This window comes from Hypanus sabinus, chromosome 17 (genome assembly GCF_030144855.1).
Source record: "Hypanus sabinus isolate sHypSab1 chromosome 17, sHypSab1.hap1, whole genome shotgun sequence".
NCBI lineage: Eukaryota > Metazoa > Chordata > Chondrichthyes > Myliobatiformes > Dasyatidae > Hypanus > Hypanus sabinus.
Window position 1 is genome coordinate 28,121,748 of NC_082722.1, and position 144,179 is coordinate 28,265,926.

Below are 144,179 nucleotides of genomic sequence, written 5' to 3' on the forward strand. Positions count from 1 at the left end.
TCAACTCCTGCTTTGAGTATGTCCATGGACTTGTCCTTTACCACATTCTGTGGCAGAGCATTACACAGATTCACCACTCTCTGGCTCAAAACAAATCCTCCTCCTGCTCTAAAAGGTCACCCTTCAATTTGAGGCTGTGCCCTCTGGCTCTGGATACCCCGACCATTGGAAACATCTGCTTCACATCCATGCTATCTAGTCCTTTCAATAGTTGGTAGCTTAACCCCTTCATTCCCAGAATAATACTGACTGACCTTCTGTATTTCCAGCATTATCAGTTTTCATTTCAATTTTGTAACAACGGGATTTTTTGCAAATGGTCCTGTTGTGATTGTAGCAATGAATGTCAAACTTTTGACTTTATCATCAAAGGTGGCTTCCTAGATCTTTCCCAGATCTCATGACTAGCATTAGGCAAACCAGATCTATGTTGTTATCACCGTCCGATAAGATGGGAAGAGATCAAATTATGGCTCTCAACATCTACGGATAGTGCCTAGCCTGATGAGGAATTAGGGAAGATTTAGCTTGCTATACCACAGGGGATTAAGCCGGGCAGATCAGAAGAGATCCAGCTTCCTTGCTGAAATCTGTGCTACGTTAACAGCTCTCAAGTGGTGGTGGATATTCTGAAATTTGCCTCTGTAGGATCAAATGAGCGGGAAGGTAGGAGAAATCAGACAGAGTTTCTGATGTGCGCTCAAACTCATGCTGGAAATGCATGTGTTGATGTCAGATAACAGCTTAAATAATAACTGTTGGAGTTGTTTGTAACAATACATTTCCTTTGGCAAGGAGGCCAAACTATGTATGACCAGAACTAATTTAATAGGTAAAACAATTAAAGGGTATTGGAAGAAACGTTTGAGGGTAGGAGACTGGGACTTAGAATAAGTAACCTACAGGCCAGAGCTGCCGAACTGAAAAGTGAATTTTGGATGGGTATCTCTTTTACAGTGGGATAAATGGCCAGACATTTCTGTGAACCATTCAGATAGTGGAGCCGTTATTTTAGCAATCCAGAGTTCTGTTACACCAAGGGGCTGCATGGCCTTTTGTTGCATATGTACTATCAGATACCCAGAGATGCTTGTTTCCAGAGTAATAGACCATGTATTCTGCACATAACATTATTATCTACTCTTTGATTTCTCAAGATGCAGGTGGTAGTTTGCACTGAACCGTCGGGAGATCAGAATCAGATCGATTATCACTGACAAGTTATGTGAAATAAATTGTTTTGCTGAAACAGGGCAGCAGGCGACATCAGACAAAAGATCTTCCCCTGAACTGCACGCTTGTACAGTAAATGTTTGTGACTCGAGTACTTGTGTATCATTAGAGTCACCCTTCAGTGTGGGAAGTCAGCGATACTCCCAACAAGTACTGACACTGCTTTGGCAAGAGAGCATGAAATCTATTTAAATTCCTTTGCAAACAGGCCTCAATGACCCAGTTATATAATAATGGTCAAAGGAAATGGCAAATGTTCTGAATATCCAGCCTGAAGGGAGCCTGCGTGTACAGTTACCTTGACACCCACTAGCAATATGGTCCCTATGGTTGTAATTGTGTCGGTCAGAGTCAATGGTCACCTGTACATGCTGCAGCAACTGGGTCCTTGCGCCATCTAGTGGGTGTAATCGTGTTTACAGTAGGTGGCAGCTTCCAGTGAAGAAATTTCACACAATTCACCCACTTGTCACATGATTGATTGAGAAAAGGATATTAGTTGGATATTGAGTTCCAATATGGCAGTGTGGTCAATAATACACATGATCTGTCTGCTCTGCATATATCGAGCAGACATTAGCTGTGATTCTGGCATCACAAATATGCGCAGATATATCACATGCTACACTTCAAACCTGTAACACTATGGGTGTTATTTCGGGTGCTCTTTACGCTGTATGGTGCGCTTGCTGCCCGACCTGGCTGTCTCCAAAGATCATCACAAAGTTGAATAGTTGGGTTATAATGCCCTTGTTATTTCTGTGCTCATCTTTCTGCCTTAGTAACAATAACTGTTGACCTTCTATTGACATTGATCAACACATGCAATGCCCGTGGAGATGGCTGAATTCAGACATTATGTAAGCTCTAAGCCTTGTATGATTTACGTGTTGTTGGCAACACCTCCACAAATAAGATCCTTTGGAATTTTTTGCAGCATCACTTTGATAATTAACCATATATGGCAACATGTGTTGAGCAGTTTCGCAGTAATATTCAAACTATTTCAGTATTTGAATCTAAAGCTGCTTCAGTTCTGTGAAGAAATTTGTTCTAGTGCTTGTTAGAAACTAGGTTTAATTCAGCACTCATGAAGTTCCAACATACTTATTGAAGCTGTGGTGAACTACATATACCCGTCTGGACACGCCCTCTGCTGACTGCTCCTGTGGCTCCTCCCACAGACCCCGGTATAAAGGCGATCAAGGCCTGAGCCCGGCCTCTCAGTCTCCAGGATGTAGTATGGTGGTCACTCACTGCTGGTTCCTTCTTCCAGTCAATAAAAGCCGATATCTCGCCTTTACGTCTCAGAGTGAGTTATTGATGGTGCATCAGAAGCTTCAAGTGATTGCTAATGAACTGAAGAGCCACTGAATTTCATTTTGATGTACAGCTCTGCCCCAGTGCATCAATGAGACTTCCACGTAACTAATGTAAGTGGCATTTTCAGTGTGATGACCTGATTGTCGCAGGCAGTGACACATGTTGCAGTTCTGTAAAACACTGGTCGGAGTATCGTGTTCAGTCTGGCTTCCTGATTATAGGAAGGATGTGGAAAGTTTAGAGAGGGTGCGGGGGAGATTTACCAGGCTGCTACCTGGGTTAGACAGCATGTTTTAAGAGGAAAGATTGAGTGAGCTAGAGTGTTTCCTTTTGGAGAGAAGGGTGTTGAGAGGTGACTTAATAGAGGTGTAAGAGATGATAAGAGACATAGATCCGGTGGACGGCCAGAGACTTTTCCCAGTGCAAAAATGGACAATGTGAGGAGGCATAATTGTAAGGTGCTTAGAGGAAAGTAGAGATGGGGAAGGGGAAGATGTCAGAGGAGGGAAGGGGAGGTATTATTACACTGAGAGAGGTGGGTGTGTGGAACCCACTGCTTGCAGTGATGATGGAGGGAAAGGATCTTGGCAATTGTAGGGATGACTTGTAGCAAACTGAAAAGTTTGAGCATGTAGATATTAAAGATGATGATGTGCTGGAGGTTTTGAAAAGCATCAAGTTGGATAAGTCACTGGGTTCGGACAGGATGTACCCCAGGCTACTGTGGGAAGCGAGGGAGGAGATTGCTGAGCCTCTGGCAATGATCTTTGCATCATCAATGGGGACAGGGAGAGGTTCTGGAGGATTGGAGGGTTGCGAGTGTTGTTCACTTATTCAAGAAAGGGAGTAGGGATAGCCCAGGAAATTATAGACCAATGAATCTTACTTCAGTGGTTGGAAAGTTGATGGAGAAGATCCTGAGAGGCAGGATTTATGAACATTTGGAGAGGCATAATATGATTAGGAATATTCAGCATGGCTTTGTGAAAGGCAGTTCGTGCCTTATGAGTCATCTTGGAGTTGATGGTAACCTGTGATTAGGCAATGCAACATGAGGTAGAGTGGAGGCAGGGAAATATCGCTGGGGCGCAGAGGCAAAACTGCTGTCTAAGGATTTACCAAAAACAATGTGTATCAGGGAAAATTTACACATTTTTACAGTAAAATTTATGATGGTATGATGATGAAATTTGTAGTTTTGTGAAGTAAGTAATCATACAAATTTTTGTTGTACTCTTTTTATAAATAGAGGCATAGATCGAATGGACAGCCAGAGATTTCTCCCCCAGGATGGAAATTACGAATATGAAGGAGCATATTTTAAGGTGGTTGGAGGAATGTAGGAAAGTATGTGGGGGGTCAGAGGTCAGTTTTTTATGCGAGAGAGTGGTGAGTCCGCGGATCACCCTGCCAAGGTGGTGGCAGAGGCAGATACATTAGGGACATTTCAGAAACTGTTGGATAGGCACATGGATGATAGAAAAATGTAGAACTATGTTGGAGGAAAGGGTGAGATTGATCTTTAGAGTAGGTTAAGAGTTCATGGGCCAAAGGGCCTGTACTGCGCAGTGATGTTCTATGTTCCAATACACCAAGTATGCTTAATCACGGTTTTCTGTGTCAGTCGAGAGACTTGAGCATCCTAATACGGGCTGTTGCTTAGTAAACTGCAACGGGAATGCTGCACTGTTGGAAGTGCATTCTTTGGGTTACACTTTAATGAGTCTCTCTGTCTCTGCTTCCTTCCCTGCTCTTGATATCCCAGTCGACCTTGCACTTTATTTATTTACCCACACAACACTTTCTCCAAAGGTGCTACACGGTGTTCTGCATCCTGTTTTCTTTTGACTGCCTATGTATTTGTGTACGGCATGATTAGCTTAAAGAGATTAGCTTTATCTGTCACATGTACATTGAAACATGGAAAATGCTTACAGTACGTTGAAATGCATCGTTTCACATCAACAACCAACATATTCTGAGGATGAGCTGGAATTAGCCCACGGGTGTCGCCATGCTTCCAGTGCCAACTTAGTATGCCCACACCTCACTAACCTAACCAGTACATCGTTGGAAGGTGGGAGGAAACCCACACAGTCATGGGTAGAACATCCAGACTCCTTAAAGATGGCAGTGGGAATTGAACCTGGATCAATGGCACTGTAAAGTACTTTGTGAATTACTACAGTACTGTACCACCCTCTACGTTACCATTCCCACCACTCCGTGGGCATACAGTGCCTAGATGGAATACAAACAAGTTTTTTCACTGAAAATTTCCTCCCACTTTATTCTGGCTTCTGCACCTTTCCTTTCCAGACCTGATGAAGGGTCTTTGTATGAAACGGCGGCTGTTTATTTCCCTCTGACCTGCTGAGTTCCTCCAGCATTCTCTATGCGTTGTCTTTGTCACTGTTTCTTGGCGTATGATAATAAAGAAGCTTGCGTTACCGATGTTCCTCAACTGGGACTAAAAGATCTTTCAAAGGAGACTAAGACAGGCATCACTGGTTTCCCGGACAGTATTTACTCCACCATCAACAGTCTGTCACTATGTGAATGCAGGTCTATTGTCATTATTTACCATGCTCTTTATTGAAACCTGCTATGTGAAAGTTATATGCTGAATTATGAAAATGTGGAATGTAAAACACAGGAGGACATTCAGTCATGTTCCTTCTGGCCAAGAGTAGAGTTTGGGATCGCTCTAGGGTGAGGATTTTGTAGTTTCAGTTTATTACTTTTTCTCTGTAAACAACAGAACCACATCAACAAATCTCAATTCTATGGCATTATACGTAGTTAAGGAGCTTGAAAAATTGGTGAGAAACTATAACACACCCTGCTTTGCTGCTGGTGAGAGCTTGGGGTACATATTATTTATTGAGATACGGTGTGGAGTGGGCCCTCCCAGCCTCTCTGGCTGTGCTGCCCAGCAACTCCCAATTTAACCCTAGCCTAATCACGGGACAATTTACAATCACCAATTAACCCACCATGGCTTTGGAACGTGGGAGGAAACAGGAGCATCCAGAGGAAACCCACATGGTCACAGTGAGAACAAACAAACTCCTTACAGGCAGCAGCAGGAATTGAACCTGGGTTGCTGGTACTATAAAGCGTTGTGCTAACCACTACACTACTGTGCCGCCTACCGTACCATATTCAGGCCTTGTGATTCCTCCACTGTCAGAAATGCTGGATTCATTAATATATCTCCTTACTGTGACCATGAGGCCATAATGTATCAAGTCAAGTCAAGCCACTTTTTATTGTCATTTCAACTATAACTGCTGGTACAGTACATAGTGAAAATGAGACAATGTTTTTCAGGACCATGGTGCTACATGAACAATACAAAAACTAGACTGAACTACGTAAACCAACACCAAAACTACACTAGACTACAGACCTACCCAGGACTGCATCAAGTACACAGAACAGTGCAGGCATTACAATAAATAATAAACAAGACAATAGGCACAGCAGAGGTCAGTAGGTTGGTAGTCCAATGGCTTGGGAGAAAATCTGTTACATAAATTAACAGCTGAATGGCGGTGTCCGGGATTCCGTCCGTTTCTGTACTCCCGCCGAGTATCTCGTTACCACAGATGTAGTCCACTTTAATGTCGGCCGGCTAGGGCTTGCTTTTTTCCTGGCACGGACTCCTGCCCACTGCTTACGACCTCCCCACCTCTGGCCACAGGCATCAGGTGACTCCGAGGACTGCAGGCCCAATTCCCTTAGCAAGCAGACATTTGCGTACAGATATAAAATTGACATAACAGTGGGGGAGACCTCCGTAAGTCACTGAAGCATTTTGGCCAGTTTATAATGTCAGTGTTAATGCTGTATATTTTAACTAAAGCATACTTCTACACAAGCTTTCACAAATTAAGGATATTCTGGATATTTTACATACTATGGGACCAAAATACAATTTTCAGAATGTCTTCTGAAATAAGCTACAGAAGGGAAATGGGAGCTTGAATAAGAAGCCTGGGTCATGAGAGCCAAAGGCAGAATTGGTGGGAAAAGCTGCTACCAACTTAATGGAATTAACCATCGAAAGATAGTTGTGAAATGATTCATTTAAGAAAAGGGCATCTTAGTTCAGAACACAAGAGTAGACCCAATGCAGTAAAAAGTGACTAGCAATTTGCCCTGGCTAATGAATTGCAACAGCACTGCTGAAGAAAGCCAAAATCCCATGGATGCTGAATCTTTCTCTCCCCGGCCTGCGTGAGGCCGAGTCCATCACTCTTCCTCTGAGCAATCCAAAGTCTTCTTGGGAACTGTGGCGACTGCTCCCACTCACCGTTCTTCTCCGCTGTCCAATGTCCGCTTGGGAACCGCGGTGTGCAAAGTGCGTACTTGGAATCCAAACATCTGCCTGCAGAACCTTTGTTTCTTTCTCCACAATTAGCTGCTGATTAATTCTAGCATTTTGTATTAATTTCAGATTTTTTAAATATGATTTTTGTTTTGATCATCTTACATCAGGACTAATTGTAGCCAACCACACATCCACATTCCTCCCGGAGGACCACAGCCTCGCTGCAGGTTTGGAGGCTTGCGTGCCTCAATGACTCAGAGCTACGTTGGCTGGAGTCAGGGCTTTATGCTTTGGATCTTGGTAGAGTCACCCATACCAAACAGGTCAAAGGGTAAAGGCCAGACTAAAAGAGGTCCACCAATCCTCCAGGTTCGGAAGTTCAGCTCAGGGCAAACAACCTTGATTGGTAAAACAAAATTGTTATAGAAACAGCAATGAAGAATCCTGCTACACCTGAGTGTGACAGTGTTCCTGAGTTTCCATTCGGGACTTGCACGACTGACGGCGGTGAAACCTGAGAGGAAGCTACTGTCACAATGAAGGAATCCCTGAACGCTGCCAGAGATGGAGGATCTTCATTGCTGCCCTAACAGAGAGTGGTGAATCTGTGGAATTCTCTAACAGGAAACAGTTGAGGCCGGTTCACTGGCTATATTTAAGAGGAAGTTAGATATGGCCCTTGTGGCTAAAGGGATCGGGGGTATGGAGAGAAAGCAGGTACAGGGTTCTGAGTTGGATGACCAGCCATGATCAGACTGAATGGCGGTGTAGGCTCGAAGGGCCGAATGGCCTACTCCTGCACCTATTTTCTATGTTTCTATATGTGACTATAATACTGGATCTGGGTTAGCATGTGGTCCAAAAGTTTCAGAGCCGAAGAAATAGTAGGTTGGGAGCAGAGAGAGGGACTCTCGCTGAACTCCGGTCGGAGAGAAGATCTGAACTTCTTCAGTGTAGGCATCACTGGAAGAGGCTTCGCAGCAGAGAATTGAACAAGGGGGGATCAAACAGAGTCGAGATAGGCAGAAATGAGTTCAGTGGGGCAACCTGCCTGTCCAGGCAGACCCATTGTCTCTGCTTGCTCCTGCCCCACTGAACTCATTTCTGCCTATCTCAACTCTGTTTTATCTCCCCTTGTTCAATCCCTTCCCACCTATGTCCGTGATACTTCCCATGCTTTACATCTCTTCAAAGATTTCAAGTTCCTTGGCCCCCATCGCCTTATTTTCACCATGGACGTCCAGTCCCTATATACCTCTATACCCCACCAGGAAGGTCTCCAAGCTCTTCGTTTCTTCCTGGATTCCAGACCCAGCCCGGCACCCTCTACCACCACTCTTCTCCGCCTCGCGGAATTAGTCCTCACCCTTAACAATTTCTCCTTTGGCTCCTCCCACTTCCTCCAAACTAAAGGTGTAGCCATGAGCACCAGCATGGGTCCTAGCTGTGCCATATGGAGCAATCTATGTTCCAAGCCTACACCGGTATCTGTCTTCCTCTTTTCTTACCTAACTTCACCTCCAACTTCCACCCCGCCCTCAAATTCACCTGGTCTATTTGCTCCCACCACCAGAAACATCTTCCCCTCTCCCCCACTCTCAGCTTTCCACAGAAATCACTCCCTACGTGACTCTTCTATCCATTCAGCCCCACCGACCTCCCTCTGGGCACTCATCCCTGCAAACGGAAGGTGCTACACCTGCCCCCACACTTCTCCCCTCACCACAATCCCAGGCCCCAGACAGTCCTTTCAGGTAAGGCACCACTTCACCTGCGAGTCACTGGGGTGATATACTGTATCCGGTGCTCCCGATGTGGCCATTTATACATTGGGGAGACCCACCGCAGACTGGGGGACCGTTTCGCCGAACACGCTCGGTCCTCCAGCAGTGGTGGGATCTCCCTGTGGCCACACACTTCAATTCCACAGACGACTCCCACTCCAACATGTCTGTCCATGGCCTCCTCTACCGTCAAGATGAGGCCACACGCAGGTCGATGGAGCAGTACCTTATCTCCAGCCTAGGTAGCCTCCTACCTGCCGGCATGAACATCCAACTCACTGACCTCCGTTGATACCCCTGCCCCCCACCCTTACCCCCATCCCTATCTATAATTTTAGTCTGGTTCTCTTTCTCTCATTTTCCCCCCTCACTATAATCTCCCCCCAGCCCTACCTTTCTTTCTCTCTTATTTCCCATAATTCTCCACCTTCCCCCTAGACTAGCCCATTTCCCTCCAGCCTATCACTTCCCAGCTCTCTACTTCATCCCTCCCTCCACTTCTTATCCCCCCCTTGACCAGCCCATGTTACTTCACTCCTGATGAAAACGTCGTCACTACCTCCTCCCATAGATGCTGTCTGGCCTGCTGAGTTCTGCCAGCATTTTGTGTTTTTACACGTTAAATAAATGAACTTTCCTGCTCTTCTTGTTCTGTTGAGAATTATTTAATCTGTTCATATGTTCATGTTTACTTCAGTTTGATTATTAGCGTTTTCAAATACGTTGGAAGATTTTAAGAGGTGTTTGGATAGGCATATGGAAGTAAGGGAGATGGAGGAATGCGGATATTGTGTTTTTGGAGGGATCAGTGTTCTTGGATGGATTTGTGTTTGGGTGTTTTTGGACAGATCGGCGTTTGGGTGTTTTTGGACAGATCGGCGTTTGGGTGTTTTTGGAGGGTTCGGCGTTTGGGTGTTTTTGGAGGGTTCGGCGTTTGGGTGTTTTTGGACAGATCGGCGTTTGGGTGTTTTTGGACAGGTCGGCGTTTGGGTGTTTTTGGACAGGTCGGCGTTTGGGTGTTTTTGGACAGATCGGCGTTTGGGTGTTTTTGGAGGGTTCGGCGTTTGGGTGTTTTTGGACGGGTCGGCGTTTGGGTGTTTTTGGACAGATCGGCGTTTGGGTGTTTTTGGACAGGTCGGCGTTTGGGTGTTTTTGGACGGGTTGGCGTTTGGGTGTTTTTGGAGGGTTCGGCGTTTGGGTGTTTTTGGAGGGTTCGGCGTTTGGGTGTTTTTGGAGGGTTCGGCGTTTGGGTGTTTTTGGACAGATCGGCGTTTGGGTGTTTTTGGAGGGTTCGGCGTTTGGGTGTTTTTGGACAGATCGGCGTTTGGGTGTTTTTGGACAGGTCGGCGTTTGGGTGTTTTTGGACAGGTCGGCGTTTGGGTGTTTTTGGACGGGTTGGCGTTTGGGTGTTTTTGGAGGGTTCGGCGTTTGGGTGTTTTTGGACAGATCGGCGTTTGGGTGTTTTTGGAGGGTTCGGCGTTTGGGTGTTTTTGGACAGGTCGGCGTTTGGGTGTTTTTGGAGGGTTCGGCGTTTGGGTGTTTTTGGAGGGTTCGGCGTTTGGGTGTTTTTGGAGGGTTCGGCGTTTGGGTGTTTTTGGAGGGTTCGGCGTTTGGGTGTTTTTGGAGGGTTCGGCGTTTGGGTGTTTTTGGAGGGTTCGGCGTTTGGGTGTTTTTGGACAGGTCGGCGTTTGGGTGTTTTTGGACGGGTTGGCGTTTGGGTGTTTTTGGAGGGTTCGGCGTTTGGGTGTTTTTGGAGGGTTCGGCGTTTGGGTGTTTTTGGAGGGTTCGGCGTTTGGGTGTTTTTGGACAGATCGGCGTTTGGGTGTTTTTGGAGGGTTCGGCGTTTGGGTGTTTTTGGACAGATCGGCGTTTGGGTGTTTTTGGACAGGTCGGCGTTTGGGTGTTTTTGGACAGGTCGGCGTTTGGGTGTTTTTGGACGGGTTGGCGTTTGGGTGTTTTTGGAGGGTTCGGCGTTTGGGTGTTTTTGGACAGATCGGCGTTTGGGTGTTTTTGGAGGGTTCGGCGTTTGGGTGTTTTTGGAGGGTTCGGCGTTTGGGTGTTTTTGGAGGGTTCGGCGTTTGGGTGTTTTTGGACAGATCGGCGTTTGGGTGTTTTTGGACAGGTCGGCGTTTGGGTGTTTTTGGACGGGTTGGCGTTTGGGTGTTTTTGGAGGGTTCGGCGTTTGGGTGTTTTTGGAGGGTTCGGCGTTTGGGTGTTTTTGGAGGGTTCGGCGTTTGGGTGTTTTTGGACAGATCGGTGTTTGGGTGTTTTTGGAGGGTTCGGCGTTTGGGTGTTTTTGGACAGATCGGCGTTTGGGTGTTTTTGGACAGGTCGGCGTTTGGGTGTTTTTGGACGGGTTGGCGTTTGGGTGTTTTTGGAGGGTTCGGCGTTTGGGTGTTTTTGGAGGGTTCGGCGTTTGGGTGTTTTTGGAGGGTTCGGCATTTGGGTGTTTTTGGACAGATCGGCGTTTGGGTGTTTTTGGACAGGTCGGCGTTTGGGTGTTTTTGGACAGATCGGCGTTTGGGTGTTTTTGGACAGGTCGGCGTTTGGGTGTTTTTGGACAGATCGGCGTTTGGGTGTTTTTGGACAGGTCGGCGTTTGGGTGTTTTTGGACAGATCGGCGTTTGGGTGTTTTTGGACAGATCGGCGTTTGGGTGTTTTTGGAGGGTTCGGCGTTTGGGTGTTTTTGGAGGGTTCGGTGTTTGGGTGTTTTTGGAGGGTTCGGCGTTTGGGTGTTTTTGGACGGGTCGGCGTTTGGGTGTTTTTGGAGGGTTCGGCGTTTGGGTGTTTTTGGACGGGTCGGCGTTTGGGTGTTTTTGGACGGGTTGGCGTTTGGGTGTTTTTGGACGGGTCGGCGTTTGGGTGTTTTTGGAGGGTTGGCGTTTGGGTGTTTTTGGACGGGTCGGCGTTTGGGTGTTTTTGATTTGCTTTTTAGCTGGTTCTGCACAACGTTGAGGGCCGAATGGCCTGTTCCTGTACTATGCTCTATGTTCCATGTTTGCGCCTGCGAACGTTCTGCCAGTTGTCGGTTCCTCGTGGCTGTTTGCACTATTGTCCTGTAAATTGTTGGTTGCTATCGTGTTGTGCGTTATGGTATCGTCCTGTTTTTATGCTTGGCAACAAACCATGATCAGTTCTGCTAGGTTTCATATGATTCTGATTTATTTAGAGACACGGACCGTAACAGGTTCTTTCGGCTCACCAAGCCTCGCCGCCCAGCAACCCACCGATTTAACCCCTGGTCTAAGCAGGGCAATTTACAATGACCATTTAAGCTCCAAACCGGCACGTCTTTGGACTGCAGGAGAAAACTGGAGCTCCCGGTGGAAACCCACACGCACACAAGGATAACGTACAAGCTTTCTTAGAGGACGCCGGAACTGAATCCCAAACCACGACTCCCTTAGCTGTAATAGCGTTGCAGTAACCCTGGCCACAACTAGGTTTAATAAACTCTTCAAACGCACGTCTTCCAGACATGGGGTTGATGCACCATCAATAACTCACACTGAGACGTAGGCGAGATATCGGCTTTTATTGACTGGAAGAAGGAACCAGGAGTGAGTGTCTATCATACAAGGTCTTGGAGACTGAGGCCGAGCTTCAGGCCGCAGGTCTCCTTTATACAGGGGCCTGTGGGAGGAGCCACAGGAGCAGTCAGCAGGGGCGTGTCCCGACAGGCACATAGTTCACCACAGGGGTCAAATACGTATTTTATTATACGCCAAGTCATGGATAAACTAATGGCCTAGACTTCAATGGCCATCTTCTCTGGTTCCGGCCAAAATGTTTTAACCGGATAACGCATCCATAATTATCGTTAGCCTAAACTTCTGCCTCGCTAACTGCTGTTAACAGGCTGCCTCTCACTCTCCTTCATTATCAAGCATTCCTTCACAGAAGAACGCCCTTAGCAAACCAAGAATATTCTTCCACCTCTTCCTCTTCAAAGTTCTTCAATAGGAAGTCGCTTCTCCAATTATTGCTCTCCTCTCTTGGAACTATTGTTTGAATCTCAATCTTCCGGCGTCAATAAGAACGATCTCTGAAAAGGACAATTGCTCCTTTGTTCCTTCCCGGCTCATGTCCTTTCGTTTAGCTGCTTCGCTGTTGTCCACTAGGACGGTTTCGTTTGATCTACCAAAAGTTTACCCTACGTTTTACCAGGTTAACCGAAGCGTCACCTAAAATACTAGTGCCTATTTCCCTAAATCTGCTAACGATTTCCAGTTCAGCCTAATCTGAATTGCAAAACGGACGAACAGAAATTTCTTCCAACAATGAATTGAGTGAAGCAGCCAACCCTATCCCCTCACCCGCAATGTCGACAAAGACCTCACAATCTTTGTCATTTCTGACCCTACAGTTCACTTTTTCATCAGAAGGGTCTTGCTTTCATCTGTATTTCGTTGTACAACTTCACCCAAGCCGAAGCTCGTCTGCTGCCCAAATTTTCAGCCGTTGCTCTCTTCGCCACATTGGCTGGATTTCCTGCGGCTGCTCGTCATGAACTAGTTTAGCCAAATGTTTAGTTCCGGATCCCAAAACATCACTCACTCCTAAATCCTCCTCTTTCCAGCTCGACTCTAAGAAACTGCCATTATTGATTGTAGACCCCGTCCATCTCTGCACTTCGAACATTTGCATCGTCAATTCTAGTCCGATTGCACAATTTTGTTGAGGATGATAGCAACGAAATAGCTTCCTGTACGTGGTTGCTGCGCGATTCGGTCAGCGAGGCGCTGTTCGCAGCGGAACTGTACTTGCGGAGGAGTTGAAAGCGGTCACAGTTCAGCCGTTCGCTTTGCGGTCAGTGTTGGTTTTGAAACTCGCTGAAATGCCAACTTTGGAAGAAACTGAGAGCGGCAGCAGTTTAGTTCTAGGCTTGTATGGGTTCATCGCCGCGGCTTTCGCGGCGGCAGTGGTCATCCATTTCCTGAAAACTAACGCGCGTTTCAACTTAAACTGCTCTATTTGTATACAAATGGGGCTGCTGTTTCTCGGTTCCCGTCTGTTTTACAGTCATCTACCGCAGCTCGCTGGGGTCGTGCTTTTCGCTCTGTGTTCTTACCTGGTTTTCCGATCCGTCTGTTCTAATGCAATTCTTTCTCCGCATGGGAAGGCTGTTCTTATAACAGGTAAGCAAAACTGGCTTGGTTGTGTATTCGCGTCTCGCAGGGTATTGCGGTAGATTGTCGTTTCCATTCAAAGATAACTTAGCTTTGTTAAATTAAATAACAACCTACATTTATTCATCTATTTATGCCAAATGTTTCACGGACTAAAACTAACGACCTCTGTCCCTGGCATAATCCCTCCTGTTTGAATCGGAGCCGCACCTTTTGTGAGTTATGATTTGTGTCACTGAAACATGCTTTTCCCTTCTCCAGCTCTGAATCCCTTTTGCCGACCAACTTTCCAGCTCTTGGCTTCTTCCCTCCCCTCCTGTCTTCTCCTATCATTTCGGATCTCTCCTCCCCCTCACAAATCTCTTACTATCTCTTTTTTCAGTTAGTCCTGACGAAGGGACAGGAAACGTCGACTGTACCCGATAGATACTGCCTGGCTTGCTGTGTTCCACCAGCATTTTGTGTGTGTTGCTTGAATTTCCAGCATCTGCGGATCTCTTCCTGCTTGTGCGTTTGATTACGCGTCTGCTATCTGCGTTTGGGGAAAAAAAATGATTTTATTGGTACCTTATCTTTGGGCCTGACCAGTGCAGTCTGATAGGGAACTGATCTGGAATCCGGGACAGAAGCTGACCAAGAGCAACGTAATCAAAGCAGCGTGACGAAGGGGGCAGGGTGCAGACCCCAGGAACCGCAGTGTGAAGGATTTGTTGCGAGCTCTGCATACACCCGAGCAGCTTTCCACAGTGTGTGTGAATGAATCCCGGGGGCTCTGCCTTTCTGATTGAGCAGGACTGAGAGAGAGCCTGGCCAGTGAGGAAGGACGCTCCCAGGGGTGGCAATAGGTAGCCTGTGGTGCCACATGTTTCCATTCAGAAAAATCAATACAGTACCGGGCCATACTTCTGTGACGTTTGAAAGCTTTAAGTTTTTTGTCTCCGTTCCTGATGTTGACATTTTAGAATAACCATATAACCATATAACAATCACAGCACGGAAACAGGCCATCTTGGCCCTCCTAGTCCGTGCCGAACTCTTAATCTCACCTAGTCCCACCTACCCGCACTCAGCCCATAACCCTCCACTCCTTTCCTGTCCATATACCTATCCAATTTTACCTTAAATGACACAACTGAACTGGCCTCTACTACTTCTACAGGAAGCTCATTCCACACAGCTATCACTCTCTGAATAAAGAAATACCCCTCGTGTTTCCCTTAAACTTCTGCCCCCTAACTCTCAAATCATGTCCTCTCGTTTGAATCTCCCCTACTCTCAATGGAAACAGCCTATTCACGTCAACTCTATCCATCCCTCTCAAAATTTTAAATACCTCGATCAAATCCCCCCTCAACCTTCTATGCTCCAATGAATAGAGACCTAACTTGTTCAACCTTTCTCTGTAACTTAATTGCTGAAACCCAGGTAACATCCTAGTAAATCGTCTCTGCACTCTCTCTAATTTATTGATAACTTTCCTATAATTCGGTGACCAGAACTGCACACAATATTCTAAATTTGGCCTTACCAATGCCTTGTACAATTTTAACATTACATTCCAACTTCTGTACTCAATGCTTTGATTTATAAAGGCCAGCGTTCCAAAAGCCTTCTTCACCACCCTATCTACATGAGACTCCACCTTCAGGGAACTATGCACTGTTATTCCTAGATCTCTCTGTTCCTCTGCATTCCTCAATGCCCTACCATTTACCCTGTATGTTCTATTTGGATTATTCCTGTCAAAATGTAGAACCTCAAACTTCTCAGCATTAAACTCCATCTGCCAACGTTCAGCCCATTCTTCTAACTGGCATAAATCTCCCTGCAAGCTTTGAAAACCCACCTCACTATCCACAACACCTCCTACCTTAGTATCATCGGCATACTTACTAATCCAATTTACTACCCCATCATCCAGATCATTTATGTATATTACAAACAACATTGGGCCCAAAACAGATCCCTGAGGCACCTCGCTAGTCACCGGCCTCCATCCCGATAAACAATTATCCACCACTACTCTCTGGCATCTCCCATCTAGCCACTGTTGAATCCATTTTATTACTCCAGCATTAATACCTAACGACTGAACCTTCTTAACTAACCTTCCATGTGGAACTTTGTCAAAGGCTTTGCTGAAGTCAATATAGACTACATCCACTGCCTTACCCTCGTCAACATTCCTCATAACTTCTTCAAAAAATTCAATAAGGTTTGTCAAACATGACCTTCCACGCACAAATCCATGCTGGCTACTCCTAATCAGATCCTGCCTATCCAGATAATTATTAATACTATCTCTAAGAATACTTTCCATTAATTTACACACCACTGATGTCAAACTGACAGGTCTGTAATTGCTAGGCTTACTTCTAGAACCCTTTTTAAACAATGGAACCACATGAGCAATACGCCAATCCTCCGGCACAATCCCCGTTCCTAATGACATCTTAAAGATCTCCGTCAGACCTCCTGCTATTTCTACACAAACTTCCCTCAAGGTCCTGGGGTATATCCTGTCAGGACCCGGAGATTTATCCACTTTTAAATTTCTTAAAAGCACCAGTACTTCCACCTCTTTAATCGTCATAGGTTCCAAGACTTCCTTACTTGTTTCCCACACCTTACACAATTCAATATCCTTCTCCTTAGTGAATACCGAAGAGAAGAAATCGTTCAAAATCTCTCCCATCTCCCTCTGCTCCACACATAGCTGACCACTCTGATTCTCTAAGGGGCCAATTTTATCCCTCACTATCCTTTTGCTTTTAATATAACTGTAGAAACCTTTTGGATTTACTTTCACCTTATTTGCCAAACCAACCTCGTATCTTCTTTTAGCTTTTCTAATCTCTTTCTTAAGATTCCTTTTACATTCTTTATATTTCTCGAGCAATTCCTTTACTCCATGCTGCCTATATCTATTGTAGACATCCCCCTTTTTCCGAACCAAGTTTCTAATATCCCTTGAAAACCATGGTGCTTTCAAACCTTTAACCTTTCCTTTCAACCTAACAGGAACATAAAGATTCTGTACCCTCATAATTTCACCCTTAAATGACCTCCATTTTTCTATTACATCCTTCCCATAAAACAACTTGACCTAATCCACTCTCTCTAAATCCCTTCGCATCTCCTCAAAGTTAGCCTTTCTCCAATCAAAAATCTTAATTCTAGGTCCTGTCCTGCCCTTCTCCATAATTATATTGAAGCTAATGCTATAGTGATCACTGGACCCGAAGTGCTCCCCAACACATACATCTGTCAGCTGACCTATCGCATTCCCTAACAGGAGATCCAACACTGCCCCATCTCTAGTCAGTACTTTTATGTATTGTTGCAAAAAGCTATCCTGCACACATTTCACAAACTCTAAACCATCCAGCCCTTTTACAGAATGAGCTTCCCAGTCTATGTGTGGAAAATTAAAATCTCCCACAATCACCACCTTGTGTTTACTACAAATATCTGCTATCTCCTTACACATTTGCTCTTCCAACTCACGCTCCCCATTAGGTGGCCTATAATACACTCCTATCAGTGTTACTATACCCTTCCCACTCCTCAATTCCACCCAAATAGCCTCCCTAGAGGAGGTCTCTAATCTATCCTTCCAAAGCACCGCCATAAGGTTTTCTCGGACAAGCAATGCAACACCTCCTCCTCTGGCCCCTCCCACTCTATCACACCTGAAGCAACTAAACCCAGGAATATTTAGTTGCCAATCACACCCTTCCTGCAACCATGTTTCACTAATAGCTACAACATCATAATTCCAGGTATCCATCCACGCTTTAAGCTCATCCACCTTTCTTACAATGCTCCTAGCATTAAAATAGATACATCTAAGATACTCTCCACCTCTTCCTCTCTTTTCATCCCTAACAATGCATTCAAATTTATTATCCTTTTCTTTCTTCTCCCCTACATCTTCGGGCTGAGCGCATCCCTTCTCCATCACCTGCCTTTCCTCCCTCACACACTGTCTATTTACTTGCTCTACTGGTGAACTAACCTCCTCTCCCATGGTTTCCTCAACTTGATTCCCCCCCCCCCCCCACCTTACTAGTTTAAAGTCTGCCCTGTAGCCCTAGCAAACCTCCCCACTAGGATATTGGTCCCCCCAGGATTCAAGTGTAACCCGTCCTTCTTGAACAGGTTACGCCTGCCCCAGAAGAGGTCCCAATGATCCAGAAACTTGAATCCCTGCCCCCTGCTCCAATCCCACAGCCACGCATTCATCCTCCACCTAATTCTATTCCTACTCTCACTGTCGCATGGCACAGGCAGTAATCCCGAGATTACTACCTTTGCGGTCCTTCTTCTTAACTGCCTTCCTAACTCCCTATACTCTCATTTCAGGACCTCTTCCCCTTTCCTACCTATGTCATTGGTACCTACATGTACCACGACCTCTGGCTCCTCACCCTCCCACTTCAGGATATCTTGGACGCAATCAGAAACGTCCCGAACCCTGGCACCAGGGAGGCAAATTACCATTCTGGACACCCGATCACCTCCACAGAACCGCCTGTCTGAACCCCTGACTATCGAGTCCCCTATTACTATGGTCCTCTTTCTTCTATCCCTACCCTTCTGAGCTACAGGGCCGTCCTCTGTGCCGGAGGCCCGGCCACTGTCACTTCCACCAGGAAGGCTGTCCCCCCCAACAGTACTCAAACATGAGTACTTATTGTCAAGGGGTACAGCCACCGGGGTACTCTCTAGTACAGGGGTGGGCAAACTTTTTGACTTGTGGGCCACAAAGGGTTCTAAAATTTGACAGGGGGGCCGGACCAGGAGCAGATGGACGGAGTGTTTTGGTAGTACACCTCATAAGAGAAAATAAAATATCCTGGGATATGTAGAAAACATGTGCTTTAATTTCAATTGAAAATGAACAAATGCATTACAACAACATATCTGTCTTTGAAGTCCCATGGTATTTAGCTATTTATTGAAATGACTTTTAAAACACTGAAAATTAAATGAATAAAATAAAGCTTTTTTTAATAGTAACAGTTATTATTTTAAAGCACTGAAAATTCTGTTATCCTTCAAGATATTATCATCATCACTCTCCTCCTGACTGTCTTTATTTCAAAAACGGTAGGAGATGCAGGTCTACATGTCCTGCTCCTTCTTATTCAATTGTCCCCTGTGCCAAAACTCAACAACGACCAGCACAAGGACAGAACAGTGACAGCGCGCCAGTATGCGGAGCACGTTATTTGATCTGGAGCGCATTTTTTATTTTGAGAATGTATGTGCACCTGCGCACTACTCATGTCCATCACTTAACAGAAGTGACATGTAACATGTAAGGCTTATTGAAAAAAATATTTTCAAGTGCATTTTTTACATAACACAATGAAGAAACTTATTTTTAATTTCAGTGGGAACAGTGTTGTTGGTCTCCCTTTTTAGCCAGCGCATCAAAGTCTGGATTTAGTTTTGTTGTGGCGATTCTCAGGATGGATCTGAGGTGTTGGTCAGTTAACTTGGATCTGTGGCTGGCTTTGTTGATGTTCATGACGCTGAACGCCTGTTCACACAAATAGGTCGAGCCGAACAAAGAGTAAAGCGCAAATGTGGAGTAATACGCTGCACCTCAACAAAGGTCAATGTATATAGAGTGCGTCATCTATTGGGAAAACGACAGAATTGCGGGGAAAAAACGTTAACAAGGTTTATTAATATAATTTCATCAAGTTCTGCAGGCCGGATTAAAAAGCTTAACGGGCCGCATATGGCCCCCGGGCCGTAGTTTGCCCATGCCTGCTCTAGTACCTGCCTCTTCCCCTTCCTGACCGTGACCCACCTATCTGCCTCCCGTGGCCCCGGAGTGACCACCTGCCTGTAACTCCTCTCTATCACCTCCTCACTCTCCCTGACCAGGCGAAGGTCATCGAGCTGCAGCTCCAGTTCCCTAACTCGGTCCCTCAGGAGCTGCAGTTTGGTGCACCTGGCGCAGATGTGGACGTCCGGGAGGCTCGGAGACTCCAGGATCTCCCACATCCGACACCGAGAACAACAAGCTGCCCTCACACTCATACTTCCTGAATAACTGAAAATAACAAGGAGAACTAAAAGATAAGCGTACTGTGCCCCCTGAGCCCAAGCCCTACACTCTGCTCCCGGTGCACTCCGCTGCCCGCAAACGAAGCTGCCCGCTTCTTAAGGCTGCGTTCTTTTTATATCTTCCCGCCTTCCCAGGCCTCCTCACGCGCCTGCGCAGTCCCGCCTCTCAGAACTCCGATCTGAGACGCAATTGGACAATTTGAAAATGGCTGCCACTGCACTTCCTCTCAAAGCCTCGCTGTCCTCTTCCAAAAGAGCTAATTTCGAAAAAATAATTTCGAAATGAAGTCAAATCCACATCATACTCTAGGGAGGCCGTAAAAACAACTTGCTATTGTACGGGGAGGGCCGGTCCCGTCCCAGCTGCATCGGTTCTTCCCTCAGGGGGTGGGGGGGGTTGGGACAGGGATAGCAGCAGCCACACAGGGAGCGGCTGGGGAAGGGGACCTGGCTGAAACGGGCAAGGTGAACCGGGGCGACTGGTCTCTCTCTGATGCTCCTGAAGTCGGTAGTCTAATCGGATGGCCAGACAGTCCGTGTCGTCTCTCGCGGTCAACTCATCCTTGATCTGATCCGAGAGGCCCTGCCGAGACTCCTCTCGTGGGGCCTCGTCACTCCACCCGGTCTGCGGCCAAGGTCCGGAACTCGACGGAACACTTCGTGAAGCCTGGCGGAGAGCAAGCGGTCGGCTCACGGAGACCTTGCTGCGAATGGATTGCTGGAAAACCTCTCATTTCGGTGACAAAGGAGGGGTAGGAGGAACAAACCTCCGGCCGGTTATCCCACACCGCGGTGGCCCAAGCCAAGGCTTCCCCTCGTAGCAACCCCATGATGTACGCTATCTTCCATCTGTCAGAAGCGTTGGTACGCGGCTGCAGATCGAAAACCAGGGAGCGTTGGAGCAGGAAGGCCCGGCATCTGCCTAGGTCCCCGGCGTAGGGTTCAGGCTCGGGCACAGGCGGTTCTCGAGAGGATGGGATTGTGGACTCTGAGGCCGAAGCCGTCCCGAGCGGAGTGGTTTGGGTAGCTGGGGACCTTGGAGGGGGCGGGGAGGCCAAAGCGGAGACCTGGTCCATCCGTTCACTGACATTCTGCACGTTCATGGTTAGTGTCCGAAGGTTGTCTGTGATCTCCTGAAGCAGTTGATCATGGGCTCCCAACAGGTAGCCCTGGCTGGTCAGGGCCTCTCCTACGGGATCCATGCCTGCTGGGTTCATAGTGGTCAGTTCGTTCTGTTACGGGGGCGACGGCGGAGACCCCATGTGCAGGACACTAGCATGTCGACTCAGTTGGAGAGGCTGTCGTAGACTCGAATGTAGAGCAGAAAACCAGGGGGATCTTGACAAGGAGACGGGATTCGCAGGGATTCTCTAGAACTAGGACGGAACTTAGAATTGCCGATTCCAATCGGAATAGGGAGGGATGTATCACACAAGGATTGACCAACGAACTGGCAACCTGTGTTAGGGTCGTCCTCGTTTTTATTTCCCATTCTCTGATTGAAAGCCAGATGTACGGTAATTGGGTAACTAACAGCAATTAACTGAAATTGGGGCATGATCAGGGAGAAAGGAGTGTTAAAGGGGAACGGCCGACCGGAACCATGACACACTCCTGTATGCCCTCTCATCTCCATCGGAGTTTCTACCAACAACGGCAGAATCATCAGCAAATTTATAGGTAGTATTTAAGCTATGCCAAGCCGCACAGTCATGATTACAGAGACTTGGCTGGCACCAGGGCAGGAATGGATTCCCAATATTCCTGGATTTCATGCTTTAAAAGGGATAGAGGGGGTGGAGAAAGGGGAGGAGGGGTGGCATTACTGGTCAGGGATACTATTACAGCTACAGAAAGGGTGGGTAATGTAGCAGGTGGAAGTCAGGAATGGGAAGGGAGCAGTTACTCTACTGGTGGTATTCTATAGGCCCTCTGGTAGCAGCAGAGATACCGAGGAGCAGATTGGGAGGCAGATTTTGGAAAGGTGCAAAAATAACAGGGTTGTTATCATGGGTGACTTTAACTTCCCTAATATTGATTGGCACTTGATTAGTTCCAAGGGTTTAGATGGGGCAGAGTTTGTTAAGTGTGTCCAGGATGGATTCCTGTCACAGTATGTTGACAGGCCAACTAGGGGGAATGCCATACTAGATCTAGAATTAGGTAACAAACTGGGTCAGGTCCCAGATCTCTTAGTGTGTGAGCATCTGGGGGACAGTGATCTCCGCTCCCTGACCTTTAGCATTATCATGGAAAAGGATAGAATCAGAGAGGACAGGAAAATTTTTAATTGGGAAAGGGCAAATTATGAGGCTATAAGGCTAGAACTTGCGGGTGTGAATTGAGATGATGTTTTTGTAGGGAAATGTACTATGGACATGTGGTCAATGTTTAAGGATCTCTTGCAGGATGTTAGGGATAAATTTGTCCCAGTGAGGAAAATAAAGAATGGTAGGGTGAAGGAACCTTGGGTGACAAGTAAGGTGGAAAATCTAGTCAGGTGGAAGAAGGCAGAATACATGAGGTTTAGGAAGCAAGGATCAGATGGGTCTATTGAGGAATATACGGTAGCAAGAAAGCAGCTTAAGAAGGAGCTGAGAAGAGCAAGAAGGGGGCATGAGAAAGCCTTGGTGAGTAGGTTAAAGGAAAACCCCAAGACATTCTTCAATTATGTTGTTACGTCCGTAGCCCCCTCCTTTGTAAGAATCGCAAGATCACTGTTGGGTTGGGTCAAGGGGCCCAGGAAATGAGAAAGAGATGTGCAGAATGTCTCGTTTCCCCGGCGATGTAAAGCTACGGGACATGGCCATTGTCTCCGGAAGGCGAAGTGTGGATTGGAGACTATGCTACGTGAACGCCCTCAGGCAAAGTGGGCTGGTTGAGGGAGAGATTGCATCACCCCCAACCTGATTGACATCTACGACCCTGCGAGTCAGGATAAAAGAGGGTCTGTAGGAACAGCCCCTCAGACGCACCAGAAGAAACGTTAAGCGACCATGTAACAGCAGGAAGTCACCTGAAGGAGGCCGTTGCTGGAACTGGTGGCTGGCACCACGGAAAATGGCTTTTAGCTAACAACGGGGAAATCCACTCCCCTGACTCAACGGATTGGCATCATAAAAGACCTGGGCAAGTTTAAACCGCCTCGCTCTTAAACCCAAAAACGCTGCAGCTTGAATGAACTAACAGTGACTGTTATCTTTCCATCGGACAATACATTATCCCCTAGACAACGATAGAGCTATTTCTTATTGGTTATTATTATACCCACGCTTTAGATTTAGTATTGACAACATATATTATCTGTATGTTTGCATTAATCTTATTTTTGTGCCCCTTTATTAATAAATACTTTAAAAAAATAGTACCATCAGACTTCAACGGACCTCTCTATCTTTGCTGGTAAGTGACCCAGTTACTGGGTTTCGTAACAATGTGAAGAACAAAAGGATGACAGGAGTGAAGGTAGGACCGATTAGAGATAAAAGTGGGAAGATGTGCCTGGAGGCTGTGGAAGTGAGCGAGGTCCTCAATGAATACTTCTCTTCGGTATTCACCACTGAGAGGGAACTTGATGACGGTGAGGACAATATGAGTGAGTTTGATGTTCTGGAGCATGTTGATATTAAGGGAGAGGATAAAATACATTGGAGTTGTTAAAATACATTAGGACGGATAAGTCCCCGGGGCCTGACGGAATATTCCCCAGGCTGCTCAACGAGGCGAGGGAAGAGATTGCTGAGCCTCTGACTAGGATTTTTATGTCCTCGTTGTCCACGGGAATGATACCGGAGGATTGGAGGGAGGCGAATGTTGTCCCCTTGTTCAAAAAAGGTAGTAGGGATAGTCCAGGTAATTATAGACCAGTGAGCCTTACATCTGTGGTGGGAAAGCTGTTGGAAAAGGTTCTTGGAGATAGGACCTATGGGCATTTAGAGAATTATGGTCTGATCAGGGACAGTCAGCATGGCTTTGTGAAGGGCAGATCATGTCTAGCAAGCCTGATAGAGTTCTTTGAGGAGGTGTCAAGGCATATAGATGAGGGTAGTGCAGTGGATGTGATCTACGTGGATTTTAGTAAGACATTTGACAAAGTTCCACACAGTAGGCTTATTCAGAAAGTCAGAAGGCATGGGATTCGGGGAAGTTTGGCCAGGTGGATTCAGAATTGGCTTGCCTGCAGAAGGCAGAGAGTCGTGGTGGAGGGAGTACATTCAGACTGGAGGGTTGTGACTAGTGGTGTCCCACAAGGATCTGTTCTCGGACCTACTTTTCGTGATTTTTATTAACGACCTGGATGTGGGGGTAGAAGGGTGGGTTGGCAAGTTTGCAGGTGACACAAAGGTTGGTGGTGTTGTAGATAGTGTACAGGATTGTCGAAGATTGCAGAGAGACATTGATAGGATTGTTATGTACCTGTGACACGTGACAGTGGTGTACTTGTCACATGACAGGTGTTGAAGCTATACTGGACTTGAGGTAATGATCTTGTAATGGTGGAGTGACGTCATTTTCCCACCAGTAGAGGTCATGTGACAGGTTTTTTTTTACAGGGTATAAAAGGAGGACCCCTCCCAGTGAGGAGGGGCAGTTCGTGGCTGGATTTGCCATTTTGACTTCATGCCACTGCGTGATTTAATGTTATGACACAGTTCAGTTGAACGATGAAGTTTTATTTAATGCCTAAAGTTTAAAAGGTCATTGCCAGCAGTTTCTTTATAATACTGCTAGTTGAGAATCAGTGGAGAGTGAAGATCGGAGTTGGGGAGCTGAAATATCGAGGAAAGTTGATTTCGACGGTGAAACAGGTTCGACCTTGTTTGATCCTCATTCGGAAGGAATTTGTTGACTGTCCCCGTGTTAATCCCTGTGAATAGCAGAAAGGATTGGGAACAGTTTTGTAAAGGAAAGGTCAGTGCCTTTAAGCCGTTACGTTCCATCTTTGTAAAATTCTTAGTGGGAAAAGTTCGATTTGGGAACCGAAACAACACGACGTGAAAGAGAATTTAAATCGTCTTAAAAAGTCTCTCCTTTAAATGGTCTGTAAACATTTTGAACTTTTGCAATACTACTTTGAAGAACTGCTTTTGCAACATGGCTTTAAGAACTGTTTAAGCTTTATCGCTTTAAGTACTGTTTAAGCTGCTGCACAGCAGCTGATTTCCGGTTATGTTAGTGATTTGTTTACTTTTGGGGGGTTTGTTTTTCAGTGTTTAATAAACGTTTTGTTTGTTATAAAATCCCTGCCTCACTCATATATTTATTGTTGCTGAATCCGTAACAGTATGCAGAAGTGGGCTGAGAAGTGGCAGATGGAGTTCAACCCAGAGAAGTGTGAGGTGGTACACTTTGAAAGGACGAACTCCAAGGCAGAGTATAAAGTAAATGGCAGGATACTTGCTAGTGTGGAGGAGCAGAGGGATCTGGGGGTACATGTCCACAGATCCCTGAAAGTTGCCTCACAGGTAGATAGGGTAGTTAAGAAAGCTTATGGGGTGTTAGTTTTCATAAGTTGAGGGATAGAGTTTAAGTGACGCGATGTAATGATACAGCTCTATAAAACTCTAGTTAGGCCACACTTGGAGTACTGTGTCCAGTTCTGGTTGGCTCACTATAGGAAGGATGTGGAAGCATTGGAAAGGGTACAGAAGAGATTTACCAGCGCTGCCTGGTTTAGAGAGAATGGATTATGATCAGAGATTAAGGGTACTAGAGCTTTACTCTTTGGAGAGAAGGGGGATGAGAGGAGACATGATAGAGGTGTACAAGATATTAAGAGGAATAGACAGAGTGGACAGCCAGCGCCTCTTCCCCAGGGCACCACTGCTCAGTACAAGTGGACATGGCTTTAAGGTAAGGGGTGGGAAGTTCAAGGAGGATATTAGAGGAAGGTTTTTCTCTCAGAGACTGGTTGGTGCGTGGAATGCACTGCCTGAGTCAGTGGTGGAGGCAGATACACTAGTGAATTTTAAGAGACTACTAGATGGGTATATGGAGGAATTTAAGGTGGGGGGGTTATATGGGAGGCAGGGTTTGAGGGTCGGCACAACATTGTGCTGTACTATTCTATGTTCTATACAGAGAGTAGAGCAGTGGGCTAAGCACGCACCCCTGAGTTGCACCAGTGTAGATCATCAGTGAGGGGGAGATGTTATTACCAATCCGCACAGACTGTGGTCTTCTGGTTAGGAAGTTGAGAATCCAATTGCCTAGGTTCTGCAACTTCTCAATCAGGATTGTGAGAATGATGGTACTAAATGATGAGCTATAGTCGATGAACAGCATCCTGACATAGGTGCTTGTGTTGTCCAGGTGGTCTAAGACTGTGTGTAGAGCCATTGAGATTGAATCTGCCACTGACCTATTGTGGCGATAGGCAAATTTCAATGGGTCCAGGTCCTTGCTGAGGCAGGAATTCAGTCTAGTCATGACCAACCTCTCAAAGCATTTCATCGCTGTAAATGTGAGTGCTACTGAGCGATAGACATATTGAGCATATCTACATGAAATGTTACTGCAGGAAAACAGCAACCATCATCAAAGATCCTCACCACCCAGACCATGCTCTTTTCTCACTTCTGCCATCAGGTAGAAGGTACAGGTGCCTCAAGACTCGTACCACCAGGTTCAGGAACAGTGACAACCCTCAACCATTGGGGTCCTGAACAAAAGAGGACAACTACACTCATTCTGTTTCTGCTGTACCCACAACTAATGATCTCACTTTGAAGACTTCTCATTTCATGCTCATTATCTAGTGCTATTTATTTGTGATTGCTTTTGCTCAGTTCATTGATCCAGTTTACACTACTGTTCTGTAGACTTGCTGAGCACGTCCACGGGAAGAAGAGTCTTAGAGTTGTATGCGGTGACATGTATGTATAGTACACTGATAATAAATATTACTTTCAACTTTGCACTTTAAGCAGACTAACAGAATGCATTTGTCCCTGAACTGGCGTGACCATGCTGTTTGTTTATTCAAAGCTACTCTGATAACATATTTTAATTTGAACTTTGTGCTTTAAAGTACCAATGTGCTGCGTGTGCTACACATAGCGCTGAAATAACGACACGGAGTCAATGAACTGCACTTACAAAAAGATTTTATTCGAACTATGCGGCCTCGCTTTAAAGCCTTCCTGATCCCGCCCTCCCCGGGTGCGGATGCTGTAGGGGGCATGTATTCATAGTCCTGTCCCGCGCGTGGGCTTTTCCCCTTGCTGGTGAAGCAGACTTGGCACCCATTTGGTACTGGCCTTTGTGCCAGCGTGCTGGCCATTTGTGAGCCGGTTCAACTGCGCTAGGAAGTGGGTCGCCACATAACCCCACCCCCCAGAACTGGCGATACACCCCCCAATGTCCACAGTCTGGGCTGGACCCTGTTTGGGAGGTCGGCCTTTGTGCCACGGTGCCGGAAACTCGTCCAGCTGCACCACATCCACATGGGCCGGTTTGAGTCGGTCCACCGTGAAAACCTCCTCTCTCCCCCCAACGTCCAGCACGAACGTGGACTCGTTGTTCCTGAGCACCGTAAACGGCCCCTCGTAGACAGTTCTGCAGGTCTTTGGGTATGCAGGTCGGGTTCTGCCCATGCTGCGAAGTGGGTATGGGGGCCAGGTTGCCGAGCCTCTCGCGTAGCCTGCCCAGGACTGCTGCGGGTTCTTCCTCGTGCCCTCTTGGGGCTGGTATGAACTCGCTGGGGACGACCAGGGGTGCGCTGTACACCAACTTGGCCGACGAGGCATGCAGATCATCTTTGGGCACCGTGCGGATGCCGAGCAGGACCCAAGGAAGCTCGTCCACCCAGATAGCTCCTCGCAGGCGGGCCATGAGAGCCGACTTCAGGTGATGGTGGAAACGCTCCACTAGCCCGTTCGACTGTGGGTGGTAGGCAGTGGTGTGGTGCAGCTGGGTCCCCAAAAGGCTGGCCATAGCTGACCACAGGCTAGAGGTGAACTGGATGCCTCTGTCAGAGGTTATGTGGGCCGGTACACCAAAGCAGGACACCCAGGTAGCGATCAGTGCACGGGCGCAAGATCCGGAGGTGGTGTCGGTGAGCGGGATCGCCTCTGGCCATCTTGTGAACCGGTCCACGATAATCAGGAGGTGCCGCTCCTCGCAACACTAACAGGGGGCCCACGATATCCACATGAATGTGGTCGAAATGCCGGTGGGTGGGGTGGAACTGCTGCGGCAGAGCTTTGGTGTGCCGCTGCACCTTGGCCTTCTGGCAGTGCATGCACGTTCTGGCCCATTCACTGACCTACTTGCGGAGTCCGTGCCAAACGAACCTGCTGGAGACCATCCGGAGGGTTGTCCGGATGGAGGGGTGCACTAAGTTATGAATGGAGTCGAAAACGCGTCGCCGCCAAGGTGCCGGGACGACGGGACGGGGCTGGCCGGTGGCGACGTCACAGAGTAGGGTCCTCTCACCTGGGCCTACGGGGAGGTCCTGGAGCTGCAAATCGGAGACTGCAGTTCTGTAACTCAGGATCTCCTCGTCTGCCTGCTGCGCCTCTTCCAGTGCCTCAAAGTCTACCCCTTGGGAAAGGGCATGAATGTTAGGGCAAGAGAGTGCATCCGCCACATTGTCCTTACCCGAGACGTGCCGGACATCCGTCATGTATTCAGAGATGTAGGACAGATGGCGCTGCTGGCGGGACGACCAGGGATCGGACACCTTCATGACGCAAAGATAAGCGGTTTGTGGTCCGTGAACGCGGTGAAGGGCCGACCTTCTAAGAAGTACCTGAAATGCCGGATTGCCAGGTAGAGCGCCAACAGTTCCCGGTCGAAAGCACTGTATTTGAGCTCGGGTGGCTGCAGGTGTTTGCTGAAAAAGGCCAGGGGTTGCCAGCGACCCGCGATGAGCTGTTCCAGCACCCCACCGACTGCCGTGTTAGATGCGTCCACTGTGAGGACGGTAGGGGCGTCCATTCTGGGGTGCACTAGCATCGCGGAGTTTGCCAAGGCTTCTTTCATTTTAATGAAAGCGGCAGCGGACTCCTCGTCCCAGGTAATGTCCTTGCCCGGACCTGACATCAGGGCGAACAGGGGCGCATGATTCGGGCAGCTGAAGGGAGGAAACGGTGGTAGAAATTTACCATACCTACGAATTCCTGAAGGCCTTTGATTGTGGTCGGTCGGGGGAAATAGCAGACTGCGTCTACCTTGTTGGGCAGAGGGGTTGCCCCGTCTGTAGTGATCCTGTGGCCTAGGAAGTCGATGGTGTCGAGCCCGAACTGGCATTTGGCCGGGTTGATTGTTAGACTGTATTCACTCAGTCAGGCGTAGAGTTGACATAGGTGGGACAGATGCTCCTGATGACTGCTTCTGGCTATGAGGATGTTGTCCAAATAGATGAATGTGAAGTCCAGGTCACGTCCCACCGTGTCCATTAACCGCTGGAACATCTGTGTGGCATTCTTCAGGCCGAACGGCATGCGGAGGAACTCAAAAAGGCCGAACGGGGTGATGAGAGCCGTTTTGGGGACATCGTCCGGATGCATCAGGATTTGATGGTATCCCCGGATGAGGTCTACCTTGGAGAAGATCCGTGCGCAGTGCAGGTTTGCTGCAAAGTCCTGAATGTGCGGTACAGAGTAGCGGTCCGGTGTGGTAGCCTCGTTCAGCCTGCGGTAGTCGCCGCACGGTCTCCAGTCCCCTGTCGCTTTGGGCACCATGTGCAGGGGGGAGGCCCATGGGCTGTCGGACTGCCGGATGATCCCCAATTCCTCCATCCTCTGGAACTCCTCCTTTGCCAGTCGGAGCTTGTCCGGGGGAAGCCTTAGAGCACGGGTGTGGAGGGGTGGTCCCTGGGTCGGGATGTGATGCTGTACGCCGTGTCTGGGCATGGCTGCTGTGAACTGCGGTGCCAGAACCGATGGGAAATCCACCAGGACTCTGGTGAAGTCGTTGTCGGACAGCGTGACGGAGTCTCGGTGTGGGGCCGGCAACTGGGCTTCACCCAGGGAGAACGTCTGAAAGGTCTCAGTGTGGACCAGTCTCTGCCTGGGCAGGTCCACCAGCAGGCTGTGAGACCGCAAAAAATCCACGCACAGGAGCGTTTGGGCAACGGCGACCAGTGTGAAGTCCCAGGTGAACCGGCTGGAGCCGAACTGTAGCTGCACTGTACGGGTGCCGTAGGTCCTTACTGTGCTGCCGTTCACGGCCCTCAAGGTGGGACCTGGTGCCCCGTTGCGGGTGTCATAACTCGTCAGAGGTCAGACGCTGATCTCAGCACCAGTGTCGACCAGAAAACAGCGTCCCGACCGCTTGTCCCACACATACAGGATGCTATCCCGATGGCCAGCCGCCATAGCCATCAGCGGCGGCTAGCCCTGGCATTTCCCGGGAACTTGCAGGGTGGGCGACAGTGGCGGGCTTCTGCGCCCCACCGCTGGTGGTAGAAGCGCCATTGTTCGTTGGGCTCCCCACCCCAGCCTCTGGGGTTAGCGGTCTCTGCTCTGTGGCCGGGCCTGGTCAGGTCTGCTGCTGGGAGCATGGCCTGGTGATCTGTGCGACGGATGCCCCACTCTCCTTCTTGGCTTTCCACAGCAAGTCCGCCCGGGCTGCCACCTTCCAGGGGTCGCTGAAATCCGTGTCGGACAGTATTGGAGTATAAAAATATTATGGAGTATAAAAGTTGTATTATTTGCAGTGTAACCAAAACTATGTAGTCAGCTTGCTATGCATGTATCCAAAATGAAATCCTAGGAATGTAGAAGACAATGGTGTGTTAAAGGTAGCTAAAGAGATGTAGTCAGCTTTGAAACTTGCTATTTGCTATGCATGTACCCAATTTAGCAGGAGAATGGAGTATTAAGAATGAACACTTGCTATTTGCTAGAGAATGAAATCTTAGGAATGTAAAAGACAATGGTGTGTTAATGAGAGGTAGCTAAGAGATGTAGATTAGAACATGATTAAGTCAATGGGACGTACGTGTGGTACGTGTGAAACTGGACCAGGAGATTGATATAAAAAATGCCGTGTCCGGGGATCGGTGGGCAATCAGCGACTAGCTCAATGACTGTCTCAGCTTTGATTTGCAAATTAAAGTTTAACCCTTCCTGAAGAATCTTCTGCATCTCCTGGTCATTTGTGAGGCACGAAAAACCACGACAACAGCAGCAGGCGTATGTCCTCGGGCAGCTGCTCCAGGAATGCCTGCTCAAACATGAGGCAGGGCTTGTGTCCTCCGGCCAGGGACAGCATCTCGTTCATTAAAGCCGATGGAGGTCTGTCTCCCAAACCATCCAGGTGCAGTAAGCGGGCAGCCCGCTCGCGCCGTGAGAGTCCGAAAGTCCTTATGAGCAGGGCTTTGAATTCAGTGTATTTGCCATCCGCTGTACGAACTCCTCAACCTGGGCCGCTGTGTCCTGGTCGAGGGAGCTCACCACGTAGTAGTAACATGTGTCCTCCGACATTATCTGCTGAACGTGGAATTGGGCTTCTGCTTGCTGGAACCAGAGGTGAGGTCGCAGCGTCCAGAAGCTTGGCAGTTTCTGCATGAACAGATGCAGCATCAGTCATCTTCAGCCCAAATATCGTTTGGACCGTCGGGGTCACTAATTGTAGCGGTGTGCTACACGCAGCGCTGAAATAACGACACTGAGTCAATGAACTGCAGTTACAAAAAGATTTTATTCGAACTTAGCGGCCTCGCTTTAAAGCCTTCTTGATCCCGCCCTACCCAGGCGCGGATGCTGTAGGGGGCACGTATTCACAGTCCTGTCCCGCTCGTGGATGCTGTAGGGGGCACGTATTCACGGTCCTGTCCCGCTCGTGGATGCTGTAGGGGGCACGTATTCACAGTCCTGTCCCGCTCGTGGATGCTGTAGGGGGCACGTATTCACGGTCCTGTCCCGCTCGTGGATGTTGTAGGGGGCACGTATTCACAGTCCTGTCCCGCTCGTGGATGCTGTAGGGGGCACGTATTCACGGTCCTGTCCCGCTCGTGGATGCTGTAGGGGGCACGTATTCACGGTCCTGTCCCGCTCGTGGATGCTGTAGGGGGCACGTATTCACGGTCCTGTCCCGCTCGTGGATGCTGTAGGGGGCACGTATTCACGGTCCTGTCCCACGCGCGGGCTTTTCCCCTTGCTGGTGAAGCAGACTTGGGACCCTTTTGGGACTGGCCTTTATGCCGGCGCGCTGGCTATTTGTGAGCCGGTTCGAGTGTGCTAGGAAGTGGGTCGCCACACCAAGCTGTTTCTTGATATTCTGTTGGCATTTCCATGACCAAATATCCTACATTGAATATTGTGATGATCCCAAGTAGGCAGATCTTCATTGAACCAACTGTCACAACCACGGATTTGGCAGCGCAGCAAATATGGTAACTGTGCTCATGAACATGCTCGTGTCAGCGAATTATTATTTCATTGTGATAGTATTTAACTCCATTCATTCCATCATGGTGCTTGTCGAGACTTAAACCCAGCACAGCGACGCTTTGCTGCCTGTTTGCATTCGGCTTTGCCTGAGAAATTGGACTGTCAAGTCAACCGACTCTGAAGACTAGCGGTGTTCATTTTATATTTGGTTATTCCTTTCAGCCGCAGTGTAGGCTTCTTTTACCATTTGAGAGTTTTAGTTAACAGCCCCATTTGGCCTAGCGTTTTCTTTCCCTCTGGCTCTGTTCGCATTAAAGTCTGTGAGCTATTGACCCGCTTCAGTGTCTCTTGCTTGGGCCACATCGGAACCCAGCGGCAGCAACCATGTAAATACAATGCTTCCACCAGGCGCTGCGTGTCCTGGAACGAGAGACTAAACATTTGATTCTTCAAAGCCTTTTCTCTATTGTCAGGTACTTAATGGAACACATTCTACATGGCTGGATGGAGTACGACTTCAACAACTGTCAAGAAGATTGACGTCATGCTGAGTAAAACAGCTTATTTAATTGGCATTTCAACCACCCATCCTAAACTTTCACTTGCCCCACCACACCCTGAGTATGTAATTTGGATGATCAACAAGATACAGTACATGGTAGCAACTTGGGAGAATTTGACAACACCAGCCAAACCCTCAAGCTTTACCACATGTAAATAAGAGAAGTAGGTTCATAAGATTCCAGGAAATGAAAAATCTCCATTCTATACACCATTTTAACACAGAAATATAGCACAATCCTTCGTTACGTCTGAGTTCTAAAACTACCTTCGTAACACTATTTAGGGAGTGCCTTTACCACAAGCGATTCACTGATACATCCAGGATAATTGGGGTTGGCATTAATTTTTTTTGTCTCTGCCAATTTTACCCACATTATGCTAATGAAAATGAAAGGCATAGTGAAGCTGCAATCAAAGAAGTAATGGGTTATTTTAGTAGACTAATTCAGTATAAATCTAAAGGCCCTTTCTGTTACCATACAAGTTACTTGTTAAGCAACAGTCATTATATGCCTGGAACATGCTCAGTCCAGTGCAACAGCCTTCATATCAGTCCCCTTCTTCTGTTTTGCTTATTATGCTCCAGTTAAGTTGCCTTTTCATGCATTCATTCAATTTTCTTCTTCCAAGTTCCTACTGCAAAAGTTCCTGTGCTCCTTTCTGCAAGTGCTTTGTACAGCAGCTAATAAAGAGGCTCTCAGTCTCGGCCAAATGGCTTCCCTGGGGACCATGCCAGATATCATAGGGGTGATAAATAAAAGAACAGGAAACTGGAGGCCACAGGGGTTTTTGAATGGGCCAAGGTAAGTTTATTGTTTTAAAGAAATATTACTAAATTATATAAATAGAAACAGAAATGGATATATGTAATTTTATTAGAATCTTGAATGAAATTAATGTAAAAATATACTAGGTGATGCAAATGAGGCTGCAAAGCAGCTTAGAGTGGGTGTTTTAGTGTGTGTGGGGGTAAGTGAGGCATATCAATTCTTATCTCTGCTCCTGCTTGACTTCGCACAAATCACCATCCCCACCCTGCAGGGCCTCACTCCACATCCACCCCCAAATCACAAACTGCAGATTTGGCGGGGCTGTCTGCAGCAAGGCCAGTCAGCGATGCAGGAGGCTAGTTCTGTACCGGTCCACGTGTGTTTAATCCTTTTAAAATGCGACATGAAGGCTGAGTGACTGCGGTGGGTCATCTACCAGAAAGGGTTAATCTGCAGAGAGGAGAGGACTCCTGTAGTTTCTGTTGTAATTTCAACTAGTTGCACAACTGCAAGTTAAGAAGTTTGCCCTGCAAATCGATGAAAGCACATTATGTGATAATAAGGCTCTTCTGATGACTTCCTGTGTGCTAGGTTTTTGAATGATGGTCAGGTCAGTAAGGAAATGCTTTCTGGCCAAAAGCTTAAGACTGATACCAAAGGGGAAACTATTTTTGAAAAGAGCTATTTATTAGAAATTGATGTTCCGCTGCAAAATATAATGGCGTGCAATTGATGGTGCTGCTTCGATGGTAAGAAGACACCGAGGATTCATCGCTTATTTAAAAAATATTGTGCCTGAGGTTTTTTTTGCAAACGCTGTGTCATCCATCCACCGTCATCATTTGGTTGCAAAAAAATTAGGTGTTTGAATGACACCTTTGCGGTGGTAATAATGGCTGTGAACGTCATCAAAGCAAATACACTTCAAGATCATCTTTTTTGACAACTTTGTGAGGAAATTGCAGGGGAATTTGAATGGCTACTTATGCATATGGTTATCAAAAGGTAATTCTCATTTGCACTTTGTTGCCCTTTGGGATAGTATTGTAGCATTTCTAAGTGATGAGCTGCTTGAAGAACAAATTGTCAATGCTGAGTCTGACATATTTTACCTGTCAGATATATTTGAAAAACTGAATTAATTAAACAAACAGTTACAAGTAAAAAAAAACTTCAGTCCAATATCATGCAAAGAGGCTATTCTGCTTTCCTGCTTTTCCCTGTTACCATGCATTTTTTTGCCAGTTTTATTTTTGTTTCTTCTGGGTTAATGGTCTTTTCATTTCTTGAATACAATATTTTCTATTTTACTACTTTAAAATCCTTGCAGTCTTTCCACGGTACTGAAGATTTTAATCTCATAAAACATTCATGCAAGTCTTCTCCCCATCTTGTATATCTCTTAAACAATAGGGTCCAGAAATAGTTGTAATACTCCAGCTGTGACTGCACTACTCTTGTTGGGGCCTAATCAGTAAATTATAATGATTTACCATAGTTTCCTTTTGTATTGTATACCATGAGCTTTAAAGGGTCTTAAACCTTCAAGGATTTTAATATATTAACATTGTAACATCTTTAACATAGCAGCATTGTAAATATTATATTAAGCAGTTATATTAAATATTATATTCTGGCCAATAACCAGAAGAAAAAATAAAATCTTGCTTATTGAAGTTAGTTGTCTTGCTGTGTCCTCCTCTTCATCAGTATGATCAAGTGTGAACTCTGTAACTGCTTTGCTGGGCATCTGTGCTCGGTGCGCTGGGGCTATCTGATGCTTCAGGTTGCTGACCATGTTAACTCCTCTCCCTGTTCCCACATTGACCTGTCTCCTCCATTGCCGGGGTGAGGTTAGATGCAGACCAGATGAACAGTGCCTGAAATTCCACATGGTAGCATACAACCTGACAAATCCTCCACTTTCAGGCGACCTGTTCCCCCTCTGTCCTTTTTCTCTCTTCTCCTGATCTGTGCAGTTCCTCCTCCATACCCACTCTTCTCACTAGCCCCACCACCCTGTCCCTTTCTCCTCCTCCATCCTCTCCATGTGCCCGTCACATACGCACTCTTCTTGCAGTTGGCTCCTCCGTCTTCTGTTCTTAATTAAGGTGCCACATTCTTTTCCTTCTTATCATCTGTTGCCCTTTGTTGCCTCCACCTAAGATGTCCCAGCATCTGTTGTCATTTCCATCCTCCCTCCTACATCTACTAATTCTCACCTGGATCCACCTATTGCTCCAGCTCGCCTCTCATCTATTTATGCTGGTTATGCCCCCTCTATCTTTCAGTCCAGATGCAGGGTCTTGATCCAAAATGTTGATTGTCCATTTCCCTCCACCAGTGCTTCCTGACCTGCTGAGATTCTCCAGCACTTTGTTTCTTTTTTTTCTAAATTTTTATTCAGTTTTCAAATTTAATTACGTAGAATAATATCTACACTCCCCCTCCCCTTAACCCTTCCCCCTGTAACATACCCCTACCTAAAAAAAAACAGAAAAAAAAGAAAGAAGAAAGAAACAAAGACTGCCTGGATATCGGAAGGTCTCCACATGCTCCATGGGATTCAGAATAAATTTAATATATGTATTTGTTTCTTTCCCCAGAGGACCAACATCCTTATCATCGGAGCACCTATATATACAATCCTATCTTTTGTAAATAAGGGCGCCAAATACTCAAAAATGTATCATATTTATTCCTTAAATTATAAGTAATTTTTTACAAGTGGAATACAGCTAAATATTTCATTATTCCAACGATCCATACTTAAATACAAATCCGATTTCCAAGTAACTGCAATGCTACTGCCAATGCAATTTTTATAAATTCTTTTATTTATAAAACTTAAAACTTTATAAAACTTATAAAACTTTATTTATAAAATTTAAAAAGGAAACTTTAATTCAAAAAGGAAAAATTTAAAAATTTACTTCTTTTATGTATAATCTGATTCAAAAACAGACACTTAAACAAGAAATCCATAAGTCAAGACAAAAATGGGAAACGGATTTGAATATTAATATTGTTGAAACAAGTTGGTCAAGACTATGTCTTGACAGGATGACAAATACAATAAATGTTCGACTCAGATTAGTACAATATAATTTTTTACATCAATTATATATTACACCACAAAAAATAAATAGATTAAACCCAAACTTATCTGATCAATGTTTTTGATGTAATCAAGAAATTGGTACTTTCTTACATTCCACTTGGTCTTGTTTCAAAATTCAACCTTTTTGGATAAATTTAAGTTTTATTGGAACAAATTATTGGAACACAACTTCCACATAACCCAATATTATTTTTATTAGGTGACATTGAAGGGATAAAACTGAAACTTAAATTGAATAAATATCAGCACTTTGTTTCTTGATCCAAATTCCATCATTTGCAGTCTTTTGTGTTTCCATCTGGCATTCTAGTCGACCTTTCAACCAGCCAACTAAATCTTAGTTGTTTTTTTGATGTTCACCTTCAAAGACTTGCCATGTCTACAATACTCACATGGAAATTGCCTAGTTTAGTTTGATTTTACTCTTTTTGTCGAAAAACACCATCACCAGCCATATAGTTATCAAAGTCACCCTGAGTCAGTTGCTATTGTCCGCACTCTATCAGATTTCTGAATTTTATCCTTCACATTTAAATTGTGGTCATGATATCAGCGTGAATTGCAGATCTTGTTAACGGCATTTCAAGTGAACTAGCGTGTTTCCAGTTGTCTTATTGCCATTTGTTACATTGTATGAACTTCCACATGAAAGATTTAATTGTTTCTTGCACTGTTCTTCCAGCATCAGCTTGACAACAACTTTTACCTGTGAGGTTTTCAAAACCTTTGTTCAGGATAATGACAACTCAGATGAGTCATCTTTTACTTTGGCAGTGGGGTGGGAGCCAGAGTGATAGGGCAGAGGATGGGTCAGTTGGTACACAAGTGGATGCAGTGTGTGGCAGACTGTCAGGAAGAAAGGGGCAGATGAAATGGCAAAATTGCAGGCAGTAGGATGAGTTGAAGTGTTGCATGAATGCAAAATCAGAAAGGGTGATGAATACAGGACTGGATGTGTTATATTTGAATGCATGCTGTATATGAGATAGGGTAGACAATCTTGTAGCACAGTTAGAGATTGGCAGGTATGATGTTGTGGGTATCACTGAGACGTGGCTGAAAGAAAATCATAATTGAGAGGTTAACATCCAAGGGTACGTATTGTATCAAATGGACAGGCAGGTAGGTGGGGGGGGGGTTGATAAAAACTGAAATGAAATTCTTAGAAAGAGGTGACATGGGATTGGAAGATGTAGAATCCTTGTGGACAGAGTTGGGAAAATGCAAGGATGAAAAGACCCTGACGTGAATTATATACAGACCTCTGAATAGTAGCCAGGATATGGGATAGAAATTACAATAGGTTAAAAAAAAAAGTCATGTACAAAGAGCAATGTTACCTTAGTCAAGGGAGAGTTCAATAGGAAGTTGAATTGGGAAAATCTGGTTGATGCTGGATCTCAAGAGAGGGGATTTGTAGAATGATTAGGGTTTTCTAGGGCAGCTTGTAGCTGAGTCCACCTGGAGAAAGGCTATTCTGCTTTGGATTTTATGCAATCGATATGATTTGATTAGTGAGCTTAAGGTAAAGGAACACTTAGGAGACAGTAATCATAATTTGAAAGAATTCATCCTGCAGTCTGAGACGGAGAAGGTAAGTTGGATATATCAGTATCAGTATTTTTAGATTCAGAGCAAGAAGGCTACGAGTGGAATGGCAAAGGATTTTTGGAGTGAAGGCATTTTACTACTCAGGGTAAAGAGGGGCAAGACTGCGCAGGCACGTCATGTCAGCCAGTAGGGAGGGAAAAGTTTAAAAAGAAGACTGCCATATCTAGCGGGCAGCGGAGTGTGAGGGTAGCAGAGTGTTAGGGCTTTGGCGGTAACGGGACGAGGTAGGTTTATCTGTGTTAATTACAGAAAGGAAGTATGAATATGAGGCTGGTTTTATGCGCTCGGTGTCAGATGTGGGAGGTCCTGGAGTCTGTCAGCCTCCCGGTCGGCCATAACCGCACCCAGTGTGTTGAGCTGCAGCTCCTAGGGGACAGTGTTAGGGAACTGCAGATGCAGCTCGATGGTCAGGGAGAGCAAGGAGGTGATAGAGAGGAGTTACAGGCAGGTGGTCACACCGGGACAGACCCTGGGAGACAGACAAGTGGGAAAGGGAAGAGTCAGGTACTAGAGAGCTCCCTTGTGGCTGTACCCCTTGACAATAAGTACTCCTCTTTGAGTACTGTTGGGAGAGGAGGAACAGCCTACCCGGGGGAAGTGACAGTGGCCGTGCCTCTGACACAGAGTCTGGCCCTGTGGTTCAGAAGGGTAGGGAAAGTAAGAGGAAGGCAGTAGTGATAAGCGACTCTGCAGTGAGGGGATCAGACAGGCGATTCTGTGGACACAGGAAAGAAACTCGGATGGTAGTTTGCCTCCCAGGTGCCAGGGTCCAAGATGTTTCAGATCACATCCATGATATCCTGCAGTGGAAGGGGAGAACAGCCAGAGGTCGTGGTACATATTGGTACCAAAGACACAAGGAGCAAAAGGGAAGAGATCCTGACGACAGACTACAGGGAGTGAGGAAGGAATTTGAGAAGCAGGACTGCAAAGGTAGTGATCTCAGGATTACTGCCTGTGCCATGAGACTGTGAGTATAGGAATAGAATGAGGTGGAGGATAAATGCATGGCTGAGGGATTGGAGCAGGGGACAAGGATTCCAATTTCTGGATCTTTGGGGCAGGTGTGACCTGTACAAAATGGACAGGTTGCACTTGAGTCCCAGGGGGACCAATATCCTGGCGGGGAGGTTTGCTAAGGCTACCGGGGAGAGTTTAAACTAGAATTGTTGGGGGGTGGGAACCAAACTGAAGAGACTGGGGAAGAGGAGGTTGGCTCACAATTAGAGAAAGCTTGGAGACAGTGTGTGAGAGAGGATAGGCAGGTGATAGAGAAGAATTCAGACCACGAGTAAGGTCAGTTCAAAGTTCAAAGTAAAATTTATTATCAGAGTACACACACGTCACTACAAACAACCCCGAGATTCTTATACTCCTGGCATGCTTAGCAAAGTTATAGAACAGTAACTGTAAACAGGATCTGTAAACTGTAAACAAACTATGCAAAAACAGATAATGAATGAATAGCAATAATAACAAGCATAAAATAACAAAATAACAGAGTCCTTAAATGAGTGTGGTTATCCCCTTTTGTTCAAGAGCTTGATGTTCACTGTTCTTGAAGCTGCTGGTGTGAGTCCTGAGACACTTGTGCCTTCTACCTAATGGCAGCAGCGAGAAAAGAGCGTATCGTGGGTGGCGAGGATCTTTGGTGATCGATGCTACGACCTCAGTGAACAATGAGCAGGCTTGAGGGCCAAGCAATCTGCTCGGCTCCTAATTCGTGCACTTGTACGCTCATATTGACAGCTCCTTGAGCAGCACAACAGCGTGTGAGGACACTTGACAGTACTAATGAATTTCCCACCTTTCAGTAGCTTTCTAAACAATGTTAGGGGGCAATACAACAATGTTTTATTGCCCAAAGACAGGCACAGATGACTCTGACTTTTGCACCAATGTTTAGGACATGAGTGGAGGTTAAGAGCAACCTCAAATGCAAAGAAATTAGTTTGCAGAACTTTCCTCTTTTCAATCCACAAACATGACACTCTGTTGAGTATTTAATATTTCAGTAATATTTGAGTAATATATTGTTTGTTTAAGTATTCTTTGTTGAATACATAATGCATTGTGGGTTATATATAAAAGAACGTAAATGACATACATTATTATGCCGCCATGTCATACGTAGGTACTTCGCTTAAAGTAAAAACAAATCTAAGACCTGTTCTCTTGAGCCCTCGTCTTTTTCTTGCAATCAGTTCAATGTTTGGAGTTAAATATCATAGCACACTCCTACTCTGATCTCTGTCTTCGACTTCTGCCAATATGCAAATAAATTCAATGCAATGCATCTTGTGACAAATATGCTACAGCTTTCTAGAGTCATAGAGCACTACAGCACAGAAACAGGCCCTATGGCCAATTTAGTCCATGTAGAAGGATGATTCTGCCTAGTCCTATTGAGCTGCACCTGGACCATAGTCCTCCATACCCCTTCCATCCATCCGAACTTGTCAAATGTTGCAATAGAATCTGCATTCACTACTTCCACGGGCAGCTCCTTACACACTCAACAAATTCTGAGTGAAGAAGCTCCCCTTCATGTTCCCCTTGAACTCCCTTAATGCATGACCTCTAGAGCTAGTCTCACCCAACCTCAGTGGAAGAATCCTGCTTGCATTTACCCGATCTATACCACTCATAATTTTATATGCCCCTATCAAATCTCCCCTCATTCTCTGAGACTTAAATTTGAGTTCAACAATTTCAAATCACCTGTAATTCCAGTACTGTATTTCAATTTCACATTTTATCTTCTCGTATTTTTCTGATTAGCTGGTAATTCTACATTCATTTGTCCTCTCTTTGCATCTCCTATAGACCCACCTTTTTCTATTCACATATACCTTGCCTACCTTATTTCACTCAACTCCATCACCTCTCCACCTCCTTGCTCTGCATCTTAAATCTCATGTACTCTAACTTTTCAGGCAAGGGGTTATTAACCTGAAATTTATCTCTATTTCCATCTCCGTTGATGCTGTCAAACTAGTTGAGTATTTCAATGCTGCTCTGTATTATTTGGATATCTAGCATCTAAAGCATTCATTTGTTTTAGGACACCTACAATTACCAACTTTCTTCCAGTTTAAAAATCAATTTCCCGTTACTCTCTGCTTTATGATCATCAAATGATTCTATGTCCGAGCTTTAACAGCTATTTTATTCCCTGTTCCTCCAAATTACGTAATACTTTCAAAAGGCATTTGATCGAGAATGAATAAGAGCCAACCGTATCAAGCTTACCAATCCTCCCTTATTACTATGTCAAAGCTTTCTATCAGCAGCCACCTGACTTGAAGGTCCATGAACCAAGTTGATTTCTTTTATTGTAATTTTTTATCTTGCTTTTAGAGTTTAATTATTTAGGACATCTGCTTTCTTGCCATCTCTCCGATTCTTTAACAGATTTATTCATTCTGTATTGAAGACCAAGACTTTAAGTATTTCTAAGGAGGACCCATTAAGCCATCTGTGCTGGATGTATAATAGAATTTGGTCTCCGATCAGCAGTTCTTCAGAGGCTCATAAGCAACATACCCTCCATTTCTTTTTACACAACTGCATATGAACCATTGCCTTGAGCAGGGAATACTTACATGGCCTGAAAACTGCAAAATTTTTTTTGTAACATGAAAATTTAGAATGAAAATTGAAAAATCACATACTTCTGATTTTATTTATTAATTGAAGGGTGTAATGAAATGGAGAACAAAGAAAATCTTCCACATTTCATACTCTGTCGTTATTACAGACCCTTTGTCTATGAGCACCGTCCAGATTAATTTCACATCCAGGTGAAAGCCACATTTTAATCCTCATTAGGTCATTCAAAGGTTCCACTTCTAGTCTGTACCTGGATTTACATTTGCTTGAATTCATAAGACCGACTCCACGTTCGCAGTCAGCACTAGAAGCTTGAAATGCTTCAATGATGCAATGAGAATTGCCAGTTCTTCAAGTTCTTTGTTTCTAAGCACATAGTTCAAACTATCAGTAAACGTCTTAATTGGACCAGTCTTAACTTTCCCAGAAATGACAAATTTGAAATCACACTATTCATTGCTGCAATATTTTTGAGGCAACATTTCCATCAGAGTTGTGATAGTAGCTGAGTATTTTTTGTCAGTCACACAAAGTTCTCTTTTCCAAATTCAAAATTGGTTGTGTTTTCAATAGCTGCAGGGTCAAAAGCTTGCCAATCTATAGGCTCGTCATCAAGAAATTTATTAACATGTTGAATGGATCAAATAATAGGCACAGTATCAACATCAGAACTTATAAACGCAAGCAGATCTTTCACTTTGTCACTCCAATAAACATTATCGCCAAGATACTGTGACCATAACTTGTTAATTTTTGCTTTTCCATACTGCAGTGCTTCAATTGTATTCAAAGAGCTTTTCTGAAGGAATTTACAAAGGGATGCCAGATATTCTAAAACATCATTGACAGTTAATGCTAATAATTTCAAAGTTATATTAGCACTATATAAAAGAAAATTTCAGCTGCACGGCATCAATGGCTTTGTGCACAGGAGCATTTCAGTTACTGTGTGGCTGCACACCCGCACAGCTTAGAGGGAACAGTGCTCATAAACATATTTGTTTCTTGTATCGTGGACATTTATACTTTTGCCTCTTTATAGGCAACATTAAATTTGTAAGCAGGACGGAACAAAAATAACTAAGAGACTGCTTTTTTTCATTGTATTAGTGTTTGAACAATTACTTACCCCTACTTGTTTGAATTGTGTCACAGAATCTGGCATCTCCACTGCTAACTCTATCTGTATTTTCTGCTGCCTGGGGAAAGGAGCCAACATAATCAAAGACCCTCCTCACTCTGGTCATTCTCTCTTCTGCCCCCCCCCCCCCCATCATGAAGAAGATCTCACAGTCGACTTGAGCATGGCTGCTTCACCTCATTGTCTACCTGCCCCGCACTTCCTTTGTAACTGTGACCTTGCATTCTGCATTTGTTGCTGCCTTTCCTTTGTACTACATTGACATACTCCCATTTGGAATGGTCCATATGCAAACCACTCTATCTCTGTACATCTGCTAATAATGAACCCATTACCAATGTCTTTTCTTTCTACATTTAGGTTGTGACTCGGGCTTTGGCCACAGTCTGGCCAAGCGCCTCCATCTCCTTGGCTTCCGTGTGTTTGCAATGGTGCTTCATGAAGAAGGAAATGGAGCGCAGGTTCTCAGATATTCTGCTTCTGATCGACTCTCAGTCATTCAAATGGATGTTACAGACTGGGCCATGGTCCAAGAAGTTAAGAAAAAAATTGAAAAGCAGCTGGGAGACAAAGGTATGTTGCAGAGTACCATGTTTCATTCCAAGGTCCTGGAAATGTTCACAAAGTTAATAAATCTGTAGCAATAGAATAAACATTCATCTGTTCTTCTGAAGGGCAACAATTGTTTACTGACAATGACTGCAAATTAGAAATGTTCTAACTTCACATCAGGTGATAATAATTCACATCACATCAGGTGATTATCATGCATAATAATTAACATTACCTATTGCCACATGCAAGAACTACAACATTGGCACTATAACATGTAGAAGAGAAAATCTGCAGATGCTGGAAATCCGAGCAACACTCACAAAGTGCTGGAGGAACTCAGCAGGCCAGGCGGCATCTATGGAAAAGAGTAAACAGTTAATGCTTTGGGCCGAGATCCTTCTTCAGGTGTTATGTCATCATTTAGGATAAAGTTCTAACCGAGGGAAGTTCTTTATTTTTGGAGCATTGTTTCCTTGGTGAAAAAGATTAAAACAGAAGAAGAAACATTAGTGGTCTAGTAGCCGATGCAAGAAAGTTCAATTGTTCAGCCTGTCATTTGGTATATTAGTGGCTGAAATGCCTGCAAGAAGATGAAGCTACAGCTAATACAAGGTGACATGGATGCATTTTGATAATAACTTTACTTTGACTTTGAAATGTTTTCCCAAACATCTTAGCTTTCACAGTATGGTATATGGCTAAAGTCAGACGGGTATAATAGTGATAAACTAATCATTAATTCTGAAAATGATAGAGTAATGATATCATAGAGTCATACAGTACAGTATCAGAAGCTTCTGCCCACTTTGTTCATCTCGACATTTTTGCTCATCTATACTAATTCGTTGCCCACATTAGGATCTGTTCCTTGCCTATTTCAGAGTCTGTCTAAATGCCTCTTAAACATAATAATTGTATCTAATTTCACCACATCCTGTAGCAGCTCACTCCAAATATCAGCCACTCTCTGTGCAAAATATCTTACCCCCAAGTTTCTCCTTAAATCTTCTACCTACTTCTTGTTTTTAATGCCCTAATGTGGAATAAATCTATTTCTATCTGCCCTTCCTATGCCTCTTATATTCCGAGATATTCATAAGATCACAAGATCACAAGACAAAGGAGCAGAAGTAGGCCATTTGGCCCATCGAGTCTGCTCCATTCGCGCAACCAAATTGAACCATTTGGCCCACATCATCCACATCAACCAAGTTACCTATCTACACCAATCCCATCTGGTCTGTATTCCTGCTGTCCATGACCCTGTCTAAATACCTTTAAACATTCATCACCTCCTCTGGCATAATCCCACCACCCTCTGTGTGGAAAAATGAGCTCTCATGCCCTTTTTAAATCTTTCCCCTTTCACCTTGTACGTATGTCCTCTATTTATTATTCCCTCCCTAGGAAAAGTGCCCCTGATAATTTTAAACCCTCCTTCGCTCTGCAGAAAACAGTCCCCATTTATCTAATCTCTCATTATAACTCTTAGCATCCAGTTCCCGTCAATCTTTGCTACAGCCTCGCCAGCTGAATTACATCCTTCTTATAGCAATTCTAACAATCTGGATTTTACACCTGGATCCTTCAAGAAAATTAGTAACTCTTGTTTTTACATGATGGAAGATGCAAAGTCCCCACCCCCCCACTTTTTATCATTCAGCTTTTTGTTTACAACTGCTGGATTCACAAAGCTTAAACCAAACGAGTTATTAGTTTTAATTTTAACCTACCTTCTCAGCTCTAAAAGTACAAAATCACCACAAGTTCCACTTTGGAGTACAGTGACTAACAAAAGCATCTTTCTCTTTGATCTTATGAATTGTAACAAAGCTTATACAAAACGTGGATAAGCACTAGTATGTAAATTAATAGTGACCTACACAGTCTTGCGATACAGTTGCACCTTAATGATATACCCATGCCATTATCCTTAATTAAGCTTAGTGAATCAGAACTGTCTGTCTTCCTTCAGCATTAACATCGAGCACAGTTCTGAAAATGTTTACAGAAGCCTCTTTCCATTGTTTGTAGCAGTTAAAAGCCATTCCAGATCTGTTTTTTTACATCAGTAAGAACTTTATTCAGAATGAAAGATAGTTACAAGAATAAACAGTGCAATGCCTTTTCACTCATACTTTCATAGTCAATGCTTTAAGCAGAACCTTCCACAGCTGTTGCCTAAATTCAGAGGTAGGAATGACATCAGCTTTGATGATATTAGTACTCTTACGTTCTGAGGAAAATGAATTTCCAAGTTCAAGTAAAATTTTAATTAGGTGATTTCATCTGCCTTTCCATTGCTATGTTATCCATAAGATTACAAAGCCGAGGAAAATTAATTTACAATGCAAAAATAATTGATATCTTTTGATATGAATCTTCAGAACCAGCTGTTTGGCACTATGATTTATGAGTTCCTGCAGATTTTGAAAGTATGTCCAATAAGAAAGGATACTCGATGAATTGGATAAATTCAAAGACCTTTAACTCTCCAGTTGAACGTAATTTGCATTTTGGATTGTACATAAAAGATTTTGAAATGGCAAGAGAAGTTTCACTACAACTGTAAAAATAACCCCTCAGTGGGATACTTCCCTCTTATTGCTGTCGTATCCAGACATCGTTAATGGACAAACGCCACACGGAACAGCAAACTGGATCCTTTGCATTCCAAAAAACAATTCCATCAAGCTTTATTTACAAACTAATACAATTATCCCTTTATTTCCTGTGTGCATCCCTTTGTGCTGATCTCAACAAAGCTTCTTTTTGTGGTCCTCTATTTTACAGTATGAATATTATTTGATTTGTTAAAAAATCTTATCTCAATATTTTTCATTTTGGTTTTGTTTCCCTGTGTTTATATGTCATTGTGTATTTCTTTAGATGCTCTTAGTTTTCTTTGTGTCTGTGGTAAACTATGTATACCTGTCTGGACATGCCCCTCTGCTGACTGCTCCTGTGGCTCCTCCCACAGACCCCTGTGTGGTGAACTACATACACCTGTCTGGACACGCCCCACCCCCCCCACTGACTGCTCCTGTGGCTCCTCCCACAGACCCCTGTGTGGTGAACTACATACACCTGTCTGGACACGCCCCACCCCCCCCCACTGACTGCTCCTGTGGCTCCTCCCACAGACCCCTGTGTGGTGAACTACATACACCTGTCTGGACACGCCCCCTCCCCCCTGCTGACTGTTCCTGTGGCTCCTCCCACAGACCCCTGTGTGGTGAACTACATACACCTGTCTGGACATGCCCCCCTGCTGACTGCTCCTGTGGCTCCTCCCACAGACCCCTGTGTGGTGAACTACATACACCTGTCTGGACACGCCCCCCCCCCCTCGCTGACTGCTCCTGTGGCCCCTCCCACTGACCCCTGTGTGGTGAACTACATACACCTGTCTGGACACGCCCCACCCCCCCCACTGACTGCTCCTGTGGCTCCTCCCACTGACCCCTGTGTGGTGAACTACATACACCTGTCTGGACACGCCCCCCCCCCCCCACTGACTGCTCCTGTGGCTCCTCCCACAGACCCCTGTGTGGTGAACTACATACACCTGTCTGGACACGCCCCACCCCCCCCACTGACTGCTCCTGTGGCTCCTCCCACAGACCCCTGTGTGGTGAACTACATACACCTGTCTGGACACGCCCCCTCCCCCCTGCTGACTGTTCCTGTGGCTCCTCCCACAGACCCCTGTGTGGTGAACTACATACACCTGTCTGGACACGCCCCCTCCCCCCTGCTGACTGTTCCTGTGGCTCCTCCCACAGACCCCTGTGTGGTGAACTACATACACCTGTCTGGACATGCCCCCCTGCTGACTGCTCCTGTGGCTCCTCCCACAGACCCCTGTGTGGTGAACTACATACACCTGTCTGGACACGCCCCCTCCCCCCTGCTGACTGTTCCTGTGGCTCCTCCCACAGACCCCTGTGTGGTGAACTACATACACCTGTCTGGACATGCCCCTCTGCTGACTGCTCCTGTGGCCCCTCCCACTGACCCCTGTATAAAGGCGATTGGAGGCACTGCTCCCCCCTCAGTTTTCGACATGGTCGTGCTCCCTTTTCACTGTTAATAAAAACCTATCGTTCACTTCCAGTCTCCTAGAGTAATTGATGGTGCATCAGTGTCTTTCTTCTCTTTTGCCTTCATGATCTTTCATGTGATGGACTGCTGTAAGAAAACTGCCTTTTATAGTTTAAAGGTAGCTGGCACGTTCATAAAAGAGAATATCCAAGTTTCCCTTGAGGTGATACAGTTTGACGAGATTCCCACATTGCTCCTGTTGCTTATTTGCTCCAACTAAAATACTGCAACTTTATGAAGAAACACTTTCTTGAAAGACACTAGTTACTTTAAAAAAAAATTAGATAATGTGCATTTGACACTGAACCACAGAAAATAAGATAAATGAACTGACTGGATAGATAAATAAATACTTTATTGATCCCAAAGGAAAATATAGTCTCGCTGTAACATTACAAATGCACAGACACACAAATATCAGAAGTAAGGAGTAAGAAAGAATAAAAAATTACCTCAACAGTCTAACAGGAGGGGGTAATCACTTCCCTGGCTACAGTTTGACTCCTTCTAGAGCCTAATGGCCAAGGGTGAGAATGACCTCGTATAGTGCTCTTTGGAGCAGCGGAGTTGTCTTAGTCTATTTTAAAAAGTGTTCCTCTGTTCAGCCAAGGTGGCATGCAGAGGGTGAACATTGTCCAGAAATGCCAGGATTTTCCGTAGGGTCCTTTGTTCCACCACAGCCTCTGGTGTGTCCAGATTGACTCCAGAGCCAGCCTTTCTAATCAGTTTATTGAGCCTGTTTACGTCACCCATGTTGATGCCATTGCCCCAGCACACTGCATAGGAGATCGTACTGGTGACAACAGACTGGTAGAACATGTGAAGGGGAGGCCTGCATACTCCAAAGGACCTTAATCTCCTCAGGAAGTAGAGGCGGCTCTGGCCCTTCTTGTACACAGCCTCTGTGTTGGTGCTCCACTCAAGTCTGTCATCTGGTGCGTCTCCAAGTACTTGTAGGTCCTCACCACCTCCACGTCCTCACCATCAAAAGTAACAGGGAGCAGTGCAGGCCTAGACTTCCTAAAGTCCATCCCCATCTCCTTTGTCTTACTGATATTGGGCTGGAGATGATTCAACTTGCATCAGTTGACAAAGTCCTCCACCAGGGCTTTGTATTCAGCCTCCCTTTATAGATCCAACTATTTCTGAGTCATCAGAGAATTTATGCAGATGACATGACTCAGTGGTGTATAAGTCTGAGGTATACAGGTAATCATGAAAGACTTGGCCAAACAGGCTATTTTAAGAAGCAACACACAAAACGCTGGAGAAAATCAGCGGGTCAGGCAGCATCTATGGAAAAGACTAAACAGTCGGCAATCTCAGCTGAAACCCTCCTTGAGCACTCAGAGTGTTGCTTTGGATTTCCAGCATCTGAAGATATTCGCATGTTTATTTTAAGGAGTATCTCAACAAAAACAAAGTTTAGGAAGGGAATTCCTGAGCTTAAGGTGTTGCCTCAATCCGAGAGGTGGAGTGATTAAGATTCTGGTGTTCAAGAAACTTGACACCTAGTAGGGTTCAGAGGAGGAAGAGAAGATTACAAAAATTAGATGCTACCAAATACACCCAATCTTTATTCCATGGCAGAACAAAAACATCAAAGAATTTTTTTGGAATTCTGATTTTTGCTTTCTCTTTCTGTAGGACTCTATGCTTTAGTTAATAATGCAGGAATCACAACTTCTTTTTGTGAAGCGGAACTCATTCCAACAGATGATTTTAAGCAATGCATGGATGTCAATTTCCTGGGAACAGTTGAAGTTACTAAAACATTTTTACCTTTGATTCGTCGAGCAAAAGGGAGGATAATTAATCTTTCTAGTCCCTCAGGTATGTTCTTTTTATAGTAATGGGATGCTGTTAGTTTGCAGGAAATTTTTAGAATAACAATATGAAAGATCTTGTTGAGACAAAAAAAATTACATCTTATCTGAATAGATCACCCTGTCAAAAACATTGAGTGGAGGTATTGATGATACCCTGCTTGAAGTAATTGATAGCTGCTCATACATTACTTTCTAATGTTCTTCTCAAAGTAAGTGTTCTACAGTGAAGACAAACAGAAATAAATTTCTTAAGGTGGCAGTACTCATCTACAATTGGATATACAGTTTTAAATTCCAATGTAACTTGTGGTTTTTCACAAGTTAGGTCACCTGTAGACTACATTGAAATCCGGTGCTGCTGTGCTGAAGCTTCACTGATGTTGCATGAGGGTGAATATTCATTACAATAAGCAAAGTTCAAAGCTTAAAGTAAAGTTCAAAATAAAATTTATTATCAGAGCTCCTCATACAACCTTGATATTCTTTTTATGTGGGTGTACTGAGCAAATCTTAGAAAAATGACTGCAAACAGGATCCGTAAACTGTAAACATCAGGAACTGTATACTGTAAACAAATGGAAAATGCAGCTAATAAATAAATAGCAATAAATAATGAGCATGAAATAACAATGTAACAGATTCCTCAGATGTGTAGTTATCCTCTTTTATTCAGTAGCCTGATGGCTGAGGGGTGGTAACTGTTCTTGAACCTGGTGGTGCAAGTCCTGTGGCCTGGGAGGTGAGGATCTTTAATGATGGATGCTTTTCTACGGCAAGGTATCTATGTAGGTGTTCTCAGTGGTTGGGAGGATTTTATCTGTGATTTGCTGAGCTAAATCCACTACCTTTTGTAGGAATTTCTGCTCAAAGGCATTGGTGTTCCTGTACCAGGCTGTAGTGCAGCCAGTCAGCACACTTTCCACCACACATTTATAGAAGTTTCCCAAGATTTTCGATGACATGCTGAACCTCTGCAGACTCCTGAGGAAGTAGAAGCACGGTTGTGCTTTCTTTGCAATTATATTTATATAATGGGTCCAGGTCAGGTCCTCTGAGACAGTGACACCCAGGAATTTAAAGTTACTGACCCCCTCCACATCTGATCTTCTGATGAGTGCTGGCTCATGGACCTTTGGTTTCCCTCTTCAGAAGTTGACAATCTGTTCCTTGGTCTTATTGACATTGAGATGAGAGGTTGTTGAATGACACCACTCAGCCAAGTTTTACATCTCCCTCCTGTATGCAGATTCATCACCACCTTTGATACAGCCTGTAACAGTGGTGTCATCAGCAATCTTGTATGTGGTGTTGCTGTTGGAGCTGTACTTAGCTACACTGTCAAGGGCGTAAAGCAAGTAGAACAGGAGGCTAAGAACACATCGCTGATGGAGGTTGAGGAGGAGATGTTTTTGCCAATCTGAACTGACTGGGGTCTACAAGTGAGGAAATCCAGGCTCCAATTGCACAAGAGGATATTGTGGCCCAGATCGTGGAGTTTACTGATTAGTTTTGAAGGAATGATGGTGTGAAATGGTGAGATGTGATCCATAAGGAGCATCCAGATGTATCCATCTTTGCTTTCCAGATGCTCCAGGATTCCAGCCAATGAAATAGCATCATCTGTAGACTTGTTGCTTCAGTGGCAAATTGAAATGGATCCAAGTCGTCAAACAGACAAGAGCTGATATGATTCAGCACCAGCCTCTCAAAACGCTCCATCACAGTGAATGTAAGTGCCACTGGGCGACAGTCATTGAGGCAGGTTACCACACTCTTCTTCGGCACTAGTACGATTGAAGCCTGCTTGAAGCAGTTGGGTACCACACACTGACGGAGCAAGAGGTTGAAGATATCCATGAACACACAAGCCAGCACAGGTCTTCAGTACTCGGCCAGGTACTCCGTCCAGACCGGATCCTTTCCTTGGATTCACTCTCTTGAAGGCACATCATCTTCAGATTCTGAGACCAAAGACTCATCGGGAGGCATGGGGGTGTGTGATGGTTCCTCCCTGTTCTGGTGGTCAAAGCGAGCATAGAAGGCATTGAGCTCATCTGGAAGCAAAGCCCTGTTACCCTCCATATCACAACATTTAACTTTGTGGGAGGTTTAGTTAATAAATAATGTTTAATTAACAGAAGCAAGCAACTATACATTTTGTTTCCGTTCCAGATCATTGTGATGCATTGCTAACAATAGTGTATTGAGCGAGATGCATAGTTTAGACATTTGGAACAATGACGCAAATGGAATATCTGGCGTGCTGAGGCAATGTAATGAAATTCTACTTAAAGCTGTAGATTAGTGGAATTGAACTTTCCATAGCATGCTTTCCGAGCTACTTCTGTAAGCAATCAATGTTAAAATATCTCAACATACTAAGCAATCAATAGACCTTTTGTGTTGAACGGTAATGAATTACAATTGTCTGGGAGTTGTTTCTGTCGGGCAAGAGTAACGATTCCATACGTAACTAATTTATAGATGGCATTTTCTGTCCTAATGTGAACGTCAGAATTACTAAGGGTCTGTAAAGTTTATTTGTTCCATATGTGAAATTACATTTTTAATGGTTTTCAAAGTAAAATTGAAGTTAATTATTACTAATTACCTTTCTCCTCTAAAATAATATTCACAGGAAATAAATAGCATTGATATGAATAAGAACAGGAATAGGTTTTCAATAGGTACATTTAATGTCAGAGAAATGTATACAAAATACATCCTGAAATTCTTTTCCTTCACAAATGTCCACAAAAACAGAGGAGTGCCCCAAAGAATGAACGACAGTTAAATGTTAGAACCCCAAAGCCCCCCCAAACTCCTTCCTCCGATGTATAAGCAGCAGCAAAGCAATGAACCCCCCCCAGCAAAAAAGCAACAGCACCTCCCACCGAGCACTCAAGCATGCAGCAAAGCATCAATAAGACACAGACTTGTAGAACCCCAAACGCTACTTGTTCACCCAGTAATTCGACATAGCACGGGCTCTCTCTCTCCTTAATAAGAGAAAAAGAGGAGACCCATTTCACAGCAAGAGGGGAGACATAACAAAACAACTCGCTGATTTATGATGTTACAAGTCTGTGGCATCGCTTTTTCCAATTTCTGTGCCTTTGGGCACACAGCCAACAGCAAGCCCGCTGCTCGCTATCCTCCTTGTTCTCCTGCGTCGCATCAGTCGGCGGCACCAGGCAGCGGATTCAGGAATTATAAAAGCAATATAACAGAACTGCTTCATCTTGATCAGTCATTTGGCATTCAAGATGCAACATTGGCTTAGAAGCAGAAGCCAGAGAGTGGCGCTAAATGGTTGCCTCTCTTCCCGGAAGCCTGTGACTGGTGGTGAGCTGCAAGTATTGGTGCTGAGTCTGTTGTTGTTTGTCATCTATATTAATGATCTGGATGATAATGTGGTAAACTAGCTCAACAAGTTTGAGGATGTCACCAAGGTTGGGAGGGGGGGAAGACAGCGAGGAAGACTCTCAAAGCTTGTAATGGGATCTTGCCCCGCTGGAAAATGGGCTGAAGAATGGTAAATGGAAGTTAATGCAGAGAAGGGCGAGGTGTTACACTTTGGAAGCATAAGGTAGGGTAGGATATACACAGTGAACGGTAGGGCACTGAGAAGTCCAGTCAATCAAAGGGATCCATAATACATTGGAAGTGGCACCACAGGTAGGTAGGGTTGTAAAGAGAGCTTTTGGTACATTGGCCTTCATGAATCAAAGTATTGAGTACAGGGGTTGCAATGTTATGCTGAAGTTGTATAAGACGTTGAGGCCAAATTTGAATTTCACTTACCTACTGGGAAGATTATAATGGTATTGAAAAAGTACAGAGAAAAGTTACAGGGACATTGCCATCTTGAGGAAAGATTGAATAGGTTAGGACTTTATTCCCTTCAGTGTAGGAGAATGGGGGTGATTTGATAGATTTATGTCATTATGAGGGATACAGAAAGGGCAAATGCAGCCAGGCTTATTCTACTGCTTTTGGGTGAGACTAGGACTGGAGGTCATAGACTAAAGGTGAAAGGTGTAATGTTTAAGGAGAATCTCAGGCAGAACTTCTTCACTCCAAGGGTGTGTGAGTGTGGAATGATGGATGCGGGTTTGTTTGCAACTTTAAAGAGAAATTTGGATAAGTACATGGATGGGAAGGGTATGGCAGGCTATGGTCCAGGTGGGAATAGCAGTTCAGCATGGACTAGATGGGCCAAAGGGTCTGTTTCTGCACTGTAGCGCACCATAACTAGAAAATCGTAGGCCTTGAATCCTGAAGAAGAGCATTATCAAGTAGGCCACTGCAGGGATTGAAACAGTCACTAATGTACTTTGGGTACTACATACACAGAGGCACCTAAACATATATAATGGATGTCACTTGTGCAGAATCCCATTGTGTGTGCACGTGTGATTCGAACAGATGATTGATACAGAAATAGAACTTCCCTTGACATGTGAGGCCTCCTTCAGAACAACTTAAAATGTGACATTGTAGCGGTGTGCTACACGCAGCGCTAAAATTACGACACAGAGTCGGTAACTGCAGTCGAAGGAAAAACTTTATTCAAAATCCCCAGCCTCACTTTTAAGCCTCCCTCAACCTGCCCCCCCGTGGCGCAGAGGCTCCAAAGCTCTGTGCTCGCAAATCCCCGCAGGCTATCTCCCTTAGCCGGAATGCTGGCTAATTGTGAGCCGGTTCGGATGTGCCAGGAAATGGGTCGCCACATAACCACCCCCCCCCCAGAACCGGCGATACACCCCCCAATGTCCACAGTCTGGGCCGGAACCTGCTTGGGAGGTCGGCCTCTGCGCCAAGGTGCCGGAAACTCGACCGGTTGCGCCAGGTCCACATGGGCCGGTTTGAGTCGGTCCACCGTGAAAACCTCCTCTCTCCCCCCAACGTCCAACACGAACGTGGACCCGTTGTTCCGGAGCACCGTAAACGGCCCCTCGTAGGGCCACTGCAGCGGTGGCCGATGCCCGCCCTTCGTATAAACACAAACTTACAGTTCTGCAGGTCTTTGGGTACGCAGGTCGGGTTCCGCCCATGCTGTGAAGTGGGTATGGGGGCCAGGTTACCGAGCTTATCGCGTAGTCTGCCCAGGACTGCTGCGGGATCTTCCTCTTGCCCCTGTGGGGCTGGTATGAACTCCCCGCGGGTGACCAAGGGTGCGCCGTATACCAACTCGGCCGACGAGGCATGCAGGTCGTCTTTGGGCGCCGTGCGGATGCCGAGTAGGACCCAGGAAAGCTCATCCGCCCAGTTGGCCCCTCTCAGGCGGGCCATGAGGGCCGACTTCAGGTGACGGTGGAAACGCTCCACTAGCCCGTTCGACTGTGGGTGGTAGGCAGTTGTGTGGTGCAGCTGAGACCCCAAAAGGCTGGCCATAGCTGACCACAGGCTGGAGGTGAACTGGGCGCCTCTGTCGGAGGTAATGTGGGCCGGTACACCAAAGCGAGATATCCAGGTGGTGATCAGTGCCCGGGCGCAAGATTCGGAGGTGGTGTCGCTGAGCGGGATCGCCTCTGGCCATTTGTGAACTGGTCCATGATAGTCAGGAGGTGCCGCGCTCTGCGCGACACTGGCAGGAGGCCCACGATATCCACATGAATGTGGTCAAAATGCCGGTGGGCGGGATGGAACTGCTGCGGTGGGTCTTTGGTGTGCCGCTGCACCTTGGCCGTCTGGCAGTGCATGCACGTTTTGGCCCATTCACTGATCTGTTTGCAGAGTCCGTGCCAAACGAACCTGCTGGAAACCATCCGGACAACTGTCCGGATGGAGGGGTGCACCAAGTTATGAATGGAGTCGAAAACACGGCGCCGCCAGGCTGTCGGGACGACGGGACGGGGTTGGCCGGTGGCGACGTCACAGAGTAGGGTCCTCTCACCCGGGCCTACGGGGAGGTCCTGGAGCTGCAAACCGGAGACTGCGGTTCTGTAACTTGGAATCTCCTCATCCGCCTGCTGTGCCTCTGTCAGTGCCACAAAGTCTACCCCTTGGGAAAGGGCATGAACGGTAGGGCGAGAGAGCGCGTTCTCCACGACATTGTCCTTACCCGAGACGTGCCGGACATCTGTCATGTATTCAGAGATGTAGGACAGGTGGCGTTACTGGCGGGAAGACCAGGGGTTGGATGCTTTCGTAAACGCAAAGGTAAGCGGTTTGTGGTCCATGAACGTGGTGAAGGGCCGACCTTCTAAGAAGTACCAGAAGCGCCGGATTGCCAGGTAGAGCGCCAACAGTTCCCGGTCGAAAGCACTGTATTTGAGCTTGGGTGGCCGCAGGTGTTTGCTGAAAAATGCCAGGGGTTGCCAGCGACCTGCGATGAGTTGCTGCAGTACCCCACCGACTGCCGTGTTAGATGCGTCCACTGTGAGGGCGGTAGGGGTGTCCATTCTGGGATGTACTAGCATTGCGGCGTTCGCCAAAGCTTCCTTCGTTTGAATGAAAGCGGCGGCGGACTCCTCGTCCCAGGTAATGTCCTTGCCCAGACCGGACAGCAGGGCGAACAGGGGGCGCATGATCCGGGCAGCTGAAGGGAGGAAACGGTGGTAGAAATTGACCATACCTAAGAATTCCTGAAGACCTTTGACCGTGGTGGGTTGGGGGAAATGGCGGACCACATCTACCTTAGCGGGCAGAGGGGTTGCCCCGTCTTTAGTAATCCTGCGGCCCAGGAAGTCAATGGTGTCAAGCCCGAACTGGCATTTGGCCGGGTTGATTGTTAGACTGTATTCACTCAGTCAGGCGTAGAGTTGACGGAGGTGGGACAGATGCTCCTGACGACTGCTGCTGGCTATGAGGATGTCGTCCAAATAGATGAACGCGAAGTCCAGGTCCCGTCCCACCGCGTCCATTAGCCGCTGGAATGTCTGTGCGGCATTCTTCAGGCCGAACGGCATGCGGAGGAACTCTAAAAGGCCAAACGGGGTGATGAGAGCCGTTTTGGGGACGTCGTCCGGATGCATCGGGATTTCGTGGTATCCTCGGACGAGGTCTACCTTGGAGAAGATCTGCGCGCCGTGCAGGTTTGCTGCAAAGTCCTGAATGTGCGGCACAGGGTAGCGGTCCGGTGCGGTAGCCTCGTTCAGCCTGCGGTAGTCGCCACATGGTCTCCAGCCCCCTGTCGCTTTAGGCACCATGTGCAGGGGGGAGGCCCATGGGCTGTCAGACCGCTGGATGATCCCCAATTCCTCCATCCTCCTAAACTCCTCCTTCGCCAGTCGGAGCTTGTCCGGGGGAAGCCGCCGAGCACGGGCGTGGAGAGGTGGTCCCTGGGTCGGGATGTGGTGCTGTACGCCGTGTTGGGGCAGGGCCGCTGTGAACTGCAGTGCCAGAACCGAAGGAAAATCTGCCAGGACCCTGGTGAAGTCGTTGTCGGACAGCGTGATGGAGCCGAGGTGTGGGGCCGGCAACTGGGCTGCACCCAGGGAGAACGTCTGAAAGGTCTCGCCGTGGACCAGCCTCTGCCTCGGCAGGTCGACCAGTAGGCTGTGAGCCCGCAAAAAATCCACGCACAGGAGCGTTTGGGCTACGGCGGCCAGTGTGAAGTCCCACGTGAACTGGCTGGAGCCGAACTGTAGCTGCACCTGACAGGTGCCATAGGTCCTCACTGTGCTGCCGTTCACGGCCCTCAGGGGGGGACCCGGTGCCCTGCTACGGGTGTCGTAACTCATCGGAGGTAAAACGCCAACCTCAGCACTGGTGTCAACCAAAAAGTGGCATCCCGACCGCTTGTCCCACACATACAGGAGGCTATCCCGAAGGCCAGCCGCCGTATCCATCAGCGGCGGCTGGCCCTGGCGTTTCCCGGGAACTTGCAGGGCGGGCGACAACGGCGGGCTTCTGTGCCCCACTGCTGGTGGTAGAAGCACCATTGTTCATTGGGCCCCCCACCCCTGCCTCTGGGGTTGGCGGGCTCTGTGGCCGGGCCTGGACTGGTTTGCTGCTGGGAGCGGGGCCTGGTGATCTGTGCGACGGACGCCCCACTCACCTTCTTGGCTTTCCACAGCAAGTCCGCCCGGGCTGCCACCTTCCGGGGGTCACTGAAATCCGCATCGGACAGCAGCAGGCGTATGTCCTCGGGCAGCTGCTCCAGGAATGCCTGCTCAAACGTCAGGCAGGGCTTGTGTCCATCTGCCAGAGACAACATCTCATTCATTAAAGCCGATGGAGGTCTGTCTCCCAAGCCATCCAGGTGCAGTAAACGGGCAGCCCGCTCGCGCCGTGAGAGTCCAAAAGTCCTGAGGAGCAGGGCTTTGAATTCCGTGTACTTGCTGTCTGCCGGGGGCGACTGTACGAACTCCGCGACCTGGGCCACTGTGTCCTGGTCGAGGGAGCTCACCAAGTAGTAGTAGCGGGTGTCTTCTGAGGTGATCTGGCGTACGTGGAATTGGGCTTCGGCTTGCTGGAACCATAGGTTCGGTCGCCGTGACCTGAAACCCGGCAGTTTCAACGAAACCGCATGAACAGAGGCAGCGTCGGTCATTTCTGGTCCAAAAATAGTTTGGACCGTCGGGGTCACCAATTGTAGCGGTGTGCTACACACAGCGCTAAAATTACGACACGGAGTCGGTAACTGCAGTCGAAGGAAAAACTTTATTCGAAATCCCCAGCCTCACTTTTAAGCCTCCCTCAACCTGCCCCCCGTGGCGCAGAGGCTCCAAAGCTCTGTGCTCGCAAACCCCAGTAGGCTATCTCCCTTAGCCGGAACGCTGGCTAATTCCTCAGTCACTGCAACTGATTTTAAGCCCAATTATTTTGCCTCACATCAAGCACTGAACAGAAGAAAGTCCTTTGTGTGTGTGCCATGTGCAAGGTCAGTTCAGTTGAGCAGAATGCCTTGATTCTGGTTGCAATAACATTTTATGACAGAAGTCCCACACACAAACTGTATGTTGGTCACCTGTATGACATGCATCTCCCGACACAGTATGGGTTCTTAGTCATTGGTGTCAGACTGTGAGGAAAAGAAAATATTTTGTCTGGTCTGTGATTGATTAAGTATTGAGTTCCTTTCTGATGGTAACCATTTACAGAGAATTTCTTTTGGTTGTCGCTTGAGTTTTCTCCAGACTGCAGAGAAATTATGACAGTCCGGCAGATCCATGGCATTAATTTGCAAAGGATTTTTTTTTAATGGGTGAGGCAAATGATTAGCAAGTAAATTAAATTACGGAGGGCAAAATAAAAAGCCCCCATAGAGCAGATTGAGGTACAATATGACCTCCAAATCTGCTAAATGTGATTTACTAATTTACGTGTAGTTGTAAAATGTTGAATTCCTCAGTCATAAAGGGTCACAGCCTTCAACAGTTACTAGTTCAACCATTGAGAACGTGTTGAAAAATCTATAATTTGCAAATCTTGGAAAATGAAGCATCAGAAAAGACTACAATTATAACTGGTAGAAGGTAGTTTCCAAGTATTCCTGCATTTTATCCTTAAAACTTAGCACTGACAGATGCCTAAGGGGCTGTAATCCTATAAGGTGCAAATCAATCTGGCTGAAAATCTAAGATAACAAGGGTACAGATGCTTTACTCCATTTCTTTAGGCACTGAAAGTGAAAAAAATATTTCTAAACACGTCGTTAAATTGCAAGTTGCTATTTCTGTTCTAGCTGATATATGAGGTCTGGATACATCATTTGCAATAATTCAGAATCCCTGTTTCCAAGCAGTCTTTGAGATGAAGCCCAAGAAAAAGTTGAAGCAGTGAACTCAACGTTTCAGTACAATTTGCTGCAGTTGTAAAATCCTTCCAGAAGAAAAGAAAGTATGAACCCTAAATCTGAATGACATCATTAATGGCGAGTGCAGTCAGAGTTGTTCTGTGCACTTGGCAAAAGAAAGACTCATTTTATAGAGAAAAATTTACAACTGAAGTGCAGATGTAATATTGCCCGATCCAGTTGGATTGTTAATTGGTATGAATCATTGCTTTACCCTCGGAATATTATATTAAGCCCCCGTATGTAGTGTTTATCACACTTCTTGTTCTATGACTCCAGATGTCTCTAATTCTGAATTTTCCTTTTCTAGCTTTTTTTTAATATTTATTCTAATTATATTCCTAGAGACCCTCTCCACTTACACATTCATTTTCTCCCATAACCCCCTTGCAACTATCTCAGGCTCTCAATCTTTTTGTCAGTAATTCACAACAGAACGTTGTAAAACTCTGATTAAACATAGAACAGTACAGTGTGGAAGCAGAGCTTCCTGCTCACAATGGTGTGTCACATTAATTAAACCAATAGTTAAATGCCTAAATAAGCTAATCTCTTCTGCATAAACAACGTCCACATGCTCCCATTGTCTGCTTAACCATGTACCTACTAAGAGCCTCTTTAATACCTTCATCATATTTACCTCCATTACCACCCCTAGCAGCAGATTTCAGGTACCCACCGCTCTCTGCGTTTAAAAAAAACTTGCCCCAAACATCTCCTTTGAAATCACCCTCTCTCACCTTAAATGCCCTCTAGTGTTAGACACTTTGACCATTGGTGAAAATACTGGCCGTCTAGTCTATTCATCTCATAATCTTATAGCCCTCAATCAGATGTCCCATAGAACCATAGAACACTATAGCACAGAAACAGGCCTTTTGGCCCTTCTTGGCTGTGCCGGACCATTTTTCTGCCTAGTCCCACTGACCTGCACCTGGACCATATCCCTCCATACACCTCTCATCCATGTACCTGTCATCCGTGACAGGTCTTCTTAAATGTTAAAAGTGAGCCCGCATTTACCACTTCATCTGGCAGCTCATTCCACACTCCCACCACTCTCTGTGTGAAGAAGCCCCCTCCCAATGTTCCCTTTAAACTTTTCCGCCTTCACCCTTAACCCATGTCCTCTGGTTTTTTTCTCCCCTAGCCTCAGTGGAAAAAGCCTGTTTGCATTCACTCTATCTATACCCATCATAAATTTATTTTCACTGATTTTCAGGATTCAGGATGCAATAAGGTGTGTGTGTGTGTGTGTGTGTGTGTGTGTGTGTGTGTGTGTGTGTGTGTGTGTGTGTGTGTGTGTGTGTGTGTGTGTGTGTGTGTGTGTGTGTGTGTGTGTGTGTGTGTGTGTGTGTGTGTATTAAGAATTATTCTTGAACTTCGCTTTCCAACATTTCTTGAATCCTTGTTGAAATTTATGTGTCACCAATGCTTGTATTCTTATTGTAGAATGCCATTTTTGACTTGTGTATCTGGTCACCGTGTGTGTGAGTTCCTTCATCTGCTCACTCTGTTGGGGAAACAGAGAAGCAGAGGTGTAATTATATGATTTTGACTTCTGAATCAAGGCAATTGGATCAATCGATGCTTAATCGTTATACTGACTAGCAGGTGAATGGGAGAACTCTCAAACAGCTTTCTGCGATTAGAGCGATAATGAGTTTCTTCAGCGATGCAAAAAAAATTGTCATTCTTACAAAATGACTTCCATGCATTTCCTCTTGAAACAATAACATGCTAAATGTGAAGATAGATCAAACACATGCAACTTCGATATTCTTGGCACAGTGGTGGCGCTGAGGTGGTGCTTGCTTACAATAGCATCACCAAGAAATTAACTGAAATTTGACATACTGCTATCTCTGTCTAGTTTTGAATACAGCTTGTGTCTCCAGCTGATCCAGTGAAACAGCGCCCCTAATTACCATAGCACCCACGCAGCGCTCCCAATTACCATAGCACCCACACAGCACCCCCAATTACCATAGCACCCACGCAGTGCTCCCAATTACCACAGCACCCACGCAGTGCTCCCAATTACCATAGCACCCACACAGCACCCCCAATTACCATAGCACCCACGCAGTGCTCCCAATTACCACAGCACCCACGCAGTGCTCCCAATTACCACAGCACCCACGCAGTGCTCCCAATTACCATAGCACCCACGCAGTGCTCCCAATTACCATAGCACCCACGCAGCGCTCCCAATTACCATAGCACCCACACAGCACCCCCAATTACCATAGCACCCACGCAGCACCCCCAATTACCATAGCACCCACGCAGTGCTCCCAATTACCATAGCACCCACGCAGCAATAAAGTTATAAACTCTGTGCTCGTCTAAGGTCAGATCCACTCTACACTTCTGCTTATTCATTTGTTGTTAATGTCTTGCCTTTGCTGTCCTCAGATCAATTAAGGTGGTGATGTCACTCACTCTCACTCACGCGAGAGATTGATAGTATACATACATTGTGCAGATCCATGGTCTCGCGAGACTAACAGATGCCACACACACACATTGTGCGTTTACAAGCTAGCTTGGGCCTGGCACGTGCATTATTTTGGCCAGCGTGAAAAATGGATCGATTTTTAGTGAGAAAACGACCTCACCCAGAGGAATCAGTGGCGTCTCGGCCTGAGCCTGTCTGAATTGAAAGTGACGTGCAAAGAGAAGTAGATGGACAGCAGTCCATCGAAGGAGTGTGAGGGAGAAGTAGAAAAACAAGAAATGGAGCAGGATTCGAAAGAGAACGTGGATGAAGCTGCTCTTAGTGCTAGTGAGAATACTGTTAGCGATGTTAGCCAGCAGCCTGAGGAAGGACCCATTCGGCCAACATTGAAATAGCACCCTTTGTGGCAGTTTGGCAATCAGCAAAGGAGTTTTACTTGTGGCTGGTTTGATCTGTACTCCTGGCTGGAATATTCAATCAGGGAAGACACCACGTTCTGCTTCGCATGCAGGCATTTCCTGTGTGGAGGCCATGGGTTCCATTCTGAGTCTACCTCACTGTCACCGGTTACCGCAACTGGCGGAAAGCTACAACAGCTTTCAAAACCCACCGTGTACATGCAGCTCACAAGTTTGCTGTGGAGGCATGGGCCGAATTCAGATTGAGTAAACAAGACGATGCACCCTCAGCAGAATGGGGAGAGGAATGATGGAGCGAAATTCAGGCAAGAGCGAGGGACCTGTGCGGCAAGGCCTGTGTACAGAGCAGACCACGTGAAAGGAGGCAGGCCCAGCCACCCTGCCGCCTACATGAATTTGTTGTTGAGGCCCAAACCGAACGCACACCTGTCACATCCTCTGATGACCTTCACAAGCACTGTTTCTATCCGGTTATCGACAGACTTCCGACTGAAATGAAAAGACGGTTCTCAGTTGAGATTGGAGGTGTTCTGACTGGAGTCTCAGCACTGAGTCCAAACACAAGCTCTTCCTAGACAAGAATCCTAGTCAATGGCCAATACTACGGAGTGACTGAAGTGAATCTGACTGCAGAGCTACTGCTGGAAATAAAACAAAAGCAAGGACGGACAGTGAATGACACAGTGGAACTTCTAGCTCTAATGAGACCCTACCGCGATGCATTTATAGATTTATACAAACTAATCTGCATATCTCTGACTGTGCCTGTGATATCTGCCTCATGCAAACGGAGTTTCCCTTGCCTCAGTCGCCTCACAAACTACCTCAGAAGCAGCGATGCTCGGAACAGCAACTTGACCCTGTTGGCCATAAACAGCCGGAGGACCAAGGCACTTGCCATCCAGGAAATCATTGATGCTTTTGCCACCAGTCACAACAACAGACAGATAGTGCTTCTCCGAAAACATCAATGGTGAGTGCAGTTGATTTTTTTTTAATTTGGGCCTAGACTAATACTGATTATAATTATTATTTTATGGTGGATACCCCATAGTCCTTATGTTTCCTGCAAATCCTAAAATATTACATTTACTGCTATCAAGCCTACTGGTCTTGCTTAGAGTTCCAAGTGGTGATTCTGTTGATTTTTGTTTTAAATTCAGTAGCTGAATCAATTGAAGTATTGCACGGTCAGAGTACGATTTGTCCAACTCCTGGTAAAGCCTTGCATCTGTTGTTTGCCTTAATTGACTTTAATAACGGTGCATCTTTTTGCATTGTCTGTCTATATGATGCAAATAGCAGTGGGCATTGTGAGTTAGTGTTGTGTTTTTCAGTTGACGCTGATTGTGGGATTGATGAGTGATTCATGTTGTGTGCTGTGGGTCGGATGCTCTGTCGGTTTGTTTGTTTATGCTCTGTGTTGTCTCTGATGCTGTTGACACTGTCACAGTTCACCATATTAGATCTATCAATTGCTGTAGCTTGTGAATCAACAGAGGCATTTATAGTAGGCACATATTGCTTGAAACTGACTTTTGAATGCCTTGCGAATACATATTACCATTCCACTGTAGCACCATCACTGAGTAATTCAGCCCATTGTAGCACCATCACTGAGTAATTCAGCCCCACTGTAGCACCAGCAAGAAAAACCTCTGGCGCCGCCAGTGTCTTGAGATATGTGTTACTGCACGAGATATCGTGTTCCCTAAGTACACTTGACTCTACAAGTATTGTAGATTTGGGAAATAATATCCTTTGGGACATAGGTGAAAGAGGTTTTGGAGTTTATTGTCAAAACCTGACCCTTTTTGTAAAATACCCATCTCTTGGTTGAGAGGGTTTCAGTTTCCACTTTCCTTGCAGTGGTCCAGAAGCCTACCATTCTCCAGGAGGGAAAAGGAGGGAAAAATACTGTTCTCCAATTAAATCCTTCTGTCAATAACTTTAAATCTGTACTCCTGTTTCTTTTAAAGTGTTTTCTAAATGAAATGGATGCTTTGTTTTTTCTCTGTCTGGGCTCCTCAATTTTATACATTTCAGTTAGCCTTCTCTTCAACCCCCTCTTTTCCAAAACAAAATCTCCATTCTGTTCAGTCTTTTCTTATAACCACAGTTTTCCAGGCACGACAAGGTCCTCTCAAATTTACTCCGCAGCCACTTTAGTGCAGTCATGTCCTTCCTATAATCTCGTGACCAGAAATGCAGGCAATACTCAGACTGTGCCTTGACAAGTTTAGTGTACTAATTCAGTATAAATTAGATTGCCCTAAAGTCCAGTAAATCATGTTGATAGCATGCAGACTTCGTTGTGTGCACTTTTATATCCAGAGCGAAATGCCGTATTTGGGAGACTGCCAGGAATAATTAACTGGAAATATACATGAGCTCTGCACGATCAGATTTCAGCAGGGAGACTGGTGCCTCTCTCCCTTGCTGGTTCTATTTGTGCTTGATCTCTTCAAAAGGACTGATGATTGTCCTGGAAGCAGGGATGTTAGGGATCTGTAGAGGATCAGAGAAAATGATATTTCAGTGACCATGAAACCCTTGAGAAACTTAAGTTCTGCAATTTAGCTCTTTGACCAACTCCCTGGTAGCGATGCCCAACATGATTGGGAATATAAAACTATAAGACATAGGAACAGAATTAGGCCATTCAGCCCTTTGTGTCTGTTCTGTCATTCCATCGTAGCTGATCTATTGCTCCCTCAATCCCTTTCTCCTGCCTTCTCCGAATAACTTTTGACACCTTGTCTAATCAAGAACCTATCCACCTCTGATTTAAGTACACGCAATGGCTTGGCCTCCAGAGCTGTCTGTGGCAATGAATTCCACAGATTTATCATCTCTGGCTGAAGAAATTCCCCCTCGTCTCTTTTCTAAAGGGAGATCATTGTATTCTGAGGCTGTGGCCTCTCATCCTAGAGTCCTCGACTACAGAAAACATACTGTCAGCATCCATGCTGTCTAGGCCAGGGGTCAGCAACCTTTACCACTGAAAGAGCCACTTGGACCCGTTTCCCACAGAAAAGAAAACACTGGGAGCCGCAAAACCCGTTTGACATTTAAACTGAAATAACACTGCATACAACGTTTTGTTTTGCCTTTATGCTATGTATAAACAAACTATAATGTGTTGCATTTATGAAATTGATGAACTCCTGCAGAGAAAACGAAATTACATTTCTGCATGCAACAAAAACATTTTGAACTCCAAAAAAAAGACGTTGGGTTGAAGGATACTTTTAAGTAAAATACTCAACGTCTATTTGAGTCCTTCTTCTATTTATGAAAAACGCCAAACTTAAATTTGCCGCCAGCAGCAAACCAAAAATAACGTCAGCCAGCTGTCAGCCTGAAAAATAAAAGGACTATTTCACTGAACAATGAAAACATATGAATATACGTAAAATAATAGGCAATTAAAATATTTATCATACTTGTTCAGGTTGACTCACACCTGACAATGCAGTCGTATTCAGTAGGGATGGATCGATGCTTAGGGGAGTGACCGGGAAGGATAATGTGTTTTTTTCCTCTCTGAACTCACAGAAGCGTTTCCCAAACGATGTTTGCATTGCGATGATTGCAGAATGTAAATACTCCGAATTTATCATGTCGTGACCTTGTTTGAACTCTCTCAAATTGGGGAAGTGAGACAATGTGCCTTTCTGTAAATCTCTGGCAAGCAACGTCAACTTGCGCTCGAATGCCAAAACATCCTCCAACATGTGCAGGGCTGTACGTCCTTACCCCATTGAAGAGCTGTGTTCAGCGTGTTCAGGTGCGCTGTCATGTCTACCATGAAGTGTAGCTTTTCCAGCCACTCTGGCTGTTCCAGCTCAGGAAAGTTGAGCCCTTTGCTGCCCAGGAAAGTTTTCACTTCTTCCAGACACGCGACAAAGCGTTTCAGCACCTCCCCTCTGGACAGCCAGCGATAAAAACACGTTGTAGCGGTGTGCTACACACAGTCAGTAAACTGCAGTCAAAGATAGCTTTATTCGAACTAAACAGCCTTGCTTTTAAGCCTCCCTCAACCCGCCCCCCATGGGCGCGGATGCTGCAAAAGACAAGTACTCACAAACCCCCGTAGGCTATCTCCCTTAGCCTGAACGCTGGCTAATTGTGAGCCGATTCGGATGTGTCAGGAAATGGGTCGCCACAACGTCTTATTTAGATTGTACAAGATCACCATAATCTTCAAATTTAGATTTACATTTCAAAAACTAACAAACTAACATAAAATACATTTTAATTAAATACTGACCATGTAGCGGTGTGCTACACACAGCGCTAAAATTACGACACGGAGTCGGTAACTGCAGTCGAAGGAAAAAACTTTATTCGAAATCTTCAGCCTCACTTTTAAGCCTCCCTCAACCTGCCCCCCATGGCGCAGAGGCTCCAAAGCTCTGTGCTCGCAAACCCCCGTAGGCTATCTAATTGTGAGTCGGTTCGGATGTGCCAGGAAAAGGGTCGCCACAACCAATTATTTCCCAAAGCAACAGGGAGCCGCAGCACAGACGTAAAAGAGCCACTTGTGGCTCCGGAGCCGCGGGTTGCCGACCCCCGGTCTAGGCCTTTCAATATTCAAAAGGTTTCAGTAAGGTTGCCCCTCCCCCCACCCACCATTGTTCTAAGCTCCAGGGAGTACAAGCCCAGGGGCATCAAACACTTCTCAGACATCAACCCTTTGATTCCCCGGATCATTCTTGTGAACTTCTGGAAATTCTCCGGTGCCAACGCACCCTTTCTCAGATACAAGGCTCAAAACTGCTCTTAATATTCCAAGTGTGGTTTGAACTATGCCTTATAAAGCCTCAGCAGCATTACGTATTACCTTTATATAATAGTCCTCACCAAATGAATACTATCATTGCATTTACCTTCCTTACTACTGACTTCATCTGTAAGTTAACATTTAGAGAATTCTACACAAGGACTCCCAGCTCCCTTTGCACCTTGAACTTGCTCCTCATTTAGAAAATGCAAAATACTTATTCAATTCATCTGCCATTTCTTTGTGTAACCCTTACCCACAGGCTGGTATATGTCTAGGGGAAAAAAGGAGATCCAGCCACACACCAATCCCACCGCCCGTACACGCAGGTGCTGTGAGAATCGAGTTAATGCCTCGTGCCCGCCAACAGTATCAAACCCACAACAAATACCGTTATGAAATACACTTTAAAGAGTTTACTAAAATTAAAAAATAGTAGGCAATACAATATATATATACAAGGAAAAAAACAAAAGGCGCCAACTTATCAAAGTTCAGTCTGTTTAGTGCACTCGTTGGAGCTCAATCAACGAACCAATCGACCCATCCGGCCGTTGCACCTGGGACCACCCCGGTGGTCTTACGAGCAGTCCAGCACACGTCCACCTTCCTCGGCGTCTTCCTCGGCCTCTCCCAAAAAACCCGCGCAAACCCCTCCCCCAAGTTCCCAGCATCACAAGACACAATGACATTCCCCATTGATTAACAAATGAATACAATTACCATATCAGCCATTCTAAAGTGAAACAACGGCTAGAGAAACACTTATCCGACAAAGAAACATTCCTACTTGTAACAAACCAAAGAGGCCATTTTGAGTAACATTGTACATTTGTGTCCCATTATGACAGCTCCAGCATCATTTTTCAGTGATCCAATCCTCTCTTCCCTCTTTTCCTCTTAGCACATCTGAAAAAACTTTGTATTTTTAATTTATTAGATTAGCTATATTATTAGCTAGTTTAACTTCATATTCCATCTTTTCTCTCCTTCGTGCTTTTTTTACTTGCCTTCTGTTGGCCCTTAAAAGGTTCCCAATCCTCTAACTTCCCACAAATTTTAGAAACATAGAAAACCTACAGCACAATACAGGCCCTTCAGCCCATAAGGTTGTGCCAAACATGTCCCTACCTTAGAAATTACTAGGCTTACCTATAGCCCTCTATTTTTCTAAGCTCTATGTACCTATCCAAAAGACTCTTAAAAGACCCTATCATATCTGCCTCCACCACTGTTGCCGGCAGCCCATTCCACGCACTCACCACTCTCTGAGTAAAAAACTTCCCCCTGACATATCCTCTGTACCTACACCCCAGCACCTTAAACCTGTGTCCTCTTGTGGCAACCATTTCAGCTCTGGGAAAAAGCCTCTGACTATCCACACGATCAATGACTCTCATCATCATATAGACCTCTCATCCTCCGTCACTCCAAGGAGAAAAGGCCAAGTTCACTCAGCCTATTCTCATAAGGCATGCTCTTCAATCCAGGCAACAGCCTTGTAAATCTCCTCTGCACCCTTTCTATGGCTTCCACATCCTTCCTGTAGTGAGGCGACCAGAACTGAGCACAGTACTCCAAGTGGGGTCTGACCAGGTTCCTATATAGTTGCAACATTACCTCTTGGCTCCTAAATTTAATTCTATGATTGATGAAGGCCAATACACCGTATGCCTTCTTAACCAGAGTCAACATGCATAGCTGCTTTGAGCGTCCTATGGACTCGGACCCTAAGATCCCTCTGCTCCTCCACACTGCCAAGAGTCTTACCATTAATACTATATTCTGCCATCATATTTGACCTAGCAAAATGAACCACTTCACACTTATATGGGTTGAATTCCATCTGCCACTTCTCAGCCCAGTTTTGCATCCTATCAATGTCCCACTGTAACCTCTGACAGCCCTCCACACTATCCACAACACCTCCAACCTTTGTGTCATCAGCAAACTTACTAACCCATCCCTCCACTTCCTCATCCAGGTCATTTATAAAAATCACAAAGAGTAAGGGTCCCAGAACAGATCCCTGAGGCACTCCACTGGTGACCGACCTCCATGAGAATATGACCCGTCCACAACCATTCTGTGGGCAAGCCAGTTCTGGATCCACAAAGCAATGTCCCCTTGGATCCCATGCCTCCTTACTTTCTCAATAAGCCTTGCATGGGGTACCTTATCAAATGCCTTGCTGAAATTCATATGCACTACATCTACTGTTTTCCCTTCATCAATGTGTTTAGTTACATCCTCAAAAAAATTCAATAAGGCTCGTAAGGCACGACCTGCCCTTGACAAAGCCATACTGCCTCTCAGGATCTTCTCCATCAACTTACCAACCACTGAAGTAAGACTCACTGGTCTGTAATTTCCTGGGCTATCTCTACTCTTGAATAAAGGAATGACATCTGCAACCCTCCAATCCTCTGGAACCTCTCCCATCCCCATTGATGATGCAAAGATCATCGCCAGAGGTTCAGGAATCTCCTCCCTCACCTCCTACAGTAGCCTGGGGTACATTTCATCCGGTCCCAGTGACTTATCCAACCTGATGCTTTCCAAAAGCTCCTGTATATCCTCTTTCTTATTATCTACATGCTCAAGCTTTTCAGTCTGCTGCAAGTCATCACTACAATCACCAAGATCCTTTTCCATAGTGAATACTGAAGTAAAGTATTCATTAAGTACCTCTGCTATTTCCTCCGGTTCCATACACACTTTCCCACTGTCACACTTGATAGGTCCCATTCTTTCACGTCTTAACCTCCTGTTCTTCACATACTTGTAGAATGCCTTGGGGTATTCCTTAATCCTGATCTCCAAGGCCTTCTCATGGCCCCTTCTGGCTCTCCTAATTTCCTTCTTAAGCTCCTTCCTATTAGCCTTATAACCTTCTAGATCTCTAACATTACCTAACTCTCTGAACCTTTTGTAAGCTTTTCTTTTCTTCTTGAGTAGATTTATTACAGCCTTTGTACACTACAGTTCCTGTACCCTACCGTAACTTCCCTGTCTCATTGGAACCTACCTGTGCAGAACCCCACACAAATATCCCCTGAACATTTGCTACATTTCTTCCATACTTTTCCCTGAGAACATCTGTTTCCAATTTAAGGTTTCAATTTCCTGCCTGATAGCCTCATAATTCCCCTTACTCCAATTAAACACTTTTCTAACTTGTCTGTTCCTATCTCTCTCCAATGCTATTGTAAAAGAGATAGAATTATGATCACTGTCTCCAAAATGCTCTCCCACTGAGAGACCTGACACCTGACCAGGTTCATTTCCCAATACCGGATCAAGTACAGCCTCTCCTCTTGTAGGCTTATCTACATATTGTGTCAAGAAACCTTCCTGAACACACCTAACAAACTCCACCCCATCTAAACCCCTCAGTCTTGGGAGATGCCAATTGATATTTGGGAAATTAAAATCTCCCCACATGACAACTCTGTTATTATGACACCTTTCCAGGATCTATTTCCCAATCTGCTCCTGATATCCCTGTTAATATTGGGCAGCCTATAAAAAACACCCAGTAAAGTTATTGACCCCTCCCTGTTCCTAACCTCCACCCACAGACACTCTGTAGACAGTCCCTCCATGGCGTCCACCTTTTCTGCAGCCATGATACTATCTCTGATCAACAGTACCACGCCCCCAACTCTTTTGCCTCCCTCCCTGTCCTTTCTGAAACATCTAAAACCTGGCACTTGAGGTAACCAATCCTGTCCCTGAGCCATCCAAGTCTCTGTCATGGCCACTACATCATATCTCCAAATACTGATTCATGCTCTAAGCTTATCCACTTTGTTCACAACAATCCTTACGTTAAAATAGACATATCTCAAACCTTCAGTCTAGGCGCGTCCCTTCTCTATCTCCTGCCTATCCTCCCTCTCACACTGTTTCTAAGCTTCCTCTATTTGTGAGCCAACCTCCTCTTCCCCAGTCTCTTCAGTTCAGTTCCCACCCCCCAACAATTCTAGATTAAACTCTCCCCAGTAGCCATAGCAAAATTCCCGGCCAGAATATTGGCCCCCCTACAATTCAAGTGCAACCCGTCCTTTTTGTACAAGTCACAGTTGCCCCAAGAGAGGTCCCAACGATCCAGTAATCTGAATCCCTGCCTCCTGCTCCAATCCCTCAGCCACACATTTATCCTCCACCTCATTCTATTCCTATTCTCACTGTCGCGTGGCACAGGCAGTGATCCCGAGATCACTACCTTTGTGGTCCTGCTTCTCAACTTCCTTTCTAACCCCCTGTAGTCTTTTTTCAGGACCTCTTCCCTTTTCCTACCTATGTCATTGGTACCAATATGTGCCACGACCTCCTCTGGCTGTTCTCCCTCCCACTGCAGGATATCTTGGATGCGATCTGAAGCCTCCTGGACCCTTGCACCTGGGAAACAAACTACCATTTGAGTTTCTTTCCTGTGTCCACAGGAAAGAATCACCTGTCTGACCCCCTAATTATAGAGTCCCCTATCACTACTGCCTTCCTCTTCCTTTCCCTACCCTTCTGAGCCACAGGACCAGACTCTGTGCCAGAGGCATGGTCACTGTCGTTTCCCTCAGATGGGCTGTCCAGCCCCTATGGTACTCATACAGGAGTACTTATTGTCAAGGGGTACAGCCACAGGGGTCCTCTCTAATACCTGACTCTTCCCTTTCCCGCTCCTGACTGTGACCCACTTGTCTGTATACCGTGGCCTCGGTGTGACCACCTGCCTATAACTCAAAATATTATAAGCCAAATTATATCTCCTCTGCTTTGTTTTTATGCTGAATTTGACCTCCCTCATCAACTGTGGTTGCTTGTTCCTCCCATAGAATACTACTTTTTCTTGGGGATGAATCTATCCTGTGCTTTCTGAATTCTTCCCAAAAACTCCAGCTATTGTTATTCTGCTGTCGGCCCTGCTAGTGTTCCCTTCCCATCAACTTTGGCCACTTCCTCTCTCATGCCTTTGTCATTCCCTTTACTCCACTCTAGTACTGATATATCTGATTTTATCTTCTCTTTCTCAAATTGCAGGGTGAATTGTATCATATTATGATCACTGTCATATGGATATAAGACAAATTGTTTGTTAATACAAAGTTATATACAGGACTAAATGCTTAACCTCTGACTGTTGCTATGGGTAAAGTTTATCACAAGAGAACTACATGTGAACCTAGCTTATCTAATTCACAAGGTTAATCAAACAGCCTTTGCTTTGGCAATCCATTTGTACGTACATAACAAGAGAACAACACTTTGCAACTCTCCAATCCTCCAGTACTTCTTCCGTCCCCACTGATGATGCAAAGATCATTGCAAGAGGTTCAGTAATCTCCTCCCTTGCTTGAGCATATAGAGATTAAGAAAGAGGATGTACTGGAGCTTTTGAAAAGCATTAAGTTAGGTAAGTCACTGGGAATGGATGAGATATACCCAATGCTACTGTGGGAAGCAAGAGAGGAGATTACTGATCCAGTTGCAGAAGGTGGTGTTCAGACCCAGTAGGCTCAGCTTTCCAATCAGTTTCTGAGGGATGATTGTGTTGAATGCTGAACTGCATTCAGCATTCAAATGTAGGTGTCTTTTTTGTCCAGGTGGGTTAGGGCCAGGTGGAGGGTGATGGCAATGGCATTGTCTGTGAGCTGTTGGGACGGTACACAGACTGCAGGGGGTCCAGTGAGGGGGGCAGCAGGGTCTTGATGTGCCTCATGAGGAGCCTCTTGAAACACTTCATGATGATGGATGTGAGTGCAACGGGACGGTAGTCATTGAGGCAGGACACTGAAGACTTCTTCAGCACGGGGACGATGGTGGCAGCCTTGAAGCACGTTGAGCAGCTGCATCACTGCCTGATTCGGAAATTGCACCATCTCAGATCGCAAGACCCTGCAGTAGATAGTGAGGTCAGCTGAGAAGATCATCGGGGTCTCTCTTCTCGCCATCATGGACATTTACACAACACGCTGCATCCACAAAGCAAACAGCATTATGAAGGACCCCATGCACCCCTCATACAATCTCTTCTCCCTCCTGCCATCTTGGAAAAGGCACCGAAGCTTTCGGGCTGTCACGACCAGACTATGTAACAGTTTCTTCCCCCAAGCCATCAGACTCCTCAGTACCCAGAGCCTGGACTGACACCTTACTGCCCTATTGTCTTGTTTATTATTTATTGTAATGCCTGCACTTTATGCAGTCCTGGGTAGGTCTGTAGTCTAGAGTAGCTTTTTTCTGTGTTGCTTTTTTAAGTAGTTCAGTCTAGTTTTTGTACTGTGTCATGTAACACCATGGTCCTGAAAAACATCTCATTTTTACTATGCACTGTACCAGCAGTTATGGTCGAAATGACAATAAATAGTGACTTGACTTGACTTAACCGTTTCAGAATCTGACTCTCTACCTTCTCCTTGATATCCCTGTTACTATTGAGGGATGAAGGAAAAAACACCCGGTAGAGTTATTGCTCCTTTCCTGTTTCTGACTTACACCCACAGAAACTCAGTAGACCATTCCTCCATGACTTCCGCTTTTTCTGCAGCCATGACACTATCCCTGATCAGCAGTGCCTTCCCCCACCTCTCTTACCTCCCTCTCTGTTCTTTTTGAAACTTCTGAAGTCTGGCAAATTCAGCAGCCATTCCTGCTCCTGAAACATCCAAGTCCCTGTAATGGCCACAACGTCACAGTTCCACGTATTGATCCACGCTCTAAGTTCATTTGAGTTGTTTGTGATATTCCTTGCATTAAGATAGACACATCTCAATCCATCAGGCTGAGTGCATCTTTGCTCTAACATCTGCCTATCCTTCCTCACAGATGCCCTACACGCTGTCTCTACTTGTCCTTTAACCTCTTCATCCTCTGCTTCTTCACTTCGGTTCCCATACCCCTGCAATCCTAGTTTAAACCCTCCCCAAAAACATCAGCAAACCTCCCCAGCAAGATATTGGCCCCCTCGGGTTCCAGTGCAACCCATCCTTTTTGTACAGGTCACACCTGTCCCAGCAAAGGTCTCAATGAACCAAAAACCTGAATCCCTGCCCCCGCTCTAGCCACACACTTATCCTCCACCTCACTCTGTTCCTATACTCACTGTCTCTTGGCATAGGCAACAAACCCAAGATTACTACCTTTGAGGTCCTGCTTCTCAGCTTCCTTCCTAACTCCCTGTATTTTCTTTCAGAACCTCCACACTTTTCCTATCTATGTCATTGGTACCAATAGGTAGCACGACATCTGGCTGCTCACCCTCCCATTTCAGGATGTTGTGGGTGCACTCAGAAACATCACGAACCCTGGCATCTGGGAGACAAACTATCATCCTTGTTTCTTTTTTTGTGCCCTCAGAATCGCCTATCTGTTCCCCTAACTATAGAGTCCCTTATTACCGCTGCTCCCCCCTCTTCGGTTCCCTACCCTTCAGAGCCAGAGGCACGGCCACTGCTGCTTCCCCCAGGTAGGCTGTCCCTCCCAAATGCACACAGAATGAAGTACTTATTGTTAAGGGAGACAGCCACTACCTGATGCCCTCCCCTCCTTCTCTTGATGGTCACCCATTCGTCTCTCTCCTGAGGCCCTGGGGTGTCTAGCTGCCTGAACCTCCTGTCTATCACCTCCTCACGCTCCCTGACAAGCCGCAGGTCACCGAGCTGCAGCTCAATGCACCCGGCACAGATGTGGCCATCAGGGAGGTTGGAAGTGTGGTTTGCAAACTTAAGATCCCGCATCTGACACCCAGAACAGAAAACTGTCCTCACAGTCATACCCACTATTCTAATGCGCCGAGCTCTCCAAAACACTTCTTTTTTAAACTTTTCTCCCCCAACCTGTGCGAAGCTCTCTTGCTCTTCGAAGAGATCCCAATGATCCAAAAATCTGAAGATATGCCCCCTGCATCAGTTCCTCAGCCATGCATTTATCTGCTAAATGCCCCTATTCTTGCACTCGCTGTTGTAAGGCATAGGTAGCAAACCGGAGATTACTGCTCTATAGGGCCTGTTTTCCAGCTTTCTATTTAACTCCCTAAAATCTCTCTTCAGGACTTCCTTGCCTTTCTTACCTACAGCACGTCATTGGTGTCAACAAGTACAAAGGGTTTTAGCTGCTCATCCTTCCCCTTTAGAATGCTGTGGGCCCGATCTGAGACATCCCTGGGAGGCAGCATACCATCTGGGTGCCTCCGTCACATACACTGTCTTTTTTGTTTTGCAAAGATAAGCAGGACACAGCTCACCGCTATCAATATCAAGTTCAGAATGGAGGATCTTGACTCTTCTAGGCACTTGAACCCTGCCAATTCAGTGAAGTGGATAGTTTGCTCAATGACATACATTCTGGTCTCTTTTTTTCACGCTTGTTGTAATAGCCTTCTCCTCACTGATTTCATAATCTAAATTTGAAGATTATGTCCATTCACTTGTCCATTGCACACCAGATCTTCATTTTGCTTCCCAATGGGAAGATCTTTAGAATGGTATGCTTTGAGCATTGTTAAAGCATAGAACTGTAGAACACTACAGCACAGTACAGGCCCCTCAGCCCTCCATGTTGTGCCAACCCATAAAATCCTTAAAAAAAAGTACTAAACCCACACTACCCCATAACCCTCCATTTTTCTTTCATTCATGTGCCTGTCCAAGAGGCTCTTAAATACCCCTAATGTTTTAGCCTCCACCACCATCCCTGGTAAGTCATTCCAGGCACCCACAATCCTCTGTGTGAAAACTCACCCCTGATGTCTCCCTTAAACTTCCAGGAAGTCTGGCATATTTGCTCTGGACTATCTTAAGTTTGCAAACCAGCTGCTTTGGCAATGGAATGAAGTCCACTGAGGCTGGTGAATCTTCTTCACTGACCTGCTGGGTCTTTGGGGAGTAAAGGAGAAGAAGACTTGATGACACGTCAGATCTCCGGATATCAACTGTGCTTCAAACATTTTGTGGGCTAACTCTTGCATTTGCCATGTCCTTGAAGCTGTTGATCAACTGAATGTAGTAACAAATGCAGTGGAGTTCTCAGAGATGGAGATGTGTGGTGTTCTGAGGTAACCTTTTCCTTTACTCATGTTGAACAAGCAGCTGAAAAAGTGCAAATGCATATAAATACTTTTTCGACTGTGTGGTTTAATTACGCAGGCGGTTGGCAGCAAAATTTCTCATTTAGATTAACTAGTCTCCATTCCCCAAAAAGGTAATTTTGATTAATTTTGACAATGTAATTACTTTGACTGCTGTTACAGGCACATTGAACAGATTCCAAGTTTAGTGCATGTCTGACTGGAGTGCCTTGAGAATTGAAATCATATAGTTTCAGCTGCAGCTGTGATTTTGTTTTGTGTCGGGAAAGATCACTCATTGGCACTCAGAGTACTGAAAATGACATTCCTAGTAATCATCATTTAAATCTTAATAGCAACTCCCCAATGGGAAAGTTGATAAACACACTCAAAGTGCTGAGCTGAAGTATACTGATTTCAGCACTGGCAAGTTTACACAACTATTTAAGATAATGAAATCCTTTTGGCACTTTTCCTGATGAGATCTGGCAATAGCCATATAAGCAGATATCAGGACAGATAACTGAAGACCTGCTGAAAGAGTACTGATCTCTTCAGGGAGGAGAGAGAAAAAAGAGAGAGTGAGATAGAAAAGCCCAGAAGTTTAAAGAAGAAACTCCAGACCTCATGACTAGTCGGGTTTCAAACCTGATGCAAAAGAAATAGGGAAAGCCAGAAGATTAAGAAGATCCCAGGAACATGTTAAGATAGCAGATATTGGCCAGGTAGTTCTAGGAGGATTCACTTCGTCTTCGTACCTTGTGCTTTTGAAAAGTGTCGATGTCAGTCAGACTCATTATCCTGTTGTTGCTAATAAAATCATTTAAGGGACGATTGACTCAGCTACGAAGAATTCAATTTGTTCCTGGTATCCAGTTGTTCAGCCATTTACGTGGTTGGGCACCAGAGGGCCACTGGTACCTGCTAAGCAGTGCTTCCAGTACAAAGATAAGACTAAAAACAAACAAAATTGCCAAAAGAAAGATAGGCTGCATGATTACATTTTTCATTTAAATCTCTCAGCTGAACCTTGTAGACTGTAACCAATCTAGTTTCCATCCCCATCTCCTATCTATTACCTCAGTCACTGTACTGCACTTAAAACATATTAAACCACTGTTTATAATGCTGGTTAGACTGTAAATACATGCTAGTATTTATGTGTTTATGCACATTTTATTCTATATCTGTATATTATTTATTCCTTATGATTGTCAAATGTAGTTTTTTGTTGTATGTTGTGTCAACACACCAGGGCAAATTTCTAAAACATGTCAATGTACTGTATATAGCAAATATAGCTGATGCTTGATTCTGGGTCCTAGAATGGAGCTGGGTCTTACAGAACAGTCAGCCCTGAACCATAGAACTATAGAACACTACGGCACTGAAAACAGGCCATTCGGCCCTTCTAGTCTGTGCCGAGACATTATTCCACTAGTTCCATTGACCTGCATCCGACCCATAACCCTCCAGACCTCTCCCATCCATGTACCTATCCAATTTATCCTTGAAACCTAAGAGTGAGCCCTCATTTACCACATCAGATGGCAACTCGTTCCACACTCCCACCACTCTCTGAGTGTAAAAGCTCCCCCTAAACCTTTCCTCTTTCACCCTAAAGCCATGTCCTCTCATATTGATCCCTCCTAATCTAAGTGGAAAGAGCCTACTCACATTTACTCTGTTTATACCCCTCATAATTTTGTAAACCTCTATCAAATCTCCCCTCATTCTTCTGCGCTCCAAGGAATAAAGTCCTAACCTTTTCAAACTTTCCCTGTAACTCAACTCCTGAAGACCTGACAACATCCTAGTAGATCTTCTCTGCACTCTTTCAATCTTACTGATATCCTTCCTATAGTTACGTGAGCAGAACTGTACACAATACTCCAAATTTGGCCTCACCAATATCTTAGACAACCACTGATGTTCAGCGAGAACACCAGAGCTCCTCATTGGGTCCCTCAAGATTTTTCATAACTGACACGATGCGTTGAAAGCTGGAAGGGTTCTGAATAAGTTCCAAAGTTCTACACACTGTTTGCCTGTGAAATCCATCAATGCTCCATTATGAGACAAATTTTCAAAATATGCCCTGTGGTGTATAGACATTTACCTAAACTTTTCAAAATGTGCACCCAGCTCTTCCCCTGCTGGTGGAGAATCAGATTGTTTCCTTGTGCTGATGTGATATGTATTCACAGGATGATTTTTACAGATGCAGGATATAAGTGATCGTAGCTCTAGTGCGCTGTGGGTTTTTCAAAAGGTCTGGGTCTGAGTCTGAGTATCCCTTTCACCTATTCACTCATTTAAAGAAAGAGAACTGTTTATTTCATCATCAAAGCTGTAAGTGTTTCAATGATTAACCATGTAACGTAGTCCTCAACACGATGGCACCTCACCATCATTAATACCACATCTATTATACACTCTACAGTTCTCTCATTGAAAGGGAAGGAAGGAACTGGAGGCAACATATGGGCAGTTAAGTCAAGATAAGCCAATTGTAAACCTGCCTGTTTAGTTGTTTCCAAAAGTATAAATGTGTAAATCTCATTACCTACAAGGACTCATTTCCACTGCAAACTCAATGTTTGTCTGAACCTTCTCATGACATCCCTTTACCCTGAATCCCCACTTTATGCCAATAGATTGTGCCTCCAATTAGATCATAAGACATAGGACATCAAGTCTACTCCACCATTGATTTAACATCCCTCTCAATCCCATTCCACTGGTTCATCATCCTCTGGCTTAAGAAATTCATCCTCATCTCTGTTCAAAAGGGAACATCTTTCTATTCTGAGTCTATGTCCTCTGGTCCTAGACTCCCCCACTTTAGGAAACATCCTCTCCATTTCTAACCTATCTAGGTTTCAATGAGATTGGCCATCATTCTCCTAGAATCCAGTGTGTACAGACCCAGAGCCATCAAATTCTCTTCATGCATTAACCTTTTCATTGCCAGGGTCATTCTCATAATCCTGCTTTGGACCCTTTCCAATGCCAGCGCATCCTTCCTTTATCTGCAGAGCCGAATATCGCAGAGTGAGTTGGAGATAGTTCTTTGTGGACTTTAGGTGCCAGTTTTAAAAAGTGAGCGAGGCCTATCGAGACTTGTCTGCAGAGTGGTATTTTGCTGGGGTTAATTAGCATGTGTCAATCAAAAGAAGTTAGGTTTAAGTGGAGCAGCTATTGTATGAGTGGACGGTGTTAGAATGGTTAAGCTTTGGCTCATCAGGCTTGGGCGAGAATAGGGGAAGTCTAGAAGTTAAGTTTGAGAAATTAGATAGAGTCACAAAAAGTGCAGGCAGGATGGTAGCTCAGGCAGTGAGATGTGGGATGACTCCATCTGCAGGAAGTGCACCCAACTTCAGCTCCAGACTTACAAAGTCAAAGAACTGGAGCTGAAGCTGGATGGACTTGGGATCATCTGGGAGGCTGAAAACGTCATAGATCTTAATGAAGTAGCCACACCCAGAGTGCAGACTTTAGACGGGTGACCACCAGGGTAAGTTAAAGGATTAAGTACTCATTGTAGTAATCCCCTCTAGCCTTTCCCCTCAGCAACAAGTTGGATACTGGTGGGAACAGGGACAGCAGCCACCAGGCCAGCAGGGAAGGGTAAAGTCAGGCAGAGCGGTAGCGATAGGAGACTCGATACTCAGGGGGACATTCAGCAAATTCTGTGGGCGTGAAAGAGAGCCCAGGTGGTGTGTTGCCTCTCAGGTGCTAGGGTCCAGGATGTCTCAATGCAGCTGCACCAGGTTCTCAAGAGGGAGAGTGAGCAGCCAGAGGTCATAGTGCACATTGACATAGGCAGAAAAGGGGAAGAGGTCCTTCTCGGTAAGTACTGGGAGTGAGGGAAGAGGCTGAAGAACAGGACCTCTAAGGTAGTAATCTCCAGATTACTCGCAGTGCCACGTGCAAATTCAGGCAGGAATAGGATTTTGGGACAGATGAATGAGTGGCTGAGGAGGTGGTGCAGGGGCAGGAATTCAGTTTACTGGATCATTGGGTACGACTTATACATAACAGGTTACACCTGAACCCCAGGAGGACCAATATTCTTGTGGGCAAGTTTGCTAGAGCTGTTGGGGTGGGCTTAAAGTAAGTTGGCAGGGGTCTATGAACTGGAGTGTTAGAGCTGAAGATGTGGCAGTTGGTATACTTTAGTCTTACAGGACTGAAGATGTTATATTTAATTGCACGTAGTATAAGGAATAAGGCAGATAATCTTGTAGCACAGTTAGAGATTGGCAGGTATGACATGTTGGCGTCACTGCGATGTGGCTGAAAGAGGATCATAGTCAAGAGCTTAACATCCAAGGATACTCATTGTATTGAAAGGACAGGCACGTAGGCAGAGGGGCGGAGTGGATCTGCTGGTAAAAAAAAATCAAAATCCTTAGAACGAGCTGACATTGGATCAGAAGACGTTGAATCCTTGTGAGTAGAGTTAAGAAACCGTAAGGGTCCGGTGATGTCATCGTCGAGAATGGCAGCTTAAGTCACTAGCTCCTCCGCAAAAACACGTATTAAGCCCCATTAACCCATCAAATATAATATTTTTTGAAAAATGTTTGAACTGAAAAGAGGGGCAATAATGGGGAAAGGGAATGGAAATTTAAAAAGCGACACTGCGGAGCCTGTGTCCGAGAGGAATGCAGGGAGCAGCTCTCCTACCCGACTGCGTGCTAGCGAGGCGGATGCTGGGCTTCGTTCAGGCGAAGCAGCGAATATCTTCAAAATCCTGAAAGAAATAATGGAGGTCCAGAAAGATATAAAGCAGCAGCTCCATGATGTTAAGTCAGAGCTCGCCAGCGTCAATCAAAAAATAGCGGTGGCAGAGACTCGAATTGAGAAGGTGGAAAATTGCGTTCAAAATGTGGAACGGATACTGAGTAAGACAATAAAAATAATACACACCAAGAAGGTAAACTGCTTGACCTGGAGGGAAGATCACAGCGGAAAAATATCAGAATCTACAACGTTCCCAAAGGAGCGAAGGGCTCGTCTATGACGGAGTTTGTCGGAAAGTTACACGTTGGATCTTCCTCCCGGCTATGAAGCTGGAAGTCGAAAGAGCCCACCGCGCGTTAGTCCCGAAACCTACCCTTTGATAGAAGAAATAAAATCATAGACTATTTGCTAAACAAGGAGAAAATTCAAAGAACAGTGGTGCAAAAGGATTTAAGAATCCTGGCCACCTCTGTTCTTTGAATTTTCTCTCTGTTTAGAATCCTTGCACAGGATTCCCTAAAGGTTAACTTACAGGCTGAGTCGATTGTAAGGAAGGCAAATGCAATGTTAACCTTCATTGTGAGAGGACTAGAACATAAGAGTAAAGATGTGATGCTGAGACTATATAAGGCTTTGGTCAGACCAGACTTAGAGTATTGTGAGCAGTTTTGAGCCCTTTAAATAGGACCATACACATAGGAATGGAATTTGGCCATTCAGCCCATTGATTCTGCTCTGCCATTCCATCATGTCTGATACATTATCCCTCTCAATCCCATTCTCATGCCTTTTCCCTGTAGCCTTTGATGCCCTGAGAACCTATCAAACTCTGCTTTAAATATATTCAATTACATGGCCTCCACTGCTGTCTTTGGCAATGAATTCCTCAAAGTTAACATATGAGGAGTGTTTGATGGCTCTGGGTCTGTACTCGCTGGAGTTTAGAAGAATGAGCGTGGAATCTCATTATAACTGATCAAATATCGAAAGGCCTAGTTAGAGTAGATGTGACGAGGATGCTTCCTATAATAGCTGAGTTTAGGACCAGAGGGCACAGCCTCAGAATAGAGGGACGACCATTTAGAACAGAGATGCAAAGAAATTCCTTCAGCCAGTGGGTGGTGGTTCAGTAGAATTCATTGCAATTTCAAACTGAGTCTCCCATTACACCTGCTCCAGCAAGTGTTGTGCTTAAATGTATTATATTAGTCAAGTGCTCAAACCCAGCCACTGCCCAACACTATCAGTTTCTGAGTACACATTGCCACAGTTATCGATCGGTAGCATGACTCCCACCGCCTTGGACCATGAGCCACTTAATTCCTCCCAGAGGTCACAAGAGTTCTTCAGAGATTTTAGAGCTTCTAAGAGCCAGACTTGTCTATCAGCTGCCTTCGGTGTCCTACCTCACGAATGAGTAGAATTCTGCTGCATTAACACCCATTACAGTAACCTGGCCATTTATCTTAATAGTTGTTGTGCAGTCTTCTGTCATGTTACCATTCAATATGCAGCATCAGTAACTGCAATGGCATGCAAGTATTTCTCTGAATGTATTTGGTCAGTGTAATTCCTTGCCTCCAAGCACAATAGATACCAATTCTTTATATCAGCCACTTTCTGCTTGCTTCTACAACTTGTTGCAGGTGTCCAGTTTTTCTTTCTGTTTTACATGAGTAATGGGGAACCTAGCTTTTAACAGTTTGCCTGCCCATCAGGCTTCCAGGGTTGGAAACTGCCCTCTATGTCCCTGTAATGAGGTACTGATGGTAAAAAGGCCACCTCTGCTGCCACTTTTAACCCAGTAGCTTTTCCCAATAAAGATGCACCTTTATCTTGAGCTGGCTGAAACTCTGTCATATTTTTCATTCATGTTTGCATTGAATCCACAATTTGTGCTCTCTTCTCAAAAATAAAGATGCTGCACGTTAAAGATGTTGACGTGCACTTTCATGTCATTTAACTCACATGCTAACCAGTTCCTTAATGGTATGTTCAAGAATTTCCATAAATCCCATCTGGGTTGTTATTCTGCATTGTTGTTTTCAGAATGCATAGTTTCTAATGTTTCCAGTTAAATGAATTGTGTTTTATTCTGAAATGGTCTGGAACAGAGGATCACTTTTACTTACTCGTTTAATGACTATCATCAGATATTCCTGTCAGTATTGAGCAGTAGTATAATAATGCTTCACCTGACAATTAAAGCTCATTTCAGCTGGTTTGGTGAAAGTAGTTAAACTTCGAAGCAAGCTATAGGCACTTAAACCTAATGCACTTAGAAAATTGGCAATTGCTTTAATTCTATTTTTCATTTGCTTTAAAATACTGCTCAGTTTGCTCAGTATATAATATCCAGTTATCTCTTTTGCAATTGAATGTGTCTGTCCTTCCCATGTACCCGCCATCTCTTTTTTTATTTATGATTATTTTCACTGGGTACACACTGTTTATGAACCCATGAATTTGTCAGTTAATGCTTTTTAAACTCGAGCGTTTCTCTCTTGCAAAGAAAGCACACTGCACTTTTTAGAAGATTCAAATGTCTTGCTGCACTTGAACAGGTAGGTACTCCATTCAGGTTTGTTTAAAACTTTCTTGTTGCCACTGTTATGTTTTGTAACTCCAAAACATAAAACCAATTGAAGGAAAATGACAGAAACACGGGATAAGCTGTCCGAGTTTTGCTTTCACTTTAAGTAAGGCATGCACATATATGACATGGTGGCATAGTGAAGTATGCCATTTACGTAGTTTCACATATAACCTGCAATGGATTAATTAAATGAACAAGAACGCTTAATTAACAATATATTTACAAAATTACTCAAATATTGCTGAAGTATTAAGTACACATCCTAGTCCCTCTTGAGTTAATCTTGAAGACTGTCTTTTCCTTAGGCAAATAGTTGAAATTTTTGGCATTTATACTGATGTGTGCAGGGGATGTTATATATAAGGTTATTAGTAGAGAAATCTACAAACTCTGGGTAAAGGAACTTTCAGACTCCTATGTGTGAAGTTGGAACATGTTTCACCAATCAAGACATTTTTTATAAATTAATGAGCATAATGTATTTTTGTGGAACTTACAGTTTAACTGGTTTTTCACTTTCAAAAATCAGTTCTGGAGTTAGTAAGCTCTGCTCAAACAAATTGTTAATTTGATTGGTGTGACTAATGTTTCTTGGACATAATCAAGGTTTAACGTGAATCATTTCTTACAAAGTGGTATTTCTACTTTATCTCTCAACAAGAAATCCTGCCTGTTATTTTGAGTTCCTTCCTTCATAAATCAATATCATTGGCTAAGAAAATATGCATAGCAAAATTTGAATTCACAAGTTGAAATCCTGAGTAGCAACTTCAATAAATACAAAATCTGTAAATGATTTCCTGAAATGTAAGTGAGCCACAACTCTACTATTATGGCCTGGCAGCTATTTCTCGTCTGAATGCATGATGAATTTGTCTGCCCATAGTGACACAGAGAACTTGCTGGTGCATGTTAAGATCCTCGGAGCCCTGACATTACTTCTAAACCAAAAATGTCTTTATAATGCACCAACTATCTTTTCTTTCAGTCCGTCTTCACAAAGGGTCTTGGCCTGAAATGTCGACCGTACTTCTTCCTATAGATGCTGCTTGGCCTGCTGCATTCCACCAGCATTTTGTGTGTGTTGCTTGAATTTCCAGCATCTGCACATTTCCTTGTGTTTGCGTTTATAATACACCAATCATTTTAACTCTCCCTGCAGTTCCTTTCTAACCAGGAGGCATGTCCCCTAATAGTTAGCTTCACCTGTTGTTAACCTTCTTCAATAGATCCATGCTGAGATTACTACCAGCTATTTGCCTTCTGGGCTCTTTGCATTCCTAAATCTCCTTCACAGTGTGGTAGCCTGGACTTTTGACTGTATCATAGATCACTGTAGGAAGTAACAGCAACATTTAAGGAGGAAAACACTATGGGCAGTTAACTTCACTTCCAAGTAAACTCATTCATTGGAAATCTTATTAAGCTTTTGTCTTTTATCAAAACGAATATCTTATTAAAGTTTGAACTAGTTGATCTATCACAAGTAACAAGGGGCCAGGAGATCATAATAATTTACAGTACATTTCCCTGCTATAAGTATGTTTTCTCCTTGAAGGAAATAATTCTTCAATTTGTACTTATGAGCAGACATGATGGAGCTAAAAGAAAACATGGAATCATATGAAAATGATTAGCAGAATATCCTGTGGAAGTAATTCCCTGAGTTTTTATATATAAAGTGAGTGGTTCATTTCACCTTGTTTGATCTTCTTGTATCACAAGCTGATAAGAACTTGGGTAGAATGTTCATTTGAACCATAAAAATGCTTATCCACAAAGAGACTTGTGCAACATAGAGCTAGCTGGAAGATTAGAAAGACCAAACTAAGAGCTAGATTTCTGGTCCCACCTCTCATTTCACTTTGGTCTTGCTCTGCCTCCTTGGAATTACATAGCTTCCAACATCCTATTAGTTCAGAGGGCTTGCGTAATTAAATGCAAACGGTTTTAAGTAAAGGAAAACAATGTTATAGTTGAGATATACACAGTGCCTTATTAAGGTTACAAAACTATTTGCAACAGGCTCATAAATAAGTTGCTTTGTTGCAAACAATAATTTGAATGTTTTAATACTACTTGTTTTGATCAGAGCCAGGAGTGCATGTTCCTTTTGCTACTGAAGCAGTTTGTCGGAGTGGTGGGTCAGCCCAAAGTGACTATAAACACCTGCTGGAACATCTGGCTTGGCAGTGAACCAGCTCACGATTCTGCTTCATAGTGCTTCTGCCAGAATGCTCTGTTTTGCATTTAATTGTCAGAGTAGGGAACAACAATTTTAAAATTCATCTGTAAAACAAATTAACACCAATGCATCTGAGTATAACAACTGGTTAAATAGTTTCCTGTGGGATTGCAGATAAACATAATGCAGGGTAAGGAGGGATTGGAGGACTCGGGTGTAGGCATCACTCTTCTCTCCATTTCCTGTCCTTACTGCTATTTTTGCAAAACTGTGTAACTTCAGCATGACAAGTTTGCATAGGCACTTTCCAATAATATTCTGGAAACTACAATTTGGTAATAAGTGATTACAGATGCAGGTTGATCTCCCAGGACTTGTGCAAAATGCACAGAAAACAACTTTATCCTGATGCAGGGTCTTGACCTGAATCGCCAACATTTTCTTTCCTTCAGCAGATGTTGCTCAAACTGCGGACTTCCTCTAGCAGTTGGTTTTAATGTTGCTCTGGATTCAGAGTCTGCAGTCTCTGGTTTGTCCACAATTGCATCCCTACCCTCCATCGCCTGTCACTTCTGCAGGAGCTCTGTCTAGACTGCTACTTGGAGCAGGTTGAAGATATGCCTGCTCAAAACTGACAGGGACTCTCTTTAGAAGTGAAGATTGACATCGACTGTAATTCCAAGTTAGAAAAGTCTGCTGTCCATTGGGAAACTAAATGGACGTGACCTGTCAATACTTATATAAACATGAAAAAGGGTCTGCCAGGGATGACAGATGCACTTAGGTCAGGAGCAACATGCACGCAAGCCAGTGATAGGGCCGAGATAGCACTAAAAAATATTTTGGAAGGGTGATACCCATCTTTTTTTATGGGGCAAGCAATCTTTCTCCCTCACCCTCTCACTGTCACTCCGTCTCCTGCTCACTCTCTTATTAGGGCACAAAAAAAAAGCCATTTGGCTCATTCCAGGTCCCATTTGAACAATCCCATTCCATTCCCACCCCACTTTAGCTACATCTCCTTCATTGACATATCAGGATCACTGATTGCTCTTTAATACCTCGTCCCTTGGGTGGACTGGCAATTTTCCCACATGAAGATGTTTTTTAAACATGCTGTCATGTGATTTTTGTTAATGACACAAATATATTTGTTATCTTGGTCTTAAAGAAACAACCATTCATCACCTAGCTCTTAAATTTCCACCCCACAACAGTCACTGTTGCAATCCTGGACTGACAGCAGTCAATATATGGCAATATGCTACAAGCAGCGATACTTCTGTGTCTGTGGCCACACTGTCTGTACCTGTGGCCACACCGTCTGTATCCGTGGCTACTCCGTCTGTATCTGTGGCCACACAGTCTGTATCTGTGGCCACACCCTCTGTATCCGTGGCTACACCATCTGTATCCATGGCCACACCGTCTGTATCTGTGGCCACACAGTCTGTATCTGTGGCCACAGCATCTATATCTGTGGCCACACCCTCTGTATCTGTGGCTACACCATCTGTATCCGTGGCCACACCATCTGTATCTGTGGCCACACCCTCTGTATCCGTGGCTACACCATCTGTATCCGTGGCCACACCGTCTGTATCTGTGGCCACAGCATCTATATCTGTGGCCACACCCTCTGTATCCGTGGCTACACCATCTGTATCCGTGGCCACACCGTCTGTATCTGTGGCCACAGCATCTATATCTGTGGCCACACCCTCTGTATCCGTGGCTACACCATCTGTATCCGTGGCTACACCCTCTGTATCTGTGGCCACACAGTCTGTATCTGTGGCCACACCCTCTGTATCCGTGGCTACACCATCTGTATCCGTGGCTACACCGTCTGTATCTGTGGCCACAGCATCTATATCTGTGGCCACACCCTCTGTATCCACGGCTACACCGTCTGTATCTGTGATATTCTCTGAGATGTTGACATCAAGACCATGAAACCTTAAGATTTAGGAGCAGAATTTGGCCATTTGGCCCATTCAGTCTGCTTTGCCGTTTCATCATGGATTGCCTCCTACACAGTCTCGACCTGCAAATCCACCGGTGCTGGAGGCGGATACGATAGGGTCTTTTAGGTGACTTTTGGATAGATACAAGGAGCTTAGAAAAATAGAGGTCGATGGGTAACACTAGGTAATTTCTAAACTAAGTACATGTCCGGCACAGCACTGTGGGCTGAAGAGCCTGTATTGTGCTATAGGTTATCTATGTTTCTATGTAATCCATTTTCCCTCTCAGCCCCAATCTCCTGCCTTCTCCCCGTATCCCTTCATGTCCTGACCAATCAAGAATCTATCAACCTCCGCCTTAAATATACATAAAGACTTGGCCTCCACAGTTGCCTGTACAATGAATTCCACAGATTCACCACTCTCTGGCTAAAGAAATTCCTCCTCATCTCCGTTCTGAAAGGATGCCCTTCTATTCTGAGTCTGGGCCTTCTAGTCACAGCGTTTCCCACCATAGGAAACATTCTCTCCACATCCACTCTATCAAGGACACTCACCATTTGATAGGTTTCAATGAGATCACCCCTCATCCTTCTAAATTCCAGACTCAGAGCTATCAAATGCTTTTCATATGACAAGCCGTTCAATCCCGGAATAATTTTTGTGAACCTCCTTTGTACCCTCTCCAGTTTCAGCACATCCTTTCTAATATGAATGTGTCAAATCTGCTCAAAACACTCCGTGTGAGGCCTCACCGGTCCTTTATAAAGCCTCAACATTACATCCTTGCTTTTATATTCTAGTCCCCTTGAAACAAATGCTAAATTCGGATATTCCTTCCTCACCACAGACTCAGCCTGCAAATTAACTTTTAGGAAATCCCAGGTCACTTTGCACCTCAAATGTTTGTATTTTCTCTCATTTAGAAAATAGTCATCCCTTTCATTTCTTCTACTGAAATGCATGACCATACACTTCCCCACACTGTATTCCATCTGCCACTTCTTTGCCTATTCTCCTCCTGTAGTCTCTCTCCTCCCTCAAAACTACCTGCCCTTCCATCTATCATTGTATTGTCTGCAAACTTTGCAACAAAGCCATCAATTCCATCATCCAAATCATTGACACTTATCATAAAAAATTTGTCCCAACACAGTCCCCTGCAGAACACCACTAGTCACCAGCAGCAAACCAGAAAAGGCTCCCTTTATTTCTACTCTTTGCCTCCTGCCAGTCAGCCAATCTTCCACCTATACTAGTTTCTTTCACAATAAACCATGGGCTCTTAACTAGCTAAGCAACCTCATTTGTGACACTCTGTCAAAGGCCTTCTGAAATTCCAAGTACGTGACATCAACTGATTCTCCTTTGTCTATCCTGCTTGTTATTTCTTAAAAGATATGTCAGGCAAGATTTTCCCTTGAGGAAACCATGCTGACTATGGCCTATTTATCATGTACCTCCAAGTACCTCAAAACCACATCCTTAGCAATCAGATCCAACATCTTCCCAACCAAACGATAAAATATTAGTTATATAAGGGAGAACTCTGCTGCTTTGCGACAGAATCATACTGTAAGATCTTTCATGCGTATCTGAGTGGGAGTGGGTACTTCAGGTTGATGTCTCATCTTCAAGATAGCACCTCTGACAACACAGCATCCACTTAGTATTGTATGGCAGCTTTCTGGAGCTGCAGTTGAACCCATAACCATCTTATTCAGAGGCAAGAGTCCCAGCACAGAGCCACTCATTCTAGTGAAACATTATAATTAATTCTCCAGGATGGGCACTGGTTCAAAGAGACCCAACCTCCCTTCTCCACTCTTTCAATGGGAACAGCCAGGTTCTTTGGCATTTAGCAATAGGACTGCACAGTAACTGCTACAGTCTGTGCCTTTTGGCATTATTTCAGCAGTCTGTTGCCAGTCACAACTTTGTTCTTTATTGTTATGACCACCAAGTAAGTTTATTGATGATACACTGAGTGCAATTTTAGCTATAAATTCAATCCATTGGCAGAAATAATGCATCAGCGGTCCAACGCCTGGATCCTTCAACTCCAGCCTGACTTGGAATGTTGCAGATGTAATAAAAAATCGATTGGAGCTGAGAGTATAGCGTATGACAAGGACACAATCAGCCTGCCACTTTAACTCCCATGTTGTTCTTTTGTTTTCCAATTTAAGCTGCAGTCCGTGGCTGGTAAAAGTGAAAATGGCCACCGGGTCATTTCAGGCTACAATGACAAGTGATTGATGGAGGTTTATATCAAAATATCATTTGCAGCAGAAACAATTTACTAATTTGCTTTATTTTATTCATGGGCATTTTATTCCCTCATGTACAATATTAAGTACATAACATATTTTTATGAGTTACACACAAAAAACAGGAATTCCTCTGAGTCTGGAATGTTCTATTGCCCTAATATTGGCAGATTATCATGTTACAGGCCATATATTGAATTCCCTTGTCCATTAAAAAACCTGAAACATTGTGAGTACAGGACTAAATAAGTTGCTTCAGCCTTGTGGGTATAATATTTTACTACATTTGAAGCACATAGACAGCCAAGCCAACTTTTTAGTGTTACAATAATATTTCACCTATTAAATAGTTCTGTTTACAACACTTGTATGCTGAGATTAGTCACTTAATAAAACTGTCCGGCTTCTAATAAAATCCCATGAGTAGTTTTACATGCGCATTATGTGCCAACACAAGTAATAACCCAAATTTGCATCTGCACTCTAATTGTATTCTGTACAAATAAAACGGCTCACTGAGTAAATGGTTTCTCAGACAGCATCGTAACTCAGAGAGGGCACAAGTCCAGCAACGGTTACTGTAGTGCTCCGATTATGCATATTTATAATTTCTTCTCTTCAGCTGCCGAGTTAATACGGTTGAATTCCTCGGTATGATCTGCAATGATAACTCATCCCAGGCATGCACCAGACTTTTATGCAAATATATCAGCACAATGAAGGCGCCAGAGATTCTGGAGATGCTGGAATGCACAGAAAATGCTGGAGGAACTCGGCATTTCCTCCCCCACTGTTTTATTCTAGCTTCTGTACAAGGAATACAAATGGTCTTAACCAGGTGGAGGGCTGGCCGGCAGCTTTTGCGATTGTCTTTGACAGTGCTGTCTTCTGAGCATCAGACAGCTGCTCACATAAAACTGATGACACTAACTTAGAATGTGTTTTGTATCCACCTGCATTGTGCTCTTCTCTTCAGCTGTGGCATAAGAATGACATGGATTAGAGGATCAGAGGCGGAGAGTCAGTAACTTTAAATTCCATCTCAGGGAACCTGTCCCGGACCCAACATATTACAAAGAAAGCATGGCACCACCAGGCTCTTGAACAGAAGAGGATAACTACACTCATCTATTGAAAAGTTCCCACAACCAATGATCTCACTTTAAGGACTCTATCTTGTCTTTTCATGCTCTCATTATTTATTGCTCTTTATTTATATTTGCTTTTGCAGAGTTTGTTCTCTTCTATGCTCTTTCATTGATCCGGCTTACAGTTACTGTTCTATAGATTTGCTGAGCATGCCCACAGGCAAAAGAATCTCAGGGTTATATGAGGTGACATGTATGCACTCTGATTATAGATTTCACTTTGAACTTTGAACCTGGGAGGGAGTGGGTAGCACGGACAGCAGCTGTTCAGTGACCAAGGGTCACTTCTGACCTCTGCGGCTGTCTTTGTGGATTTTGCTCAGTTTCCTCCAACTCTGTGGGTATGTCCAGGTTCTCCTCCAGTTACTTCCCACATCCCAAAGGTGTTCTCTTAATAACAGGCTATGGTACATTGATCATTGTGTAGAGTAACTCAGAGCGGAGTCAATGGACATGTAGTGGGTTGCAGAGAAATGGTGGTGGTGGGGGGGGGGGGGGGTGGTGATGGAATTGACTCAGTTGGCCAAATTACTTGTTTCTGTGGTCTATGGCAATACAAGATAGTAAATCTAAAACAGCTGGCCAGTAGGCAGGTGTTATTGAAATACCTTGTTAATTTACTCTGAACAGCATAGCAGCAAAGACTTCTCTTATTCTTTCGCTTTTACCATCTGTAGAATTCAACAAGCTCTGAATGTTAAACCAGCATGGTACAATATAAATATAAACCCTCACTGTTTGATGAACCAATTCCATTATTATAGACTATTTTGTGCATAAGTTGGACAATACATAGATATCATTCAATGCTGCAGTATTGTAATGAATGGCATCAAAAATATCTAAGATTGCTAAGGAAGAATTCTTACTAAACATGAAGTGAGAGGAAATTAGTTCTACAGATGTAGGAACAAAATTATGTACATGCATCAAAGTTTTGAATTTAATAATATTTTTGAAGTTTGCTCATCTGTAGGATTGGGCATTCATACGCTCTCACTAAACTGGAAGGAGCTCACTGAGAGATAAAGACCTAGAAAGCCACTGATATATTTGTGTAACTCTCCATCAGCAATCTATGTCATTACTTAATACTTTGAGACCATACAGCATAAGAGCAAAATTAAGCCTTTCAGCCCATCAAGTCTGATCCACCATTCGATCATGTTTCATTTATTTTCCATTTCAACCCGATTCTTCTGCCTTCTTCCCACTACCTTTGGCACACTTGCTAATGAAGAACATATCCACTTCTGCTTTAAATATACCAAAATACTTGGTCTCCACAGCTGAAGCAATGAATTCCACAGATTTACCACTCTCTGAATAAAGAAATTCCTCCTCATCTCAGTTCTAAAGGGATGTCCTTATACTCTGAGGCCATGCCCTCTCCCACTTCTGAAAACATCCTCTCCAAGTTCACCCTATCTAGGCCTTTCAATATTTGGTCGGTTTCAGTGACATCCCCTCTCTTTCTTCTAAACTCCAACGAGGGCTGTCCCAGAGCCATCAAAATCCTCATGAGGCCAAAGCCCCTCGTGCATTAACCCTTTCGTTTCTGGGATCATTTTCATAAACTTCCTCTGGACCCTTTACAGTGCCAGTATATCCTTTTTGTTTTACATATACAGTACAGCCCAAAAATACTCACAAAGCTCCAAATATGGTCTGACCAAAGCCTCAGAATTGCATCCTTGCTTTTATATTCTAGTCCTTTTGATTTAAGTCCAATTTCATTGTGCTCTGATGATAAAATAGAAGCGTATATAGATTGCCTTGTTAACAATCTCATGACCAACAGGGGAATTGCCATTTGCAAGAATGTCACCATATGGTACATCCAAAGCAGCACTGGAACATTTTTCAGATATTCTGCGCCAAGAAATGAAACCTTGGGGAGTACAAATATCCATCATCCAACCCGGTGCTACTAAAACAGGTAAAATGCATTTTGATAAATTAGTGCAATATGCAGTATCTGGCTAACAACAATAACGTTCATTCATAAAGTTTCCATATTCTCCCAAGTAGTTGCAAAATAGTTACCAGCAAGAAAAATCTTCTCTGTTAATGAAGGTGCTTTTTTTTAGATATTTAAGTGGTGATATCTGGAGTTTTGGTTAAAATGGTTGAAATGTAGCGGTGTGCTACACACAGTGCTAAAATAACGACACGGAGTCGGTAAACTGCAATTAAAGATGATTTTATTCGAACTTCACAGCCTTGCTTTAAAGCCTCTCTCATCCCAACCTCCCCGGGCGCGGATGCTGTAAGGGACACGTACTCACAGTCCCGCGCAGGCTTTTCCCTTTGTTGGTGAAGCAGACCTGGAGCCCTTTTGGGACTGGCCTTTGTGCCGGCGCGCTGGCTATTTGTGAGCCGGTTCAAGTGCGCTAGGAAGTGGGTCGCCACAGAAAGTTGATTTGCAAAGAAAGCAGGGTGTGCACAGAGGAGCTGAAGAGCAGCGTTCAAGGCTTAAAGGGGTTCCAGAAAATAAATACAACACAGTTGTTTTCATTCTGCAAGGTGGGGTGTAAGGTGAGAAGGTATTTTGCATAGAAATTTGTAGATAGAGCTGAATATTTTGAATGGTGCTGTGAATGTTGGTAGAAGTCAGCCACAGAGGAATGATGGACTGCAGTGTGTTTCATGGATTCCATTTGTGCAAAAGAGCAGCTTTGCGTCTATCCAGCGCATTTCAGAATCTCAGACCATCCAATGCACTTCATAGTAGGATTGTGTACTGTAGAAAACATGGCATCTGATTCTTACAAAGCCAGCACCCGCAAACAGTACTGTAGTAAGAACAAGTACATAATTTAGCAATGTTGATTGAAAAGTAGATATAATTCATGACTACAGCTCAGCTTTCGTACTGCTTTTCAGAAGAGTGCCAGTTCTTTTTGTCCATGACAGGGCAGGTTGACCTTGGTTTTACATGCCATCAAAAGGACAGCACCTGAAGTAACACTGCACTAGTGTCAGTTTTTTAGCCACGCCTCTGGAGTGGGATTTGAATTCACAACCTTCCGAATCAGGCAAGGAGAATACCAGTGGAATCTAAGATTAGGTATAGAGCTTGAAGGACCTTTTGTGGAATCTGAGATGAAGTATAGAGCTTAAAAGACCTTTTATAAGAAACATAGATCCTCGATCAACAATATAGAGTTTTCGATCGTCTATGCTTTAACTTGTCTTCAGTACTTAATTGTCTCTTGTGACCTGGTGCCAACTTGCTTGCTCTGGTTACATTTGCTTGACTATGAATATTTCTTTCTGATTTGATCATTGCTAATCATGTTTTATCATGAATAATTATTGACATGGAAAGTCCTCATGACAGGCAAGATCACCAGTGATGAATAATAATAACAATAATTACACTATAACATGATGGAAACCTTTCTCACATTTTCTATTTCAGGGCAAGTTGGGAATGTTGAAGTCTGGGAGCAACGTTATGGAAAACTTTTGGAAAACCTCTGTCCAGCCCTCCTGCAAGAATACGGAGAAGACTATCTAGCAGAATTAAAGCAAGCCTTTGTCAAAGTTGGGCCTTTATTCCGACAGCATGTAGAGCCAATAATTGAAACCATTGTTACTGCTTTGTTAGTACAACATCCTAAGCCTAGGTACACCACTGAATATATAATTGATGCACTCAGAATTATTTACTATTTCCTGCCTTCCTTTGTGAGTGATGGTGTCCTTAGTAAGGTTTTTCTTCCACACAAACTTCTACCTAAAGGTATAAGTTCAAGCAACATCAGCCAGTAGTGCTCTAATTTTGAAAACCTGGTTATTGTTTGGTTTCAGGCTGCTCATTAATTTTCTGTTATTTTATGTCCAATATAGTGTAAGTGTTCAGGTTTATTATAATCTCAGGCATACAGAAGGTATTAGTGCCCGCCAACTTCTTGAAAGTAAGAGTCGCTTTTATATTCATGGTGACAAATCTGGTAAATTTCTAGCCAATCAGCTGAGACGTTCCAAAGCCAAACAACATATTACAAAGATCCGGAAGGAGAATGGAGACTTTACATCGGATCACTTAGAAATCAATGACGCATTTAAAATGTTTTATTCTCGACTTTATTCCTCTGAATCTCTGAATGACAATATTTCTGTTGATCATTTTTTAAATAATCTGAATATTCCTTCGCTTTCATTTGATTTTAAAGCTAATCTTAATGCGCCTATATCATCAGAAGAAATACCTTTTGCAATTTCTGCATTGTCTTCAGGGAAATCTCCTGGATCTGATGGGTTCCCTGTAGAGTTTTATAAATCATTCTCTTCACTTCTTTCTCCTCAGTTATTCTCAGTATTATCTGATTTGTTTAAATACAGTAAATTGCCACCCTCTTTTAATGAGGCATCTATTATTCTTTTATTAAAAAAGGGTAAAGACCCAACAAAGTGTTCCTCGTATAGTCCGATTTCTTTGCTTAATGTTGATGTTAAAATCTTGGCCCAAGTTTTGGCTTATAGATTAGAAACTGTTATTCCCTCTAGTATTTGTGAGGATCAAACTGGTTTTATTAAAAGCAGTCTTCCCCTTTTTAGCATTCGGCGTTTATTTAACATTTTATATTCACCTCCAACTGGGATTCCTGAATGTGTTATTTCCCTCGATGCGGAGAAAGCATTTGATCGTATAAAGTGGAACTACCTTTTTGCAGTTTTAGAAAAATTTGACCTCGGTCAAAGTTTTATCTCTTGGATCAAATTGCTGTATCTGTGTCCTACTGCCTCTGTTTTGACTAATTTTCAGAAATCCCAGTTATTTAACCTCAAACATGGCACCCGCCAGGGATGCCCTTTAAGTCCCTTTCTCTTTGATTTGGCTATAGAACCTTTGGCGATAGAATTTCAAAATTGTCCTGAATTGACCGGGATTTGGAGAGGGGGTGTTGAGCATAAAGTTTCTCTTTATGCTGATGACTTATTACTTTTTCTTTCAAATCCGTCTACATCCTTACCTCCAATGTTTTCACTTCCTGATCAGTTTAGCCCGATCTCTGGCTATAAACTTAATTTACATAAGAGTGAACTTTTCCCAATTAATAAAGAAGCACAAGAATTAACATTCTGTGATCTCCCTTTTAAAGTAGTTCATAATCAATTTAATTATCTTGGGATTACAGTCACAAGGAAGTTTAAAGATCTTTTTCGTGAAAATTTTGCCAATCTTTCATATACTATAAAACAGAGTCTGTTACAATGGTCACCTCCATCTATGTCTTAGATTAATATCTAAGTCGTATTAATGTTGTTAAAATGTATGTTCTCCCTAAACTTTTATATTTATTTCAATCAACCCCAATTTTTATTCCTAAATCTTTTTTTGATTCCTTAGACTCTATCATTTTGACATATCTGTGGAAGAATAAGCGCTCTAGAATTAATAAAGTTAATCTCCAAAAATCTAAAAAAGAGGGTGGCATGGCTTTACCTAACTTTCCTTTATATTATTGGGCAGCCAATATACGTTGTGCTATAGCGGTGTGCTACACGCAGCGGCTAAAATAACGACACGGAGTCGGTAAACTGCAATCAAAGATGATTTTATTCGAACTTCACAGCCTTGCTTTAAAGCCTCCCTCATCCCGCCCTCCCCGGGCGCGGATGCTGTAAGGGGCACGTACTCACAAACCCCCCAGGCTTTTTCCCTTTGTTGGTGAAGCAGACCTGGCGCCCTTTTGGGACTGGCCTTTATGCCGACGCGCTGGCCATTTGTGAGCCGGTTCGAGTGCGCAAGGAAGTGGGTCGCCACATAACCCCCCCCCAATGTCCACAGTCTGGGCCGGACCCGGTTTGGGAGGTCGGCCTCTGCGCCGCGGTGCCGGAAACTCGACCGGTTGCGCCAGGTCCACATGGGCCGGTTGGAGTCGGTCCACCGTGAAAACCTCCTCTCTCCCCCCCAACGTCCAGCACGAACATAGACCCATTGTTCCTGAGCACCGTAAACGGCCCCTCGTAGGGCCGCTGCAGCGGTGGCCGGTGGCCGCCCCTTCATACAAGCACAAACTTACAGTTCTGCAGGTCTTTGGGTACACAGGTCAGGTTCTGCCCATGCTGCGAAGTGGGTATGGGGGCTAGGTCACCGAGCCGCTCGCGTAGTCTGCCCAGGACTGTTGCGGGTTCTTCCTCTTGCCCCCTTGGGGCTGGTATGAACTCCCCGGGGACGACCAGGGGTGCGCCGTACACCAACTCGGCCGACAAGGTGTGCAGATCATCTTTGGGCGCCGTGCGGATGCCGAGTAGGACCCAGGGAAGCTCGTCCGCCCAGTTGGCTCCTCTCAGGCGGGCCAGGAGAGCCGACTTTAGGTGATGGTGGAAACGCTCCACTAGTCCTTTTGTCTGTGGGTGGTAGGCAGTGGTGTGGTGCAGCTGTGTCCCCAAAAGGCTGGCCATAGCTGACTACAGGCTGGAGGTGAACTGGGCGCCTCTGTCGGAGGTAATGTGGGCCGGTACACCAAAGCGAGATATCCGGGTGGCGATCAGTGCCCAGGCGCAAGATTCGGAGGTGGTGTCGGTGAGCGGGATCGCCTCTGGCCATCTTGTGAACCGGTCCACGATAGTGAGGAGGTGCCGCTCCACGCGACACTGGCAAGGCGCCCACAATATCCACATGAATGTGGTCGAACCGCCGGTGGGTGGGTGGAACTGCTGCGGCAGAGCTTTGGTGTGCCACTGCACCTTGGCCGTCTGGCAGTGCATGCACGTTCTGGCCCATTCACTGACCTGCTTGCGGAGTCCGTGCCAAACAAACCTGTTGGAGACCATCCGGACGGTTGTCCGGATGGAGGGATGCGCCAAGTTATGAATGGAGTCGAAAACGCGTCGCCACCAAGGTGCCGGGACGACGGGACGGGGCTGGCCGGTGGCGACGTCACAGAGTAGGGTCCTCTCACCCGGGCCTACGGGGAGGTCCTGGAGCTGCAAACCGGAGACTGCAGTTCTGTAACTCGGGATCTCCTCGTCTGCCTGCTGCGCCTCTTCCAGTGCCTCAAAGTCTACCCCTTGGGAAAGGGCATGAATGTTAAGGCAAGAGAGTGCATCCGCCACATTGTCCTTACCCGAGACGTGCCGGACATCTGTTGTGTATTCAGAAATGTAGGACAGATGGCGTTGCTGGCGGGACGACCAGGGGTCGGATGCTTTCGTAAACGCAAAGGTAAGCGGTTTGTGGTCCATGAACGCCGTGAAGGGCCCACATTCTAGGAAGTACCTGAAATGCCGGATTGCCAGGTAGAGCGCCAACAGTTCCCGGTCGAAAGCACTGTATTTGAGCTCGGGTGGCCGCAGGTGTTTGCTGAAAAACGCCAGGGGTTGCCAGCGACCCTCGATGAGCTGTTCCAGCACCCCACCGACTGCCGTGTTAGATGCGTCCACTGTGAGGGCGGTAGGGGCGTCCATTCTGGGGTGCACTAGCATCGCGGAGTTTGTCAAGGCTTCTTTCGTTTTAATGAAAGCGGCGGCGGACTCCTCGTCCCAGGTAATGTCCTTGCCCGGACCTGACATCAGGGCGAACGGGGGCGCATGATCCGGGCAGCTGAAGGGAGGAAGCGGTGGTAGAAATTGACCATACCTACAAATTCCTGAAGGCCTTTGATCGTGGTGGGTCGGGGAAAGTGGCGGACCGCATCTACCTTAGCGGGCAGAGGGATTGCCCCGTCTTTAGTAATCCTGTGGCCCAGGAAGTCAATGGTGTCGAGCCCGAACTGACATTTGGCCGGGTTGATTGTTAGACCGTACTCACTCAGTCGGGTGTAGAGTTGACCGAGGTGGGACAGAAGACAACTCCTGCAATTCTACTGTTCATTTTGATGTAGCAATTTTGTACTGTTAAAGTGACTTCTGTACAGAATATTTTAATAAAAATCAATAAATAATAAAAAAAAAGACGACTGCTTCTGACTATGAGGATGTTGTCCAAATAGATGAATGTGAAGTCCAGGTCGCGTCCCACCGTGTCCATTAGCCGCTGGAACATCTGTGCGGCATTCTTCAGGCCGAACGGCATGCGGAGGACCTCGAAAAGGCCGAACGGGGTGATGAGAGCTGTTTTGGGGACGTCGTCCAGATGCATCGGGATTTGATGGTATCCCCGGACGAGGTCTACCTTGGAGAAGATCCGTGCGCTGTGCAGGTTTGCTGCAAAGTCCTGAATGTGCGGCACAGGGTAGCGGTGCGGTGTTGTAGCCTCGTTCAGCCTGCGGTAGTCGCCGCATGGTCTCCAGTCCCCTGTCGCTTTGGGCACCATGTGCAGGGGGGAGGCCCATGGGCTGTCGGACCGCCGGATGATCCCCAATTCCTCCATCCTCCTGAACTCCTCCTTCGCCAGTCGGAGCTTGTCCGGGGGAAGCCGCCGAGCGCGGGCATGGAGGGGTGGTCCCTGGGTCGGGATGTGATGCTGTACGCCGTGTCGGGGCATGGCTACCGTGAACTGCGGTGCCAGAACCGATGGGAAATCCGCCAGGACCCTGGTGAAGTCGTTGTCGGACAGCGTGATGGAGGCTAGGTGAGGGGCTGGCAACTGGGCTGCACCCAGGGAGAACGTCTGAAAGGTCTCGGTGTGGACCAGTCTCTGCCTCGGCAGGTCGACCAGCAGGCTGTGAGCCCACAAAAAATCCGCACCCAGAAGCGGTTGGGTTACCGCGGCCAGTGTGAAGTCCCACGTGAATCGGCTGGAGCCCAACTGTAGCTGCACCTGACGGGTGCCATAAGTCCTTACTGTGCTGCCGTTCATGGCCCACAGGGGGGGACCTGGTGCCCTGTTGCGGGTGTCGTAACTCGTCGGAGGTAAAACGCTGAACTCAGCCCCAGTATCGACCAAAAACCGGCGTCCCGACCTTCTATCCCACACATACAGGAGGCTATCCCGATGGCCAGCTGCCGTAGCCATCAGCGGCGGCTGGCCCTGGTGTTTCCCGGGAACTTGCAGGGCGGGCGACAACGGCGGGCTTCTGTGCCCCACCGCTGGTGGTAGAAGCGCCATTGTTCGTTGGGCCCCCCACCCCTGCCCCTGGGGTTAGCGGGCTCTGCGGCCGGGCCTGGACTGGTTTGCTGCTGGGAGCGTGGCCTGGTGATCTGTGCGACGGACGCCCCACTCTCCTTCTTGGCATTCCACAGCAAGTCCGCCCAGGCTGCCACCTTCCGGGGGTCACTGAAATCCACGTCGGACAGCAGTAGGCGTATGTCCTCGGGCAGCTGCTCCAGGAATGCCTGCTCAAACATGAGGCAGGGTGTGAGTCCGCCAGCCAGAGACAACATCTCATTCATTAAAGCCGATGGAGGTCTGTCTCCCAAGCCATCCAGGTGCAGTAAACGGGCAGCTCGCTCACGTTGTGAGTGTCCGAAAGTCCTGAGGAGCAGGGTATTGAATTCCGTGTACTTGCCGTCTGCCGGGGGCGACTGTACGAACTCCACGACCTGGGCCGCTGTGTCCTGGTCGAGGGAGCTCACCACGTAGTAGTAACGTGTGTCCTCCGAGGTTATCTGCCGGACGTGGAATTGGGCTTCTGCTTGCTGGAACCAGAGGTGAGGTCGCAGCGTCCAGAAGCGTGGCAGTTTCTGCATGAACAGATGCAGCGTCATTCATCTCCGGTCCAAAAATCGTTTGGACCGTCGGGGTCACCAATTGTAGCGGTGTGCTACACGCAGCGGCTAAAATAACGACACGGAGTCGGTAAACTGCAACCAAAGATGATTTTATTCGAACTTCACAGCCTTGCTTTAAAGCCTCCCTGATCCCGCCCTCCCTGGGCGCGGATGCTGTAAGGGACACATACTCACAATCCCCCGCAGGCTTTTCCCTTTATTGGTGAAGCAGACCTGGCGCCCTTTTGGGACTGGCCTTTGTGCCGGCGCGCTGGCTATTTGTGAGCCGGTTCGAGTGCGCTAGGAAGTGGGTCACCACAGTGCTACCTTTTGGTCTTTTTTCCATGGCCAACCCGAGTGCCCTAATTGGGTGGCAATGGAGTTGAGTTCCACTAAAGATTTATCTATTTCTGCCCTTCTTGGCTCTGTACTCCCTAGTAGTTTGTCCAGATTAATAGTTAATCCTCTTGTTAGACACACTTTGCGTATATGGGCTCAGTTTAGGAAATTTTATGGTTTCCATGGTTTTTCCTTTTCTAGCCCTATCTTACATAATCACCTTTTTTTGCCTACTACGTATCATTCCATGATTGGTATAGGAAGGGCATTAGACATTTTGAAGATCTTTTTATTGATAATCGCTTTGCATCTTTTCAACAGCTCTCTGCTAAATTCAATCTGCCCAATGCTAATTTTTTTTAGATATCTCCAAATTAGACACTTTATTAATCCTTTAATTCCTAACTTCCCTGAAATGCCTGAGAAAAATGTTATGGATTTATTTATTTCTATTAATCCACTAGGTAAAGTTTTAATATAATTTATTCGTGACAAATTAGCAGCCTTACAACGTGCCCCTGTGGATAAAATTAAAATGATTTAAATATCTCCTTATCTGATGAGACTTGGGACTTGATTCTCAAATCGGTTAATTCAACCTCTCTTTGTGCTCGTCATTGCCTTTTACAGTTTAAGATTGTTCATAGAGCCCATATGTCTAAATCTAAACTATCTCGATTTTACCCTAATATTAGTCCTCTTTGTGATAAATGCAAAAGGGGAGAGGCCTCTCTCATTCATATGTACTGGTTTTGTCCTAGCTTGGAGAAATTTTGGAAAGATGTCTTCATAATGTTATCGTATATTCTGAATCACCACCTAGAACCTAACCCTTTAATTGCTTTGTTTGGTTTTTTGGGTGAGACAGATTTACGTTTGAGTTTGACCAAGTGTCGAATATTATCTTTTGCTTCTCTCCTGGCTAGACGTTTAATCCTCCTTAGATGGAGAGATGTTGCCCCGCCCACGCATGCTCAAAGGCTTAATGATATTATGTCCTGCCTAGACCTTGAAAAAATTCATTATTCAGTTCTTAATTCAGATATAAAGTTCCATAAGGTCTGGCGACCTTTTATTGAGTACTTTCATAACCTTCCTCTTAACTAAGGTTTTTTTTTCCGGTCCCTTTTTTTTGGTAGTAGGCATTAATATCTTCTGTTGCTAAATGTATTTACAGTTTTGGGGGTTTGATTGTCCTGATTTATATTCTCTATATTGTGTTGTGGTTGGTCTGGAGGTTTTTTTTGTTGCGGGGCTTGGGGAGGATACTAATTTTACATGTCTTCAATTTGGGTGCTTTCTCAATTATCCTTTTTTGTATTATATTACTATTGTATGTTTATTTTTGCACTGTACTAATGTTCTTCATTTTGATCTGGGGTTTTTTATCTGTAGCGATGTAGAAAATGTATAAAAAAACTAATAAAAAAAAAGGTATTAGTGCCGTGAAAAATTAGCTTTTCACAGAACAAGATGAGAACACACGGATGATAAAATAAACTTAAATTTACATAAATTATACCCAAGCCACACATGCACAGAATAACTAACAAAACAAACAATGGCATTAATGACAGGGAGAAAATAGATGATAGTCCAAGGTATTGTTAAGGTTATATCGGTCGGTTCACGACTCTGATGGCAGTGGGGGAAGACGTTCTTGCTGAACCTTGGCGTGTAGATCTTCAGGGACCTATATCTTCTACCTTATGGCAGCATTGAGAAGAGGGCATGGGTCAAATAATTAGAGTCCCTGGTGGCAGAGGCTGCCTTCTGACACATAGCCTCATGCCGTTGCTCTCTGTGGTGCAGAGAGCTGTACCCATGACGGAACGGGCTGAGTCCAGCAGTTTTTGTAGCCCCTTGTGTTGCAGTGCACTGGAGCTTCCATGACAAACTGTGATGCAAACAGGTTCGGTGTTGCACTGAACATGATCAAGAGTAGGGTATCCCTCTCTCTAAAGTCACTCTGCCATTGAATATCACAGCTGATCTGATCATCACCATTTCTCCTCCTCATATTCCCTACAGAACAAAGATTTGTGTTGCAAATGAAAGTAGATAAATCAAATGTCCTGCTCTACCTACAGACACTAACATTGAATTGTGAGTGATGAAAAGGCTTCTGTAGTGACATTAGAGAATTCCGAGTAGTCAAAATGGAATTAAAAGTTGAATTGTACAATTGACTGCTCCCAGAGAACTCTTGATGGCTCAGTTTTAAAATCATCCCACTTGCTTGTGGTCCCTTTGCCTGTCAATAATCTACTCCTGTTAAGCTTTGCAACCTTCTGTCTAATACCGTAAAATTTTGCCTTGCCCCATTCTAGAAGTTTAATCTGTGGGCCAGGCCTGACACTTTCCATAATTAGTTTAAAATTAATAAAACAATGGTCATTGAACACGAAGAGTCACCTTGTCCCACCCTCTTAACCAAGAGAAGGTCAAGATTTGCTCTCACCCCAGTTAAACTTTCTATACATTGCCTGAAGAACGTTCCTGAACACCCTTAACAAACTCCATCCCATCTTAGCCCTTAGCACTATGACTGTCTCAATCCAAATCAAGAAAGCTAAAATTCCCTACTATGCCAACCCTATTGTTCTTGTAACCTTCTAAAATCTCCCTGGATTCCACATTAGAGGCCCTAATGTACAATCTCTACCAAGTGACCACCTCCTGCATATTTCTCAGTTCTACCCTTAAAGGGACAATCCCTCAGTCATTTCATCTCAACTACTGCTGCAAAATTCTCCTTAATCAGAAATGCAACTCACTCTCCTCTCTTGCTTCCACCTCTATAGCACCCGCACATTAGGATGCTTACAGCTGCCAGCCTTCTCCCTCCTGAGATTGGGATTTTCTGTGTTTCCGTTTTTGGGATTTTCCATGGGGCTCAGAAGCCATGAATTTGGGATTTGCTGCTGATCCATGTGGTTAATATGTGGAAGTTTTCTAGGGATCTCTGATGTCACACAGCTGGGATTTTCTGATGTTCGCTTTGGGCTGGATTGCAGTTTTCTTGGTGATCCTTGTGGTTCTAACGTTGGAACATTACCTGAAGAAGCTGAGCATTATGTTAAATAGGAAGACCTGACCCTTAGCCACCCACCTCATTTTCTCTCACCACATAACCCCAGTGGACAGATGGTTAGAGAAAGTTGAATGGGACCTTTGGAGGCCCACAAGGATTTGTGGATCTTCAGTATCAAGGTGCTGTCTCATTTTGCTGTAGCACTGAGCCAGCAGATTCCCCAGCCACTGTCAAGCCACCATCACTTAAATGAAGCCAGATCTTCACCCTGAAGCAAACTTTCTAGCAGGAATATGGGGACACTGGTGATCTACTGGCAACTGCAAGGGCAGTTCTCTGGCAGTATATCTATTTAGCTGTTAAATAGAGAAGAAGAAATCCATAAAATCTCAATGGCTGAAAACTTTTTCCCCTAACTGATATACTGACTGACCTTGGTTTTCTCTCCCGCACTTCAATCCTTGGTTGTTGTTTTGCACCAAGCAAGTCTTTCATGCGAGTTTCTCAGCAAAAATAAAAGTGACAAAATGAGCTTGTTTGTTCATCTTGCTTTATTATTTGGGGTTTGTCCTACTTGAAAGCAAAGCTTGGAGACTGCTCTTTCCCGCCACATTTAATAGGAATCAAACTGACAGCTTTACATAGAATGTTTATGATATAAAGGTCATGAAGTACTGTTTTGGAAGAAAAATAGTCAAATCCCCAGACTAAGTACAGATATTTGGAGAACCCTCTTGACTCTGTGAGCTTTTTTTGTACATATAATTGATGCATAAAGACAGCTTGTAGTTTATAACATTTTTGAAACTTATCATCTGGAAATTATTTAACTTATTTCTGGCCTAATAGAGTCAAGATTCAGTCCTTCTGTTCCTTAGCAGAAGGGAACCAGCAAGAGCAGAGAAGTTACTTGTGATATTAGGTAGTATTTTTTCTGGTAAATACTGTTGCCTTGATGCATCATGGGCCTCTTGCTCCAGGTGCAGATACCTAATAGAAATGAACCTGAGGAGACTTGAATTCAACAGCAAGATGATAATAGATGTTTGTCATCCTGAAGTTTCCTAAAACTATAGAACATTAATGCTGTATTATTGTAGCCAGGAAAACCAATGTAGCTCTAAACATGTGTATTCAGGCTCTTTTTAGCTAATATCAGAGATAGAGGAAGGAGATGGTTTGGTGCCTACTGCTGTCTCCATCAAGTGTGGTGCTCTGTTGTGGAATTCAATAGAGCCAATAACTATGTCATCTTGATACTTAACGAACTATGCAACGAAAGGCAAGGGCTGCTGACGTTTCTAGAAGCAGAGCACAGTTTGCTCATAGGCGTAATTCTTTGTCTTCTGTGTTTGAACGCTCTCTTTACCTTAACAATGTACAACTCAAGCTGCCTTGAGTGTGAACTGGTCCCTGACGTTCTACAGTGATGCTATTGAAAGAATGCAAGTCTGGCATGGAGGCGGCCCAAGATCCAGGCATCAATATATACCAAAGTGCGATATGTTTCCAGTAACGCTTCGTTCTACAGCAACCAAACACTGCACTGATACTTTAAAACAAAACATGACATGATTAAGTCAACTAAGGATAGCTCCTGGAGCATGCCTATAGGATGTCCAAAATTTTTGTTTGTCTCTGCAAAGCCGAGTAGCAGAAATAAAACTGGCAGTAGAATGGTACAAAGAGACTAGTAGGAATATTAATTGTCCAGATACTGATTTCAGCATCCTTTCATTAGCATTAAAGCTGCATTATGCTCAGTGCAGCTTGGTCAACACATTCTTCCTTTGCTATTCAAGTCTTTCAGACCCCTACTGCATTGTAACCAAGTGCCTGGTAATTTCTTTAGGGGATTGGTTCCTTCTCTCAATATTGACAGCCTGAGATGATGAGGTGCAGTTGTAGGAAACCACAGTGCTGCTTTCTTTTGATATCCTAGCACGTTGTTGACTTTAGCACTAATACTCTTCAAAAACAATGGAATAAGCCAAAGTCAAGTTTGGAACAGTTTTACGCTCTGAGTGCGAACACTGAACCAAGCTCAGTTAAAAGCAGCTTCCGAGACTTTACTGTGCACCAATTCAAAGGGGGATCAATGTGGAAGCTGCATATGGCAGCCATAACAAACCATAGCTGCCATGGAGAACAGGAAATTAAAGAGGGAGGGTGGGGGCTTACAGATCCATTCAATGAGCTGTCAGAGTCCCAGTCAATGAGATACATAACAGGAGGGTGGTCCCATGTGCCAAGAAAGCCATGGTAACCGGGGGAGGGGGGAGACCCTGACAGGAGCTGGCTCAAGCTGCCTCCTCCAAGTCTGAGAATCCCCTCATAGAGGAAGAATAGAGTAATAAATTAAAGCTCTTTGCAAGAGATGTCAGGCTCATTTGCAGGTAATTAAAAACTATTTGCAGCAAGTGATTGCAGTAATTAGATCACAGATTTGTTGACATTGTGTGACAACTGCTGGTTATGCACCGCAGCAGGTGAAGGATTTGTTATGTAGCATTTGAGCTCTATGAGCGGATCTTTGCTATATATTGATGGTAACAAATAGACTGTAGAAAGGATCAAATAGTTTGCATAACAGACTCTTTTACAAGAAGTGTCTCTCTATCAGTAGGTCCCTTATATCATATGTGAACAGTACTTATCTCTTTTGCTTTGGTGAGCTCTCTCCTTTAGTCTTAAACTCCAGCTGCTCTTCCGCCAGCACTGACTGCTATCTTCAATTCACCCTCCAATAAAATCTGTTGGGCGAGTATTGCAGGGGGCCTCCAGATTAATGAAGGCCACAAAAATCGATTCTGAGCCTTTCTCGAGCCTATTTTCCAGGAGTTTTATAGTCTCCTATTGTGCATGCACTTAATGGCGTATTTAGAGAGAACGCTGTCATAGGCAGCCATGTAAGTAAACATGGCCCAAATCTCCCAGGATCCATGCTCAAGGCTGTGGTGTTGAAGCAGTGCAGATTCCCTCAGGAAAGAGCCATGTGTGCTTCCTGAAGATACTGTAATTCACCATCAGGAAAACTTTCACGTTGAGGGATCTGAAAATTCCCCAACTTATAGCAATGTCCAGCTGATCATTAGGAGCCTTAGTCAAGATTCAAGATTGCGTATTGTCATTCTTCAGTACATTAGTGTAAAGGAGAATGAAATGATTGTTACTCTGCATCTGATGCATCTTAAAATCACAATAAGCATAAAAACACAATACAATCAATCCTACAAAACACAATGTACAGTAACTGATGGGTGTCGCCATGCATACAAACGTGAGGTTATCTTATCTAGCATACACATAGACTGATTGTACGCACCTGAAGTATCTGATCATAAGGTTAGTGCCACTTTATCACTGCCTGTCAAAGTGACTCTTGGCAAAAAGAACTCCTCCAGGTAGCAGCAGGGCCAGTGACTGTGTCAGTGCAGGCAGGAGGTGCGGAGTGGAGCATAGTGTATGCAGGGATAAAGGGTACCAAGTTGCTGTGGAGAGGGGTGGCTGAAGTGCATGTAATAATGTAATCAAGTCAAGTCAACTTTTATTGTCATTTCGACCATAACTGCTGGTACAGTGCATAGTGAAAATGAGACAACGTTTTTCAGGACCATGGCATTACATGACACAGTACAAAAAACTAGACTGAACTACGTAATTAAAAAAAACACAGAGAAAGCTACACTAGACTACAGACCTACACTGGACTGCATAAAGTGCACAAAAACAGTGCAGGCATTACAATAAATAATAAACAGGACAGTAGGGCAAAGTGTCAGTCCAGGCTTCGGGTATTGAGGAGTCTGATAGCTTGGGGGAAGAAACTGTTACATAGTCTGGTCGTGAGAGCCCGAATGCTTCAGAGCCTTTTCCCAGATGGCAGGAGGGAGAAGAGATTGTATGAGGGGTGCATGGGGTCCTTCATAATGCTGTTTGCTTTGCGGATGCAGTGTGTAGTGTAAATGTCTATAATGGCGGGAAGAGATCCTCTCAGCTGATCTCACTATCTGCTGCAGGGTCTTGCGATCCGAGATGGTGCAATTTCCGAACCAGGCAGTGATGCAACTGCTCAGGATACTCTCAATACAACCCCTGTAGAATGTGATGAGGATGTGGGGGTGGGAGATGGACTTTCCTCAGCCTTCACAGAAAGTAGAGATGCTGCTGTGCTTTCTTTGCTGTGGAGCTGGTGTTGAGGGACCAGGTGAGATTCTCCATCAGGTGAACACCAAGAAAGTTGGTGCTCTTTATGATCTCTACCAAGGAGCCATTGATGTTCAGCAGAGAGTGGTTGCTCCGTGCCCTCCTGAAGTCTACAACCATCTCTTTTGTTTTGTTCACATTAATAGACAGGTTGTAGGGTAGATTAATGGGTGGAGCTGTTGACCAGCCTGACAGTTTGGGGAAAGTAACTGTTTTTGCGTCTAGACGCCCTGGTGTAGGTGCTTTGTAGCCTCCTTACCTGACGGATGTGGGACAAACAGCTCATAAGCAGGATAGGTTCCATGACCACACTCCCAAGTATTCACATTGTCAATTTCACCGATGACCCTGTAGGTTTCTGCAAAAATAAACAAAGTGAGGCGTTTTATGTTTGACAAAAACCATAGCTCACTTTATCAAACTCCCTAACCTACAAAGCAAAAGCGTGCTAAAAACCTTTCACGTAACAACGTCATCGCTTCAGAGCAGCCTCTTAAAGTGAAACCCCGACTCAATGTCGGTGGCCGTGAATTAAGTACATTTCTCCTGATTATGTTACCCTGCACAGGCCCTGCCAGAATTCACTAAAACCGGGACTGTGAGCCTGTCTGGAGGCCCAGCTCGGGTCCTGTGTTCCATGGGTGGAGGAACTGCAGGTGCCTCTGGCTCGTCCAGAGGTGTGTTGACCAACTCATGGTCACGTTGTGATGCTGGGGCATGGCAGCGGAACACTCCAAATCTTGGTGGGCCGGTTTAAGGCAATCTATCCCTTTACCCCTCATATCTATAATAAAAAGTCTTTTCTCCCCATTCCAAAACATGAAACGGGCCATCGTAAGAGGGTCAGAGGGGACTTTGTGGTGCATCATGCTGGACAAAAACAAATGAGGTGGTGTGTTCGTCAACAGGAACTCAAGAGTGCTGTATTCCATGATGGGAGGTAGGAATAGGTGCAAAGGAATTGAATTTACTGAGGAGGGTACAACACTGTTGAGAGGCCAACCAGACAGTCATAGCATCAGGAATGAAATCACCTGGCACTCACAATGGCTGCACAGACACTAATTCAGCTGTGGACGACTACAGGTCCTCCTCTGGAGCCATTCAGAGCCCCAGCAGGACCCACGAGAGACGAAATTGCCAACACTCATCGGTCTGGGAAGCCCTCAGAGCAGCCTTTAAGGAGTGGTGACACTGCTCGCATAGGTCATCGGACTGCAGGTGATAAGCCATGGTGTGATGTACCCTACCGCTGAGGTTCTGGGCCATCGCAGGCCAGAAGACTGTAATGAATTGGAGATGGCAGTCAGAGGAAATACTCTATCAGATGCGGTACCAAACCGAACAACCCAGGTGCTGATGAATGCTCAAGGCACGTCTGCAGCTGTCGTCGATGGTAGAGGGATGACCTCTGGCCACCTGGTGGTATGGCTCACCACAGCGAGAAGGTGGGAGGGGAAGAAGAGGACCAACAAGATCCACATTGACAGGGTCAAACCATTGCTCAGGGACCTCAAAAGGTGCCAAAAGCAGCTGAATATGACAACTTTTGCCTTCTGGCACTCCACACAATCTGCAGTCCAATTACACACGTCCTTTCTGAAGCCATGCCAAACAAACTATAGTGCAGCCAGTTTCAGTAAGGAGCCATGTGTGGAGTCGAAAACAGTCCACCTCCAGTTTGTGGGCATATTGGGGCAGGGGTGACTGGCTGAGACATCACACAGGAGAGAAATCCCAGTCTCCCCAAACTTAATGTCAGCCAACTGCAGGCTCGTGACTGCTGTTCTGTAAGCCTGAGCATCACTGGTTTGGTCAGCTGCCACACCAGCATGGTCAACCCCTATGTGTACAGCCTCAATGGCTGGCTGTGAGAGGCAATCAGTCATGACATTATTTTTCCCCTTGATATGTTTTATATCTGTTGTGAACTCAGATACGTAGGCCAGGTGGCATCGCTATTTTGACCACCATGTGCACGAGGGTTTTGTGGTCAATGAACGCTGTGAAATGGCAACCCTCTAGAAGAAAGTAAAAATGCGGACAGCCAGAGAGAGACCGAGAAGCTCACGGTCAAACGTGCTGTACTTCCTTTCGGGGGACGGAGCTGCCGGCTGAAGAAGGCAAACGACTTCCACACACCTCTGGCCAACTGTTCGTGCACAGCAGAGTCTGAAGCATCAGTAGTAATGGCCATGGGTGCATTGGGGAGCGGATACACCAGTACGGTCAACTTGGAAAAAACTCATTTGGGATCATCAAAGCCCTGGTTATGGCTGCTGACCAGTCAAGCACTTGTTTAAGGGTATTGCCTTTAAGCCACTCATAAACTCAGCAACTCACGGAATGACACACTGATAGAAACTCACCAAGCCTAAGAACTCCTGTAGTTTTTTAGTAGTGAGGGTGGTGGGAAATCCATAATAGCAGCTACCTTTGGTAGGAGGAATTTTGTACATTCTGCAGAAATGCGATGGCTGAGAAAGTCAGTGGTTGACAACCCAAACAGCATTTAGCAGTGTTAATAATCAATCAGTGTTGGCTTAAGTTCTTGAAAAGTGTGCGGAGATGAGATACATGTTCAGATTTGGACTCCCTGGCAGCAACTACGTCATCCAGGTAAACAAAACGAAAATCTAAGTCTTTTACTACAGAGTCCATCAGCCGTTTGAAAGTCTGTGCTTCATGTGCAGAAACTCAAAGAGGCCAAATGGGGTTATCACAGCTGTGTTGGGAATGTCCCCCAAGCACACAAGTACCTGATGGTAGCTCCTAACTAGATTGAATTTGGAAAAAATTAACTTTGCAGCTAAACATGCCGTAAGTCTTAGATGTGTGGGATTGGATAATGATTGGGGGTGGTGGCCTCATTTAAGGTCAGTAATCACTACATGGGTCGGAAGCACCATTGCACTTAGGGAACATATGAAGAGGCAAAACCCAGGAACTATTTGAACGGTGTACAATACCAACTCTTTCCGTGTTGGCAAAACCAGCCCTCGCGGTTGCCAGTCTACACACACGGGCATGGACTGGCGGGTCAGTTGTGGGAACATGGTGCTCGACCCCATGTTTTGTTATTGTAATGGAGAATGTGGGCTTGATAAAGTTTGGGAATTCACCGGGCGGTTGAGTGAACTCACATACGGTGGTGCACGTGCTTGACAGAGTCATTGTGGGGAACTTACTGGGGGAGCAGGGTGATGACCCAAAGTCCCTGACATCCACAAGCCGGCAGTTCTTAAGATTGACTCATAGCTCTTGGGCACACAGGAAACCTGTGCTGAGCTGAGGTCTTGCCACCTTAGCCAGGACGAAGTCCCATGCATAATGTCGGCCACTGAAGCAGAGTGTCACCCATCACGTCCCATAAGTCTGGATCCTGCTCCCATTGGCGGCCTCCAGCAAGGTTTAGTTGCTCTTTGCCTTCTCATCAATCGGTGATACTGGCTGCATGCTTGCTTGACCACCCATGTCACACAGGAAGTGTTGTCCTGAAGGGGTGTCTGTCATGAACAGCAGACGACCCTGGCAGTTGGAACCCACAGTGTTATCAGACCTCTGATGTCCCAATGCACCGGTACTGTCAAAGCTGCAAGGCGGTCGGCCCTTCCTAGCATTCCTACCAAAGTGAGTGTGGTTAAAAGCATAGGTCCAGTGTTGTGATGGAAATGAAACAGATTCTTTGGGTCTCAAAGGCAAGGGCTCTGAACACACAGTTTTAATAATAAGCAGTTTATTTAAAAGGGGAGAAGAGTTTGGGAACAACACAAGCAGCTACAATATTGACACAAACTCACTTAGAATAGATGAGTGTGGGAAAAATTGGGTTGGCAAGTACAATACACGGGAAAACAGTGTGGGGACGGAGTACAGGTACATATACAAGCATGGGAAACCACCCCTTGACTACCGGCAGGCATTGTTCTCTGCTACAGGGACAACAATAAACACTTCCACAACCCTATTCAATGCACAGCTCACCACGTGTCTCCAGCGCTGTTCTCCAGTCTTCAGCCTGGAGTGAAGCAGGGTGGTCCCTCGAGGATGGCAAAAAGAGAGCAAGCTAAGCACATGTAGCACCCTTTATAGCTCAGGGGGCAGGAGGGTCCAGCCCAGGTGATTCACTGGGGGGGGGGGCGAATGGCTTGGTGCTCGAGGAGTTAATCCAATTAAGGTGGCCAACGGTTAAGTGTGCATTAATTAGTTGGGAGGGTGAAATGTTGACTGGCATGTGGTGTGACCTCTGACCAGGTGAGGGCAGTGCTGTCATGGGACAGGTACGGCTCTCTGGATACACCCAGTGAAGTGTGTTTCACAGCCACAGGCATCCTTATGTTGGGCACCTTGCTGTCTGGGCTTCTTGAGGTAGGGAAAGGAGGAGGAATGATACACTGCTGCCTAGCTGAGAGTAGACTATCAGCCATTTTAGCAAGCTCCCTATAGTCCTTTGTGGGTGCATTAATGAGGGCTATGTGAACTTGATCAGACATTTGCTGCATGAAGAGTTCTTTAAAAATAATACAAGGATGGTGATTTCCCAGGAGAGACAGCACATGGTTCATTAGCTCCAATGGCTTAGCATTGCCAAGGTCGGGCAAGGAGAGCAAATGCTTGGCGTGCTCAGACTCCGATAGTCCTGAAGTCTGTAGAAGGTGAGTTTTCTGTGATCAGTATTTATCATGTTCAGGTGGGTGTTCTAGTAAATTCGCTATTCTCAAAGCTGTGGAATTGCTGAGCGACGCTACCATATCAAAATATATAGTGTTGTTGGCAAATGTTTCTCACAGAGCAAACTCGGCAGCAGCTCGTACCAACCAAGTGATGGCATTTTTCTCCCAAAACTCCGGCAGTTTTGAAGTAACTGTGTTGGCCAACATGGTCAACAACTCTGGAATGGTTCTAGAGCATTGGGGTCACTAATGTAGGTCTCTACAAATACGATGAAGAGAGGCGTTTTATGTTTAATGAAACCCATAGCACATTTTATCGAACTTCCTAACCTACAGGACAAAAATGAGCTTAAAAACCTTTTAGGTAATAACCTCATTACATCAGACCAGCCACTTAAAGGGAAACCCCAACTCAATGTTGGTCATTGCAAGTGAATTATGTACATTACCCTACAACACGACAGCTGACTCATCACCAACAACGGAAAGACGGCCTACAGAGAGGAAGTGGAAGAGCTTGAGGCCTGGTACCAGGCAAATACCTTCTTCTTCAATATCAGCAAGGCAAAGGAAATGACTAGAGACTTAAGGAGAATTTACACCAATCACACCTCTCTACATCGTCGGCAGTATCAAACTCCTGGAGTGCACATCATGCACAACCTCTCATGATCCCAGAACACATCCTATACAATCAGGAAAGTTTGCCAATGCCTCTACTTTCTGGGGAGGCTGAAGAAAGCTGGGCTATGCACATAAATACTCACATCCTTCCCCAGATGCACAGTAGGGAGCATCCTAACATGTTGTATCAATGCATGGTACAGAAGCTGCACTGTGCTGCTCTATAAAGGGTGGTCAGAACTGCCTAGCGCATTACCCACACCAGCCTACCCACGAGCAAGGACGTAGATACAGAAATATTCCAGAGAAGGATCAGCAACATCATGAAGAATCCCACCCACCCAGTTCACGGACTGTTTGTCCCATTCCCATCAGGGAGGACGCTACGTAGCATCTATGTCAGGACTACTAGACTGAAAACCAGTTACTTCCCCCAAGCAGTTAGACTGCTTAATACCTTCCCCTACTAACCCGGCTCACCACACCCCCACCACCACTACAGCATTTTCTGTCAGTCACTTTATGTACAGACATGCCTGTGCCTAGTATCACTTTATGGACATACAATCAATTTATGTATGTATATAAGCTATCTTATGTATTTATATATATTGTGTTTATTATTATTATGGTGATCTTTGCCTTATTCTTATACTGCATTGGATCTGGAGAAACAATTATTTTGTTCCCCTTTACACTTGTTTACTGTAAAATACCTTTAAAATTTGTGAATCCTTCATGATATTGTAGGCTGGTGGAGGTGATGTTGGGCAGTTTTATCTACATACCTGTTGCAGAGCTCTCCTGTCTGATGCAGTGCAGTTTCTGTACCAGACAGTGGTGCAGCATGTTAAGGTGCTTAAAACGCAATAAGCACCTAAGTGCATTCAAGCTGAAAGTGCAGGTAACACTGATTTTAACTTTAACTGCACCCCCAGAGGTTTGCAGATTAGTAAAACCTAAACTGGCTAGCAGCAATTTCAGCAAGAATTCTACATACAGGCATTAGACAAATTCTGTCGAAGTCTGAGGAACACAGAATTACAAAGCATAGTTTGCTTTAATATACAAGGTACTGGCGTGCCTCACTGGGATTCGTAAGGAGCTTGATATGAAACTCACACAAAATGCTGGTGGAACACAGCAGGCCAGGCAGCATCGATAGGGAGAAGCGCTGTCGACGTTTCGGGCCGAGACCCTTCGTCAGGACTAATCGAAAGGAAAGATAGTAAGAGATTTGAAAGTAGTGGGGGGAGGGGGAAATGCCAAATGATAGGAGAAGACAGGAGGGGGTGGGATGAAGCTAAGAGCTGGAAAGGCGAAAGTGATACAGAGCTGGAGAAGGGAAAGGATCATGGGACCGGAGGCCTCGGGAGAAAGAGGGGAAAACACTGGAGGGAGATGGAGAACAGGCAAACAACTAAATATGTCAGGGATGGGGTAAGAAGGGGAGGAGGGGCATTATAAGAAGTTAGAGAAGTCAATGTTCATGCCATCAGGTTGGAGGCTACCCAGCCGGTATATAAGGTGTTGTTCCTCCAACCTGAGTTTGGATTCATTTTGACAGTAGAGGAGGCCATGGATAGACATATCAGAATGGGAATGGGACGTGGAATTAAAATGTGTGGCCTCCTTTCTTGCTCCTGAGGGCTCCCGTCCCATGATCCTTTCCCTTCTTCAGCTCTGTATCACTTTTGCCAATCACCTTTCCAGCTCTTAGCTTCATCCCACCCCCACCGGTCTTCTCCTATCATTTTGCATTTTCCCCCTCCCCCCACTACTTTCAAATCTCTTACTATCTTTCCTTTCAGTTAGTCCTGACGAAGGGTCTTGGCCCGAAACGTCGACAGTGCTTCTCCCTATAGATGCTACCTGGCCTGCTGTGTTCCACCAGCATTTTGTGTGTGTTGTTGTTTGAATTTCCAGCATCTGCAGATTTCCTCGTGTTTGATATGTGTTATGTATCCCGTAACTGGATAACTTACCAGCAAAGATAGAGAGGTCTGTTGAAGTCTGTGGTCACTATTTTCAAACGTTTTATTCGTAAAGGGACACAAAAGTAGGGTTAATACATACATTCAGATAGTGCACATCGTCAACACTTAATCTAAAGCGCGGGTATATTAATCATCATCATTATTAAGTGAGCTCTGCTGATGTCTAGGGGTTAATAGATTGTCCGTTGGAAATATAAAAGTCACTCAGAAGCCTGCAGGCCTCAGCCCTTTGAAAATCGCTGGGTTTCACGTGGGGCGACCGAGAGAGAGAGATTGGGGGGAGAAGAGAAAGAACTTGCCGAGTCTCAATGAATCTTCCGTGAAATCAGGGGAGCGTTGGTTTCCTCTCCCCGATGTTAGTTAAAGCGGTTTTCTGTGATTCCAGCCACAGATTCCAATCCCGGAATCTAACGCACGTGGCTTCCTTCAGAATGGCTTCCCGCTGCTGCGGGATCACTCTCTCGTGTCTTCTGGGTGCGTCTAAGGTGCTGTCCCCCTGAGACTCTCGTTTATACTTCCTCACGGGGTCGTGGTGTCAATCAGGTTGCGATGATGCAATCTCTCTCTCAACCAGCCCACCTTGCCCGAAGGCTTTTCACGTGGTCTCCATGAGACAATAGTCGCATGAGACAATAGTCGCTGTTGTCTTTATTCTGTACCTGCAATTTGGCACGTCTCTCTCTCTCTCTCTCTCCGACTGGGTCTACTGACACCCCCCCCCCCTTCAACGGGTGCTCTTGCGATTCTCACAAAGGAGGGGGCTGGGATCATAACACCTCCCCTCTTAAAAGACGTTTTACCAGCAGTTAAAACGAAGTGGTCCACAGTCTTACCGGAGTTTTGGATCTAACACAATACACAAGTTTTTCTTTTCACAAAATACTACCGTTATACATTCAAGTCAGTATCTAAATAGTTAACGATTACAGTGTCCCTTTCTTTCATATCTTAACATTGCGAACCGTACATCAGACTTCAATTCAATAACCACCTATTTAATTTTTTTTCTAAGCAACAAAACTAAGGAGGTGTGACCTTAGCTTAGGTGCATTTACAAAAGTTTACGTGAATACTAATCATTTCAGTCGTTTAACTTAACCGGCAGGTCTCCAAAAGGGCTGTCTTTATTATTCACAGGCTTTGGCGCAAACCTGTTCAACCTGCCTGGCTGTCTAACAATGGCATCTCCATTAACCGTCACCTCTTTTCCGGCGAGCCCCCCCCCCCCCCCCCCGTGGGGAACTTGAGTAGTTTCTCGTGGTGAACTCCCGCTCATCGGGGTTATTTTAGCAACACCAGGCCCCAGACTTAGACCATTTCCACCCAACTCTTTGATTTTACCCAGGTGGCTGGCCCTTTTATCAGTCCCCTTCAGGCTATTGGTGTTTGATTTGAACTCTTCGCTCAAGTAGCATGTCGAAGGCAGCCTTTTTTCACCCCATCCTGGCATAACAATAGAGTGGGGGGCCCCGCTATTCCCCGGCTCACTCTGTGAGCGATCTGCCAGGTTTAAGATTTCTTCCTTCGATTTGGAAACTACAGGCTTTTCGTTTCCTTCGCCAGCAATCCTCACCCCCCCATTCTTAAATTCTGCATTAACTTTGAACACTCCTTCGAGTACAGACGCCGGGGAGCTCACACTTTCCCCGGTTACCAAGGGTAACCCTTTTCCCACTGAACCGAGTCCATCTGACCCACAAGGACGGCCGCCCCGTTCCACTGGGTCAGGTACCTCAGACTTCTTCTGAGCTCCATTACTAGATTCAGCCCCTCTGGCATCCCCATCTCGGACAAACTCAAACGGGACATTGGCCTCTTCCAGGCTTTCAACACCCGTACCTTTTTCAAATTCTAACCTCTCCTGATCCTCCCAGTTACTCTCTGGGCAGCTCCCACCCGGGGAAGGTGCAACCCTGCGAGCTGAAACAACCTCCTCGGCCTTTTCAGCAGACTCCTTCGAGGCAAGGGTATCCTTTCCATCTAGGACTGCCCTCCTCTCGTTATCGGTAACACCTTTAGAACTCTCAAGTTCTTCAAACAATTCTGCCAAACCAGACAGATCATCCATGTCCAACTCTGGACCTTTTAACAGCTTTATCTGTTTCTCATCTTTATTTCCTACCTTTAGGACCTTTCTCTTCGCTAAAGGCAGATCTATCTCCTCTCCCTTACCCCCTTTCACTTTACTACGCTTCGTCTTACCACCCTCGAAATCCTCATGGCACAGGGTCGGCAAAGACGTCTCGGCCAAATCAAAACTGGCCAGATTTAAACTGCTCTCGTTCACAGCTCTCTCTCTCGACAGGCTGCGAGTGACCGCGCCGGCGAGACGGTCCTTGGGCGCTAGTGGCGGGGCCAACACACTCTCCGGTCGGCAGGTCGGCAGCTGGCTGACCAAACCTTACTCCCTGCTAAGTCATTTCCCAGCAGGATGTCCACGTCATCTCTCAGGAATTCTGAGGGCACCCCTATTTCAACTGATCCATAAACCAGCTCACGATCCAGAATGACCTTATATAAGGGCACCATTTCTATCCGTTTATTTATTCCTTCCACCTTTACCATGCCCGTTTCCCGACCAAATTCTAGTACCTTACGGCTAACCAGGGATAATTCAGAGCCCATATCCCTCCAGATTCGTACGGAAACTGGTGTGTCTCCCTCCGTCACAGACACGGTTCCGTGTGACAGACAACTCCCAGAGCCCTCTCGTACTCTGTCTACCCTCGGCTCTCTGGTTGATCTGCTGATTACCACGGCACACCCGATAGGGACGGTGGTTTTCCCTCTTCCTATCTCCTTCCTCGGAGCAAAGCATCGAGATGCAATGTGCCCCTCCTTTCCACAATTAAAACAGGTCAAACCCGGAACCCGCTGGCCGTCTTGCCTTTCCCCCTCAACCTTACCGCTAGCTCCCGGTGGAACCTCTGCCTCACTCGTCGGACTTTCTCGATCGTTCCCACGGTCTCTCTGGGGACCTTTATTCGAGGGAGTCCTTGTCTTGTGGGTTAGGGCATATTCGTCTGCCAACCTGGCAAATTCTGAAATGGACTTATCCGGCTTCTCATTCAAATACACCTGGATCTCCTCCGGAACACAACTTTTAAATTCCTCAATCAAAAACAACTCCCTGAGACGCCCATAATCCTCGCCCACTCTTTCCGCGGTGCACCAACGGTCCAAGAGCACCCCCTTCTCATGGGCTAGCTCGGTACACGTTTGATTCCACCCTTTTCTTAAATTTCTAAACTTTTGTCTATAGGCCTCAGGTACCAATTCGTAAGACCGGAGAATGGCCTTTTTTACCTCATCATGATTCTCCGCTTCTCCCTCTCCCAGGGACAAAGCCGCATATGCTTGTTGGGCCTTCCCCTTTAACACACTTTATAACAACGCCACCCATTGCTCTTTTGGCCACTTCTGATTTACTGCCACCTTTTCAAAAAGCAAGAAATAGCTATCGACATCTGTCTCCTCAAACGGGGGCACCAATCTCAACTCCCTACTAACATTAAACCGCTCCGCTTGTTCTAACCCTTGATCTCTTCGCTCGTTTCTCAACTTCTCAATTTCCCGGTCATGTTGCCTCTGTTTCCCTTCTGCTTCTAGCTTCTTTAGGTGAATTTCATGCTGCCTTTCCCTCTCTCTCTCTTGCCTTTCCCTTTCTCTCTCTCTCTCTCAGCCGCTTCCAGCTCTTTTAGCTTAATTTCCCGTTCCAACTTCAATTTCTCCACCTCTAACTGAACTGTCCCACTTGATGGTATCTCTTCAGGGATATCTCCCAATACCTCAGCTGCAAACACCTTCCCAATGTAATACTGGGTTATGGTCCTTCATACCTCCCGCTTTTTCATGGACGACCTCACTTCTGTGAGGTTCAACCCCTTCGCTAAATTTAACAAGTCTGATTTGGTGGCCGCCTCTAGCGCCCCCACCGTCGGGTTTTCCATAAATTCCCCCACGTCCATCTTTGCTGGTTTCCCGTCTGGCTACCCGCGTAACCAGATTCAAGTTTTGGACTACAAGCCCGATTCACTGGCCCTCCAATTTGGTATCAAATCCCAAGACGAGAAACCCCAAGTTGTTACGTATCCCGTAACTGGATAACTTACCAGCAAAGATAGAGAGGTCTGTTGAAGTCTGTGGTCACTATTTTCAAACGTTTTATTTGTAAAGGGTCACAAAAGTAGGGTTAATACATACATTCAGATAGTGCACATTGTCAACACTCAATCTAAAGCGCGGGTATATTAATCATCATCATTATTAAGTGAGCTCTGCTGGTGTCTAGGGGTTAATAGATTGTCCGTTGGAAATACAAAAGTCACTCAGAAGCCTGCAGGCCTCAGCCCTTTGAAAATCGCTGGGTTTCACGTGGGGCGACTGAGAGAGAGAGATTGGGGAAGAAGAGAAAGAACTTGCCGAGTCTCGATGAATCTTCCGTGAAATCGGGGGAGCGTTGGTTTCCTCCCCCCCCCCCGATGTTAGTTAAAGCGGTTTTCTGTGATTCCAGCCACAGATTCCAATCCCGGAATCTAACGCACGTGGCTTCCTTCAGAATGGCATCCCGCTGCTGCGGGATCACTCTCTCGTGTCTTCTGGGTGCGTCTGAGGGGCTGTCCCCCTGAGACTCTCCTTTATACTTCCTCACGGGGTCGCAGGTGTCAATCAGGTTGGGATGATGCAATCTCTCTCTCAATCAGCCCACCTTGCCCGAGGGCTTTTCACGTGGTCTCCATGAGACAATAGTCGCTGTTGTCTTTATTCTGTATCGCCGGTGGTACCTGCAATTTGGCACCTCTCTCTCTCTCTCCCTCTCCGACTGGGTCTACTGACCCCCCCCCCCCCCTTCAAAGGGTGCTCTTGCGATTCTCACAAAGGAGGGGTCTGGGATCATAACATATGAAACTAATGTTTTAACAATCATTTAATAAATTTCATATCTAACTACAGTAGGCAACCATTCTTTTAACAGAAACTTTCTTGCACAACCCATTCTCTACCCTCTATAAACTTGAGCCCATTGAAATTAGCACCAAGATTCATTCGCTCATCACTCCTGGGCTCACTAACATACAGTGACAACTAGTTCCTGAACATCCCGATTGTAAAACTTGGTTGTACCTTGTACCTTGTGCCTCACCTCCTCCTCTTTTGGTCACCACTCCTCTCACTGAGAAAAATTCTGACAAACATTCACAAACTTTGCATGCCTCATCCCTGATCACTTTCAACTTTTCACTTGACCATTAATACCTTCTCCAAAGCGCCAGAATTTCCTCTCTTTGCCTCTACTCCTTTAATGCAGTCCTCTGGCTAACCTGGCTAACCTCAATCCAGTGCGACCTTTGTTTTGCCTCACCGTACTTTCAATTTATTCAAGGATTTCAAAAAGGATTTGTTCAGTGATCTGACACCTGTAACTTGAAAGCTTATCAGCGGAGAGCCAACTGTGTTGGTGTTTCCAAAGGGCACATGACAACCCAGTGCTGTGGAGCTTCGGGGCTTTGTTTGACCCTGCTGATTGGGTTAATGAGTGATTGGGTTAATGAGTGAGTTCTTGTGGTTGATCTGTACAATATATACTCGATTTTAAGTAATTTAAGAAATTAAATTTACACTTTTATATTAAACATTAAAATGTAAGTAGTTGTAATAAATACAGAGCAGGCTTTTGAACCCTAGAGTATCTCTTCAGTTTATTAATTGCTACCTCCCTTGATAATGCATTCTGCTTTGCCAGTATAGCTTAGTACAGAACTGAATGTTCTTTCACCTTCTTGACTTGGCTTCATTACAGTTATTGAATCCTTCATCTCTGTATGCAATCCCACAATGGTGCCAAGTTATTTTAAAATGTTTAACCATTGCAGATTACTGATGAACTCTGTGAGTTTGCTGCTAAACTCTTGCGTTTGCTGTAAGCATGCTGAAACATTGAACAAAATGTATTTGCTTTGACTTTGGCAAGCACTTAGGAGGGTTCCATCATACAGAGATGTGCTTAGCCTTCCAGTTTCAAACCAGTGCCATATTAAATTCAGTCACAGCCATTTTCAAACATAGCTGATGTTTGAAAGGAATATATTAAGTGTGACACATGCAAAGTGCTGGAGGAACTCAGCAGGTCAGACAGCATCTGTGGAAAAGAGTAAAGAATTGACCTATTGGGACCCTTCATCAAAGCCTGAAAGGAGGTGGGGGAGAAGCCAGAATAAGAAGGTGGGGGGAGGAGGAGGGGGAGGGGAGGATTACAAGTTAGAAGGTGATAGTTGAAGCAAGGTGGGAGGGGGATGCAGGGTGAAGTGAGAAGCTAGGAGGTTATAGGTGGAAAAGACATAGAGCTGAAGAAGAAGCAATCTGATAGGAGAGGAGAGTGGACCATGGGAGAAGGGCCACAAGGGAGAGGTGACAGGAAGGTGAGCACAAGAGGAGAGGTAAGTGAAGAGCTAGAGTGGGAAGTGGTAAAAGAGGGGTGGGGATGACTGGAAATTAGAGAAATCGACGTCCATGCCAACGTTGAAGGATACCCAGGGAGTTTCAAGATGGCGACGTAAACATCTAATCACCCTTTAATCAAATCTTTTCGAATTTAACCGAATGAGTTGATATTTTCGATTGACTTTCTTTTCCCTAAAACTATATTTGATCTAACTTTGCCGAACTTAAAATGGCTACAAGTAAGAAATCATCTAAGGAGCTTTTATCTATCGATGCAATTTCTAATCTTCTGGACGCTAAATTTGCAAGTTTGGAAAGCAAGCTGGAAAGTAAAATGGCAAGTTTGGAATATAACCTGGAAAGTAAAATGGCAAGTTTGGAAAACAAGCTTACTACGAAAATGTCTGAACTTGAGGGAGCTGTTAAATCGCTTGATACTAAGTTTCAGTCGCAGGCAACGGATATTCAGCGACATGAAGATAAGTTGGAGACTCTTGAAAAATTAATTGTTGAAAAAGCACGTACACTTGAGGAGTTGGATAAGAAGGTACAATCGACTCTTAAAGTTGTAAATCAGCATAAGTTTAAAATTACTGATCTCGAAAATCGATCTCGCAGACAGAATTTGCGAATTATCGGGTTTTCCGAAAAAGTTGAGTCCGGTGATTTAACTGAATTTTTCTCTAAATTACTGTGGGAAATTTTCAGTGATGAAGGTTTGCAAACTAAACCTGTTATTGATCGTGCTCACAGAGTTGTGAGGTTTTCGTCTATGACTGATAAACCACGAGCGGTGATTGTTCGCCTTCATTATCCTCGTGAGAAAGAGCTTTTAATTCGATTAGCTCGTAAAAAAGGTATGATTTCTTACAATAACTTCAAATTTCGAATTGTTGAGGATTATTCTTATGAGGTTATGAGAGCCAGAATCGCTTTTAAACCAGTGATGGCAGAGATTTATTTGATTGGACTTAAACAAGTTTTAATGTATCCAGCGAAGCTTAGAATTACGTTGAGCAACAACAGTCAGCAAATTTTTAACACTCCGGAAGAAGCGAAGAAATTTGTTGAAGAATTTCGATCTTCTACTGCAACTTGAACTATGTGTTATGTGGAAGATTTTTCGGAGAGAGGATATCTTTCTATTTTAAATTTTAACCTATGAAGCTGGGTTATAACTTCTTATTTTGATCTATGGGTCTGGGTTTTTTTACTATCATCATTGTTTATAGATGTTCTTTTTAATTTTTATAATGTCTTTTTTTTTCTTTCTGTTTTGGTTATATATGTTTATATTTTGCAATAATGATTTACTTTTTTTTAAGATGTCGTTTCTTTTTCCCGTAAGATTCTGTTTTTTGTTAGCATTTATTTGTTTGCCTGTACTCAGAAATGGGACGAATGTTTTGGATTTTTGGTCTTTTTTTTATATATATATTGTACTGTTTATTATATCCCTTTTTTTAAATCTTATTTTGTCTTTTAACAGATTGCTGAACTCACATTTGTATTTAGTAATATGGCTTTTTCAAAACGGCGTTTCTTCTTCCCATAAGTCTTTGCTTTTGAAACGTCATCTTGTATTTGAACACGGGATTTTTTTTTAAAGGTATATTACACTTTTAAATTTTGATGTTTATACTTTTTTTATTAATGATTGTTTTATTATATTAGTTTTCTTTTATTCTGATTGATATATATTTTTTTGCAACTCTTTATCTTAATTTGGGTGTTATATAGTTTTCTTTTAATCTTTTTATAGAGCTGCCATCTTGAAATGGGGGTAATATTAGTATTAGATTATGCGCCTGCCGCTTGGCTTTTTTTCGAAGGGTGGGGGGAGGGGGGAGGGATCTTTTTTCACGCTTTTGCTCTTTATTTTTTTGCTTTTAGTTTATGGGCTGACTTTAAATTATTAATATTGTTGAGGCGTCATGTTCTCCAGTTGCTCCTGAATCAATTTTCCTCCTTCCTGAATTGTGGGTTATGTGTCTTTTTAACCTTTTATGATACACACAACTAATATTAGTATGATGGATAAATCTGTCAACTTTATCTCCTGGAATACTAATGGTTTAAATTATCCGATTAAACGTAAAAAAATATTTAAAGTATTCCATAGACTGAATGCTAATATTATCTTTGCACAGGAGACCCATATCAGGAGGGAGGATAATCAACGTTTTTTTAGGTTCTGAAAGGGTCAACAATTTCACTCGAATTGTACCGCTAAAATTAGGGGTGTGTCTATTTTTATAGACCCCTCAATATCGTATACACATCATGAAATAGGGTAGATTTTTGTTGATAACTGGCTTACTTTTCCATCGGAAAGTTGTTCTAGTTAATATTTATGCTCCAAACTTTGACTGCCCTGAATTTTTTAAACGTTTATTTACTTCCCTTCCTAATCTAAATGAATATATGTTGATAATGGGTGGAGATTTTAATTGTTGTTTGAATCCTTCGATGGATAGATCTAAACCTATTCGTACTCTTCCGAACAGATCAGCCCTACTTATTAATTCGTTTATGGTTGATTCGGGAATTACAGAAATATGGCAGTTTTTGAACCCTAAAGATAAAGAATTTTCATTTTTTTCACATGTATATCATAGCTATTCTAGAATTGACTATTTTCTTATTGATCATCGGTTATTAACGGATGTTATTGATTGTAAATATGATTCTATTACTATTTCGGATCATGCACCTTTGAAGTTATCTATTAAGATTTCGGACTATTCCAATAATATCAGATCTTGGAGGCTTAAAGCTACTTTGCTTCAAGACCCAGAATTTATCACCTATATAAAACAGCAAATTGACTTGTTCTTCTCAACAAACTGTACTGAAGAAATCGACAGAGGAATACTTTGGGACTCTTTTAAGGCTTTTATTCGTGGACAAATTATCTCATATTCTGCTGGTAAAAGAAAACAAAGATATTTAGATATTGCTTTATTAGTGGATAAAATTAAGGAAATTGATAAGATTTATTCCGTGACTCCTACCATAGAACTTTATAAGAAGAGAGTTGAGCTTCAAATGGAACATAGTTTACTATTATCTTCTTCAATTGAAAATCAATTAATTAGGACCAGGGCTCAATTCTATATTCACAGTGATCGTACTGGTAAACTGTTAGCTAATCAATTAAAAGCTATCTCGACTAAGCGACAAATTATTAAAATTTGCAAACAAGACGGTAATTTAACTACTGATCATAAAGAAATTAATAATACCTTTCAAGATTTTTATAAATCTCTATATCAATCAGAATTTGATGGTGACCAGTCCATGATAGATAATTTTTTTAACAATTTGAATATTCCTAAACTGATTGATGAAGACCATAGCCTGTTAGATGCTCCTATCTCTAAGGTGGAAATAGGAGAGGCTATCTCATCAATGAATTCAGGGAAAGCTCCTGGTCCTGATGGTTATATAGTAGAATTTTTAAAAACTTTTTCTTCTTTGCTCTCTCCTTGGTTATGTGAAATTTTTAATGATGCTTTTGCTAAGAAGAGATTACCTCAATCTTTTTATGAAGCTAATATCTCTCTAATTCTTAAAAAAGATAAGGATCCTACTTTATGTACATCTTATCGCCCTATATCACTATTAAATGTAGATTCTAAGATTCTTACAAAAATTTTAGCTATTAGATTAGTAAAAGTACTATCACAGATTATTTCAGAAGATCAAACTGGTTTTATGAGGAATCGGTATTCCTTTTTTAATGTTAGAAAATTGATTAATATAATTCATACTTCACCACCCACAATCCCAGAATGTGTTATTTCATTAGATGCTGAAAAAGCTTTTGATAGAGTTAAATGGATATATTTATTTAATACATTGAGAAATTTTAATTTTAGTCCTAACTTTATATCATGGATTAAATTAATATATCATAAACCTGTTGCTTCTGTTCTTACAAATAACTATAGATCCTCTTTTTTTCAATTATCTCGTGGTACGAGACAAGGCTGTCCCTTAAGTCCTTTATTATTTAATATTGCATTAGAACCTTTAGCTATTGCTATTCATGAATCTCCTAATATTTTTGGTATTACCCGTAATGAGAAGTTATACAAATCATCACTTTATGCTGATGATTTGCTGTTATATATTTCTGACCCTGATAGGTCTATTCCCGCTATTTTATCCTTGTTGGTTCAATTTGGTACTTTTTCTGGTTATAAACTAAATTTAGATAAGAGTGAATTATTTCCTTTAAATGCACAAACTTTATTGAGTGATAGGATACCATTTAAAGTTGTTACTGATAACTTTACCTATTTAGGTATAATAATTACCAAGAAATATAAAGATTTATTTAGACTGAATTTTTTACCTATGCTTCATCAAATTCATCAACTTACTACAAGATGGTCTCCTTTGTTTTTATCATTAATTGGTCGGATTAATGCTATTAAAATGATGATTTTACCGAAATTTTTATACTTATTTCAAGCCCTACCAGTTTTTATTTCTAAATCTTTTTTTGATAACATTGATTCAAAAATTTCCTCATTTGTGTGGCAAAATAAAAACCCTAGGTTAAGTAAAAAGCAATTACAAAAATCTAAAAAAGATGGTGGTTTAGCTTTACCTAATTTTAGATTTTATTATTGGGCAAATAATATTCGTAATTTAATGTATTGGAAACTAGATTTGGATTCACCACTGTGCCCACAGTGGGTAAATTTGGAATGTAATGAGGTAAAGGGATATTCTCTATTCTCTGTTCTTGGTTCTTGTCTTCCTGCTGATTTAGTTAAATTTAATAAACAAATATCTAATCCTGTTATTAAACATACATTACGAATTTGGTTTCAATTTTGTAAGTTTTTTACTTTGAAAAACTTTGTTCTTGATAGCCCTATCTTACTTAATTTCTTTTTCAAACCCTCTTGGACAGATCAAGCTTTTAACATATGGAAAAGGAAAGGTATAAAATGTTTTCGTGATCTCTTTTCTGAAGATACTTTGATGTCATTTGACCAACTTTCCAACAAATTTGAATTACCTAAATCTAATTTTTTCAGATATTTACAAATTAGAAATTTCTTACATAAAGTTTTACCATCTTTTCCTAATTCAACTTTGGTGGACTTTACAGATTTGATTTTTACCTTAAATCCTTGTCAGAAGGGATTAGTAGCTTTTATTTATAATATGATTATGAAGATACAACCAGAAATATCAGTTAGAATTAAACAAGAATGGGAAAAAGAACTTCGATATAATATATCAACAGATAAATGGGAAAAAATTTTGCAAATGGTTAATTCTTCTTCTATATGTGCTAAACATGCTTTAATACAATTTAAAATTGTACATAGAGCTCATATGTCTAAAGATAAACTTGCTCGATTCTATTCTCATATTAACCCTCAATGTGACAGATGTCATTCAGAAGTGGCCTCATTGACCCATATGTTTTGGTCATGTCCCACTTTACATAATTACTGGAAGGACATATTTACTACTATTTCCTCAATTTGGAATATAGATTTACAACCTCATTTTATTACTGCAATTTTTGGCATACCAAATGAAGATGGTAATCAGTTTTCCCCTTCAATCAGACGAATGATTGCTTTTGTAACATTAATGGCCAGAAGGTCTATATTACAAAATTGGAAAGAAGTAAATCCTCCTACCACGTTTCAGTGGTTTTCTCAAACTATTTCTTATCTGAGCCTGGAAAAAATTAGAAGCACTATTTTTGACTCATCAATTAAATTTGAAGAAACTTGGAGACCGTTTATTCGACATTTTCATATGAATTAATTTGGCCTTTTCCAGACCTTCTTTCTGCTTATTCATGTTCAGGTATGGAGTTCTGGAGTTTGTTGACACTATCATATACTTGTAAACTATTATTGTTGCCCATGTTAGTTTAGTTTAGTGTTTTATTTTTCTTAATATATACTTTTTTTCACATATTTTCAATTTTTTTTTCTCTCTTTTAATGGTTATTTTTGTTTTTTTTCATATATAATCATATGGACTTGATTGATTATGGTATTTTCTTCTGTTGATGTTTAATAGGATATTGTTATCTTATTATCAACGTGATTTCAAGTCTATTGTATTCATAATTTACTCATTATTATGTTATGTTTTTTTTGTGTATATATGAAAATCAATAAAAAGATTGAAAAAGAAAAGAAAAAGAAGGATACCCAGATGGAACATGAGGTGTTGCTCCTCCAACCTGACAGAGGCATCACCATGCCACATTAAGTGCCTGATCTAGTCAGCTCCCTTTCTTTCAAATGCTTTTGAAGCTTTTTACTCACTCACTTGACCTTGGACCACCTGGATAGTAGCAATACCTACATCAGGTTATTGTTTATTAATGACGGCTCTACACACAACACCATCGTACCCTCAGTACTAAGCAGCAGGGCTCCCAAACCTGGGCCTCTGTACCTCCCTCTGCAACTAGATTATTGACATTCTTACAGGGAGAGCACAGTCAGTGCGGATCAGAAATAACATCTCCTCCTCGCTGACAACCAACACTAGCGCGTAGCCCACTGCTCTACTCTCTTTACAGCCATGACTGTGCGGCTAGGCACATCTATAAATTTACCCGTGACGCAAGAATTGTTGGGGAACACACACCAGTCCTCAGCAAGGAATGAGCAGTTTCACAAACCTGGGTGTCGACATCTCTGAAGCTCTATCCTGGTGGATACTATTACAAAGAAGACATAACAATGGCTATACTTCATTAGGAATGTGAGAGACTTGGTAGGTCACCAAAGACTCTTGCAAGTTTCTACGATGTACTACGGAAGCTATTCTGACAGGCTGCATCACCGTCTGGTATGGAGAGGCCACTGCTCAGGATTGGAAAAGCTGCAGGAGGTTGCAAACTCAGCCCGCTCCATTTGGGGCACTCACCTCCCCAGCACTGGAAACATCTTCAAAAGGTTATGCCTCAAAAGGCAGCTTCCATCATAAGGCCTGCCATCACCCAGGATATACCCTTGTCTCATTGCTGCCATCAAGAAGGAGGTACAGGAGCCTGAAGACGTACATTTAACTTTTCAGGAACACCCTTCTTCCCCTCTGCCATCAGATTTTTTGAATGGACAATGAACACGTACACTTTCTCCCTATTTTTGATATACATTTCTTACTGTAATTTATAGTTCTTTATAATGATGTATGCACTGTACTGCTGCTGAAAAACACCATATTTCACAACATATGCCTGTGACATTAAGCCTGATTCTGGTTCAGGTCCATGGGGAAAATGGACCAAATCTTAATGATTGCTAATTGTTCCTATGCCAGCTTTAATTTCTTAACACAAACGAGAAAATCTGCAGATGCCAGAAATCCAAACAGCACACACAAAATGCCGGAGGAACTCAGCAGTCCAGGCAGCATCTATGGAAAAGAGAGTTGACATTTCAGGCAGAGACTCTGGTCTCAGCCCAAAACATTGACTGTACTCTTTTCCACAGATGCTGCCCAGCCTGCTGATTTCCTTCAGCATTTTGTGGGTGTTGCTTGGATTTCTTAAGCTTACTGTGGTAGATTAACATACTGCAGTAGAATTCAGTATTTTCAGTATAAAGGGATGTATTAAAACCTGGTATTAAGATTAGCTGAACTAAAAACAAAAAGCTTGACAAGTCAGGAACTACAGAAAGATATGGGGGGTGATTGATAAGTTCATGGCCTAAGGTAGAAGGAATCGCTTTTAGAAAACCTAGTGCATTTATTTTTTAACATTGTTCCCTCCTACATTTATACACTTAGTCCAGCGGTCATAGAGCATTCGGATCTTTTACCTCCAGAAAGTGTCCACAGATGGGTGATTAATAAGTTTGTGGCCTAAGGTAGAAGGCGATGAGTTATACAGCTCTCGTTACATGCGCGTGCAGGTCAACTGTTTCAGTGATCATGCAGAACAGTTGAAGTTAATAACTCATCAGGATTGATTGATAAGTTTGTGGCCTAAGGTAGAAGGAAATGAGTTATTAACTTCAAACTTCCTGCATAATCACTCAAAGAGTTGAATTGCATGTGCATGTAACGAGAGCTGTATAATTCATCTTCTACCTTAGGCCACAAACTTATCAATCACCCATCTGTGGACACTTTCTGGAGGTCCAAGATCCGTATGCTCCACGACCACTGGACTAAGTGTGTAAATGTAGGAGGGGATTATGTTGAAAAATAAATGTGCTAGATTTTCTAAAATTGACTCCTTCTACCTTAGGCCACAAACTTATCAATCACCCCTCGTACAAACTTCTTTCAGATGGTGGCAGAATAGAACTCCAAATTTTTTCCTCTTTTTTTGCACTACTTACATAACTTATTTTTAAAATATAGTTCTTACTGTAATTATAGTTTTTATTGTTATGTGTCACACTGTACTGCTGGCACAAAACAACAAACTTCACAACATATGCCAGTGATAGTAAACCTGATTCTGATTTTGACATCAAGATTACAAACACCAAGCATTAAAAACAGGTTTCTGGACACACCCACATAAAGCTGCCGTCTGAAATGGTCCAGCAAGCCATCACGTTCTGTTACTGATGGGAAATACATGTCAACCTTGCTCACATGCTTGTATCCTGTGATTAGATTAATGAAAGAGAAGACAGTGCACTGTAACAACTCCTCACTATGGGCTCTCCTACACAACAGCAAGACCACACGTAAAACAGATCCTATCTAGCGGAACTCTGGTAACCCAGAGCTTCTGGTTGTTTAATACCTCAGCCTCCTTTAACTTAGACTTCTATGACTTTTGCCTGCTTCAAAAACTCACTGCAGGATAGGGAACCACACTTCACCTTTAGATTAAAGAGATTTCAGTCTTCTGCACACATGATTTAAGTTCAGCTATTTCAGAGTGTTTGTTCTGGACAACAGTTGATAGTTGTTCTGCTGTTGCCATCAACACCTTGGCTCAATTCATCTGCTTTTCTTTTTAACTTATCTGATTGCTACCCTATTATGTTATTCAGCATCATCCCCCATAACGGCATCACATAAATGGATCAATATTACTATTGCCAGTGGTTATTAAAATATTAACCCTCATGAAACATTCATGCTGGCTTCCCTCTTCACTCTGGTTTGTAAACAAAACAATAGCTACTGCTTGGAGACTGAGAAACGGTGTATATATTCAAAATATTCCGTTGCTTTTCAGTCCATAATCTAGATGTGGTCTTTTAAATTACCATATCAGATAACTATCTCATCATGATTTCCACCTGTTGAAATAGCTGCTTGTTTTTCTCTTAATAGGCGGACCAGTCAGTTCCCTTTGGCATAGCACGACCTAAGTAAATGAGTTTTCATGGTGTCGTTACAGGAATGATAACAAATCAAGTTTCACACTAAGCAATGTGAGAGGATATTCCCTGTCGGCCAAGCGCTCACCGAGAGACCGCCGACCACGAGCAGCGAATCCGCCTCGTGGAAACTTCAGTCGCCAAGCTGCAGCAAGAAAATAAAAGACTCCGGACCAAGCTTTCAGATCTGGAAGGGAGATCCAGACGCAATAACATAAAGATTGTTGGCGTCCCAGAAGGTGAGGAGAAAGGGAGCCCAACTGAATTTTCTCTAACCTGATCCCCAAGCTGCTGGGGGATGATAACTTCACCAAGCCGGTCATTATCGATAGAGCGCACGGCAAACAACAGCCCAAACTACCGGAAGGCTCAAGGCCCCGCACAATAATTGCTCGGGCACATTTTGAGGCAACACTCAATGGATTACGGAGGTCATCGAATCTTAATCTACCCCGACTACACCGCAGAGGTTATGGAGCAACGGCGGAGTTTCTGTGAGGTGCTGAGAGAGAAGGAGGTCTGGCACTTGCTACTTTTTCCGGCCAGGCTCCATGTTCATCACCAAGGGCAAGTAAAAGTATTCAGCAACCCGGTTGAAGCCAAGACTTTTGTAGACCAAAAACTTTGAAAGCTATTTTTCACAACATAAATGAAGAGGGTCTAAACGTGCCCTGAGCAGACTTTAATTATGGCAGTTCTTTTTTCTATCCTCAATTTGTTCCTTACTATGAGTGCTAATGAGGGGCTGTTAGTTGGAAGTGCTTTTCTCTGCTTTTGTCCAGCGGTCCCAGATTAGGGTGAGGGTAACTCTGCTTCATTTAGGGAAGCAATGGGTGAGGGGTTTGTTCATATATTTGTTAACTGTTCATGTTATTTTCTGTTGGTTTTTGTTGGCTGCCAGAATGAATGTTAAGTTTGCGTTTCATTATAATGCAAAAGGTACCACAAATGAATAATACTCTTGACTCCATATCCCTGCTCTCTTGGAATGTGCGTGGTTTAGGTCACCCAATAAAGCGAGGTAAAGTTTTCATACATTTGAAGTCACTGAAATCTGACGTTATATTCTTACAAGACACTCACGTTAAAGCCACTCAGCATAGGAAACTCAGGGCTAATTGGATTTCACAAGACTGTCAGGCACCTTTCACTTCCAAAGCCAGAGGCGATGCCATTCTCTTCCGTAAGACTGTGCCTATTCGTTTTCACTCATGCACAATGACCCAAATGGCAGGTTTATAACTTTAACTGGGCATATCAATTCACTTCTCATTACACTGGTAAACGCTTACGGGCCCAACTCGGATGATCCAGGTTTTTTCCGTAAGGTGTTTGACTTGATCCCAGATAACGATTCAAGCCACATATTGATTGGGGGTGACTTTAATTGCTACCTGGACCCGTATTTAGACAGGCTCTCCTCTGCCCCCCCCCCCCACCCAATATTCTTGCTGTGCAAACTCCTAACAATTCGATGAAGTCGAAGAAGGTGGTGGATATTTGGAGACTACAACACTTTTCTGACCGTGATTATTCTTTTTATTCTCATGTACACAGATCATATACACGGATCGATTATTTTTTAGTTGACTCTAGATTAATCTCTAATATTGACCACACCAAATATCACAGCATAATAATATCTGACCATAGTCCTGTCAATCTCAATCTTCAATTGTCCCTCCCCAAGCAAGCCTATAACTGGCGCTTTAATCCCTTTTTGCTCAAGGATCAGGCATTTAAAGGATATATTGTGGCGACCCACTTCCTAGCGCACTCGAACGGGCTCACAAATAGCCAGCGCGCCGGCACAAAGGCCAGTCCCAAAAGGGCGCCAGGCCTGCTTCACCAATAAAGGGAAAAGCCTGCGGGGGATTGTGAGTACGTGTCCCTTGCAGCATCCGCGCCCGGGGAGGGCGGGATCAGGGAGGCTTTAAAGCAAGGCTGTGAAGTTCGAATAAAATCTTTCTTTAACTGCAGTTTACCGACTCCGTGTCGTTATTTTAGCCGCTGCGTGTAGCACACCGCTACAATTGGTGACCCCGACGGTCCAAACGATTTTTGGACCGGAGATGAACGACGCCGCATCTGTTCATGCAGAAACTGCCACGCTTCTGGACGCTGCGACCTCACCTCTGGTTCCAGCAAGCAGAAGCCCAATTCCACGTTCAGCAGATAACCTCGGAGGACACATGTTACTACTACGTGGTGAGCTCCCTCGACTAGGACACAGCGGCCCAGGTTGAGGAGTTCGTACAGTCTCCCCCAGCGGATGGCAAGTATATGGAATTCAATGCCCTGCTCATAAGGACTTTCGGACTCTCACGGCGCGAGCGAGCTGCCCGTTTACTGCACCTGGATGGCTTGGGGGACGGACCGCCATTGGCTTTGATGAATGAGATGTTGTCTCTGGCCGACGGACACACACCCTGCCTCACGTTTGAGCAGGCATTCTTAGAGCAGCTGCCCGGGGACATACGCCTACTGCTGTCCGACGCGGATTTCAGTGACCCCCGGAAGGTGGCAGCCCGGGTGGACTTGCTGTGGAAAGCCAAGAAGGTGAGTGGGGCGTCCGTCGCACAGATCACCAGGCCCCGCTCCCAGCAGCAAACCAGTCCAGGCCCGGCCACGGAGCCCGCCAACCCCAGACGCAGGGGTGGGGAGCCCAACGAGCAATGGTGCTTCTATCACCAGCGGTGGGGCACAGAAGCCCGCCGCTGTTGCCCACCCTGCAAGTTCCCGGGAAACGCCAGGGCCAGCCGCCGCTGATGGCTACGGCGGCTGGCCATCGGGATAGCCTCCTGTATGTGTGGGACCAGCGGTAGGGACGCCGTTTTCTGGTCGACACCGGTGCCGAGATCAGCGGCTTACCTCCGACAAGTTACGACAGCTGCAATAGGGCACCGTGTCCCCCCCCGAGGGCCGTGAATGGCAGCACAGTAAGGACCTATGGCACCCGACAGGTGCAGCTACAGTTCGGCTCCAGCCGGTTCACGTGGGACTTCACACTGGCTGCCGTAGCCCAACCGCTTCTGGGTGCGGATTTTTTGCGGTCGACCTGCCGAGGCAGAGACTGGTCCACACCGAGACCTTTCAGACGTTCTCCCTGGGTGAAGCCCAGTTGCCAGCCCCACACCTCGACTCCATCACGCTGTCCGACAACGACTTCACCAGAGCCCTGGCGGATTTCCCAACGGTTCTGGCACTGCAGTTCACGGCAGCCATGCCCCGACACGGCGTACAGCACCACATCCCGACCCAGGGACCACCCCTCCACGCCCGTGCTCGGCGGCTTCCCCCGGACAAGCTCCGACTGGCGAAGGAGGAGTTCAGGAGGATGGAGGAATTGGGGATCATCCGGCGGTCCGACAGCCCATGGGCCTCCCCCCTGCACATGGTGCCCAAAGCGATGGGGGGCTGGAGACCGTGCGGCGACTACCGCAGGCTGAACGAGGCTACTACACCGCACCGCTACCCTGTGCCGCACATTCAGGACTTTGCAGCAAACCTGCATGGCGCACGGATCTTCTCCAAGGTAGACCTCGTCCGGGGATACCATCAAATCCCGATGCATCCGGACGACACCCCCAAAATGGCTCTCATCATCCCGTTCGGCCTTTTCGAGTTCCTCCGCATGCTGTTCGGCCTGAAGAATGCCGCACAGATGTTCCAGCGGTTAATGGACACGGTGGGACGCGACCTGGACTTCGCATTCATCTATTTGGATGACATCCTCATAGCCAGCAGCAGTCGTCAGGAGCATCTGTCCCACCTCCGTCAACTCTGCGCCCGACTGAGTGAGTACAGTCTAACAATCAACCCGGCCAAATGCCAGTTCGGGCTTGACACCATTGACTTCCTGGGCCACAGGATTACTAAAGACGGGGCAACCCCTCTACCCGCTAAGGTAGATGCGGTCCGCCACTTCCCCCGACCCACCACGTTCAAAGGCCTTCAGGAATTCGTAGGTATGGTCAATTTCTACCACCGTTTCCTCCCTTCAGCTGCCCAAATCATGCGCCCCCTGTTCGCCCTGCTGTCAGGTCCGGGCAAGGACATTACCTGGGACGAGGAGTCCGCCACCGCTTTCATTAAAGTGAAAGAAGCCTTGGCAAACTCCGCGATGCTAGTGCACCCCAGAATGGACGTCCCTACCGTCCTCAGTGGACGCATCTAACACGGCAGTCGGTGGGGTGCTGGAGCATCTCATCGCAGGTCGCTGGCAACCCCTGGCGTTTTTCAACAAACACCTGCGGCCACCCAAGCTCAAATACAGTGCTTTCGACCGGGAACTGTTGGCGCTCTACCTGGCAATCCGGCATTTCAGGTACTTCCTAGAAGGTCGGCCCTTCACCGCGTTCTCGGACCACAAACCGCTTACCTTTGCGTTTACGAAAGCATCCGACCCCTGGTCATCCCGCCAGCAACGCCATCTGTCCTACATCTCTGAATACACGACGGATGTCCGGCACGTCTCGGGTAAGGACAATGTGGCGGATGCACTCTCTTGCCCTAACATTCATGTCCTTTCCCAAGGGGTAGACTTTGAGGCGCTGGAAGAGGCGCAGCAGGCAGACGAGGAGATCCCGAGTTACAGAACTGCAGAATCCGATTTGCAGCTCCAGGACCTCCCCGTAGGCCCAGGTGAGAGGACCCTACTCCATGACATCGGCGCACCCCTGGTCGTCCCCGGGGAGTTCATACCAGCCCCAAGGGGGCACGAGGAAAAACCCGCAACAGTCCTGGGCAGACTACGCGAGCGGCTCGGTGACCTGGCCCCCATACCCACTTCGCAGCATGGGGCAGAACCCGACCTGTGTACCCAAAGACCTGCAGAACTGTAAGTTTGTGCTTGTATGAAGGGGCGGGCACCGGCCACCGCTGCAGCGGCCCTACGAGGGGCCGTTTACAGTGCTCAGGAACAACGGGTCCACGTTCGTGCTGGACGTTGAGGGGAGAGAGGAGGTTTTCACGGTGGACCGCCTCAAACCGGCCCATGTGGACCTGGTGCAACCGGTCGAGTTTCCGGCACCGCGGCGCAGAGGCCGACCTCCCAAACCGGGTCCAGCCCAGACTGTGGACATTGGGGTGGGGGGGGGGGTTATGTGGCGACCCACTTCCTAGCGCACTTGAACCGGCTCACAAATAGCCAGCACGCCGGCACAAAGGCCAGTCCCAAAAGGGCGCCAGTTCTGCTTCACCAACAAAGGGGAAAAGCCTGCGGGGGTTTGTGAGTACGTGTCCCTTACAGCATCCGCGCCCGGGGAGGGCAGGATGAGGGAGGCTTTAAAGCAAGGCTGTGAAGTTCGAATAAAATCTTTCTTTAACTGCAGTTTACCAACTCCGTGTCGTTATTTTAGCGCTGTGTGTAGCGCTACAATATCACAATGCACATCTTGCAGTTCCTTGAGACCAACGACAACGGCAAAGTGAATGACTCAACACTCTGGGAAACACTTAAAGTGTATATCAGAGGATAAGTTATTTCTTATGAAGCAACGCGAATAAGGGCTAAATGAGGTAGATTGGAAGTGATTGAGGAAGAATTACTGGCAGCTGAACACGCTCACAAAAACTCTTTGCTCCAATCAGATTCATTCCAATAACATTCTCAAATTAAAATACGAATACAAGTCCATTCTAGGGAAACAAGTTGACAACATATTACTTAAACTTAAACAACGACATTTTGAGTTTGGTGACAAACCACAGAAGTTATTGGCAAGGCAGTTAAGAGGAGAACAAGCAAAACAAGCCATTTACAAAATAAAACCCAAATCTGGCCTGATGCTTATGGACTTAAAGGATATTAACAAAAGATTTAGTGAGTTCTATTCAGAAATTTACACTTCCAAATCAACAGCTACACAGGAAGATTTTGATAAGCTTTTTGATCGGCTTTACTTCCCACAATTAGATGTAGCTTTCAGGGAGAATTTGGATTTGGATTTTTCGTTATTTGAGTTACAGGATGCTATCAAAGCATTTCCCACCGGTAAGGCATCTGGACCGGGTGGGTTTGGGCCAGAGTTCCACAAAGCCTTCCAAGATGTCCTTACACCGACTTTGCTGAGAATGGTTCGGGATACCTTTAAAAACAAGAGGCTCCCACCCTCTGTCAGTGAAGCAAATATCTGTGTTTTATTAAAAAAAGATAAAGATGAAATGGACCCTGGAAGCATAGGTCCATTGCACTACTAAATTATGATCTGAAAATAATTACAAAAGTATTAGCAAATCGGCTTGGTAAGCATATAGCAAACATCATTCTGGGCAGGTACTCCTTTTGGAATGTCCGCAAAATTCTCAACATTTTGTATGCCGATCATGGGAAAGATGATAGAGCTACTATACTGTCTCAAGATGCCCAGAAGGCATTTGATATGATAGAGTTGCCCTCTCTAATTGCAACACACAAGAAGTTTGGATTCAGCGACACTTTTATAGAATGGGTTAAAATATTATATACTAATCCAAAATCCTCCATTCTCACAAATGGGGATAAATCCAATCCATTCTCTCTGCAATGGGGTGTTTGCCAAGGGGACCCATTGTCCCCCCTGCTGTTTAACGTAGCGCTGGAGCCCCTGGCAATTGGCATCAGGGGCCACACACACATTAAAGGTATTAAGCTGAGCAATATTGAGACCCATGTGACCCTGTACGCGGATGACCTCTTTGTTTGTCTAGCCGACCCAGCGGTCTCTATTCTAGAATATATAAATTCCTTCGGGAGTATTTCTGGCTATACCATAAATTGGGGAAAGGAATTCATGCCCATAGTGGATCAATTTCCTAAAAACTTCCTGACAAAGTTGCCTTTTAGAGTAGAGAAGGACTGTTTCACTTATTTGGGGATTAAACCGACTAAGAACGCAAAGAATCTTTTCAAATTCAACTTTATAGAATCCATAGAAAACCACAGAACAAATATGGAGTCCTGGAGGATACTGCCCTTATCCATGATTGGACGGGTAAATGCAATCAAAATGGTGAGCCTACCCAGATTTGTATATCTTTTTCAAAACCTGCCTATACACTTAAATGCATCCTTTTTAAAGAAAATTGACTCTACCATATTGCCCTTTGTGTGGGGCTATAAATCACTCAGGATATCTAAGGCTCACCTACACAAACCTCTTAAGAAGGGCGGTCTTGGTCTGGCAATTTTCAAACATGACTATTGGACAGCTAACTCCAGGGCTCTTACACACTGGAAACGTGGAGGTGCTGAGACCGAAGAGAAACCTTCATGGCTACAGCTGGAAGCCTCTGTTGTTAAATATTCTTCACTTCCTGCTCTTCTGCTTTCACTTATGTCTCAACAGACAAGCTAATCCAACAAAACTTTACCTTAAAGAATCCTTTACGAATATTAAATCAGATAAAAGTGGCTCACCAAATTCCCAGTGTTTCCATACACGCTCCCATTTGTCAAAATCACTCATTTAAGCCTGAACAATTAGATTGGTGTTTGCAGTCTGGAGAGAGAGGGGTATCAAAACTTTCTTAGATCTATACATTGATGACCAATTTGCATCATTCACACAATTAAGCACTAAGTTCAACCTTCCAAATACACTTTTTCTTCGCTATCTCCAAGTTAGACACTATGTCAAGGAAAAGTGCCCACACTTCCAGCCTATTTCCACCACCCACCCTTTTCTTGAAAACCTCTTGCTCCCTCCAGACTCCAAACAGTTAATATAAAAATTTGTGAATTGCTTTACTCCTTCGGTTTGTACAGATTTTACTAGGGAAGCCTGGGCTGGGGACATGAACTCAGAGATATCATCGGAACTTTGGGAGGAGGCAATGTCCCAGGTTCACTGTTGTTCTGGTAATTCACACTACAGGTTAATCCAGTACAAGATGATGCATAGATTGCATTATTCAAAAACACAACTGAATCGCAGCTTCCCATCTGTGTCTCCTGATTGCGACAGGCTCGCTAGCACATCTTTTCTGGTTTTGCCCTACATTATACAACTTTTGCACTGCAATTTTTGAGTGGCTCTCAAAAGCCTATTCTAGAGACATTCAGCCCAATCACAACCTCGCCATCTTTGGATGTTCTGCAGTGACTCTTGAGTTGCTGCACGACCTGCAGATTGCTCTGCACCTAGGAATGGTGGTGGCTAAGAAACTTATTCTTCTGACCTACAAGTCGACTACTCCACCTACCTTTGCACACTGGCTCAAGGAGATGTTGTCTATTACACAAATGGAAAGAATGCGTCCGCACAAACCAAATACACAGAATATATTTAGGAGAATATGGCGACCTTTCTTGGCTCAGTGTCATAACACCTCACATACTTGACTTGTCTTGACTTGTCTAATCTCATGAGTGGGTGTGGAGCCTAACCAGATTCCTTTCTTCATTTTATTTTACATTGCTTCAGTGATACCACTATTGTGTCAACTTTTTTTGAAAGTCTATTTATGTGATCTTGTAAATTGTCTGGCAGCCTTTTTGTTTCTGTTTTTGATTTGTTTCGTCTGTGCTCCACTGGAGCTGCATTTCCTTTACGTTGTTTTGTACATCTTCAATAAGTTTTCTCTTTGTAAAACTGAAAATTGTAAATAAAGTATTTTAAAAAAAACATCTTGGGCCACACCTTTCATCAGAACTGGAAAGAAAGAAGGAAGAAGCCTAAATAAAATGGCAGAGGAGGAGAAAGAGTAGACCATATAAGGAGAGCAATGAGAGAGCGTCTCACTGAACTCTTGTCGAAGAGAAGATTTTAACGGCTTCAGGGTAGACCTAAGTGAAAGAGACATTGCAGTGGAGCAGCAAATCATGAACACAAGAGATTTTGCAGATGCTGGAAATTTAGAGCAACACACACAGAATGGTGGAGGAGCTCAACAGTTGAGGCCACATCTACGGAGAGGAATAAGTGACAGTGTCAAGAGTTGTATGAGGAGATAGAGCTGTGTGTAATGAGCACGCGCATGAAAGCTGATGTTCTGCTTATATACACAGAACCATACCATAGAACATTACAGCACAGAAACAAGCCTTTTGGCCCTTCTTGGCTGTGCCGGACCATTTTTCTGCCTAGTCCCACTGACCTGCACCTGGACCATATCCCTCCATACACCTCTCATCCATGCACCTGTCCAAGTTTTTCTTAAATGTTAAAAGTGAGCCCGCACTTACCACTTCATCTGGCAGCTCATTCCACACTCTCACCACTCTGAGTGAAGAAGCCTCCCCCCCCCCCCACCCATGTTCCCTTTAAACTTTTCCGCCTTCACCCTTAACCCATGTCCTCTGGTTTTTTTCTCCCCTAGCCTCAGTGGAAAAAGCCTACTTGCATTCACTCTATTTATACCCATCATAATTTTATACACCCCTATCAAATCTTCCCTCATTATTCTACGCTCCAGGGAATAAAGTTCTAACCTATTCAACCTTTCTCTGTAACTCAGTTTCTCAAGTCCCAGCAACATCCTTGTAAACCTTCTCTGCACTCTTTCAACCTTATTAATATCCTTCCTGTAATTCTGTGACCAAAACTGCACATAATACTCCAAATTTGGTCTCACCAATGTCTTATACAGCCTCATCATAACATTCCAACTCTTATACTCAATACTTTGATTTATAAAGGCCAATGTACCAAAAGCTCTCTTTATGACCCTATCTACCTGTAACAACACTTCTAGGCAACTTTGTATCTGTATTCTCAGATCCCTCTGTTCCACTGCACTCCTCAGTGTCCTACCATTTACCTTGTATGTTCTACCTTGGTTTGTCCTTCCAAAGTGCAATACCTCACACTTGTCTGTATTAAACTCCATCTGCCACTTTTCAGCCCATTTTTCCTGCTGGTCCAAATCCCTCTGCAAGCTTTGAAAACCTTCCTCACTGTCTACTACACCTCCAATCTTTGTATCATCAGCAAATTTGCTGATCCAACTTACCACATTATCATCCATAGCATTAATATAGATGACAAATAACAATGGACCCAGCCCTGATCCCTATGGCACACCACCAGTCACAGGCCTCCACTCAGAGAAGCAATCCTCCACTACCACTCTCTGACTTCTCCCATTCTGTCAATGTCTAATCCAATTTACTACCTCTCCATGTATACCTAGCGACTGAATCTTCCTAACTAACCTTCCATGCGGGACTTCATCAAAAGCCTTATTAAAGTCCATGTAGACGACATCCACTTTCCTGGTAACCTCCTCGAGAAACACTAATAGATCTGTTAAATTTGACCTACCACACACAAAACCATGTTGACTCTCCCTAATAAGTCCCTGTCTATCCAAATACTTGTGTAGATCCTATCTCTTAGTACTCCATCCAATAATTTACCTACTACCGACATCAAACCTGGGGATTTATCTACTTTGATTTGCCTCAAGATAGCGAGCACCTCATTCTCTTATCCATGACTTCACTACTTGTTTGCCTTATTTCCATTGACTCCATGCCAGTTTCCTTAGTAAATACAGAAGCAAAAAACCCATTTAAGATCTCACACGAGGAAATCTGCAGATGCTGGAAACTCAAACAACAACACACACAAAATGCTGGTAGAACACAGCAGGCTAGGCAGCATCTATAGGGAGAAGTACTGTCGACGTTTCAGGCCGAGACCCTTCGTCAGGACTAACCGAAAGGAAAGATAGTAAGACATTTGAAAGTAGTGGGGGAAGGGGGAAATGCGAAATGATAGTAGAAGACCGGAGGGGGTGGGATGAAACTACGAGCTGGAAAGGTCATTGGCGAAAGTGATGCAGAGCTGGAGAAGGGAAAGGGTCATGGGACGGGAGGCCTCAGGAGAAAGAAAGGGGGAGGGGGGGGGAGCACCAGAGGGAGATGGAGAACAGGCAAACAACTAAATATATCAGGGATGGGGTAAGAAGGGGAGGAGGGGCATTAACAGATCTCCCCCATTTCTTTTGGTTCCATACATAGCCAACCACTCTGATCTTCAAGAGGACCAATTTTATCCCTTACTAAACTTTTGCTCTTAATATACCTGTAGAAGCTCTTTGGATTATCCTTCACCCTGACTGCCAAAGCTACCTCATATCTTCTTTTAGCCCTCCTGATTCTTAAGTTTTTTTTTGCACTTTTTATACTCCTCAAGCACCTTATTTGCTCTCTATTTCCTACACATGTCATACATCTCTCTCTTCTTTATCAGAGTTCCAATATCCCTAGAGAACCAAGGTTCCTTATTCTTATTCACTTTGCCTTTAATCCTGACAGGAACATACAAACTCTGCACTCTCAAAATTTCTCCTTTGAAGGCCTCCCACTTACCAATGACATCCTTGACAGAGGACAACCTGTCCCAATCCACGCTTTTTAGATCCTTTCTCATTTCTTCAAATTTGGCCTTTTTCCAGTTTCGAACCTCAATCCAAGGACCAGATCTATCTTTATCCATGATCAAGTTGAAACTAATGGTGTTATGATCACTGGAACCAAAGTGTTCCCCTACACACACTACGGTCACCTGCCCTAACTCATTTCCTAATAGGAGATCTAATATTGCATCCTCCCTAGTTGGTACCTCTATATATTAATTTTGAAAATTTTCCTGAACACATTTTACAAACTCTAATCCATCTAGACCTTTAACAGTATGGGAGTCCCAATCAATGTGGAAAATTAAAAATCCCCTATTGTCACAACTTTATGTTTCCTGCAGTTGTCTGTCATCTCTCTGCAGATTTGCTCCTCCAATTCTCGCTGACTATTGGGTGGTCTATAATACAACCCCATTAATGTGGTCATGCCTTTCCTGTTTCTCAGCTCCACCCATATGGCCTTGGTAGACAAGCCTTCTAATCTGTCCTGCCTGAGCGCTGCTGTAAAATTTTCCCTGACTAGCAATGCCACCAACCCCCCACCCTTCATCCCTCTGCTCTATCGAGTCTGAAATATCGGAACCCTGGAACATTAAGTTGCCAGTCCGACCCCTCCTGTAACCAAGTTTCACTAATGGCTACAATGTCAGAATTCCATGTGTCAATCCACGCCCTCAGCTCATTGCCTTCCCCACCATACTCCTCGCATTGAAATAGACACACCTCAGAAGATTATTACCACCACACACAACCCTTCTATTTGTGACTTTGCATGAAACTTTAACATCATTTATTTTCACCCCCGCTCTACTATGGCACTCTGGTTTCCATCCCCCTGCAAATCTAGTTTAAACCTCCCCAACAGCACTAACAAACCTCCCTGCAAGGATATCGGTCCATTTGTAGTTCAGGTGTAACCCCTCTCTCTTGTACAGGCCCCACCTGCCCCAGAAGAGGTCCCAATGATCCCAAATTCTGAAACCCTGCCCCCTACACCAGTTCCTCAGCCACGCGTTCATCAACCAGAGCATTCTATTCTTACCCTCACTGGCAATCCTGAGATTACTACCCTTGAGGTCCTGCGTTTTAACTTCCTACCAAGCTCTCTATACTCACTCTTCCGGACCTCCTCACTCTTTCTTCCTATGTCATTGGTACCGACGTGTACCATGACATCTGGCTGCTCACCCTCCCATTTCAGAATGGTGTGCACGCGATCAGAGACATCCCTGACCCTGGCACCCGGGAGGCAACAAACCATCCAGGAGTCTCTGTCACGATCACAGAACCTCCTGTCTGTAACTATCGAGTCCCCTATCACTACCGCTCTCCTCTTCTTCCCCCCTCCCTTCTGCACTGCAGAACCAGACTCAGTGCCAGTGATCCGGCTTCCGCAGCTTGTCCCAGGTAACTCACCCCCTCCCCCCCCCAACAGCATCCAAATCGATATACTTGTTGTTGAGGGGAATGGCCACAGGGGAGCCCTGCTTTGCCTGCCCTTTCCCCTTCCCTTGCCTGACGGTAACCCAATTACCTGTGTGCTGCTCCTTTGGTGTAACTACCTCCCTGAATCTACTATCTATAAACTCCTCATTCATCCAGCTCCTGCTCCAGTTCCCTAATGTGGTTTGTTAGG

General features: G+C 44.8%; 1 protein-coding gene and 1 long non-coding RNA gene across 3 annotated transcripts; one reads left to right on the forward strand and one right to left on the reverse strand.

The window, feature by feature from the left end:
* The first annotated feature begins 12,195 nt into the window (after positions 1–12,195).
* On the forward strand, positions 12,196–95,227 carry LOC132406767 (11-beta-hydroxysteroid dehydrogenase type 2-like). Of its 2 annotated transcripts, XM_059992728.1 has the most exons (5): positions 12,197–13,814; positions 43,410–43,622; positions 49,356–49,541; positions 92,729–92,866; positions 94,352–95,227. In XM_059992728.1, exons 1-5 carry the CDS (start codon positions 13,514–13,516, stop codon positions 94,702–94,704), a joined length of 1,191 nt encoding a protein of 396 aa, XP_059848711.1. In that variant the 5' UTR covers positions 12,197–13,513; the 3' UTR covers positions 94,705–95,227. The 2 variants fall into 2 exon arrangements, with proteins under 2 accessions (XP_059848713.1, XP_059848711.1); XM_059992730.1 differs by lacking the exon at positions 49,356–49,541 and having other exon boundaries at positions 12,196–13,814.
* On the reverse strand, positions 87,259–110,608 carry LOC132406769 (uncharacterized). The gene is made up of 3 exons (XR_009516238.1): positions 110,482–110,608; positions 108,372–108,470; positions 87,259–90,755 (listed from the first exon to the last, which is right to left on the reverse strand). It is a non-coding gene; the product is annotated as an uncharacterized LOC132406769 (long non-coding RNA).
* Positions 110,609–144,179: the final 33,571 nt, after the last annotated feature.

What these genes read in the sequence shown, in the direction of transcription:
- LOC132406767 (XM_059992728.1), top strand. Translation starts at nt 13,514, where the DNA reads ATGCCAACTTTGGAAGAAACTGAGAGCGGCAGCAGTTTAGTTCTAGGC. An exon ending in GAAGGCTGTTCTTATAACAG is followed by an intron (nt 13,815 to 43,409) that starts GTAAGCAAAACT and finishes TTCTACATTTAG; the next exon opens with GTTGTGACTCGGGCTTTGGC. An exon ending in TAATCTTTCTAGTCCCTCAG is followed by an intron (nt 49,542 to 92,728) that starts GTATGTTCTTTT and finishes CATGACCAACAG; the next exon opens with GGGAATTGCCATTTGCAAGA.